This window comes from Brassica napus, chromosome C5, assembly GCF_020379485.1.
Source record: "Brassica napus cultivar Da-Ae chromosome C5, Da-Ae, whole genome shotgun sequence".
Lineage (NCBI taxonomy): Eukaryota > Viridiplantae > Streptophyta > Magnoliopsida > Brassicales > Brassicaceae > Brassica > Brassica napus.
In genome coordinates this window covers 21,385,887-21,508,206 of record NC_063448.1, presented here as the reverse complement: position 1 = coordinate 21,508,206, position 122,320 = coordinate 21,385,887, and the positions used below count along the sequence as shown (strand labels likewise).

The following is a 122,320-nucleotide window of genomic DNA, read 5'->3' as shown; positions in this document are numbered from 1 at the left end:
GAGGATAACGAAGTTGAGCACGTCGACCTGGATCCTAGCGATGTCTCCAACGATACCGATGAGGACGTCGACAGACATCTAAGAAGGACCAGAAGCCGATCTGCTCGGGAAAGCTCTCCGTTCGACAAACCAATGACAGAAGAGGAGAAAATCCTCTATTAGAACGAACAAGAAGAGCTGGCTGAAAAGCAAACCGAGCTCACTCGCAGTAAACGCCGACATGCTCGGAAATCTGCTGGCGAGACGTCGGATATCCGTGATCTTCGTGACTATATCACAAAGACTGCGGAAGAAGTAAGAGCCGTGAAATCCCAAATCCATCACGCTACCAGCACGGCCCCCGAGATCGACAGACTGCTGGAAGGGGCTCGGAAGACCACCTTCACCACTCGCATCTCAGATATGAGGGTATCCGATCCAGGAAAAATCAAAGTACCAAAGTATGATGGTACGACCGATCCGAGGGCGCACCTTCAGGCTTTCCACATCACGATGGGAAGAGCGAGACTGAAGGACGGCGAAAAAGACGTCGGCTACTGCCGCCTATTCGTCGAGAATCTGGAAGGGGCAGCCCTCGAATGGTTCGCACGTCTTAAGCGAAACTCTATCGGAAGTTTCCGACAGCTCGCATTGGAATTTCTCAAGCAATACTCTATGTTCATAGATAGAGAAACTTCCGATGTCTGTCTGTCCCAGAGGGAAGACGAAGCCCTCCGCGAGTTCATCAGCCGATTCAATTTGGTAATGTCCAGGGTCAGCGGGATAAGCGACAAGGTGGCCATTGATACGCTCAGAAAGGCGCACTGGTACAAGTCGAAATTCAGAAAATGGATAGCCCTCGACAAACCGCGGACGATCCAGGACGCCCTCCACAAGGCGACGGACTACATCATGATCAAGGAAGAAACGAAAGTCTTATCGCAAAAACATAAGTCGGCGAGACCATCCTCGAAAGATGTAGATCCAAAAACGAAGAAGAAGAACCCTCGTAACGACAAGTATGTTCATCACGAGGGGGAAGATCTCCAAGGAGCGCACAATTACGCGATCAGCTCGAACCAGGGCCGAACCATGGGTAATACATGGACTCGCAATCAAGGATATGATGAAAACACCTTCTGCGAGTTCCACCAGTCCCGAGGACACTCCACGACTAACTGCAAAGTCTTGGGAGCAAGGCTGGCCGCGAAGCTACTAGCTGGAGAGCTCTTGGAAGTGACCAGCGTGAAAGATCTCATCCTCGAGACCGATCGCCCCCCGAAGGCGGACAGAAATCCTCCCGCGGAGAAATCTCCTCAAAGAAACCAATCTGGGGATAAACGCGGCAGAAGGCCGGACGACAAGGGGAACGATAACAATCGTCGCAGAGTCAACATGATCATTGGAGGATCGCAATTCTGCAACGATACGGTTTCGGCCATCAAGGCTTACCAGCGGAAGGCGGAGTCGAGCGGAAACTGGCCTACATGGTCTCCTACCCGAGATGATCAGAATTGCTTAATCACCTTCACGAAGGAGAAAGCCGGTGGGATCGATCAACCTCACTACTATCCGCTCGTCATAGATCTCGCCATAAGAGATCTGGAAGTCGGCAGAGTACTAATTGACACGGGAAGCACAGTCAATGTAATCTTCCGCGACACTCTCAATCGGATGAGCATCGAACTGGGAGAAGTAACTCCAACGCCAAAACCGCTCACGGGTTTTTCAGGCGAAGTATCGATGACCCTCGGTTCAATCCAGCTGCCAGTCATGGCCAAGGAGATCACGAAAATCGTCGAATTCGCGGTGGTCGATCATCCTGCCATCTACAATGTGATCATGGGAACCCCATGGCTCAACGCCATGCAAGCCGTTCCATCAACATACCACCTAGGTGTCAAATTCCCGACTCCAAACGGAGTCGCATCTATCTAGGGATGTCAGAAACAGTCGCGACTATGCTTCCTCGCAGAGCACAAGTTAAGGCAGATGATGACCTCTGCAACAGCAAATCGTAAGCGCACGAAGATAGAAAACGTTTCAAGAAAAGACGATTTAACATCATCTGCTGACGCAAACGCTTCAAGTGTCGAAACTCAACACGAGTCCGAAGCCGACACTACGACTCAACCAGAACATCCAGAAGAGAACGCTGACCCGGCCACGGTCATCATGATCAAGGCGGTCATCACGGCGACAATCGCCGAGTAAAAACGCTCACGACATAAAATAGAACTACGAGATGCCTTGATCCTCGAAAGAGGTACGTAGGCAGCTCGTTATAAGACGAGTTCAGCTATCCCCCTCACTAAAGGGGGGGGGGGAGTGGGTGCGTATACTCGTATACTCCCACATAGGAAAAGATGCGTTATTGTAATCGAGTTTGTTAGAGATTTCGAAAATTTTTACTACAATATGTGTCGCTCCTTTGTAAGACACTTGCGCATCAATTAACGCAAAAGTCTCAGAACACGCTTAGAAAATCTACAAACGTTAAGACTCATGTCAGCAGCCTCATACGGCCAAAAATCGCAAAACAATCCCTCTTCAGCACCGAAAATATACATATAGTCTTCGAAATAACTGCGAGACGTCGCCAACTTAAAAGTCGAGACGATGCGAACAAATTGTCTGAACGCGACCACAAAAACCTTACACTCCGTTCGTCGATTGGCCCCGACGAACACATCGGCCGTCTTAAACAAACGCAACTTGATCACTCTTTTGATCTTCGAACGTCCAACACAAGGACGAAAGCGCGCTACAACAAAAAATTCAAAATTTTGGTCTAGCACTTCCAGTTGGCCTAAAAATTGTCTCTGGAAAGATGCTCGATTCGTACCATACAAGTGATATAAGCCGAGAACCTATCGCAGGCTTTAAATCGGTACGAATCAGGTAGAAATCGCAACAGGAAAATCGATAGCCGGCTAGTCACCGCACAAACCTTAAAACCGAGAGTAAACCTAGGAATTGCCCTAAACCCATCGCATTGGTCTCGGACATCTCAAAGACATGATATCCAAATGATACGAGATCCTAAAACATGTCTCTCCGTTCATATCTCAACGTTCCCGAAAGTTCGTAAGAAAAAATAATTTTTACGAAAACTCACGTCTCGAACAAACCAACAGATTGAATGCCTCAACGAAGTTAAATATGAGAAGACAACTCATGTTTACTTCAAACCCACTCGAAACAAATTAACTCAAACAAACATCCATTATATATATAAACCGCATAGCGGTAGGGGTTCAAAGCCACCAACGGCCAGTCCCGATAAAAATAAAAGTGGCCAAAACAGGCCCATACAAAGTTCGAAGGCCACACTCGGCCAGACATATATGAACGATGGCCACACTTGGCCGCAGAATACTAGATAAGGGAAAAACTTCTTCCCATCAAACACTCACCTCTCACAGATCAAAGTTAAAATTCCCGGACAAGGTAGCTCTGAATGCATCCGCGGGATAGTTCACTTCCTCATCGTCACCAGCAAACTCGGTCGTGGTCTCTACGGTATCAGGAGAAACCGGGATGGGATCCCAGAATCCCAGAATCCTCCTGTCGATCGGAGAAATGAGCGTCTCAGCGTGAGCATGATCCTTCATGCCGCCCTTCATTAACTCCATCTCCCTCTCGAAAACGTAGTCATCCGCCTGCGTCTTCCAAAGGTTCCCAACTGAACCGCGACACTCACGGAAGTCGCCCAGCGAGTTGAAAGCATCCTTGAGGTTCCCGTACTCGACCTGGAATTGAGAGGCGCGAGTCTTCATCACCTCGACAATCTCCCTCTTGCCCTTCTGTTCCGCCCTACGAACAGCCCTCGCATGATCACGAGCGAGTTGAGCATCTCGCGCCAACATCTCGTCTCGCATGCGAGCAAGCTCCTATTCCGCCTTCTCTGCTTTAAAGCGATAGATCATGGCTTCTCTATGGCTCGCCTCAATGGCCGATCCAAGCAAGTTCAAGCCCTGTAAAACCGATTGATACGTTATAAGCAAAAAAAAAAATATATATATATATATATACACTTGAAACGATCGTCAAAATTCTTAAAGCCTATACCCCGTTGATGATACGAGATCCTTCAGCGACGACTTTCGACCTCCCCGACTCGTTCGTGGACGGAGGAGCATCAAAGCCCGAGGGAAGACCAGCGAAGAAATCATCAAAGCCCAGAATAGGGACCTCGCTCATACCGCTTCCATCTCCGAAAGCAAGGTCCGGATCCCATCCTGGAAGCATGCAATCGTCCACCGAAAACTCCAGGTCGCCGAGGTCAATATCTTTCCCCTTCAAAGAATTCAGCCCCGTCACAACCGTGGGAGCAGCGTAGGGACCTTGGTCATCAGGCTCGGAATCACTCCTTGTTTCCCCGCCCAAAGCAGAACTAGGATGCACAAACCCCAACGCCTTTTGAACTCTCTTCAGCGTAAAGGAAGTCCAGAAGAAAGGACCGTTCCTGAGCAGATCCCTCACCGCGATAAAGTCCTCCGGAAACGGAGCAACGGGATTGATGAAGGGACGATCGTTCGGCAACCTCCGGAACAATGGGATACAACTCTTTTCGACAGACGCAGCGCCCACACGAACGAAGAAGAAAAACTTCATCCACGAGTTGAAGTTAGAAGTAAACCCCTTAACCATTGACATGAAGTTCTGAGGGACCAGTCTGTACTTTTCCGTATCCTTGATGATCTGCAACCTAAGAAGCGCTTCGAAATGATCGACGGTAAGAGAGAGACCATGCTCATAGCTCAGGATCAGGACTCCAATGAGGTGCTGGATTCCAAGGGGATTCAGTTGGCTTATCACCACCCCGAAACGATCCAACACACGGACGATAATTTCGGGAATCGGGAACCACAAACGACAGCGCACTACGAATGCTTTGTAACAAGTAAAGTAACCCTCCGGGGGACTACTAGCGCACTCTCCTTGACGAGGAAACCTGAACTCCACTGCATCAGAAATATGGTAGAACGACTGCATGACCTCGAGGAATTCGCAAGTACTCCTACTTGGTGCACCTTCCTCGACCGGGCGACGGTTCATGACCGGAAACGATTTCTCTTTGGGAGGCATGATCGAACCATAACACGCCACCCACCATGCCTCGTTCTCGGCCGGGTCTACCGAATGAGGAACGAATTCTATCTTTGGCACACGGAGCTCTTCAAAAACGTTCGCGGGCAAGGACCCTTTCTTCGAACTACTCTTCTTACTCGACATCTCGTGTTTTCTTTTTTAATCAAAAAGGAAATGATAGAGAGAAAGAAAAAGAAGAAAGAATTTTTCAAGAAACCTCTCTATGAGAATGAGTAAGTGTAAAGGTTGTGAAGAAATTACCTCCCTTCTTATAGGCATGAGAAATTACTATTTACTTGCGGATTTTCGGACACGAACTTCGCCCAAATACACCAATCTCGTCCGAACTCGCCATACCGCACGATGGAATCTCACTAGAAATCCACAATCCTAACGAGCTGGGGGGCTAGCTGTTGGGGTCGAATACGGTTACGACGAAGTTAACGTCCAAATCTCCGCAAAATACAAGTATGTCTTTTTGCAACAAATCATGTTCGATCAAGAGAACGTCGCAACGTATGTTCCCGAGATAAAATTTCGTTCGAATTCTGTTTAGATCAAACATAAGCCATCGGAAACATACCCAACCCAGTTACGGATAGGTCCGAGTATGACGATTGGAACACGGACGAACAAAGCTAGGTCATTATGCTACTACCGCACATGCACGCTGTCCGGTCGCTACGTATCGACCGATCTCGAGCCGAAGCTCGGTCGCTACGTTGCGACCAATCTCGAGCCGAAGCTCGGTCGCTACGTAGCAACCGAGCTCGAACCGAAGCTCGGTCGCTAGGTAGCGACCGAGGGTTCATTCTGCTCGGTCGCTACGTAGCGACCGAGCGTCCGTACCGCTCGATCGCTACGCAGCGACCGAGCTTTTCCGAAACGTCGATACAACATTAGTCCATGCATTCTCGTCTACCCTTTGATGCTATCTCCCGAAGACCATAGCGAACCCATTTAACGTTTCCCGCCATTCTAAGTCATCGATCAAACTTTACCGTAAAAAGCGCGGAAAGTTCGTTCTTTATCGAAAGAAGCCGTAATAAACGCTTCGAGTCAGAAGACGACCCAAAGGGACCTAAAACATGACTCGAGACCCAACTTACGATTTCTTAACCAACAGCCCGTAAGCCGCATGACGGTTTACGCTTGGTTCGCAAGGAAAGATAAATGTCAGGTTTCCGCGGATAAATACGAAATTTTGAAGATAATTACGAAGATCGGAAAAATGGAATATCTCTATTTTTACGCTATGACGGCTTAAGGGCAGAAAAGGAAAACTGAAAACCGACCTAGGAGCCAGTATATAAGGAGTCCTAGGCGGGAAGCATGGGGAGGACTTTTCTCAGAGCAAACTTAGCACTTAGAGCAATTAGGCATATTTATGTTTTTGTTATTCGAGCTGCGACTCAACTAGGTTATTGCCGTCTTAGGGTTTTAGAACTAGGAATCTCGCCGACAGCTCTCGTAGCCCAGACTCTTACCTTGTTGTAACGCTCAGACGCGAATTCGGAATAAGATCTACTTTGCTCTATTTTCGATTTTTTATACTTTATCGTTGTTATTCTTGTGTTCTGATTGCTTGGCGTGTGGTATTAGCAGATATTCGGGACCTCTGAGAAATTAGGGTTTTCCTAGTTTCTTTATTTAAACGGAAATCGACAGTGCGAATTTCGGTTCCCACAGCGGCTCCGAGTTCGTCTTCTGTTGTCCCAAGCTTGTTAAAAAGAAAGAGGGGTTTTGGTTGTGGGTTTGAGGTGTAAGAAAGAAGAGGCTGAGCTCGTTGAAGTAGGAGTTGAGCTCGTCTCCCATCATCCCGAGCTCGTCAATGGTGGTTCCGAGTTCGTCTTCTATCATCCCGAGCTCGTCAATGGCGTCTCCGAGTTCATCTTCTGTCGTCTCGAGCTCGTCAATGGCGGCTCCGAGTTCGTCTTCTGTCATCCCGAGCTCGTCAATGGCGACTCCAAGCTCGTTGTTGAAGATCTCGAGTTCGTCTCCTGTCGTCCCAAGCTCGTCAATGGCGGCTCCAAGCTCGGTAATGGTGGCTCCAATTTCGTTGCTGGAGATCCCAAACTTTTCTGCTGTTCCGAGCTCATCTGATGCTCTCAGTTTGTTAATGGCGGCTTTGAGTTCGAGCTCGTCCATTGCTGCTTCGGATTCTTCGTTGGTGAAGGAGTGTGGTCGAGATGCCATGGTTTCGTGTGTGGGCCGAGCTAGGGAAAGCTCTGAATCTGGGTTGTCGATATCGGTTGTTGATGATCCGAGTTTGGCGATGGCGATAAGTGTGGTGTCTGATGTGGAGGGCACAAGCTTGCCATTGGTGGGGTCGAGCTCGACTTTTTTTCAAGCTCATCAGTTTTTGTTCCAAGTTTGTTTCCTGTCGTTCCTAGCTCGTCCCCTTGTTCGAGCTTATCGCTTGCTATCCCGAGCTTGCCGTTGTCGACAGAGCGGTGTCGTGGTGAGGTGGGGTTGAGCTCGTCGTCTTCTGGTTCGAGCTCGTCTCTCAGTTAGTTGGTGTTCCTCTTGCTCCTGGTGATAGTGAGTGTGTGGAATACTTCAAGGCGACGAGGGCTCGGGATTGGACTGAGGTGAGGCGATCGGAGGTTTGGCAGTGCATCCCGTTTATTTACTCAGGTTGAAAATATGCACTTTTTTTACTGGGTTAATTGCCTTTGATTGCTTGATCTTGGCTCTGAAACGTCACTGATTAAGTGTAAGCACGGAGCTGCAGCACTGAGAACGGATCTCATATTTTTTTTGTTTTTGCAAATTTCATTAAGTGTGAGCGCGGAGATGCAGCACTGAGAACGGATCTCGTATATTTTTTTTGCAAATTTGATTAAGTGTGAGCGCGAAGCTGCAGCACTGAGAACGGATCTCGTATATTTTTTTTTTTTTTTGCAAATTTGATTAAGTGTGAGCGCGGAGCTGCAGCACTGAGAACGGATCTCGTATATTTTTTTTTTTTTTGCAAATTTGATTAAGTGTGAGCGCGGAGCTGAAGCACTGAGAACGGATCTCGTACAATTTTTTTTTTGCAAATTTAATTAAGTGTGAGCGCGGAGAAGCAGCACTGAGAATGGATCTCGTATTTTTTACGTGAGAGATGGTCGTATCCTGATATTTGTTTGAAAAATATAGAATTTTTTATAGAACTAGCTGAGCCTCGTGAGAGGTTTGCCTATGTACCCCACAGGCGGGGATCAAGCCGACAGTAGTTCACCTTTACAAGAAAAGTAAATGCTTAGATTAAAAGGGCGGATCCTCCTGGAGTCTTATTTTTGGTACATCAGGGGTGCGCCGGTCTTCTTGCTTGCGCCTTCTTCTTAGGTAGATTTTTATATTTTTTTATAGAACTGCAATACGCCTGGGCATCTTCTGATCCTTGACTGTTGCGAGCATGCTTTCCTGTGGAGCGACTGGATGGTTGGTCGCTGATTTGATAATTGGGTGCTTTTCTGCTCTTTCCATCTCTGTACGCTTTGTCATGATGCTTTCTAGGTTCGTAATATTCGTCAGGCTCTTTATCTTTCAAAGATGATTTTTTGGTGGCTGCGTGTTTTTTGCTGAATACAGCTTTATCTTCTTCGATTTCGATGAAAGTTATCGCCCGATGGAGTGCATCTTCCCGAGTCTGTGGTTTATACTTCATGAGCTCTTCTCGGAATGGTGATTCGTGCCAAAGACCGTTTCGGAGTGCGAGGACTTCTGCTTCGTCGAGTACGGTGATGCGAGAAACAATGGCTCTGAACTTGTCGATGTACGAGCGTAGAGTTTCCGTAGGTTTTCGAGCCAGAGTCCATAGGTCGGCATTAGTTGCACTATGTTGGATAAACAGCGAGTAGTGTTTGAGGAAGGCCGTCGAGAGTTGATTGTAGTTGTCGATAGAATGGGTTTCAAGGCGTGAGAACCAACCGAGGGCGAGTCCGCTTAAATTTTCCACAAACAATTGATAGAGACCGGCATCGCGTTCTTCTGGTGAGAAATTGGCTCTCCCGGTTGCGATGCTGAAGGTGGTGAGATACTCTCTTGGATCAGATGTTCCGTTGTAAGTCGAGAGTTTGATTTTGTTCTTCTGATGTCGGACTGGGATACTGAGGATACGAGTTGTAAAAGTACACGATCGATCTCTGGTGCTGCGCTGGTTGTCTGATGGACTTTGGAGTTCATGCTTTGCAGCTGAGCCCTCATTTCTTCAATGTCGTCGTCTCTGTGTTGGGTCTCCCTGTTGGTGATCTGCGGGAAATTGGTGTTTTGAAGATGTTGATCATTTAGATAACGTGGGCGCTGCTGTCTGGAATCGATGATTGGTGCTGAAGATTTGTTCACGTGATTCTGATGTTGTTGTCCGGAACTTGTGATTGGTGCACGTAGATCGTTGGCTTGGATTGATCGCTGTTGTCCTGAACCGGTCACTGGTGTTGGTAAATCGTTAAAAAGAACACGCTGGAGTCGTGGAGTGATATCAACTTGTTGTGATCTTGATGCGCCAATCTCGACAGACTGGAGTTCGTTGATGCGGTTGTTGCAAGCAATCTGAGAATGCGCGAGGTCGTCCAAACGAGAAGTCGTTCCTCGAGCGAGCTCGTCGATCCTTCCAAGAAGGGTCTGAAAGATCAGGGAGATGTCTGCCTGAGTGGAGTACATTGTTCTTGTGTTAGGTGGTTGTGTTGCAGCTGGGGTTACGACAGCTGTTGTCCTGTTTGTGGGTTGCACAGGAGTTGTGATCCGAGCGTAAGTCTCTAGATTTATTGGTTGGACTGAGGTCGTCAGTATGAGAGATGTGGTGCCGGCTGGATGACGCGAGGTCGTAACTGCTGCTGGTAGGGTCGAGGTCGCCACCATAGACGCTGTGTTGTTGGCTGGAAGGGCCGAGGTTGTCACCATTGATGGCTGGGTCGAGGTCGTCGCCATTAACGTCGAGGTGTTGGCTGGATGGTCCGAGGTTGCCACCATTGATGGATTGTCCGAGGTCGTCGCTACAAGTGTCGAGGCGTTGGCTAGATGGTCCGAGATTGCTACCATTGATGGTTCGCCCGAGGTCGTCGCCACTAGCGTCGGGGTGTTGGCTGAATGGTCCGAGGTTGCCACCATTGATGGTTCGCCCGAGGTCGTCGCCACTAGCGTCGAGGTGTTGGCTAGATGGTCCGAGGTTGCCACCATTGATGGATCGCCCGAGGTCGTCGCCACTAGCGTCAAGGTGTTGGCTAGATGGTCCGAGGTTGCCATTGCAGCTAGTTGTGTGCTCGTCATTCCAGGATGGTCGGTGGTTGCAGAAATTGGGGAGTCTGGTTGCGCTGTGGGTTCTGTGACTGCCGAGCTGTCTTGAGGTGAAGAAGAATCCCCTGTCCCATGGTGGGCGCCAATTGTTGTTTCCATATCTGATCGATGATGTAATATTTATAAATGATGTAAATGGGTGGAGATTTTCGTATTAATAGTCAAGAATAAACAAGCTCGGTCAATTACAAGAACTAAAGATGCTCGTCTAAACAGTTCGTCTAAACAAGTATCTTTCTATTTTATGGTCTGAGGTCGTCTGGGCCGAGCTCGCCTAGTGGTTGAGGTCGTCCAAGACTTTGTCTGTGATGAAGAGGCGATGCTCTCTTTTTATGTACTTTCTGTACGTTTCTGACTGTCCTTTCAATGAGTCTGACGTCTTCTATTTATAGTGATGTACGTTTTGTCTTCTAGCGAAATCATCAATTGTTGTTCAACGGGCCGGGCCTGATTTTGGGCTTAGCTCTTAATGGGCATGTGAACAACGCCAACGCCCCAGTCTTTATCATACGGCTCAGGAGAAGAGGACATGGCCACGTTGCACACGACTTCGATTTGGCAAGTGGGCATTGTAGTAAACGTAGGCAGTGGAAACATCTTTGGTTCTGTCTTGGAAGCATATGGGTTCAAGAAGTCACTGATAACCACCGAGCGATCTTCTCTATTGAAGAAAAAACTCCAGCCACGGGAGGCTCCGACCAACTGCGCCTCGTGAAGCTCATCGGGAAATGTTTTCTCCGTTCTAACTAACTCAAATTTTGCGACGTCGTACAACAGGACTTTACCGATGTTGCCACCGTCAGGCGAAGGTTGCACAACGTTGCAAACCGAAACACATGGGCCGGTCTTGGACGATGAAAGCAAACGAACGCTCCTCCTGTTCTTGTGAATCTGCCAAGTAAGCAACACAGAGATCTAAAGCAGTTAAAATTAAAACCTTTTTCTCTAATCATAGAATAATCTCAACCCTCCTATCATATCTTTGTTCTGTCTTTTTAAAAAAATTAAAAAAATTAAAAAAAAAAAGGGGAAATCAATTTCCTAAGGTAAAAAGACTTATAGAAAAGTGGCGTCCTCTCTTTTTAACAAAAACAAGTAACTGAGGGTAGAAAATAAACTATTCAAAACAGAACGAGAGCGAGAAAGAGCTTAGCTTACGAGGGGAGAGATCTTGGGGACAAGTCGAGACATTATTGAAACTATGCCACCAAAAAAAAACCTAGATCAAGTTGATTGTATTTAGTCTCTACCACCATAAATTTCGAAGAGAGAGATAGTAGGCGTGTCTACCAAGCTTTTTCTCTGCTCCTTTCTTTCCTTTTTGGTGCAACTTTTGTTTTTGGAATCTTGCCAATTTCACCAAGGTACTCTTTGCTAAAAGGAAGTAACAATGTATTTTCAATCATTATTTGCTTAGTTTCAAAATGAGTCATGTTTTAGAAAAAAAAATATAAAAATATATCTTATATTTTCAATGCATTTTATTAAGTAAAAATGGTAAACTTAAAAAATTAAATATGTCTATTATATTTTGATTGATTAAGATTGTAGAAAATAATTAATCACGAAATTTAAAATCAAATTTTAAAATATTTAATATGTTTAAAAGCTCCAAAACATTCCTTCATTTTGAAATGGAGGGGGTATTTAATATGTTTATACTTTGTTCGGATTAACAAATACTAGGTAATAATCTACATTGCGCTAAGTGAAATATTTAATAAAATCTTTACTAAGTCAATAAGTTTAAATTTTTTAAAATTATTACAAAAGATATAAAAAATATATTTTAATAATTTGATCAAGCTAAAAAAATAATTAAATTTTATTAATTCAAGTATGATGCATATTTAAAAAATTTTGAAATGAAAATATTTATATACTTTGTATATGATATACAACTTTATTTAAATGACATTAAATCTATATAATCTGAACAACTATTAAATGAAACTTTCTACTCATATATTATGATCATTTGCAATTTTTTTATAACAAAAACAATTATTGACAACAAAAAATAATGTGAATTTTTAACAGTTTAATTTAATGTTATTTTTAAATTCAAAATATAACATATACAAAAAATCTAAATTTTATTATATAGTTAACGCGATAATTTATTTTTTAGTATTATAAAATTAAACCAAAATGATAGAAAATACAGGAATTGTTATCAGATCTTTATTAATCAAAATTATTGAGGCTGTTTGACTTTTATTGCTAAGATTTAAAAGAGTATCTAAACAATTAAAAATAGAATTAATGAGAAAAAGAGAAGCAGATAGAAAATGTTCTTGTGGAGATAGTCGTATGATCATAAAAATATGAGATACTGAGCAATAGAAATGCTCAAACATGAATATATAACTACAAAGATAGAGTGTCTACTCAAACATGAATATATAACTACAAAGATAGAGTGTATATACACACAAAAACATTGATTAGAAATTAATGTACTGTTCAATTGTCAAGGTTAACAAAGTTATACCAAAGTAAAATCAATCTTGGGATTAATATGTGTGTATTGGGAGCACATATCCCTAATCAATAACAACAAGATAAGAACAATACAAGTAAACACAAATCTGCTAACAATGTGAAAAAATAGAAAAATAAAATTAAAACACTATCGTCGTGAATGCTGATGGTAAGGTGAAGTGGCTTGAAGTCTAATTTGCCGTTTCTGAAGAAAACTTTGGAGAGATCTTTTCATAGAAGCCTTTGGATTTGGAAGCTGTTGATGATAATTATTTAATCGGGTCGACCTGTTTCGAGGATCTGGCCCGTTTGAAGATAACTTCTCTTCCATTTCTCTGCTCGCCATCGATATTATCGATTTAGCCTGCATATAATCATTAAAGACATTAATGGTTAGTAAAATTCATTGCTTACACACTATGATCATAAGAAAAATGTCTTACATGCACATACCTGATGATGAGTAACATTTGAATACACACACATTTTTCCATTGTAGAAAATTGTTAATCTCTGAGTTTCTTCTTCTTTTGGTAATGAATTTCCAGAGCTTATTGATTCTACCACACTGCAAACCAATTAAAATGTGAAATTTATCAGATTCATTTATATGAACTGAATTTCATATACTGAATCTCAAGAAACAGAGAGAGACTTACGAGTTATCTGAATCGGTAATACAAGAAGTTGGAAAAAGACGAAGTTCCAAGTCGCAGTTTTTCTCCATCTTTGTTAGTTGTAAGAACTAGAAAGTCTAGAACTAATGATGATGGTGATGATATTATGTCTGGATTGATAAATATAAGTTTATATATAAGACGAGAGAGGGCACGGGAGAGACGGTGGAACAGAACACGGGTTTTATGACGGCGGTATCTTAAGACAGACAGATCACAGCTTCTTTTAAATTCTCTCACGTGGAACATGTTTTCTCTATTTTTATATTTGTGCAGCTTCAGTGTTTTTTCGGAGTTTTGTATTTTTGATTTAACGAGGAATAAAAGGAAAAAGAAAACACTCCTTTTTATTTTAGTATAATACTTATAACGAATTTCTACTAGTTGTTTAGAGGCATTTTGCAGAGTTTTTCCTTCAAATAGTACTCATATTTCATTCTTTTTATTGACTTATATATGTTTGGTATTTTGATTATTTATTAGTCCATCAAGCCTACCGACGAAATGCTGTGTTTGACGCCTACCTTCGATATATAATGTTTGACGCCTTACCTTCTTTTTGTTAAAGTGTCGACTGCGGAGTAGTTCACAGGCGGCATATATCTTTGTAATTCAAATTATGTGATCACTGTACACGTAAGTATTTAAATCTCGGCGGTATTTGACATAATTTCTCTTTTTGTGATACGAAACTTGATTTGATTAGAATTAGGATAATGATTCATAAATCTGTGTAACTCATTCACATTTTTCCTCTACTTTTTTCTTTTTTAAAATAAGCAAATTTTATTTGCTATTTTATTTTCCTGTTGACTTAAATCCAGTCTCTACCCAAATGAGCTACAAGATTTGGCACGGGTGTAAATCTTATGTTATTCTAATTCCTACTTAGGTAAGTGTAAACATAACCGCCGAAAGTTTTTACCAAAAAAAAAAAAAAAACGGCCGAAAGTTACGTTCCAGTGTTACAATTTGTATTACTTTTACAAATATTAACTAAATTAAATTCATACTTATGTTGCACATAAATTCATACTCCAGTTGCATATTGATGCGTTGTTTTCTTTACTATATTTTTATATACTCCTAGAGCATCTATTTTGAAGTTTCCAAAATTCTATATTTAAAGTTTAAAAGTGTTCTTCTCCAAAAGAAAAATTTCAAACTCAATTTCAAAACTATTTATATTTTATAATATGGTCTTTATATTTGTCATAACTAATTTGAATGCATAAAAAATTTGTAAATAACTAGCACAAATATAAACATATTACAATAATATTAATTAATAAAATATTCTATTAAATATAAAAATTTAAATAAAAAGAACTTAATTAATATTAAACTTCAAACAAAATAACATATTATTTCATAAAATGATTTTCCTAATGCATATATGATCTATTAGTGCATTTTGAAGTAAAAATGACTCTCTTCATTTTTATTTTGTAGATTACGAGCTAAAAGTTGTTGAAATCGGGTAATATTGATATTTGTAAATACATAGATCAGAACAAGAAAGTAAAAGAAAAAATAAAATATTGCTAAAAGACTAATTTCTTTTCGATGATATTAATACTCGTGAATATATTCGATATGAACAATAAAGAATTGTACGAAAAAGACGTCAAAAAAAAATAACAACAACCATCTTCAGTTACACAAAAACAAATTGGACAATATTTGAAAATTTGAAAGTTCTGGATCAAACTTTTCTGGCTATTAGTGTTGTTGTAATATTTAAATTTGTGTAATTGTTATGTCTTCATGTAATTTTTAAAAATCTTTTTGTTAAGTTTTTTTTGTATATTATTGTTGTCTAAATCTAGCTTAAAATATTTTAAATTTTATTTTAAAGTTTAATTTAATTTTATGTGTAAAATTTAAAATCTAAAATTTAAAATCTGTAAATAAAATTTAAAATATTTATGAGATATAATTTTTTTAAGGATTAAAACAATAAACGAGAAAATATTTATGAATCATAAAGGTGATGTGTGATTATATAGACCAAAATGCAAATAAAAATATGAAACTTTAAATTTGAAGTTTTGAGTAGTGAAAGTTCAAATATAGAGTTTCACTCTTCTTGAAGTTTTGAAGTTTTTTTTTGAAAAGCAAAAAATATCATATTTGAAGTTATAAAATGTCTTTTGGAGATGCTCTTAATTAGGACTTCAATTCTTTTATGACATTTCGTAACAAACTCATTTGCCATTTGTATTACTTTTACAAATATTGACTAAATTAAATTCATACTTATGTGGTCGAAACTTTAGTTTACAAACTATCCACTAGTAAAGTTATTCTTGTCAAGAAAAAAGTATTTAAAATGAAATCGGCTACTAACTAAACTCAACCTGAGTGCCATCTTCCCTTTGAATCGGTTGAGCTAATATGAATTTTATCTGATGTTGTATAGAATAGTTTGAGCTGTTCATGAACCTGTTGACGTTGCGTGTTGCGTTGTACTTGGTCTTTATGCATAATCTTTTATTTTAATTGTTTATCTTCAAAGTTCGGTTCAAAGTATAAAATCGGTGGCATGGAGACCATTTGGCATATATATATAGTGGTTCAAATTATAAAATCAAGTGTTAATTGAATTGCATTAGTCAGTGCCAATGTTAACTCTATAAATTAATATTCGATAAATTAATAAATACTATAAATTAATAACTTTTCTGGTCCCGAATTAAGCCGGTTCAAAATAAAACACAAATCGATAAAATAATAAGATAATAATATTGTAGAAAATATTATATAAATATATGGTCCCATTAAAATCATAATTAATATTTTTTTATATATACATTTTATATAAATACAAACAACCAATTTTATTATTTGTTTTTATTTTACAATAATAGAATTATCTCTATATTTTCTTAACATTGCAATATATTTTGCTAATATTTAGTAAAATTATATCTAAGACACATTTAAATTTTATAAAACATATTTATATACATAAAATAAAACAATACAAAAATGTGAAAGTCGAACTTTAAGAATTTAATTAATGTATATACAGTAAAATCAATTATTTTAGTTGCTTTATAAGAAATTCATAAATATACTCTTTGTAAATTAATAACTCTATAAATTAATAAAATATTATAATTCCAACATTATTAATTTATAGAGTTTTATTGTACTTTGAGGTCAATGGCATATTGTTTGTGGTAAAGAAATAAATATTAAACTACAATTTTATAGATTTGTTTATTTTAGGTAAGAAGAACATAACACGTGAGTCACGAGCAGTAACCAACGACTTGAAGATTGTTTTTTGGTGAAAGACTTGAAGATTGTTGGCTTCCCATGCGCCATTTAATTGATTCATTCTTTCACAAATATCGTTTTCTCATTTCACAAAATAGTTTTATTACGTGCCTTAACTAAATATCCAAAATAGTTCGATAAAGTGGTCGGCTTATTACTTTATCTCCTTAACTGAATCCAAAAAAAAGTAGACGACACATCTTTTGTATGTCTGTTTCAGTCGACGTATCCTTAGAAGCTAGATGTGCTCATATACCGACAATGTAGAGAACAAGCACGCTGAAAAAGTGGGCTGTAAATCCAAAGCTATCTAACCATTTCAAATAACAGAAACAAGGTAATTGGCTAGGCTTAATCCAAAGAATTGGAATCAGACAAAGCTGCAGTTCCCACCAGTAAGAGCAGCTCCAATGGTAAGAGCCCATTAGGAATGAATAATTTAATAATTAATTGTGCGATTTGAAAAGGAAAAATCAATAAAGTAAATATAGCATCTTCAACTAAGTAGATATCTAAAGAACCGTGTGCTCATAAGCAAAATTTCTGCAAGTCTTGAAAGAGGATCAGACGAAAAGGAAACTTATGTGTATCAATCTAAAACCCAAATCAACCTACTTTACAAACACATACATGGATTCAACCAGCATTGATCAAAGAGAGAATATACCCATAAATTGATTGCCAACCTCTTCCAGTTCCAGTACAATCTCCACCTTGCACGATGAAATCATGAAACAAAATCAATACCAATGGAACAAACTTTCATCATCACTGTGATCTCAGTACAACTATAAATTCAGATTAGAAAATAAAGAACAGACCTTGATGATTCTGTGAAAGAGAACGTTGTCATTGTAACCTCTCCGTGATAGCTCGACGTTCCGGCAAGTTCTCAGGGAGTAATTGTAATACATCTGAGATGAAACCTTGCTAGAACACCATGTGTTCTAAGGTAAAACAGAGCCATCTCAGGTCTCAGATGTTTCTCATTGTTGTCCCATTTGTACCTGAATATATCCAACAAGTCAAGGCTGAGAATAAAATCTCTGAATCAAACAACCAAGCAAAGTAATGAAAGAGAGAAGCAAGTGTCTGATGAAAGCATATCCAAAAACGAACAGTGCCGAAACCAACAAGTGCCGATCACAAAATTTTGACCTTTTCTAAAACTCCTACCAGAAGGAAGAAAATTAAGAAACAAACGAAGCTCAACGATGGGAGCTTTAGACGAGCTAACAACATCATCAATCATGTCAAGAAGAGCAAAAGAAGAAGAACCTCGATCATGTCGATGAAGCGGATGATGTTGGGGTGATTGATCTTCCTCAAGATGAAAATCTACGACATCGCAATCTCCATAGCGATCTCCTTGATTGCAACCACGGTTCCATCTACAAGATGCATCCCTTCCCACACACCACCGATTTGTTGTCCCACTCTTAATCTACCAACATCGATTTCTCAGACGAAAAAAAAAATCATCGACGAACAAGAGGAAGAGAGAGAGAAGGCAGAAAACGCTTAGCCAGTAATAAAGCTGCACGTATAGGGTTTTTACAGATTCTAAAAGTGCTGTTTTAGACAGCGGTTCTCTTCCTTTTTCTCTTTTTTCATTTGTTTTTTTTAAGAACTTCTTTTAAAACCCTCCCTTGGAGGTGGTCTAAGTGTTCTGGATCTCCAAAACCAATTCCAATATTATTTTATTTTATTTGGACAGGGTTGTACACCGGTTCCATTCCATATAACGGGTGAACTATAATGAAGTCTCATGTAAAATATCAATCAAGGACTAGGACCATAGGACGATTAATGAGAGAATGAATTTATTAGAGATCGAGGCTTTGCGACACAAATTTTGAAAGATATAGAAGCATCTGTCTGTGTTTCAAAAAAAAAAAAAAAAACATCTGTCCTTTTTGGTGTAAAAGCTTATGTTATTTTGTTCTATACAAGTATCTTCACAACTTCTCTTGTTAATAAATCCAAAAACATTAAAATTTTATTTTAGTTCGAAGGATTTTTAGAAGACACTCGTATCAACTTACAAAAACAAAAATATCACGAGCGTTATTTAGAAAACAATTTTAAATTGGATTCCTGACTTATCTTCTAGTTATGTAGCCGCCATATCCGTTATGGGATAGGCACAATTAAAAATAAAACTATTTGAACTACCATCGCAAGTTCACAACGTAGTTTGTAGTGATACAGTTTTTTAGAGAAGAGCGTAAAGAATATCAAAATTGGTAATATACTTCACATGCAGAATTATTTTCTTAGCTTAAAAGAAATGAAGTTACATCGAAGGGATTAAACAAAGACTACGATGTTCTTCCGAGGTGGAATTTATTACAAACCAATCAATGAAAATTCAAACTGTTCTCTACTAAGTTGCAAGAAAAAAAAAATTAGAAATTCTCTATTAATTATCAACAATGTTAGTGTTTAGTGTGAAGCCAAATTCGAAACAAGTCAACTAAAAACGTGAGACGAGACCTTTCAGATGATTTTATACCAAGCCTACCATTCGAAGAATTATTTATGATTGTTTGTAAATGCCAAACTCTGGTGAACTGCTAGCCCCTAAACCAAAAAGAGAAATTGATGTTTCCAACGATCCCTAAAATATATATAAAGAAACATTCAAAATCATATTCATTGAGCCAAGATCAAGATTGGGTGTGACGACTTAATTTGTGTAATTTTCAGAACTTGTGAAATAACAATGATTGGAGTCACTTTCAGGATTGAATAGTTGCGCTAATAATAGATTCTTGTTAATGTTGGATAATTCTAAACTTGTGAAAAGTTAACATATTATTAGATGTTTAATACGTTAAGATAAATACAATAAAAAAATCTAGAAATAGTAAAATGAAGTTTTCTATTTAGGTTAGGTTTGTGTTTTTCATATCCCACATGTTAAAGGGAATTGTATTTCATATAAATACAAGTCTCATGGATAGGTGTTCCAAAAGAGATCTAAGAAAAATTGTTCTTATAATTCTTTGTTTCTAGAAATTTGAGTTAATCTCGGGTTGTCAATGAATAAGTATCTATTTATTTTAAGAGTGTGTATATTTAGTTCTCAAAAACAAAAGAGCGTGTGTATTCATGACCAAGACCAATTAGCATCTCGCCATGCAAACTGACTTCTTCATACTATTACCACAATTGGATTTGATGGTTTCATCAAAGTTTAATCAATTTAAACCAACGCAGCGAAGTCTCTCTCTCTCTCTCTCTCTCTCTCTCTCTCTCTCTCTCTTGTTAGCCGATGATTCCCCTATATGTTGGTTTAGTGTATCGGGGGTGTTAAATGAAAGGTACATTTCCACCAAATTTTAAGTGCCTGAAAACACAAAAAGAATGGTAAGTCTTTCATCGAGCCTTTCAAGTTGATCCATTTGTACTTTTGAGTATATCTTTATCACATACATGCCAATAGATCCATAATTCAACCTTAAGTGGCATCAACCAGAAGAAAAATGTGGGATCAGAAACCCGTGTTTGGGGTATTCTTTTGGTCTTTATCGCTGCAGAGAAGTAGTTACCATGATGAAGATGATGTGATTCATATATATATACATATCTCCAGGTACATTTGCTCTGATCTTCCAATACCCAAGCATATTCTTAAAGAAAGTTCATTTAGGAACCTCTTATCAACTACACAAGTTGATAATATCAAAATCATAGATGATAGATCATACCATGAAAAGACTGACTTGTAATAATTTAGCAAGCAAGTTAGATTCAGGGTCAAAAACAAAAGTCACTCTTTCCTCCCCAGGGTGTATTTGTAACCTACAAAAATCCTCTAATCATATCAACATAATACCATAAAGCTAATCCAATAGATACACCATATAAGGTTTTTTTGGGAAATCTACAAGATCTACATAAATCCAACGGTCAAGATTAGTAATACGATGGTGATATCGTCAATTTTGAGTGTTAGATTTATGTCAATCTTGTAGATTTCCCAATAGGTATCAACCAAGAAATAACATAAAACAGAGGAGAGAAAACAACCTATATACATGTGCAATGCATTTACTTAAAGCGCTTACACGATCCTTAGCAATATAATACAAGCTCAATGGGTTCTGTTCATATCCAATGTTTAGAGGTACTGTCATTAGAAAACTGCACCCAAATTAACAGTCATCAGATTTCTTCTATCATCCAAACTTCGACCATGCACATTATTTTGATTATCACACAGCCATGAAATGATAAGATAATGATTCAATCGGGCTTTACCCTGAATGGTATACTGCAAATGCATACTGAACCACATTAGTATTTGAGAGATCAAATTTACAAAGACCAATGCTACACTAGAATTCTGCGAGAGAAGATTCAAGCTAAGTCAAATGAGGAATTTTTTTTTGTTATATAAAGCTAAGAAAGTATGTAAATTTTAAAAAAATATCTAATGTATGAAAAGCATTGGGAATGAAGGAATTCCCAGGGATTCGAATATGCAGAAACAATTAAAGCAATAAGGAAATTATTAAGCAACGTTCTCGAATTCAAAAAACAAAATTAGCTTAACCTACTCCCACAGAGATAAACCCTATGTATTAGAATCCTAAAGACTAAATTTTGTTGAATTCTAGATTCTAAACATGCATAAAGATCGAGTTTGATAAGTTCACAAAACTACCTAACATCAACTTCCATTGACTAAGAATATTTTGCTCATTTAATTTTGTTTCAGGCGTTTAAACTATCACTTTTGATGCATTGAATAAAGTAAGACATAAACTAGGTCATGAGTCCAATTTCAACATTAAAGAACTTAAATGAAGAATCAAATATTGATAAATCATTATCTACAAATCATTAATCAATAAATCATGAAATCTAATTGAAACCATAAAACCCAATTAAAAAAAGAAAAAATTGGCTAAAAGAGACACTTAGAACTTGGATTTGTCCCACTAAAATTTTGTCTAAGATTTTTGTCTCATTAGGATTTTAATTACTGTTAATACGATTATACCCTTAGATTAATAAAAATTTAGCTTAATTAAAATAAATAATATTTGTTAATTGTTTTGTTAAAGCAATTTTAAAATTAAAAAGAAAAACGTAAAATAAGAAAAGGAAAAAAATACAGCTAACCTAATTTTTACTTTCTTCTCTCGTCTTCTCAAAGGAGAGCTTCCTCTTCTCTTCAATCGTGATTTCTTATTTTTCGTTCACAGGTTAAAATCTGCTGTCTCTGTTCTCTGTTTCTTTTTCATCGTGTATTCCTTCTTCTTGTACGTAAAAGTGAAATAACTTTGGATTCTGATTGTGGGTTTCGGAACAGGTGCAAATCCATTCATATTCATGGGGTATAGATACAGCACAAAAAACAAGCCTTGCACTTACGATGAGACCAAAACTTGCAAGCCTGCATTGGCCACTGCAGCGGATGAAAGTCATATTTTTTATAAGTGGTCAGAGGATGAAAGTCACATTTTTCAGATTTGGTCGGTGATAATCTTGATAGAGTTTCAGAGATCCCTCTTTGTATCAAGGATAAGTTCATTTTTATAGCTTTATAAGTGAAAGAGTTATATGGTTACTTAATTGCAAAAATCATATGGTTGGAAACAGTGAATAGGACATGTTATGAAAGACATTACAGAGGTGGTTTCTCAACCTTTACTGTGTTTTTTTTGGAGTTTCAGATGGTTGAGAGGTATGAACTCATGGTGCAGCACGCCAGGGGGGTCATAAAAACGTATGAAGGAACTTTAAGGGTTTTGGATGAGAGTGATAAAGAGCTAGTGCAATTGGAGGAGGGATATAACAAGATGATCGAGTATTTGAGAGCTTCAAACTAGTCTTGTAATCAATATTTCAAACTTTTAGAAAGAAAAAATTTGTTCTTTTGGTTTTTGTTACTGGTGCTTGTTCATTATGAAGAATGTTTTTGTATGGTAAAACTAATATTCATACAACTGTGTACTATATTAAGCTTGTATACAACGAAACTGTAACATTTGAGTCTCACCAATTGAAGTCGTCTCTGGTGCACGTAATAACAAACAAAGCATTACTCTGCTCAATGTCAGTCAGTGAGATCTGGAACTGAGACACATAAATTTTAGCATTCTCCATCGAGTAGGTCCACCAGCAGCATGGCTCACCTTCTTATCAAAGACCAAACTTTTTACCGTGTGTATAATCAACAGCCCCACCAAGCTTCTTAACAATTTTGATATCACACAAATCAACAATCTTAACAAGAAACATATTTTAGCTAATAGTTATATTTAAAATCCGGGTTAGAAATACCCAAAGCCTTTGTGTCCTAGTGTTTAAATGCTTTGGGAAGTTGTCGATGGTGGTGGGTTCGAACAACAGTTCTGTACTTTTTGACCTTTGCTCGAAATTTAATTAATTCAAACATCTTGGTAGAGAAAAACGTGGGGAAAAAGATATTGTGTGAGATTTACTTTATATTTAGAATAGATTTAGGAAATATAATAACCGAAATATGGTAACTTCTATATTTTTTGTGATTTGGTTATAATATTTATCATATGTAGAGCAGAACACTGTAGAGAGGGTGGAAAATTTATTCTCATGTACGCATATTGTAAGCTAAAAAGCAGAACAAGTTATGACACATAAAAAAAAGGTATTTCATAGAGTCGTGGTTATAAATTGTAATAAAACTACATGTAGACAAATGACATCTTGCTAGAATAATAACTGACAAAATCTAGATAAAATAGAATATACAAGAAATTTTTGTTTGTATTCTATACCTAAGATGAATCTACGTATAATTAATATCTGATTTCTAGATTAAGTAAATGACTAGAATGAGTATTTTATCTGTAGCTATGACACAAAATAAAATATGATTCCACTATTTTTTTAAAAAAAATTAAACATATAAATAGTCATACTTATGTTTCCAATGGTTTTCATATATATATATTTTTTTTAAACGTACTTTACTGTTTTTCCCATCACATAAGGGTAAAACAAGTCCAAAATAACTAAAAATATCAAAAATCCTATTGGGACAAATAAAAATTGAAAGTGTCTTTTTTTTTCTGTTTCTCCCTTAAAAAAACTACTCAAATATGACCGGAGAAACAAAGAAAAGATGAAGAATGCATAAATAAAAATCGGGGTTCATAACACTTCCACGAGGGAGAGTACAAATTCGTCTCCTCCAAAAATTATAAAACCTAAGAGTATGATGAAATGAAAGCATAGCCTATTCAATGGCTAAAAATAAAAGATATACGTTTAATTCACGTTCTAGTCGAAATTTAGCTTAAACCAAAATGAAAATAAATAAAAACTGAAATTTTCATTTTTTTTTTGTATAGAACCGGCAGATAGACCAGTCTTCAGTAAAACAATCATAACTTTCAATCTAACCGATGGATCGACTTCAAACTAGTGGCACAGAAAAGCTTACTCATTCTATATATTGTATCCAAATTTGAACTCAATCTCATCGTGGAAAATCCCCCATACATTGGTAAACTTCAGCTGCATCTAAAAAGTTCTACATCTTTATTTTCTCTTTTGCATCCAATTCGGCACCATCTACTCCAAATCGACCTAACACCTTAAAGACTCGATAAAAAGTAAAAGACTACGAGACAAACTCTGAAAATAAAAGAATCAAAACAAATGTTAGAAATTGGTGAAACACCGTTATCAGATACGATCTACACTGTTTTAGATCAATATACATAACCTTAACCAAATAGAAGCGTAACCTATCTTGGAATCTAAGTCACTCCTTTCAAACGTACTCTCTTAGTATCTTGTAGTAACACTGATATGATGTACTGCAAATATAGCGAGAGCAAAAGAAGCTTACTTTGGTTTGGCGGTACAAGCAAGATGGCAAGCTTAGTTTGGAGAGAGGTGATCTGGCGGCGCGTTGAGTGCATTGCTGAGGTTGAAAAATGTGTAATGGATGGAGTAATGGAAGGTTTGTAAAGTTTTTAACGATATTGATCGGGATCCAATAGACATTTTGCAATTAGTAGAGACAAAATTAACATTGTGGACTGAAACTCAAATCTTATTAATCCATAGTGAAACTCTACTATGAGAGAGGAAGAAAGACAAACCCCATCCATTAGATTAGGCATATGATGTTCTACGGATAGGTCGTGGAAGGAAAATGAGGTTTTATCGGGACACTGTTGGTATAGTACTTTTGAAGGCTTTGAGAGAATGATGGGAATAAGGAATACAAGACCAATTCTCACACACTTGCATTCATAATTTGAAGCTCTTATATGGACAGTGGAATGCATGATAGCTTTCAGATAAATTCACGTGACATTTGTGAATTGTGACATATTGTTCTACATTAGTGAAAATGATTTTTGAAACAGATGAATGATCTAATTTTGCAACATATATGGAGGAGATTCGAAGATGTACGGAAATGTCTCATATCATTCACATAGGTAGAGAATATTAACTGAGTCTATTCTATCGATGACAAAACAAATTAACAACTTTGTTTTTATTTGAGATCAATTTGTATTTATTTTTAGTTTAATTACTAATATTTATTAAATGGCATAATAATATTTAAAAGCTAAAAAAAATTAGTATTTAATATTTTATAACCATATAAAATAAAGTGCATAAATTTTAGAAAAGATAATTAACTTTTATTTTTGGTTTAATCTATCTATCTATATATATAAAGAATACTTTCCTCACACATGAGGAAGCCACGTCATCAATTCGTTGATCCTGGACGTGACATGTGTTCTCTCTCACTCTACGCTACGTTTCATTAACTGTTTTACCTAATAGTTTTGGGCTTTGTATTTGGGCTTTATGATTCTTTATGCTGATAGAGCCCGAAAGCGACCAAACGCATATCGTCTTCCTCGGTTTCAGAACGAGTTTAGGGTTCATCCTCCTCTTCCCGTGAACTTCTTCAACTTCATTGTCCCACTCTCACTCTGATACATCGATGGAATCTTTTGGTCTTCCCAATGGCACTCAACTTTGGATCAAGGACCCTCTCATCACTTTACCTCTGATTTTGTTTTCTAATCATCCTGGGGTTTTTGTGTATACATTCGATTGAATCTGAATACTTTCCAAAAATTGGGTTTCTCGAGAAAATCCGAGTTTCAATTGTGTTTCAAAGTGTTTTAATTTATTTTTTCACATCCAGTCCAGTAATATCGTTTTTTTTTAAATTGTGGAGTTGGTGGATTTGATTTCAGGTTTTTGATTGATTCCAATTTCGGTGAGGGTTGATCTAGGGTTACCCGAACCAGAAAATCTTCCAGAGCTCAATCTCCGTTGTCGACCAATTACCTATCATGATGAACTCAGTAGACTCTCATCATCAAGAGCCAAGGAGCATCACAAAGTCATCATCTAGCTTCCGAGTCTGCTGTGACGGATCTCGATCAGCTTCAATCGACGTGTTCATCCTAATACCGTTATCATATCTTATGGGTTCTTGATCATTCCTAACAGAAAATTCATCACTGTCAAAGCCGTTTTTAACAATTTCGCTGTGAGACGACTGAACTAGAATGGATTAGTATGGAAACAAATTCTTAAGTTTTGTTTTCTTGTTTTTTTTTCCTCTGTTTTATGTGTTATTTACCGCCGTTTGTGTTGTGGTAAAGGACTCAGAGGAAGTGGTGTATATAAGAAGAAGTGCTGCATATCAAGCTATTAAGATATACAAAAATTACCGGAAGAGACTGTAGCTTACCGCCAAGCCCGTGCTTTGGAGCGTGTACGGATTTGCAATCAGAATACTGTTGGACCCAATTTCGGCCAGTACATTAATGGGCCACGATCAAGAATATGGGATGTGAAGAGTTAAAGCCCATAGCGAGCACGCGAGCTCCAGACGGAGACTTTGAAGATCCAGAGATCGCGGAACGGTTGCGAAGATCACGGACAGCCCATTATAAGAAGAGATCGATGCATAAGAAAGGGGACACGTTGAAAACCCTAGAGACAGCTACACCCATACTTCGACCTTGTTTTTATCCAGTTTTAGATCTTTTCTTTTAACGATCTCATTTGTAACATTCGATCTTGTTTAACTCATTGTATTCGATCTTACTTATCAATAAAATCCACTTTCGCCTACTGGAATCTGATTATATTGTTGTGTTCTAAAGTTATCGTTGCCTACATCATTTATCTTCCCTAGATTAAACTCCGGATCACTACTAAATAGTTAGTGTAGATTAGGATCTACAAATACTGTTGAGATCTTTGTTGATGATAAATACAATATCCATGACGCCGAGAAGACTTATGAGGTAAGATTTTTGCAATCCCTTTTTTCCTTGGGTTTGTGATTGTTCCTTGGAGCAAGTAATGTTTCTTTGGACAAGTGGATTTTTTCCAGACTGGGGTCATGCTAATGCAGTTATCTTATTGTAGAATGATGGACCAGATTGAAGCTTTTAGTCAGAGGGAGAGATGGATGATACTTTAATGCTAATGGGAACTTTGTAGAATATTTTAGCGACAAAGAAGTCAAGATGCAGATCAAACATTGGTTTAACGTTTTAGGAAAATGAGCAAGATAAAACATTGGTTTATGTTTTAGGAACGTGAGCAAGATCAAATGCAAAATTTGAAAGAGAGTCAGCAATTGCAAGTGTGAAAATGGGCACACAGCTTCAAGACTCTATCAGTAAATGTATACAATAATTATAAGGTCATTTGTATTGCTATCAACTGGTAGCTTACATTACAATGACGTTGTGAGTGAAAAATGCATAGGCAAGGCCAATATCTGAGTAAAAACGGTTATGCAGAGAGTATTAGTAAGATTCACTTAATATTGCCAAAAAAAAAAAAAATTATGTTTGACAAAATATTTTAGAAAATCAACGTAAAAAAAACTGAAAAATAAATTATTATTTTTTAAATATAAACCAAATTTTTGTATTTATCGAAACAGAATAAAATTAATATATAAACTAAAAACTATCAGAAAATTAGCTTGATGTCTTGGTTAACTCTAAAAATATAAAAATAATTTTAATTAAATATTTAATATCAAAACTTCATATCTTAAAGCAAAATGAAAACCAATATCAAAAGAACTATAAATAAAAAAAAATTAAAAGGAAATTAAATTGATATTTAGAATACTTTTATGGAAAATCAATATAAAAATTTAACTAACAGAACTAAAGAAATAGTATCTTACAAATGTAAACTTACAAAAATGATATTCTTAAATAAACTATAATCAACATAAACTTTAAAAGAAATTAATCTAAATAAATTAAATTGATCTCTAGACTACCTATTTGAAAAATCTTATCTCTAATATAAACAAGGCTATATTTTGAAGTTGGAATTGACTAAATCTTAGTAGATGCAGACGGTGGTGGGTATCAAATAACTCCAAGTTGAAGTTGGAGTTGATGAATATTTTGAATCTTTATCTCCTGTGTATAAATGTTGCATGTATCTCTAATATATGATTGAATCTTACACATGTTTTACCGTTTTAGCAATAGGAATTTCAGATGGAGTTGTAATCCATGCCACATCTCACTTAGCATGCGGTTCCCTGGTGTTTCAGCAAATAAAAATGCGTCTAAGCTAACGGTGAAATATAAAATAAGAGACCTATGGATTTTGTGCAGAAGGTAAAAGAGCTACATGGATTGCAATGGTTAGACTAATAACAATAACCTTCACATTGGATACACCATGGTTCAGACGCAATAAGTTCTGGCTTCTTAGAGCGGATCAAATTTCTTGATTTTTTAGACATCTTACATAGACAAAATAATCAACTAATTACAGGAAAGAAAAACGAATACAAAATAGATGACAATGACTCTAAACCAAACTCGCCTTTGACCTCTTTGATGGATAGACCTTCAACGTTATTCTTCATCTTCACCATCCTTATTCATATGATTTTTGTATATTCAAAATTTTATAATTTATCTACACATAGAGTAGAAAAGATTAAAGTGAAAATGTATATAAGTGTGAAGAATATTGGTCAGTTCAGACGATAAATACAATCATTTTCATCCATGGGTGATCTCTATTAGTTTTGTTTTGCTTTCTCATATTAGTATTGACACGTTCTCTTTCAAAGGTACATTTAAAAGGTAAAGAAGTAGATTTAATTCATCTATATTTTTAATCTCTATCTAAAATCTCAACATCTTAACTTTGTACCTAGATAAAATCTTATTTTTAATAGTTACAAAGGCTTAACATGCTCTACAAACAACCGAGAAAAAACGGACTTTTTTCCAAAAAAATGTATATTAAATTTTAATAATAATTAAAAATAAAAAGTACTTTAAATGAAATAAAATTCTATAAAACTGGTAAAATAATAAAAACATACAACCAGAAATAACCACGTAGAACTTATCCAACATTTATAATATAGTATACGCCACAAACTTTTAATATAGACACAACCATCAAAAACAAACACAATAAATCTTAACATATATAACCCTTCCACGTCCAAACATTCTTGAAAAACATAAACGTTATTAATTTATTATACACCTCTAGCACCATAAAACACATGCAATGAAAATATACAATAATATAATTATATACATCACACATAAAGTATATTATAGGCGTAACGCGTGCCGATCTTAATACGTAATAAACTACTAAAAACGAAAGTATTTAAAACTGAAACCTTACACTAATATAAGAGTTATTCTTGGGTTCACCCCCTAGGGTGAACCTAAAGGTTCACCAACCAATAGAAAATTATCATTTTAAATCTAGTATCTTTTAATTATGGAAACCAAATAACTTGGCAAATTATATTATTTTTTCAAAATAAAATTTTAAAATAAATAAAAATAATATATAAAAAACGAATTCAAAAAAAAAAATGTTGTCAACAAAACACTAAACCCTAAACTCTAATACTAAACCCTAAACTCAAATCCTAAACCCTAAATCCTTGGGTAAACCCCTAAACCCTTGGAAAAACACTAAACATGTTGTCAACAAAACACTAAACCCTAAACTCTAATCCTAAACCCTAAACCCTTGGGAAAACCTTAAACCCTTGGGTAAACCCTAAACCCTTGGGTAAACCCTAAACCCTTAGGTAAACCCTAAACTCTTGGAAAAACACTAAACATTTGGATAAATTCTAAATTATAAATCTTAAACACTAAACTCTAAATCTTAAAAATAAATATTTTTTTTAAATAATATTTTTTAGAACTATTGTTATTTTTATTTATTTAATTTTTTTATTTTTTATTTTAATAGCATAATATAATTTGGCAAGTTATTTTCTTTCCTTAATTAAAAGATACTAGATCTAAAATGACAACTTTCTATTGGTTGGTGAACCTAAAGGTTCACCCTAGGGGGTGAATCCAAGAAAAAGTCCTAATATAATATGTCTAAATCAAAAATTTTAAAAACTGAGAAACCAAACCAAAACTTGACTGTAATCTGAATTGAATACAATATTCTTTTGTTTGACGGGATGGATTATAGGTGTGCCTAATGAACTGTTCTATTTATTAATGGGCCTCATACATTTTAGGCCCATCAGTCCGAAAACGCAAACCAAATAAAACCGTAGCTTAGTGAAAATTTGGATGTAGTCAAGGTTTGGTCCAGGTGGTTAAGCGAACGCGAACTCATCGTTATTCTCTGCAGGCTGGTTTATTGAGTAGTATATTTGCTACTGTTCAGATGTAAACACTTGTCAATACATCGCGAAAATACCAGGTGTCGCGTTGCTATTGGTTTCTTACACAACATGAGATGACGATGAAAACAAAGTAAACATGTAGATTTGATCGCACAATATAATTCGGCAAAATAAAATAAAAATAAATCAAATTTTATTCATCGATATCTCCGCTCGGCGTCGTCACTCTTTTGAATCTACCATTGTTCTGTTTTATATACACTTTTTTTTTTTTGTAATTTGCATAGCTATATATATAACTGTACCAATATTCCCCCAAGATTTAATTGTCCCGAGCTCCGTGGCAAAAAAAAATGTCTGCTATAATCCATGGAGCTGGAGCTGCTACGGCTTTATCGACGTTTAATTCCAAGAAACTCGTTGCTCGATCTCGCACCAATCTTCCAGGTTCGAATTTCGATTTCTATTGGTCCGAAGGATTTGCAAGATCTAAAGCAGTTTGGGTTTTGATGCAGGGAGGAGCAAGAGATGCATTGTCGCTGCTGGATCTGATGATGGGAGTAAGAGCTTTGGCTCTTCTAGCCTCAGTCTTCGTCACTCTCACAAATTGATTGCTAATAATGCTGTCGCGGTATGCGTTTTTGTCCTCTCATTTTTTTGTTGTTGTGTGTTTAGAGTTTCTCCTTTGAATCTACAATCAATTTACAGCTTGTTCTTTTTTTTTTTTTTGGTAGACGAAGGCGGACACATCAGCGACCACTGGGTACGTTTTGCAATTTGGAATCTGTATTTTCCTCAACTTAATTCTCTAGCATGACTTGCTGATTGAAGGATTTAGATACTTGCTTGAACAAATCTATATCTTTTGTTATACAGCAACATAGGTTGCAGCATTGCATGTCAATGGGAATCAAAGTTAAGCCAGAGAGCAGCTAGTTGTTATTCTTTTTTTGTGCATCCTGGCCAGTTATAGATTAGGAAACAAATTCTCTTTTGAAAAGGGTGTGAGATCTAGGAGGTTTCCAGAGACATTGGTTTTCAAATCCATAGCTGATATTTGGTAAAAAAGGATTGCATTCTTTGTTTTTGTATTCTTCCCACTGAGTCATGTCTTTGTTTGTGTTGATCAAGCAAAAGATGTTGTTTATAGGTTGAATATTTTACATCAAAACATTTATCTCATGTCTGATAAATTTTCAGCAAACCAGTTCATCTGTTACTTGTTTCAAATCCATGAGATAAATGTTTGTGTTGATCAAGCAAACCAGTTCATCTGTTACTTGTTTCCATTTCAACATAAGCCCATTGGTTTCTCACATGTTCATTTTCTTTATTGTAAAGAATAACACATTTCCTGCTCTACCTCGAAAGTCCAGTGTTTCAATGCTCATACTCTAACCATGTAAACTAGATGCCTTTTCTGTATAACCAATTTTTTTTTTTTTTTTTGTCATATGAACTTGCAGACATGAACTACTGCTTTTCGAGGCTCTTCAGGAAGGTCTGGAAGAAGAGATGGACAGAGATCCACATGTATGCGTCATGGGTGAAGACGTTGGCCATTACGGAGGATCCTACAAAGTAACCAAAGGCCTTGCCGATAAATTCGGCGACCTCAGGGTCCTCGACACTCCCATTTGTGAAAACGCCTTCACTGGTATGGGCATTGGAGCCGCCATGACTGATCTAAGACCCGTCATCGAAGGTATGAACATGGGTTTCCTCCTCTTAGCCTTCAACCAAATCTCCAACAACTGTGGAATGCTTCACTACACATCTGGTGGCCAGTTCACAATCCCAGTCGTCATCCGTGGTCCCGGTGGAGTGGGACGCCAGCTTGGCGCTGAGCATTCGCAGCGGCTGGAATCTTACTTCCAGTCCATTCCTGGGATCCAGATGGTTGCTTGCTCCACTCCTTACAACGCCAAAGGCTTGATGAAAGCAGCGATAAGAAGTGAGAACCCTGTGATTCTGTTTGAACACGTTCTGCTTTACAATCTTAAAGAGAAGATCCCGGACGAAGAGTACATCTGTAACCTTGAAGAAGCTGAGATGGTCAGACCTGGAGAGCACATTACCATCCTCACTTACTCGAGGATGAGGTACCATGTGATGCAGGCAGCTAAAACTCTGGTGAACAAAGGGTATGACCCTGAGGTTATCGACATCAGGTCGCTGAAGCCGTTTGATCTTTACACGATTGGGAACTCGGTGAAGAAAACGCATAGGGTTTTGATAGTGGAGGAGTGTATGAGAACCGGTGGGATTGGAGCTAGTCTTACGGCTGCCATTAATGAGAACTTTCATGACTATTTAGATGCTCCGGTGATGTGTTTGTCTTCTCAGGACGTTCCTACGCCTTATGCTGGTACTCTGGAAGAGTGGACTGTGGTTCAACCGGCTCAGATCGTGACCGCAGTTGAGCAGCTTTGCCAGTGAAATTCATGTTCTTATCCGGTGAACCATTATTTACCATTTTCCTATCAGTTTCCTTTGTCTTTAACTTAGTTCGTAAGAATTTGTCCAAGTGGTTTGGGTTTGTTAAATGTTTGTTCTCTTTTGTTGTGTTGGGTATATGATTTTGCAACTTTGTTAATTTATCTCCTACATTTTTATTTTGAATCTCAGAATTTTATTATGTTTTAAAAATAGTCTACAGATTTCGAATGAGAGACATTTTTCACCATAGGATACAACTTGACTATTTGTGTTTTGAGTACTACTATAATCAGTGTTTTTAAAACCGGACCGATCCGATGGTCGGACCGGGTTCGACCGTGAACCGGTTATATAGCCGGGTTGGTCTAGTAATTGGTTCGACCATGAACCGGCCACATAGCCGGATTATATTTCAAAGTTATTAAACCAATAAAAACCACTAAAACTATCGAAAATCTATAAACCATTCATATAAACAAGAAACTAATTTATATTTATAATATTTTATGTTCAAAATTGATTTATATTTTAGCTATGCATCATGTTTACTAATATTACTTTTATATTCACATACTAAAAAAATATTAAACCATATTATTGAACCAGGTTTGACCCGGTTGAACCATATTGAACCGTGACCCAAAATATTTCCGGTTAAGCTTCCGGTCCGGTTTTAAAAACACTGACTATAATGGATTCGAAAAAATAGTGCAATAAAAGATGAATAAATGCAATAAATGATACAAAGATTTAACTTAGTTTGCAAATTATCTACGAGAAAGGGTGTTAGTGGGAATTGAAATTATAATGAGTCTTAGAATTTTCAAGTCTAGTGTTATTGGTTTATAGATTCTATAATTCTATACAAAATCATTTGTTATTCAAATAGTTTAGATTTTTACGATTTTACAAATCTATTAAAGTAAATGTTATTTGGAGTTAGAATTATTAACATTTTAACTCACCAAACAAGATATTGAGAATACTACATGTTTCCATTGAATTCTTATAATCATTACATTACTTTATTTTCATAGATTTTCACAAAATACAAAATTCTCTACAATTCTTTCCAAATTTAATAAATCTCTCAACTTTTAAAATCAACGAACTCTACAGAAATCTAAGTTCCACTAACAAATATTACAAATAATAAACGTAGAATAATATATTTCAAATTAGCTACAAGAATACAACTTGAATATAAACAATGTACATGTACTATTTAGAATAATCATAACCTTTGCATTTTCTTTACACTTAGTTATAAGTTAGAAGGACATACACAAGCCATACCCTTTTTGTGGATCCAGACCAAGACTTTATTACAATAAACCCCAAGTTAAAGCAAAACCAAAACCTTCTAGTACCAATAACCAATTTACAAAAATGAACAGAACAAACATTGGTTTCCTTATCACCACTTGGCAGATTTACATTTAGCAGCTCTTCCTGGATCATTCAAGTAAGAACCAAAAGTCTTAATGACTTGTTCGTACGTTGGCCTTTTGTAATCAACTGCTTGCTCTACCACTTCTTCCTGTCTCGCCCACTTCCACTCCGCAAACTCTGAATCCGCTTCGTTGTTAGCTAGATTGATCTCTCTTTCATCCTCGTCGTTTATCAGTCTCACTAGAAACCTGTGTGGATTCAAAACATTGAACCATTCATTCTCTCTTGCAAAACACTTTGTCCTAATTTAGGAGGTACTGAAGACTCACCATTTCTGCGCCTGACCATGCCATTCACCTCCCCAGAGCCGGTTAACCTTTGCTTTTACTGCCGGTGGGAAATCATATGTTAACCAAGTTGGAACCTGTTTTAAGACATTTAAGACGACAGAGAGAAAATCATTGGTAAATGGCTCTGATTCAAAATCATCTGTGGTGTGTTAGTAAGTAAAGAGTAGAGACCTCAGCTATGATTGCAGCTGAAACGACTCCAGTTTCTTCTTGTAGCTCTCTCATGGCTGCTGACTTTGGATCCTCTCCATCTTCAATGCCTCCCTGTAACATCTTCGGTTTAGTGAGCTTTGTAAAAAACTTCAGAGCATTGAACGTTTTCAAGAAATGTTAAGACTCTCAGTACGTTAAAACTGCTATGAATTTAACCGATCGACAAACATCTTGTTAAAATTCTTTATCAAATCTTAACCATCTATAACACTAGAATGGTGTTTAAAATTTCAGCAATATGATACAGGTTCTCTAAAACAACAAAAAATATAACACATTAGGATATACTACTAGATAAACATATGGAAAACGCGAAAACTTCATAAGTCAACTGAGTCATTAAACACACACCTGCGGCATCTGCCATGCTCCAGGAACATTCAATCTTGAAGCTACAAATACCTGAGAACCATACATAATTAAAGGTCACAAACTAAATTCAGTTTTACTAACCAGTGGCAAACCAGTAATTTAGGAGAGAGCTGAATTAGATGATTGAAAATAATGTTACCAAATTATCTGAATTGATTAGACAAACACCAACATTGGGACGATAACCAGGAGGTAGATTCTCCATTCCTGCTGAAAGCAACATTCACCACTTGATACATCAAGACAGGAGATTATGTGGTATATAATTATAAGAATTTTTAGCTTCATCTACTCCTTTTTTTAGCTCTATCTACTTAACGCTACCTATATTATTGTTTTCATTCTTGCATATCCAGAAATGTTTTTATGTTACTACAAATAACGAAGGCGGGAGAGAGATTTCAATTTTCTGTTAGCAGATCTTAGAACTTTTGAACAGATTTTCCTAAAATAAAACCTAATAACTCTTCTATTGTTATACTTTCGGACCGAAGAAAACAAATCAAAACACTTGTGAACACAAAGAGCAAATCTAAAACGTACAGATCTAGAATAAAAAATCAAGAATCGAACGAAGGAACAAACCTTTGCCTTTTTCTGAGCTTTGACTTCTTTAAAGCAGGAGAAAAGTTTTAACCCAAGGAAGCTACAAAGAAGAACATGTGTAAGAAAGCACACGTATACCTTTTCATACTATTATATACATGGAGAATTGGATTCGGTTTTTAAAACGATAACGTTTTGATATACCAGCCTATTCCTTTTCTGTGTTCTGACTCTGACTATTTGACATCTTATTTTAACTGTTTATGTTGGTCGGGGCCCACCGATGACTTATTTAACTTAAATTTAGCTGCCACGTGTATTTTATAAAGACAAAATTAATATTTACAGTTTTTTGTCAACGTTTCTTTTCCAGTTTTTGATTTGTTTGGTTTAATATAAAACCTGGTTATAAATTTTAAATTAGTTGACAACATGAACAAATTTCGCATTTGTTAACTACTTATGTAAAATTGGTTGACTTTGCTGGGGAATATATACTATGTGCATATGCAGAAAATAATGAAATCGAAAGTTGTATTTTGATGGAGAAAAAACGTGATGTGGCGCTTCACGGTGGACGATTATTTTAGTTGTTTTAAGAAAGTTTGATGTCATTGTCAATATTTTTCTTACAAGGACAAAAAGAAAGACATTAGCAAGTTGGCAGAAAATATATAATCTTTGGGAAATAATAGGGTAGTGATATAATTCCTCCGTTCTTTAAAGATATATATTCAATAGAAAAATTTTGTTTCTAAAAGATTCAATTTTTACATTTTTAATGCATCTTTTATTAACTAATTGCAAACTTTAAAAATTTTAATTGCATTAATTGATTTTTTATTGGTTTAAAATTGTGGAAAAAAATAAACACAAAAAATTATTCAAATTTAATATGTTTTATTAAAATGTGCGAAAAAACTAGAATACAAGAGAGAGAGTATGATATAAAGGTCGGCGCATGTTAACAAGACGGCCTGGAAAGTGGAAAGTAAGTTAGCACAAAGGAACTTGGATGTTTTAAGCGAACGAAGAAAAATTGGGAGATGGAGTCAATGAGTGGACAGAGAGAGAGACGAACGTGCGGTGGTGGGGAAGCCAGGTGGTGGGGAAGCCAGGGAGTTGACTTAATAGTGAATTAGTGATCATTTTGTTAAGTTGTGTAGTTTTTGTCATTATTAATTACGACAAATAGGTATGGTTGGTAATCAATTGTCTCTCCACTCAATCACGGGTGATAAATAAAGGGAAAGCTGCCACCATCTTCTTTATCGTGGTTTAGGATAATTAAACATAAACCAAAGAAAGAGATGGTAGTGATTCTTTTTTGATATTTACGAGGAGTTTCCTGGCTTCCACATCGTGGATCCAGACTAGCCACGTGGCAGGTTTATAGCCTTTGGCGATCATTTGGTATGGATTAGGTCACGTGTTAGTCTCCTCGGGTCGAATAATCCATGTGAAATCTTCGGTGGCCAGTGCGAGTCGAATTCGGGGCCGTACTTGCAACCACAAGCCGTATACCACCAGACTAACTCGTCCTGGTTAGATGGTAGTGACTCTCCTAATGAAATAAATGGTGGTTTAGTAATATTTTGCGATAATAAAGCGTAACTTCATTTTGTTACTAATCATAAGCTTTCTATACGAATATGTATATACTGAATGAAAGTATCAGTGAGTGTCTTATTTAAAAGAATGATTGGAATGGCCGAGGCTGGATTAGATGCTGGTAAAATCAAATGTTGTAACTGGAGTCTAACGATATAAAACGTCATGGAGACACGTTACGAGATCCATAAAGAAACTGAATTTTATTCTACAGACTACAATCCCCAGTGCTCTGCTTGGAAGTTATGATACATTGACATGTACAAGACATATGCACACTATTATTATATCAAGCCGATGTCACACGTGATTATCCTTAGGTCACTCACAATGAGCCCTAGGTCACACACACACAGAATTGGGTCACACACAATTAATAAGAACTCCACTCTTATTGCTTTAGAAAATTACCTCAAAATTAAAGCTCACAACTCATAAGTTATGCAACACACTTTGCATCTCCTTATACAACTCAAACTTTCCTAAACTCATTAGGAATCACAAATATATATTTTCATATTTCTATAACTCAATAGAATTAGGTAACTTGCACAATAAGTTATTTCAAGCTTATCTCAACATTCTTCGTCTTAAGCTTGAAATCTCTTTTCTCCAAATCTTGCATGCCAATGAAGTCTCTCATTTCTCAAAACTTGATTCTTCCCAACGCCTTGGTTAGAATGTCCGCCTTTTTCTCAGTGCCAGGTACATGCCCAACTTCTATCAACTTCCTCTCCACACATTCGCGTATGAAGTGATATCGAGAATGTATATGTTTACTCCTTCCATGAAAAACAAGATTCTTGGTCAAAGCAATAGCAGACCGATTATCAATTCGTATGGTGACCTTCTCACAACGATCTCCGATGATCTCGCTTAGCAACTCTTGCAGCCATAACGCTTGTCTTGCAGCTTTAGTTCCCGCCATGAATTCTGCCTCACACGACAAGAGCGCAACAACATCTTGTTTTTGTGAACACCAAGTAATTGGACTCTCTCCAAGATAAAAGATGTGACCCGTAGTACTCTTGCCATCATCAAGATCATTGTTAAAACTACTATCACTGTATCCAAGAAGCCTTGGTACCTTCGAAGTGATCCTTTGAAACGACAAGCCAAGACTAGTAGGGCTTTGTAAATACCTTAGACATTGTTTCATTGCAGCACCATGCGACTCCTTTGGACTATGCATATAGCGACTCAACACTCCGACACAATAGGCCATGTCTGGACGTGTGTTAAGCAAATATCTTAGGCAGCCAACGCTCTTTCTGAACTTTGTGGCGACAATTTCTCTTTCTTCATCTGCTCTAGACAGCTTCACACCAGCTTCCATCGGTGTATGCACAAGATTGCATTGGCTCATCCTGGCTTCTTGTAAAATCTTTTGTGCATATCGGTTTTGATTCAATGTTATCCCTTCTCCATGTTGACATACTTCTATCCCTAGATAGTAAGTTAATCTTCCAAGATCACTCATGTCGAACTTCGCAGCCATCATTGTCTTAAACTCATCGATGATTCCTTTGTTGGTTCCTGTAACAAATAAATCGTCTACATAGACATCAACCACAAGGAGGTGTCCGTTGATCATCTTTCGGTACACAGATGGCTCCTTCGTACATTTTTTAAACTCCATCTCGAGAAGAATATTGTTTAACTTTGTGTTCAAAGCCCTTGGCGCTTGTCGCAATCCGTATAAAGCTTTATTGAGTTTGTACACCTTACGCGCTTCTCCTTTCTTCTCGAACCCCTCTAGCTGTGAAACATACACGACTTCCTTAAGCTCACCATGCAAGAATGCTGTCTTTACATCAAGGTGATGCACTTCCCAACCGTAAGCTACTGTCAAATTGATGAGAAGTCTGATTGTTTCCAGTCGAGCCACCGGTGCGAAGACCTCATCAAAATCTATCCCATATTGCTGCACTTATCCTTTTGCAACAAGTCGAGCCTTGAACTTGTTGATACTCCATCTGAATTTCTCTTGATCTTGAAGATCCACTTCAAACCTATTGGCTTGATTCCATATGAGAGTTCGACTAGCTCCCATGTATTATTTTTCTCAATAGAATCAATATCATCTTCACATGCTAATGTCCATTCTCTTGATTCACTTGCTTCTCCATAATTCAGTGGCTCGTTGTTGAGGCATAGCAAGAGCTTTTCTCCTTCTTCTATCGCAAGCAAGATATAGTCGTCTAAATACTTTGGTTTGTTGCTTTGACGTTCTGATCTCCTCAAGACAGGATGAGTTTCTTCTTCTTCCTCAGTTTCTGGTTCGTCATGCTCAGACGATCCGTACTGCTCGTCTACAACAGTCTCTGTTTGACCCTCTTCGATCCTTTTGATCTCGCATGTACACTATGTACTAGAGTTATCTTGGAGCCCACGATTTCCATACGTTCCAAGTGTAACTTTAAAACTCTCATCTTGTCTCTGTTCACGATCAATTTTACTCCAATCCCAGCTTCTCAACTCGATAAAAACAACATCTCGGCTTACTACTATCTTGCGAGTTTGTGGATCATATAGCCGATAAGCCTTTGATCCTGGTTCCGTTCCAAGGTTCACAAGCATCTTTGATCTATCGTCAAGCTTTCTCAATTGTGTCTTCTCAATCTTCGTATATCCTATACATCCAAAGATTCTGAGATGATTGATGTTTGGTTTCTTCTCATGAAACAACTCATACAGAGTCCTATCTTTAGAGCTCTTGTAGCAATTCTATTCAGGAGATACGTTGAATATCGAATTGCCTCTCCCCAGAAGTAGTTTGGCACGTCCATGTGTTTCAAAATGCTTCTTGTCATCTCTAGTAAGGTTATGTTTCTCCTCTCGACTATGCCGTTCTGCTGTGGTGTGTACGAAGCTATAAGATGCCTCTTAATCCCCGCGTTTTTGCAGTAAACATTGAACTCAGTGGAGGTAAACTCCCCCTCCTCTATCTGTTCTGAAGGTTTGTATCTTGTCTCTAGCCTCAAGTTCCACTAAGCTCCTTAACCTTTTAAACTTCGTGAAGGCTTCACTTTTCTTCTCAAGCAAGATAGTCCACATATACCTTGTGTAGTCATCAATGACAACGAAGATATATCTCTTACCACCTTGAGTACTTGGAGTTATTGGACCGCATAAATCCCCATGTAAAAGCTGAAGCTTCTTATTTGCTTGGTATTGTGTTGCTTGAGAAAACACTTTGCTTGTTTTCCTTTTAGGCATGATCCACATACCTCTTTCTTAATGTTGATACTCGGAACCCCCAACACGAGTTCTCTTTGTATCATTGCTCTCATCGTCTCAAGGTTTACGTGCCCAAGTCTTGCATGCCACTTTCTTGACTCGCTTGATCTAGTTAAATGTAGACTTGTGTACTGTTTTAATCCTATTCGAACCTTATAAAGCCGATTTAACGATCGGTGCTGTAGCAAGTAACTTCCTGTTCTGGTCATGCATTGTTAGTTCTTCTCCTCTTATATGTATGTCGCAACCATCTTCATTAGCTTGACCTAGACTGATTATGTTACTCTTTAAATCTAGAATGTAATACACGCCTGTCATCTTTCTTGACTCGCCATTCATATCAATGAATGATAATGTCCCGTTGCCTTTTATATCAATACGTGAGTCGTCGCCAAATCTGACCTTTCTCAAGATCGAAGTACTGATTAAGGAGAAGTATCTCTTATCTCCTGTCATATGATTACTCGCACTGTTGTCAAGATACCATATGTTTTCTCCTCCAGTGTTTGTCTCATATATTTCTGGCACAACGTATTTTTCATTCAAGAAAACGGTTTCAAGCATCATCAGCTCCTCTGCATCTTGTGTCTCAGTGTTGTTTGTTTCGTGAGCTTCTTGAAGCTTTAGTAGGCAATCCGGACAATCCACAGCAAAGTGTCCAGTCTTATCGCAACGATAGCACGTGATTCTTGAGTAATCAAAATTTCTTCCACGACCTCTCCCTTGGTTATAGAAGCGTCCTCCTCGACCTCCGCCTCTGTATTCTCTGTTGTGGTCACGAGTTTGTTGTCCATTGTAGTTAGCCGCACCTTTATTATAGCATCGGTTAGGTTGATTACCTTGATTCTCTGCATTTGTATACATCAATTTCCCTTGTTCTTCCTCAGCTTCTTCTTCTTCAGACACACGCTCTTCGTATGCTTTTAGACGACCTATTATGTCCTCAAAACTCGTAGTGTTTAGATCCAACACTTGTTCCAATGAAGCCACAATTTGTATGTATATCTTTCTTGGAAGACACTTAAAAAATTTTCGGACTTTGATGAAAGCTCTGAAAGTTTTCCAGCGAAATCATCAATGTTGTCGGAATCTATCATCTTTCACCGATCAAACTCAGCCATCAATGTTTGAAGTCGTGCCTCCTTTACTCTCTCTGCTCCCATGTTTATTAATTTGATCGCATCCCACACTTTCTTTGTTGTATCAAGTTCTCCAACTTGAAGTATGAGAGCCTCAGGAATGGATTGAAACAACAAGGCCGTAGCCATGTCATTCTTATCACCGTCCGCAGACTCTGTCTCAATCACCTCCCAAACCTGATGCACTTTCAACAGTATCTTCATTCTCATAGCTCATACCGTGTAGTTGCTTGAGGTGAGCATTGGACACTTTATAGACGAAGAACCTCCGCATTCTTTCCTCCTTGTAACCGGAATCAAATCTCCCATATCTTCTTCTGAAGCTCTAATACCACTTATTGTATCAAGCCCATGTCACACACGATTATCCTTAGGTCACTCACACAATGAACCCTAGGTCACACACACAGAATTGCGTCGCACACAATTAAAACGAACTCAACTCTTATTGGTTTAGAATATAACCTCAAAACTAAAGCTCACAGTATGAGTTATGCAACACACTTTGCATCTCCTTATATAACTCAAACTTTCCTAAACTCATTAGGAATCACGAATAAATATTTTTCTATTTCTATAATTCAATAGAATCAGGTAACTTGCACAATAAGTTATTTCAAGCTTATCTCAACAACTACCAGATAAAAACATTGACAGAGTTGTAGCTACAAAGATTGACATATTTTATTTTCTAAAGCGTACGCAAAGCGCTTCTTCCTTTGACGAGAATCAGATCACAAGCCCCTATATTGTTTACAAAAGAGCATCATTGGAAATGTGAAAAGATATTCTGTTATGATAATAGATAGTGGCACAATCCGGGAGTTAATTAACAAGAACTCATGAAAACTTGGAACATGGAATATAAGGATTTACAAAAATAATTACTACATCCCTTAAAATAATTACAACAGCTTCTTACTAACCATCTAAGCCAACAAAGAGAACCCACACACCCGCACTTCTTCCAGAGTAACAACCAACACTGCCGGCTAGGGCTGAGCAAAAAACCGAACCGAACCCGATCCGAAAAAGTAGTATCGAACCCGAACCGAAATTGATTAAATATCCGAATGGATTTAAAATTTTGGTATTTAGCGAACCGAAACCGAACCCGATCCGAACCGAAGTATTTCGGATACCCGATTATATCCGAAATTGATTTATATACCTATATATATTAAATATTTTTAGATTTAATATATATTAAGAACATCAAAATATATAAGATACTTTTAAGTTGTCCAAAATACTTATCAATATATACAAATAGTCAAAAGTACATGTCTAAAATAGCTAAAGTATACTCAAAACACCAACAATACTTAAAATATCTATTGATTCTCAATCCAAATATTCAAACCAAACCAATTTATATTTTAATTTTAGGTTTGACATATGCTATTCAAATTTATATGTAATATATTGTTTTGTATATAGATTTTGAGAAATTTAAAGTATATAATGAATTTTAAAATTTTAAAATAATTTAAATGGGTTATCCGAACCCGAACGGAACCCGCAAAGATCCGAACCGAACCCGAACCAAAATTTAGAAATACCCGAATAGGGCTGAAATCTTTGAACCCGAAAACCCAAAACCCGAATAGACCCGAACCGAACCCGAATGGGTATCCGAACGCCCGTCCCTACTGCCGGCACGAGGAAGAACCAATGATACCATCAGGGACGGATCCAGTTACATATAAAGTGGGGCACGTGCCCCATACTAACTTTATAAATTTTTGTTTGTAACAAAATTTTGAATAAATGAATCTAGCATATTTGGTTAAATTGGGACAATAGTGTCACACCCTCTTACATGTGACCATATTTTCTCCAATCTTTTATTTTATTTATTTTGTTATGTTTACGTGTCTCATGATTTAATTTTTATTCTCATATTTTTATTTGTATCGTTTCTTGTTAAATTAGTTATGTATGTCTAATTTGTTCAGCTTTGTTTTGTTAAATAAATATCAATCTTGAATTACAAATTTTTTAATCTGTTCTCTCTATTTCTAGAAAAATAAATAGTTATGTTTTATGCATATTAAAACATATTCAATCTGATAATAATACATTATTTTATATGATTAACTATTTTAATATTTTAGACCAATTGTAATTCAAAAATACAATTATTTTTAAAAAGATTAAAATTTTCCATTATTAACTCATATAAAATGTATTGAAATGTAAAATGTATCTTCTAAAAACAAAATTTTATATATAAACTAGATATGAGCCTGTGCATTGCAACGGATATTGTTTGATGTTTTATTCAAGAAAGAACATAAAAAGAATCAATCATTTTATTATAGTTTTAAGATTGTTTTTGCATATGTTGTGTAAGATTTGTTTTAAAATTAAGAACTCGTTTTCACATAAAAGTTCCAGTTAATAATTGTATTTTATGATTATGGTGTATATGTGAATTGTGTTTTATTTTAGTATGACCAAACACATATAAAACCAATCTTCACGACATCTTAATTTTTTTTATTTTTGTTAATTAAAGAGTTTTAGTATCAGATTTGTTATAATTGTTTTTAAAAAATTACAATTAAATAAGTTCTTAAAATTTTATTTTCGTTCGGAATTTTCTTTAAAAATAAAATCTTCTATTTTATAAATGTCTATTTCACTTAAAAAAAAAAAAGATACTATCAAATAATCTTTCACATTTTTTTGTTTATCATTTTAGAAAAGGAAAATAATATTTTTGTAGCTGGCTTTCAGAAAAGAAAAATTACTATCATATGTTCTATTACAATATTCTTTTGTTTAGAATTTCATTAAAATTAAATTACTTACAAATAATTATTTTTAGTTACTATAATAAAAATTTTACATTTTGTATCACTACTATTTTTACCCTTCTTTTGTTAATTAAACAATTTTTAGTATCATGTTCATCATCAAATTCTCACTTAAAAAATATTATCAAATAAATTTTTACAATTCTGTTTTGGTTAGGACAAAAAAAAAAATGCAACTATCTGTTGTTTAGGATTTTGTTTTTAAAAAGGAAAACAACTATCAAATATTATTTTACTTTGTTTTAGGATTTTAGAAATGGAAGTATTACAATTATATTTTTTTCTAGGATTTATAAAAAATATTAATATCAATAATTATTTCCAGTTAATATTAACTATTTTTAAAAAATACTATTTTCAAAATTCGGATTTGTTTTAAAAAAAATCTTATTTAGTTAGGATTAAAAAAAGAAAAAATATATTTTACAAGTCTCTTTTAGTTAGAATTTTAGAAAATAAGTTATTTTCACATAATGACAGGTTTTTATTGACACATTCACAATCTAATTTTTTTTATTGACATATGACACAATCATATTGGGTGAAATATTTGAAGTTATTTTGAATTTATATTTTTTAACAGAAAATTAACTATTAAAAAGGAAGTTAGTTGTTTATTAAAAAATATAAGATTACTTATATATTTTTATTTTATTTAAACTCAAAAAGGAAAATTCCTTATCTGATAATTATTTTTATTTAAAACTTTTTTGTTTTTGTAGGATTCTATAATTCGTTTTTGTTTACAATTTCCAGACAACTAAATGATTTTAATACAAAATTTTCTGTTTAATTAATTATATATTTTGTAGATTGGAAATATTTGTAGCTATTTTGGTTTATAATTTTCTAACATAAAATTATCTATTAAATAGGAAATTTAGTTATAATAAAATAATATAAGGACTTGTACAACTGTATTTTGTTTAGGTTTCAAAAAGGAATATTACTTATTTTAAAGTTAGTCTTTCTTTAAGATTTTTATTAAATAATTTATTTTATTTGTAGGATTTTATAATTCGTTCTTGTTATAGATTTATTTAAAAAGTTAATATTTTTGTTTTATAATTATCTTCTTTAGTATCTTTTAAAATGAAAATTATATATATATATATATATATTGTTTTGAAAAACCTACTTTCATATAGCTTCTTACAATTAGTTTTTGTTGAGGAGCTTAAAATTGAAAACTACTATTACATATTTTTGAATAATATAATTATAAAGTTATGATAAAAAACACATGTCAAATCTTAAAATATATATTATCATGTATCACAGCCATGTTAATTAGAAACTTTTAAGCGATTGTGTGATAATAATAATTTTTCATTAATCTAGACATTGATCCTAGAGAAACGGTTAAATTGGTAGAAACATAATCAACACTCTGGGCTGAGGCACAAATATTGAACGAACAGAGGACAGTACCACAAATAAAGGTTATGACCCTACCGTCAATTTCAGGAAAATGGTGTTTTACATATGGTTCCTGTAAAGAGGATGATATTTTCTCCGGACAAGGTTGGTTCAACACTCTAGAAGGATTTGATGGGCTGATGGGGGCGAAGAATGTTCAGGCTAGTCTCTTTTCTCTTCATGCGGAGATGGAAGCGCTACTCTGGGCAATGAAATTTATGAGGAACTTACGTCAATTTCAGGTTACGTTTGCAACGGATTGTTCTCAGTTGGTGAAGATGGTTTCAGAACCAGAAGAATGACCAGATTTTACAAGTTATTTGGAAGATATCAAGATCCTGGAAAAAAATTTCCTCCGATCAGAGATCATCTATGTACCAAGGATGCAAAATTCAAAGGCGGATAGCTTAGCACTTAGTGTCAGGAAGCAACCGTCTTTCGTCGTTCACATGGATGCAGATCTTCCGGTTTGGTTCTCAGAGTCAGTATGAGTCTGTATAAGTTGATGACAAAAAAAATATATAGAGTTTTTACTGTAACTAAAACGAAGAGAACAAAACAAAGAAGCATACAACAAATGAGCTAGCCGAAGTTGTCGGACGATCGCCACAGAACCTCCAATAGATATAGAACCGAAAAGAGATGTTACTCATCCGGAAGAAATCATCAGACTTAATGAGTTGGGTTAGACTACCGTCAAAAACGCAATCGAAAGACTGCTGATTTGATTCTAAGAACATGAAGAGAAACAAAAAAAAAATCGAAAGACTTGAGGAAGTCAGATCTAACCGGCTTCGCCGATTTGGAGCCAGTGAGTGGATAGAACAAAGGTGCACTAACCTCCATCGCCATCGGGAAAATCCTAACCCTAAATTCACCCACCGTCCTCAAAACAGTCGGGATATAGAGAAGAGTAACCCAATAGTTCAGATCTGAATCAAAACTTCGACGCTTTGTAATGACTTCTCCTCGAGATATTGCCACCACCACGCCAAAAGACCGAAACTTCTCACACCGATGTGAATCTACAAGAACATTAACACATTAGACTAGTGAGATCACAATACAAATTTGTCCCCCAAAGATGCACTGAGAAATCAGAGACCACAACCACTACCCAGAGACCACCGTCCACCACATTCAAACCAAGAAATGAAGAAAACGGATCTTAATATGAAAACCAAAAAAAAATTAAATCTTAAAATGGTGAAGTTGTACTAGATATATCAGTATTACATGTCTGGTATATAACACAGTTTTATCAGTATTACCAGTCTGGTTTATAATTAAGCTGTACCAGTATTACCAGACGCCAACATGACTTGTTTGATATATATGAGGTTTTGCGAGTTTTACCAATAGTATCTGACAGAAAAAACACATTTTAGAATATGTACATCACTAAGTTTTAAGCACACATAAATCCACAACACATAAATAAACATATAAGTGAGACTAGATGTAGAAAAACATATAAGACTCATTCATAGTTACTACTTCCATCGTTGCTTCTTCCACCATTGTTGCTTCCCTCGTTTCTGATTGCATCTTTGCTGTTTTTTTCGTAGTTGTCGTCATCATTGTTGCTTTCATCTTTGCTGCATTTACTGAACCACTACAAGATAGTGAATACGTTTTCTTTCTCTTCCTCCGAGATTCTCCTACATATGGAAATCTAGTAAATTGTGGTCTTCTTTTCTTTTTTTTCCACATACGAGCGGAGGACAACCTGAACTCGTATTTCTTGAGAAACTTCTCATGATGAATGCTGAGGTACTAGATAAATTTTCTTGTAATATGCCAATGCCCACTGCTCCATCCAGTAATACTTAGAACAAAAACTTTCAATTTTAAGCTCACTTGTTATCATTTCTCCATGCTTCATGAGCAGCAAGAGCATGGAGACAAGGATACATGTCAATATCAAAATATATATAGTAGATTGTTCTCTTGATCAAATTAACCAAAAATCTTTTCCCGTTTAGGCCAATCATATTATACTAAAGTTCAAATATATTTAGCTCGTACACCTTGAGTGTTTTTACAATCAGACAATTCTTATGCAATTCGATATGCACATGTGGGACTAGTATATGCGTCTCTAGTATACCTACGGAAACATGTTGGCATTTGCTAAATAATTCTATAATATTTTCCAAGATCACATCAATCATTGGAAAAGCCACATATTTCATTGGTTCCTTTAAAAAAATCATTGATAGATTGAGCACAGTTGGTTGTGTCTATGTTGTAACTTTCTCATGGTACCACTACAAGAAAACACAAATTTAACGACAGCCAAAATCGTCGTTATTTCCTCGGAAAAGAAGGCTTACGAGGAAATGGCGATGAAAGGCGTTTCGTCGTTATATGATTGTCGTAAGAGAAGATTCGTCGCCATTTCCTCGTTAATTAGCGAGGTTATATTTTCCTCGTAAAGAAGAATTAAGTTTTCGTCGTAAAGACCACGTGGGGTTTCCACGTAACGCGGTCGTTGTGCTTCCTCGTAAGAAACTCGTAAATGATTCGTCGTAAAAGACACGCAAAAACCTCTAAATAAATTCGTCGTAATAAAAACGTAAGAAACACGAAAACAATTCGTCGTAATAGAATCGTAACTAAATCCACGTAAAATCCTCGATAATTGTTCCTCGATATTTCGTCGTTAATTTTCCTCGTTAATACATCGGGAATTAGCGACGAAATTACTTTGTTTTCTATTTACTGAATTTATAAATAAAAATTATATTTATTTAATTTATTAATAAAATTTTAATTGAAATTAAATCGAATAGAAAAAATTTTTTGGCCGAATTAAAATGAAATTATATAATATATAAATAAGTTTTGAATTTTAAAATACAATAACAAAAAAAAAACTAATGCTGCATTGCCGCGTCGTAGAATTCCTCGCTCCTTCTCGAGAGATCTTCCTCGTTGACTTGCACGGATGTCTCGCCTGGAATGGGGTTTTGTTGTCTCATGGTCCTGAACATGGCCTCCCATTCCGGATTTGTGGCCGCTATGACGTCCAAGAAGTTCTCGAGACCAGTCATACGAGCTGTGAACGACGATTTTGTCGAGGCCAACTCGTTTTGTGTCGACGACAGCTGATGTTGTGTCGTCTCCAACACGTCGCGCAGCTGAGAGACTTCATCATCCCGTCTCTGGCCATAAGAGGAAGTCGCTCTCGGAACATCGTTGACGGAACCAATCCCCAACACACGTCCCTTTTTCTTAGGAGCGACCTTAAAAAACAATAAAATATATATTAAAATTTAAATTTTAAAGTAAAATGGAATTAATAAAAAATTTATATAAAATTTACCTCCTCGTAAATTCTATCCACTTCTATTGTGGATAAGACGACGGGTAATCCGTCGGCGGACTCCTGCGCCAGCTGGGTCTCACGCTCGTCAATACGAGCTGCCACATCATTGTAGATCTTCTCAGACCTCTCATCTACAAATGCGCCCGCCTTGTTTTTGTGGGTCCGATCGAAAAGTTCCATAAGAGTCGGTAAACGTCCCAACTCCTTGGCCTAAAAATAGTTAAGAAAGTTTTTATTATATATATATATATATATATATTAAAAATCAAAAAGTTAAATATTTAAATTACGTACCATTTCCAAACGGACGCGGGCGTGTGGTTTTTGGCCCGTACTATGTTGCATCGCCCTGTGGCCATGCTCATCTACCGAGTTACGGGAGGCGGAGCAAGACTGGGCGACTCTCATGGCATCAGGATCCCTCCAGTAACGGATGAGGCCATCCCACACGTCCGTGGTGATGGTTGAGGGTTTGCCCCGCTCATAGCCCTTCACGATCCAGTCACCCTTCCAGTTGGAGACCGTGTCCAACAAACGTTTCTTCGCCTTGTCGATAAACTCTTTCCGCACCTTCTCAGTGACCCCCATGGACCAATTAAATTTTTGCTGCAAAAAAAAAACATTAATAATTAGTTTAGAAAAATAAAATTTAAAAAAATATAAATCAGGAATAAATTGTAAAAACTTACAGCGTAAATCTTGAACCACGTCCTTCTGATGTAGATCGGAGTGGATTTCCAGTTGGGATGTGCCATGGAGAAGTAACCTTTAATCGTCTCGGTTACTTCTGTTGCAAGGCAGTTATCAACCCCAAACCTGGAAAAAAAAAACAAATTCAAAGTTTTAAATATTTATTAAAGTCACAAATGAATTTTAAAAAATAAATGTAACATACATACCAAAGAGTTCCTTCAGGTCGGTCGGGGTCTATGATCGGTAAGCCTTCTCTGCCTGGCAAACCGAGAATGTCCTCAACAGTGTACTGAGAGTAAGGACAACTCGCTGGCACCATCAAATCAGCATGAACCTGATGGGCGGGCATCTGAGGAGGCACATGAGGAGCTGGCATCGGAGGAGGAGCTACCGGAGGAGGCACATGAGGAACTGATGGCGATGCCGTAGAAGAAGGCGAGACTCTCTGAGAAGATTGAGTCTCGGGGACGGTCTCCTGCTGACCCGAAGAACCAGGAGCTGAAGAAGAACCGGGAAGTGAAGACGGGTCTAACCGACTACCCGGTGGACCGAACATCTGCGAGTAGTGAGCACTACGCTGGTGCCTACGAATAGTCTGCAAAATTTAAATTTCTAAATTAAAGTCAAGAGTAAATAAAAAATTATGAACAGTATTAACTACGTAATTAATAAAATGAGGAAACCTAAATTTTGTAAACTAATTTCGTAAACTAAATTCCCTAAACTAACCACCTAATCTAAATTCCCTAAACTACTTAGAGAGGAAAGAGAGTTACCATGTTGAGAGGAAATGGAGAGGCTGTAGAGAGGAATTAGAGAGGAAATGAAGAGGGCTGCGGTTTCGCCTATATATAGGATTAGTGTTCGTCGACAATTCATCGCAAAATAACGAGGAAAGACAGAGGCCCGTCTTTCGTTTTGTCGCAAGGCCCAAGCAAATTAACGAGGATATACAGAGGCCCGTCTTTTATTTAACGTCGTTCTTGGGACGATTTTTGTTTTATCATCGATTTTACGTGGGCCCGTCTTTTGTTTCGTCGCAAGGCCCAAGCAAATTAACGAGGATATACAGAGGCCCGTGTTTTATTTAACGTCGTTCTTAAGACGATTTTTGTTTTTATCATCGATTTTACGTGCAAATAGCGAGGCTTTTTTTGCTAACCCCTAAAATTTTAAACCCCAAACCTCAAACCCTATCTTCCTTATATTTCTTATCTTATACTTCATATATTTCTAACCCTTTAACTTCAATATATATATTTTTTTGAATTTGAAAGGTTTAATACGTTGGAAAACAATTTTACAAATTTTGAATTTGACATATCACACAACAAATCAAACACACTCTACAAATCATATATGAAAGGTTTAAAAACATATAAAAAAAAGAGAAGAAGATATTTGAATACAAATGATGTAGATTTATGTGGGCTACACTTACGTATCTCGTCATATGTGTTTCCAATATCTTTCTTCTCTTTTTTTTTTTAAGTTTATATAAAATTGAAAATTAATTTTTTTTAGTTTATATGAAGTAGGATGGGGAGTTTTAGGGTTTGCACATTTGGGGTTTAGGGATTTGGGTTTCATTTTAGTTTAGGGTTTATATTTACCGACGAATTAACGACGAAAAGTAAAATAAAAAAGCTAACCTCGCTCATTCCACGTAAGTTAACGAGGCTCTTACGACGTTTTAGTCTTACGTGGAATAAGCGAGGTCCGCTTTTTTAATTATAAATCGTCTCTTAGTCCACGTAAGTTAACGAGGCTCTTACGACGTTTACTGTTACCGTGGAATATGCGAGGTAATGTATTATAAATCGTCGTAAAATTCCCGTGAGATAACGTGGAAAGTACGACGACTGTCTCTAAACCCCTAAAACGAAACCCCAAATCCCAAACCACATCTTCTTTATCTTCTACTTCATATATCAAACACTTCTATCCTTTAACCTCAAGCAATTCATTCTAATCCAAACCGAAAATTATAAAAACACAATTCCTTTACTTATAATTAATGTCGATATCTTATTTATAAATAAACTCCCATTATCTTTAATTATATATAATAAATCAAACTCATACAAATATGAAATACATTAATCGGATTCATCGACATTCTCGTCATCACTTGAAACATCATCATTTACATGAAACTCGTCTTCAACAGCTTCCTCCGTGGGATCTTCGGTAAGATCTTCATACTCGTGATTATGCGGATCAATGAGAAGGATGTCATCAATTTCTTGTTCAGGTTCATGAACTTCATTTATTTGTTCTTCTTGCAATGGTGGTTCTTCTCCTACGATGATTCGTCCTCGAGGTGTAACTTTGATCACGGCTAACCAATTTATACCCGACTCTCTCATCCGTGGGTATGGAAGGAAGCTAACTTGGTCTGCTTGTGAAGCTAAGATGAAGGGCTCGAATTTGTTGTACCTCCGGCCACCGTTGACATCTACTACACCGAATTTGTTCAACCGAACACCTCTATTGACGACGGGGTCGAACCATTCACACTTGAAGAGGACGCATTTTAGCTTCAATATCCCTGGGAATTCGACTTCAATAATCTCCGTCAAGATTCCGTAGAAATCTGTTTCTCCTTTCACACAAATTCCATAGTTACTGGTTGCCCGCTGTTTACCATACTCATATGTGTGAAAAGTATAGCCTCGTGTGAAATACATCTGTGATGTGGTGACCTTTACAAGTGGAGATTGAATTACTTCGTGTAACCACTTAGGATAATCTGCATCGTCGTCATAATCAACCTATTTAAAAATAAAAAGAACGTTGAAATACAAATCATTCATGTATGAAAATTTTAAAAGTATTTGATTAATACCTGATTCTTCAACCACTTAACAAAGTGTTGATCTTTTCTTTTGTCTACGTCACTTGTGGATATACCAGGAAATGTTTCTTCGACTTGTGAAACAAACATGCTGTAAATTCACATTTTACATGAATTAATCTCTCTCAATTATATAATGTATACTCAATTTAAGTTACCTTTCAAAATAACGCATCAATGGATCCTCGCAATTGAGTAGAATATAGGTGTGTGCACTATGAGCGTCTTCTTCACTCGACCACCAAACCTGTTTTGATTTCCCACCAAGTCGTCCAATCTGGCTAAAGATTTCTGGAACACCAACAACTGCATATGTGGGCGCAACGCCACCATCATCATATCTTCTTGGAGCTCTTCTTCGTGTACGTACTTTTGACGCAAAGTAGTACGATGTGAAGTGAGAAACTTCTTCTGTCAAACTTCCAGCAATTATAGAACCTTCAACTTTGGCGAGGTTCTTTGCTTTTCCCTTCAAATATTTCATGGCTCGCTCGTACTGATACATCCATCCGTAATGTACCGGTCCACGAAGCAATGCCTCATATGGGAGGTGGATAGCTAGATGCTCCATCACGTCAAAAAAGCCTGGAGGAAATATCTTCTCCAAGTTGCACAATAAGATAGGAATGTTCTCCTGAAGCTGTTCTACGACTTCTTCTTTAAGAGTGCGTGTGCTCAAATCCCTGAAAAATGCTCCAATGCCTATTCCAAAAACAATTAAACACATTGTTAGTCAAATACTATTATTGTAAACTAAACCAATTTAATATTATTGTCCTATTGTAAACTACCTGCAAGTGCTTCATGTACGTTTGTTGGAAGTAGCTCCGCAAATGCAAATGGCAGAAGTCGTTGCATAAAGACATGACAATCATGACTCTTCATCCCGGAGAACTTTTGACCCTTTTCAACACATCTTGAAAGATTTGAAACATACCCATCAGGGAACTTCACTTCTGATGCCACCCAATTGAACAAAACCGACTTTTTTTCTGAAGACAATCTAAAAATTGGAACGGGAACTTGGCCATTGCTTTTTATATGTAACTCACTTCTTGAGCAAATATCCGGCAAGTCCAACCTCGATTTTATGTTGTCTTTTGTCTTCCCTGGGACATTCAATATTGTATTCATGATGTTCTCAAAGAAATTCTTCTCTATATGCATCACATCAAGGTTGTGGCGCAGAAGGAGATCCTTCCAATATGGTAACTCCCAAAATATACTCTTCTTGTGCCAGTTGTGATGAACACCGTAAGAATCAGGCATATTACGAGGGACATGCCAATTACCACCCCAGCGAACTGTTTCGTTAGCTCCGTAGTAGTCGATTTGCGCTTCAATTTGTTCTCCAGTTAGATATGGAGGAGGAGTGTCTCTCACAACCTTTTTGTGCCTAAACAAATTCTTGTTTCTTCGGTACGGATGGCCAACTGGAAGAAATCGACGGTGACAATCGAACCAACTTGTCTTTCTACCATTCTTCAGTTGAAATGCATCTGTCGTTCCATTACAATATGGACAAGCTAATCTCCCATGTGTAGTCCATCCAGACAACATCCCATAGGCAGGAAAGTCACTTATGGTCCACAAAAGCATAGCTCGCATCGTAAAATTCTTCTTCGTTGAGCAGTCATACGTCCTCACCCCTGTTGACCACAAATCCTTCAACTCTTTTATCAGTGGTTGTAGGAAAACATCAAGTGACCTTTTTGGATGCTTCGGACCGGGTATTAATATGGTCAAGAATAAAAACTCCCGTTGCATGCACATCTCCGGTGGCAGGTTGTATGGCGTAAGAAAGACAGGCCACAATGAATATTGTCTCCCTGACATTCCAAATGGACTAAATCCATCTGTGCATAATCCGAGGTACACATTCCGGCTATTGCTAGCGAAATTCGGATGTACTTTGTTAAAATGTTTCCAGGCTCTTGCATCTGATGGATGAGTCATCTCACCATCCGTCTGAGTATGCTCGGCATGCCACCTCATCTTTCCAGCAGTCTGCTCCGATTGGTACAATCTTTTCAATCTATCTGTAATTGGTAGGTACCACATCCTTTGGTACGGTACCCTATTACGTCCCCTTCCTTGCGGCTTGAATCGTGGTTTCTTGCAGAATCGACATTCTTCCAACTTCTCATCATCTCCCCAGTAGATCATGCAGTTGTCGATGCAAACATCTATCATCTCCGAAGGCAACCCAAGACTATAAACCAGTTTCTGAATCTCATAATAAGAATCAGCAGACTCATTGTCTTCCGGCAAATACTCTTTAAATAAATCTGCCCATTCGTTCATGCAACTTTCAGGTAGATTGTGATCAGTTTTAATATTCATCATTCTAGCAGCCAATGACAATTTAGAGAGACCTTCTCTACAACCACTGTAAAGTGGTTGATTTGCCGCATCTAACATTTCATAAAACTTTTTTGAATCTATGTTAGGTTCTTCATCTTCATCATCATGAGCTACGAATGCATCAGTTACCATATCATGAACCCTATCATAATCTACCATCGGCTGATCCTCCTGATGGTAACTATGTGCATTATGCAATTGATGATCAACCGGTTCTTCTTGAAAGTTGTTATTACTACTACTAGCTTCATTCTGATCATAACTATAACCTTCTCCATGTTGAAACCAGATATAATAATTTGGCGTGAAACCTCTATTTACTAAATGCTTCCAAACATTTTCACGATTTGCCAACTTTGAATTGTTACATTTCCTACAAGGACAGAATATTTTACCGCTTTCTTGGGCGAGCGGTGTAGAATCTGCTTGATGCATAAAACGCTCCAACCCAGCAAGATATTCTTTCGTCACTCTCCCGTTAGCATCTCTATGCATATACATCCACCTCCGCAACTCGAAAATATTTCCCAAGCCCGACATTTTTTTCACTTTTTTTTTTCTTGTTGGTGTGCTTAAAATTATGTTCAAACCTCCATATATATAGAAAATTTTCGAATCTGGTAGTTGAATTTTGCTAGGAATTTACGACGAAAAATTAGGTTGGTGGCAAAAAAAACGTGTTAAGTTGGTGGATTTCTCGTTCTTTCCTCGTAAGTTATTTCCTCGTAAAAATCATGCTAAAATTACGACGAATTTGCGACGAAACACATTTTTCTCGGAAAAACCACGTTAACTTACGACGATTTTACGAGGAAAAGCTTTACTCGGTATTTTACAAGGCCATTACGACGAAACTTTATTTCCTCGCAATTTCATCGTTAAGTCATCGTAATTTCACGAGGAATAGTTTTTCTCGTTAAATTTCCTTGCTAAAACTGTGTTTTCTTGTAGTGTACTTGACATCTTGCTCATTTGCTTTCATGAATACTCTCATCCATATAGTTGGCAACTTAAGGATACATTCTAAAATCATTATAGAACTCTATCTTTATGTAAAATGAAGCAATTTTTCGAAGTTTTTGGTAACCACATCTTTTCTAACATTAAAGCTTTCTCCTTTCACGTTAGACAAGTGATATGTACAAACTTCTTTACAAGATAATGATGATTTAATTATGTTATCTCCTTAAAATGTCAGGGGACAGAGATTCTATCCAATGTGCACTGTTAATTTGCTGAAGGATTTGGTGTGAAATGTTATCAATCCGTCATTTCTGGACATGAACGTATGACAAGCAACATATCTCTTGAAAACAAAACAAAAGAAGTTGCATTAAAGGATGACGCTACACTTTTGCCTGATGAATTGGTGTTTGGATTTCATGAAACATTTTGCTTTTTGTGAATACCTTTTGGATATCAATTACGCAGCAGATAGCAATTAGCTGGATTCTCTTTGATGCTACTGGAAAACAACTCACTAAAGGATATATTTCATCCTCAGATAGGAGGAACCGACAAACATACAACATCCAGAACATGCCCTTACCTCTGGAAGCTAAACTGTAGCATAGAATGAGAGACATAATGAAGCAGGTTACAAGATTGAAATATGCAGGAGTGACATTTTATGGTGATTGCAATTTGCAAACTTCAATTCTTAATCTTACACTGAACCAACAATTCAAGCGTTGGAGCAAGGCAAACTTAAATCATATTATGTCGGTCTACATGAGTTATATTAATACTGGTCCTGATACTGGTTATAGTTATCCCACGTGCTTTGCACGGCCATTGTTTTATAATTTACAATATAAAAGTTGTTCTTTGAGAAATATCATTTTGAATGTTATATAATTCAGTTTGAAAATTTTACTTTGAGGGTTATTTATTGGTAAACTTAAAAAATAAAATTTGTTGTTTATATCTTTCAATAGTCCAATATAAACACGAGATAAACATCATGTATTAATCTATTTTTCAAAACCTAAAAATAACTAATTAAGAAAGTCAAATTGAGGGACACAAAATAAGACTGTGACAAACAACCTTATTAATTGTCTTCATTTTGACTATTTCTAAGAAATTATTAAAATATCAACTTTAATTTTTAACTTCATCTCTTAAAAATATTTTTTTCTGTAAGATTATTTTACATTTCTTCATTTTCAATGCTATACATTTTAGTTTCTAAGAGAATCCACAAATAATAAATATAAAAGAAAAACATATATATATATATATATATTATATATATATATATGTTGATCTTAAAATAAACAAAAGTAATATCACATTTCTTTAAGATTATAAACACATAAAATAAAGAATAAGAAAAACATACCTGGTAAGGTTGGGTCTTGATCTAAAGATGAATATTTCTCGTTTTCTCTATCACCCGAGTTTTCTTTATCCCATTTGTGGTGATTCTCAAATCATTTAGGGTCTTTGTGCATGTGCTTTAATAATATGAGACTCTATTACTCCAGTAAATTATCATCACGACAACAAATAAACATATTTCAGAAAATGGAAAGTTTAGTCAATTTTAACATATTTTGTTTACTTTTATCTTTTTTCACTATGGAGTTTTTAGCTTCTTTTTTTTCATTATGCTCTAACTGGTGACCATGTCGAAGGAATAAAATTATGGTGAATTTTTTCTTTAAAATTTATACCAATTAGGTTGAATATTTGGTTAAATTATTGATAGATGGATTCCACTCTTTCCCTCTAAATTTCTCATGGATGAATGAATTTATAAATAAAAAATTTCTTCTACAATTCTGATGATGAATAAAATAAACAAAAATTCATATTTTTTCGTTTTTTCATTTCCTCAAGTGAAAATTTATTTTTTATTTTGTTCATTTTTTCCATTCATTTGGTGGTCACCAATCAAAGCTAGTAAAAAAAGAAAAAAAAAGCTATAAGTATGTTTATTTTCGAAAGAGAAAAAGGTTTATGAAAAAGAAAGTTTATTTGAATTGGCATATTAGTTTCACATACCTGGACTTTAGTTTTCATCTGTCTTGCCCTACACTCGCCTATTAATTCATAGCATATTTGTGTTCTTCTTTTTTCTCATTTCGTTGAAAGAAATTCTTTTAAAAGACTATTGTGTGCTACGGTTTGGCGATAAACAAATTTGATATTCATGTAGCACTGTAAATTTTGGCAGCATAGATAAGACAGTGTAAATAAGATCATTAGAAGATTTGATCTATCTGGTTAGAAGTAGAAATTTCAGAGAGAATCAATGCAGTTTTTGCAAATAATTTAGGAGTTTAGAAAAATTAAAGGTTTTAAGGTAGGAGATCATGGGTGTCGTGTGAAAAAATTAAATGAATTTTACTTTATATATAAAAAAAATAGAAATCAACGAAACTGTTTTTGTAATTAAAAATTTCTGCATTTATTTTTTCTAATTATAAAAGATTTGTCAAATGTCAAATTTTGATTCGCCAGGCGACTTGCGCTTTAGTATATAAAGGATACTACTAAGCATTCTAATCAGTTCTCTTCAATGCCTTGATTGGTAAAACGTTAGCATTAGCAGTAGTAGTATGCTATAGAAGCAGTATGCTGCAGGAATTGTATGTTTTTGCTAAATTGTTTAATAGGATGATTGGTATAGCAGTATTAGTATGCTATTTAAAATTATTATAAAATTAGTATATAATATATAATATATTTATATTTAATGAATATATTTATAATATATATATATATAGTAACATATAAAATGACAAATATATATAATTAATTTATTTTATTTAATAATTTAAAAATTATGTTTATATCGAAAAATATTATTTTAAAATAACTTTTATAATTAAAATATCTATTTTAAAAAATAATATTTCACATTTAAAATAATTTAAATTATATAAAATAAAATTATATGAATAAAATTTTATATTTTAAATGTGAAAAACTACTTTTAAAAAAAAAGGTATTTTTATTGTAAATTAATTTTAGAATCAAAATTTTATTTTCTGGATATAAAAATAATTTTATGATATTATTAAATAAAATAAATGAATTAATTATATTTTTTTTTTAATTTTATAAATTATAAAGCATTTGGAAAGCATTAGCATTTAATAAATGCTTCTCTAAATGTTTTTCTAACAATTGTTGATTGGATAATATAGAGCATAATACTAATGTTAATGCTTTACTAATCAATACCGTAATTGCAAGAGAAGTCAGTGTACAAGCTAATAGCTTAGCAAAAGAGGCGAGAATAAAATCATATACATAAAAGAAGCATGCAAAATTAAAGTATGAAGGCCTTGACCATAGTAACCAATAAGCCAAGCAAATGCAGCCCAGAGGAGAAATCGATGAGGAATATGCATTTATACAAAATGTACAAAAGAAAAATATTATAACCTCATGGCTGAAATCCCTTAAACAATTGGAGAAGTGATTTTTCGAATCTTGTTCATATGTCTTTTTTTTTTTTTTTTTTGACGAATGAATCTTGTCCATATGTCATTACTACATTCCTTTTTATCATAAAAAGATGACATAACTTTTTTTTTTTTGGTAAAATGTTAAATAAGATGACATAACTTAATGAAAATAATGATATGTCTTAATTCTTATTATGATATATCAAATTGTAGTTTTATAAAAAAACAGATCAAATTGCAGATATAAATACATTTTTAGTAAGATGCTTAAAAATGATAATAATTTATATGTATCACTATTAATGAAAATTTTAAAATAATAATATAATTATAAATATATTAAATTTCACATTATCTTAGAATAGAAAAATAAAAAATTTAAATATTTATATTTTCAAAATTAACTGTGAACATATTTGTTAATTAAGTGTTTGAATTATGCTTTAATTCATTAATTGGTATTAAACTAAGAAAATTGCCAAAATTACCACATTCATAGTACTACTTTTCATGTTTACACTAACCATTTTTACCTTCACTTTTAAAGAAGAAAAAAGATATTTATAACTTTAGAGTTAACTAATCTAGACTTAGTGTTTAGAGTCGAGGGGAGGAGTAACATTTTTGGAATGTGAAATTTATGATTCTAATAAATAAATACTTAAAAATATAAAAAGTTTTAAAAATAGTTGGAAAAATAATTTTTGATTTTCAAAAAGAAATTTTGAAAAACAAAATTCGAAAAATCAATTTTTTAAGTGATAAATAAGTTATATTTCTTTTAAACATTATTATAAATATTTAATATGTTTTAATTAGAACTTTAAAAACTAAACTTTAAACATTCAAACATATATACATATTAAAATAAAATAGTCATAAATACAATATAAAGAAATAAATTTATTTTTCTAATTTTATATTAATGAAATCTAAAAATGATATAAAAATTGTTAAGCCAAAAGAAATATAACTTTGAAATTTATTTTTATTTATACTGGAAATTTTAAGAATGTTTTTGAAAACTAAAATTTTTATTTTAGAAAATAATATATTTCTTTTTAATTTATTATCAATGCGCATGGTGTAGGAAAACTCATAGTGTATGTTATTCTAAACGTATGTACAAATATAAACAGTGATCAATTTAAATATTTTCTGTTAAGGAACCCAAGTATATTACGCAGATATTTTTAAGTAAAAGTTTTAAAGAAAAAACTTTTTTAAAAAAAATTGTACATAACCTTTTAAGAAAAGAAGTTTTAAAAGTAGAAATCTAACTCTATATAGGTACATACGTATTAATATAGAATGTGTTGTTTTCTCAGGAACTGCGTATAAGATCATTATCATATATATGATTCTGTTCTGAGGTGTATATTCTGTTATTATCTACTCAAAAGTGTTAAACACAATGCATCAAAATATTTTTGTACAAGAATCGAGAGCCAACTTTGGACTGGGTCGATGAAGATCGGGTTGGAATTCATGGATCGGGCTCTAATACAATATTAAGCTAGATGAGCTTTTAACCTAAAACCAATTGGTGATAAGAAAAGTGGCTCATCTATTTTATATATTGTTTAGGATCCTTTCCAATTATCGATGTGTGAGACTATGTCTCTAATACGTAGTAGCTATATTAAAAGTTATAGTAAATATGGATATTCCGAGGGGATAGTAATCGAGATTTATTCACAGTGCTATGCGGCTATGCGCAATATTTTGAAAACTTTGCCATAAGCTACCAAAATTTATACTATGTTCACTGATTTGATAGAAAATGGATTCGGACATTCTATTGATTTTTTTGTCATACATTACATGTTGAGGACATGTTTTGTATCCTAATTGAAACATTTTGGGAAAGGCCATTAACTATAGACATGTTTCAACATGCCGTCTCACCACGTACAAAGTTTATGTTTTGTTTCCTTCCACTGTGTCTGCATGATTTGGTAGTTTAGGACATATCCAGGGCCGTTCCTGAACACAAGATGATCAAGCGTGTACTTGAGACCCAACAAGTCTAAAATATATTTTGGGACCAATTATCCAAATAATCGGATAGCTGAGGTGGTGTAAACAACTTTTAAATGATTTATTTCGTTTAACACATGGTTCGAATGCGGAGTGTCGCTTAATTAATTTTATTTTTAAGGCCAATTTTTGTTTTTGCTTCTGGGCCAGCAAATATTAGGCACGGCCCTGGTCATATCAGATCTAACCCAAACTCGTTCCCAGTTTTCTCTTTTAACTTATGAATCTTAAATAGTAACTTATCTCATAAAATATCTTGTAAGATATGAACAAGCGAAAAAATGAACAGCGAGAGGGTCTATATATCTCACATCACATTTTATTATGCTCTGCATAAAGCATAAAACTTGTGGCAAAATCTAGTTTTTCACATTACTCTTTCTCTGAATTGTGAGGTGAAATGTATCTTTTTAATTTCTGATTTATACAACTATTGACCTTTATTTTCTTAATAATATTTTATTTTATTTTTCAAATACGTTTATTTCGTTTTGGTACCGTAAAGATGAGATTTCATTTTAAGAATCAACAACATCTTGATCTGCATTGAAATGCGGCTATGTTTCTCTTTCATTTTAGTTAAACAAAATTATTGTGAATTTTGAAATATTAGATTAAATCTTCGGTTTTTGGATTTGTGTTACTATTGTTGGGATCAGTCTTATCTGATTTCATATCACCATGCTATATGTTGATAATTAAGATTTAGTGAAATGAATATATAATCTATTCTAGTAATTTAGGTTTTATAACCCTTTATAAATATACTTGTACACAATATTTTATACAAAATTTTTGTTTTTTTAAAAATAATTTATGGTGAAAATGAATAGATAAGTACTCGATATTTAAAATTTATTAGATTATATAGATTTGAATTATCTTAGTTTCTATAAAAGTGTCATTAATTTAGTTTTATAGACAATTACTAAGGTGGTCCAGTAGGATTGCTACCAAAACTGTTGAGCTGAATAATTATATTGTTAGGATAATCGAGATTAAATTAAATATAAAATAGTATTCGATATTATCTGAGATTAAGACAGTTTTTTTTTTTTTTGAAACAGAGATTAAGACAGTCTACCTATCTATTATTATATTATTATTTAAAAGTTAGAATGGTCAAAATCAATTTTACCTTTAATGAAATTGTAAATATAATTTATTATATAATTTAAAACTAATTTTATGTTAATAATAATAGATTTATATGTTAATTATATAATTGATCATAAATTAATATAATATAATTTCAGGATAAAAATATATTTTTAAAATAAGATAATTCTTATAGATATTGTGATGTTATCTGGAAATATTATTTTTCTTATAAAATTTAAAAAATCAAGATATAGAACAATTTATAGTTAACTATTAGTTGAGCTAAAACATTTGTAAATATATTTTCTAACATATTTCTAATTGTGAGTGTTTTTTAAATCTCAACACAATAATAAGCATATATATTTTGATGAAATTTCTTTATATATAAATAATTTAATTTTGATTTAAATTTAAAAAAAAACATAAATCATAACTCATTATGTTAATTTTAAATTGATAAGACATAAACTAATAAATATTCATAATAAGATTATGTATTTGCAGGCAAAAAACCTTGTTATTAAATTGATTACCGTAGCATCAGAAGATCATAATCTCATGATTGAATATTTCCACTGTAATTAACGAAAATTTTAGGAACAAAAAATATTTTATACTCTGTGATTTTATTGAAATAAAACACTTTAAATGTTTACAATAGGAATTCGAGGATCCTATTTCTTGTATATCCCGACTGTATAGTACGACATTGTAGGAACCGGATCTATATAATATATACTCAATATCTAGGAAACAATGTAATTTTTTTGTTTAATCCGGTTACCTATAATTATTTCATAATATTTCTATATTATGTTCGGTTCTGAGTAGTTATCTATTTTTTCAGTTAAATCTGTATTATTTATTAGCTTAATCATGTATTACCCGAATCTCAGCTGACTTTGATGTTCCGGTTATATAATGAAATAGATATGCATATAAACACATCAATTACTATATGCAGGAATACTTCCTTGTGGAATATTGAAAACCGAGGAATATTACTAATAACAATGTGAACCACCACTGAAATATTAAACATTAAATCCAGTTTAGTTTAAGTCAACCAAAATTAATTGTTTTCTATTGATCGTGTAATCAGGTTAGTCACAATTATAGGGGCACACATGTATTTTGACTTTACGTGGTTAGGCTAATTTTCGTTGTGGTTGATAACTTTCAGTTAGATTAAGTTATAACCGAAATCATTTTATTCAGATGACCAAATCTTTAGTAACTGGATAATAATAAATATATTTATAGTGTTTTAAATATTGTTACATCGTTTTGTTAGACCATTTTAAATTTAAATGACAATTTCTTATCAATAGATAAAAACAAGACTATATTTTAATAAATTAGATTTAGATTAAAATCACTTAACGGTTTGCCAAGGGAAACCTTTTGACTACTGGAGATCTGTTTGGTTCGTTTATTATCCCAACAAACAAAAAACTAAAAAAAAAACTAAAAAAAAACAAATCTTTAGTTTTGTTTCTATTCGCCATCTTTCACATCTCTATGTCATATATAAAGTTTAACTTGATATATTGTATTGTTGGAAAAAATCTCACACCGAAAATTTTAATGGAATATGAATAATATATAAAAAAATTAGACTATCTACTTATAGTCAATTAGTTTAAAATTAGAAATTCTTTTCTATAAACTAAATTTTGTATGCAAAGATAGTTTAAAATTTACTACTGTATAATTCATCAGTTACTAAAAAAATGGCTGGAAGGTCAATTTTACATGCATGTCGACATACTTTTCTAAAAAAAATTTCATGCATGTACTTAAGTTTGTATATTTTAATTAATATAGACAATGAAGAAGAAATAAGTTCGAAGGAAATGGGGAGCAGACGTGAGACCAGGGGGGAGATGGTTAACAGAGAAATATGCTTTGAATTTGAGACCTCACATTTGATTTCCTGATACGAGGACACATTCCATGCGCCACATATATAACGCAATCCTTTATTATTGAACTCATTTTAAATTTAAATTTACTATGACTTTGTGTTCGTTTTATAAAATTATATGATAGTATAAGGTGTGCATATATATGTGACCTTAAAACATACACGTATCACTTGTGCATATATATGAAACCGTAGCTTACAATAAAATTGTATAAATTTGTGTCTCTTCTTCGTTCATAGAAGACAGTTAGAGCTCTATAGCCCGACCTTTTTGCAAGGGCCAAACCGCAAAATCTTTCGTATCTTCATTTTTTTTTATTTCTTGTCATATTTTGTTACATACTCCCTCCGTTTCATATTGTAAGTAGTTTTAGAAAAATGTTTTTGTTTCAAAATGTAAGTAGTTTTCGTATTTTTAGGTAATTTTTACATTTATTGAATACAATGTGACCAATCAAATTAAATAGACTTATTTTTTATTGGTTAAATTATATCTAGCCTATTTATTATAAAATATTTTTTAAAAACATAATAATTTTCTTAATTTTCGTGCTTTTAGCCTAACTACTTATATTATAAAACGGGGGGAGTATTATTTTCACACAGACAAGTATTTTATTATGTCAAAACGTACATATCTAGAAGTTTGTCTACCTTAAATTTTTTTGGATAATCCTTTTTCATGCGGAGAAATTCAAATCTAGTCCATTTATAATCTTCATGGAAGCACCCCAAATCTAGTCCTTTTTCAAATCCTTTTAACAAAAAAGTATATTTTTGAACTTTGATCTATATAAAACTTTTTGAGCACAACCATTTCTATACTCTCTTAGACACTACAAAAAAAGGGGCTATTGTTACAATTTTTTGAGACTAAAATTTCCAGTCCCATATTTGTGACATAATAAAAACTATTTTGTTACTTATATTTTACGTTACAAAAAAGTAGCTTCTTCGTCACAATATCGTGACTGTTTGTTTTGTAACAAAATGTTGTCACAATTAGTGACATATATAAGACGAAAATAAACGTAATAATTGTCGTGACAAAATGGTGACTACGTTTACTATTACCAATATGACGGATATGTGACTGTATCTTGTGTCGTCGTTTATGACGATAGAAAAATTAAATGGTTGTCACGAATTCCTACGAAACAATGACAAAAAAATTGTTGTAAGTTGTGACTTAAAAATATAGCAAATACGTTAAAATAGCTGGTTTCGCATGTACTACATGTCGAGACATTAGTCAATCAAAATGGTCAAACTAAAAATCTCGAAGATGTAAAAGAAGAAGAAGCGGGATTAAGATCAGATGCTGATGATGAAAATAATGATTATGAGTTAACAGATGAAGAATCTAACTAAATTTGGTGTTATAGTTTTATATTTTATATGATTATGGCGTTGGTTTTGGAACTAAATTTAAACTATTTTATTTATTTAATCTTTGATGTCTTTTAAGTTTTGAGATGGTTTATATAACCGAAAGGCAGCTTGCATTGTTCATTTACTTTTTTTCTTTCGACTGACCCTTTTTAGATCGGAACGAAGAAGAAATGAAGAATCAATCCAAATCTCGACCAGAGACTAATAGAGGAAGAGATCGAATTTGCTTCTTGATTTCTTCTTAGATTGGCACGTAAAGCAGGTTCAGTGTTGGAGATCAAACCATGAATTCCGAAGCCAGGCACTTCACTGTGGGACTCTTCGTTTTGGTTCAAGTAAGTGTTCATCTCTGTTTTGTTCTGGATTCATCTCTGATTCTGAAACAACTACAAGTCTTAAAAAGCTCACTTTTTTTACAGATCAGGCGTTCTTCTGTGGAGAAGAATGGCATGCAGCAGCTTCAGTCTTCTTTGATTGGGACTGCTCGTATGGGTGGTTCTTCAGCTTTCATTGGCAAAGTGAAGAGATAAAAATCATTGTTTCCTGTTTTGATTTTGAACTATCTGTGAATGTGTTTTTTTTTGTAACTGAGGCTAACTATCTACGCTTGATTTGAATTTGATTAAAAAGGTTAACTATAAAAACATTTTTAGCTGTTACTTGAAACATTTTACTTTTATGAAATCATCATTTTGATCTTGTGGCAGGCGAAGATATTACATTACGGTTCGATAAGTCTTATCACAGTGCAAGTCAGCTCACATAGCTGCAGCAAAGACTGCTAAGGATGCTGGTGCGATCCTTTCATATGACCCTCCTAACCTTAGGATCCCCTTGTGGCCTTGTGCAGACAACACTAGGGATGAAATCTTCAGAATTTGGGATACTGCTGATATTATTAAGGTGTCCTGCTCTATCTATATGTTTGGTTAAATTATATCTTCTCCTTTCATTCATTCTCAAATCAAAAACTTGGCTTTGCTATTTGTTTTTTTTTTTGTAAGATTTGTGAAGAGGAGATTGAGTTTCTAACAAAAGGAGAAGATTATGTCAATCTTGGTTTGTTTGCTTCAGGTACTTGAGATTCTAACTAAGCGCTTGTTGAAAATTATGTCAATCTTGGTTTGGTTGATTTGTGTATAGAAATGTTAGGGCAGAACAGTACTTGGGTCTCTTTGTTAACTTGTAAGAAATCCTATCAGAGTGACGTTTGATCTCAAATTGAGAAGCTTTTCTCCCTTGTCTTGTGAATTTCTAATTGTATAGACTACAATTTATGGTTGAGCTTGTCTCATAGCATGTGTTATTAACAGGAATATATAAAAGCTATGATTTCATCTGTGAGGCGGAAAGGGGGACCTTATACTAACCAAGGTGATGATCTCTCCCATGGGAAAAGACTCGAAGAAGTTATATGGCGTCTGTTGCAGATTCTGAACGAATTGCTTTTATCTTGTGCCAGGTCAACGCCGTTGAATAGACTAGATAGTTATACTTTGATTACTTGTTTATTTTGTTTTCTTTTTTTGCTATTTTTTTCCTAATCGCGCCTTAACCTCTTAATGGCACATTTTTAAGTTGTGGAGATATTTAGATTTTTACTTTAGAGCGGCAAAACCTAAAAATTAAGTGGAAACCGGGAAAAATCCCTTAAAAAGTGGTAAGAATATTAAGAAATATCCTAATATTTAACTAGTATATAAAGGAAGTAATATTAGTTACCTCTTCTCAAGTTAAACCTAAAACCTAAACTACATCTTAGACTGAATCAAAGCCGTCAAGGTCTCAGATCTCTTTGGTTTTCTTTATTTTTTTGCAGTTAATCGTGTTTGTTTTTGTTTATTGTTTGTTATGTCATGATCTAATACTTTTGAGCTGCATCTTTTTCTATGATTTCTTTTGTACTATTATAGATGCGTCCACCAATGATGTTAGGCGGTCGCTTGTTTGGAAGATCATCTCTTCAATCTGTTGGTCTCCAAAGACAGAGGGAAGGAGTTGCTGCAAATGCCCAACCACGTGAACAAAGGGAAGAGACCTGTTGGACGAGATTCTCGACTCTCGAGTGCTTCATCCAGAAAGAATGGAGCTAAATGGTATTGTGATATATTCTGGATTACTCTTTTCTGATTTACAAAGTATATATATAACAAAATCAACAGTATCTGTACAGGTTCAAGAACAACACTGAAATATCAACAGCCACAGATCATGCTCACGTTCCTATGCTAAAGGTCAAGATAATCTGGTAGTGTACATATTATTTTACTTCAAAAGAATTTACTTTTACTTTTAAAATGAAGTTACAGCTTATGTTAATGTTTTAGGTGGCAAACAACGAAGACTCTTCCTTCATTTCTGTGATGAAGAAAACCCACCAGAAATCTGATGGAACATATGTTGATGAAAGAGCATGCTTAGTTGCAGAAAAATATGATGCATATGTGCAAGAAAGATTGTCACTGGTTGAGGCTTCTAATGGAGAGGTTTTGACAGAGCCTCTTACTGTCGAGGAAAGAAATGAAATCTATGTGAAGGTAATTTTCTATCACATTTCAAATTTGTTTTTTTTCCTGATTTTTCTTATATTTGGAGATACGATTGATTCTTTGCATAGTTTTGCTTAATTAAAGTTGTCTTTGCATTTTAATTGTATATGTGTTTATGTAACTGTTATATGTTTGGTAGGTTGCTGGAATATCAAAACAAGGTCGGGTGTTTGGACTTGGATCACTTCAATGTGGAGTTTATATGCCACTAGATGGTTCTACAGTTTCACCACAAGCTGTTGAAGATGATGGTACTTTAACTCACTGAGCAAAGAGCTGGAGTCAGACTTGCAAAAGAGTAATGAAGAAAAGGTTCAGTTTCAGAATAGGATTCAAGCAATAGAGAAAATATTGATGTCTGCTTTTGGTGAAAATGTGTTGACTCCAACAGATACTACCACAGCCATATGAAGTTGTTTCTCAGTTTGGTGTTTTAGCTTGGTGTTTCTAGTTTGGTTTTCTTTTGTTTACTAAGCAGTTTCAGTTTACTTAGTAAACGAATTGTTGTTTTGTGCTTATGTTTATTTAAATAAAATTCAAGCAGTTCTATGAGAAATTTATGTATATCATATTATTTGCAAATTTGATATTTGATTTCAGTTTTTATTTATAGTTTCTAGTGTTCCAATAAGTTAATAATAAATTAAAAATATGTGACATATTTTAAATAAAGAAAAGTTGCGTTATGAAATTGTAACCAATTCAAACTGAAATGTTACCATTTTACGGTCATAGTTTGTGACATTTAGTTACATTGCTTTCGTAATAAAAAGTGACAAATTAATAACATAATAAATGTTACAAAATACAACAATTTTGTAACACATTTATAGTATGTATTGAAGACGGATACATACCTTTTTTAGTCTTTGATTATTACGTTTTGTGACTGATTTTTTGGTTATAATAGGCTACAAAATTAAGACTTTAAATTAGTTATGAATAGTGACGGTTTGGGACAATATATAATGTCAGAATTGGTGACGGTAAAAAGACTATTATGTCGTCTATATTAGTGACATTTTGTGACAATAGATTCGTCACTACAGGTGACGTAGTTGTCACATTAAACAGTCACAAATTAAGACAGTTTGAGACAATTTGATAAGTAAGAAATTATAACGGTCATGTTACTAATATACAACGTAACTATGTGTGACGATTTGAAATTAGTCGCAAGAAATTGTGACATTTTTGTTACTCCATAACATTTGTGACACACGTATTGCAACCATTAATAATTGGTAACAAAAACGTAACAATGACGATATTGTTACAAATTCTTTTCTATTGTGACGGAAAATTTTGTCACAATACCCTTTTTTTCTTGTAGTGAGAGAAATTCGAATCATACTTTTTTAATATCGAATTAAACTTCAGATAAATTTTTTATTTTATCTATATTGATGTATCATAGAAATGTAAATCAAGCATTTTTAATTAATCATATTATATATTAGTGTCCGTTTTTAATTGACTTGACATTTAAGAATAGAAACCCAACCAAGTGAACCAATGGTGTTAAAACAAGATTTAATTGAAGTTTTTGCTTTATATAAATAGAAGAGAGACTATACTAGAATTATAAGAATATGGTGTTTGATAAAATTGCTAACCATGACACGAAAAGTCTTTTTTTTGGCCAAAATAGTTACATTGGATGGTCTTTTTTTTGGCCAAAATAGTTACATTGGATGCTTTGAATCATTAAGATGAATTGTTAGCTTTTGTTTGATACACATTTGTGTGAATATCATATAAACTGTTGTCGTGTTGGTCCAGGAGAAACCCAAGTTCCCATGACATTGGAAGTCTAGATTCATTAGCTGATTCTCCTCTTCGTGGCGAGTTTTCTGCATGTCACGTGTCTTCCTCTAAACTTACAAAGAGACAAAGATTTCATTCAAATAAGTATTAATTAACTACTATAAAAAGTTAATAATATATAAAAAATGCTAAAGAGCCACAATGGGAGTTCGAAGAGGCAGGCAAAATAGCATATGAGTCGTTTACATTTAGACCAATAGTCCTCTTAGTCCAGATGCAGTCTAGAAATGTCTATGGAGCATGAGGTCGAACAAGTATAGAACGCGTGTGCGGACACGTGTTGCATGCATAGACAGAAGTATATAGTCTGTTGTGCTATATGGTTATTATAATGTAGGATCTCAACGTTGTTTACGTCCTCCAATCTGGTGATGAATGTAGTCTTATGTATGTATACATGCAGTGGATGCATGAGAAATTCTCTCTCTTTTTTTTTTTTTTTAATAACCAAGTGTCCTGACCTCACAGTGATTATACTAGAGACCGAACCTTTTAGCGGCGCGGACGCACACCCGAGGGTGGATCATGGCAACGGTCTTCTCTCTCTTTTATTGATGTATACTGCTTTTGTATTCACGATTGCTCAATATCATGGGTTTGATCCATCATTTTCCACGTAATACAACGTAAACCAGATCAAACTAATCTTCACATACGGTAAAAATTTCTTATAATTTTTCACAAACCTATATAAACTAAATTTATATTTATACATATATAATTGAAGCTCCAAAGTTATAGATTCTTTATCAAAATCATCCATACTAAAACAAAAGTTTATATATTTGTGCTCAAATTAACTTAGTATAAAAGCATATTATTCGTAAACTAGTAGTATAGAAGCGAATAAGAGATTGTGGTATCTAATTTTTCTTAGACCAGAAGTGGATGATTTTAGGGACAAAGCAGACACCACCAACAAATAAACACTCGCTTAATGACTTCTTTTTTTTTTCTTTAAACACAACGATCCTAATTTGCAATATATGATCATGACATTTTAATAAAACAGGGTATGAACCAGTCAAAGAAGCAGACACATCTGCCACAAAATATGTATGATGTTGGTCTGAAACAACAGAAACGCTCTTCACTGCGACGTCATGTGTTATGTCCACGATCATTGACATGCAGAGTAAATGTTTTCATTGGTTTTTTTTTAGTAAGTCAGAGTAGATTTCAGACCTATTTACAGAAGAGTCTAGATTAATTTATAAAAGAGTGCGCTCCAAAAATGAAAATTTCTTTTCGGATATTTAAATAGATTGTAAGTACATATTCGTGTGAGTATAGGAATAATGTGTTGCAGTTTCGTGAAACAAATATATCGAATTTTAAATATGATAACGTCTCAAATCAGTCTCCTTGCCACTCGATCATAAAGTTTTCAGACAAATATTTTTATTGTTCTTCTCAAAATAACCACGGGATGATGTGCTAGTGGTCTTGAGGTAGTTACCACAACCGATACGGACCCGAGTTCGATATCCCCTGTGGCCACGGAATACTTTACGCCCACCCCAAGTTTAAAGTTAACGCGGCGTTGGTGCTGGATCCTTGGGTAATGGGTATTAGTCCCGGCTGGTTCCGGGCCAGAGGGATTAGATGGTTGACAATCGGAAACCACGTGCGGATTACGGGCCTTTGGGCAAACGGAAACCACGTGCGGATTACGGATCGCCTTTGAACCTTCTGTTAAAAAAAAAGAAAAAAAAAATTGTTCCTCTCAAAATACAAAAGAAAATACTGTTTCAAACATTATTGTTTGTATTTGCGGCACATCAAGATGAGATATACATTTTGTGAGTAAGAAAAAGAGCAATAGGAGATATGGTGTGCAAACATACGCACTCCATGAAGTATGACTGAGAATGCGTCACATCCGAAACAACATTTATTGCATGAGTGATTTAAACAAAATTGAGGTTACTGTTGTCTTCCGTCCACAATAAGTTGATCAAGGACTTGACGATTCCTGTTTGTATTTTACCTTCCATTCTTTCCATCATCTTCAACGTGGATAGCAGTCCCACGATTTGATCCGTTTAGAATCGAAGCCGTTTCAATTCCTTGACTCAGTAATTACTACTTCCTTACCATTATTTTCAGGTAAGTTCAAGAGAAGCTCCAGTATCTATTAAAAGATCAACAAAAAGTATACCATATAATTTAAGCAATCACAAACCTCATAGTTTTTTAAGATAATCATCTACAGGTCAAAAATCAATTTTGAAAATTACGATTTGAAAAATAACATTTCATATTAAAATGATTTAAACCAAAAATCTAACTCTTTGCACTATCACTAAACTAAAAAAAAAATTTGATGATGAAATACATTAATTTAAAAAGAATTTTTTAACAAAAATAATATTTTGCTTAATATAGAAAATAGTTTCTCACAACATCATCTATGATGGAACTTTAGGAAAAGCTTTGAGATTTGATGTATTCAAGCTCATTAATTCATTGAACCGAAAAATGGACAATTCTGTCGACTCAACATCCAAAACGAAGTATCACTTGGACGGCGTTTTGTTCTTGGAAAAGAGTAAAGTTAAAAACAGAGCATTGAATTGTACCAGCCGAGATGTTAGAATGCTTCCTTAATTTGCAAGTCGTGATGCTAAGACTCCTTTTCTTTCACGAAGCAGACTTTGAGTCGATGATTCACATTTCCAAATGAAAAATGTCAGGTAGTTCGGTCAGAAATTGATTACGGAGTTACTATAAGGATAGATAAAACTATAAAAGAGTTATTAAGTTTGATCAAATTTGATAAAATAAATGCCACAAAGTATTTATTAAAAAAAATGCCATAAAGTATTTATTAAAAAAAATGCCACAAAGTTGAATTACGTATGTGTAGACCACAAAACTCACCTTTAAAACAGATTGTATTACATATATCTTTTTTTTTTGCATATATCAATATATAGTATTAAGAAATGTTTATTGTAATTAAGCTGCACTGTTGATACAACGTAAGTATTTTGATTAATTTCTTAATCTGTGAGAAAACATAACAATATTTTTGTATTGAAATGGACATTAATATATATATATATATATAATCAAACTAGATGAAGTTTTGTTTGGATGAAAAAAACCATCCTAGCTTTCCAAAACACATTTGTTTTGTTATGAAGTACCATCAACGGGACAACTTGTTCTGTTGTTTTTCATTAAGAGGAAAAGGCGGAACAATCTATTGGACAATGACAATTGAACGTTCATCTTTTAAACAAAAAGGTAACTAATGAGTTATGGTCCTTACTCGCACACACAATGGTCGGCACAAACTGTCCCCGCATAGCGACATCTATTCCGACTGCCTTACTCTTCAAGTCATTGTAAATATGGTGATTTTGCAACAATCTGCTTTTTCTTCATTAATGATTTTTGTTTTGAGGGTCCACCGGATATATGATCATTTTGCAATGTGATATTTTTAAAAAATGGTTAATTAGCTGAATATACACATTTTGAAAAAAAATTGGAAGAGTATACATGTTTTCCCATAAATTAGTGAACCATGTAGCCGTCATTGGTAAAAAGACATAGCTATCCTCAAATTGATATTATGTAACAATCGGCTGATCCCGTTCCCGGTTATTTTGTCTTCTTCTAGGAGAGCAGATATTTGTGTACAAAACGAGAAAGGGAAATAAGATGGTCCTAAAGTTTGAATTTTCCGTATATTTTATATCTCATTATTGTGTGTGTAAAACTTACTTTCAAACGTTGGATTTAAACAAATTTTTCGTTTCCTTATCACCATTGTTGGGTTTGTTAAGGGGTACATTTGTCTGGGCCAAGAAGCATTAAATTGGGTTTACCCGATTCTATTGGACTTGTTTGTTTCCTGTTCGGAAAATTCTATATCAATTCGTCTTCAAGCTTTTGTAATTATATGATGTCTGCTAACTCCCAACCGTACGCTATTTTTTAAGAATTGTTTTGCCCGCTCAAAATTGTTGGATTGGCAAATCATTACTTTCTTGGGTTATTTAGTTTCTATTGGGCTAGTCGTTTAGGGTTTGCAAAAATTAGGGTTTTCAATCTATAACATGTCTATATATACGCAGTTCCGCAAACTACAAATAGCCATTCTTTTCTTCTGCATAACTCTGTTGCTGGAAGGGGATAGTAGGAGAAGATTTATAATTACAAATCATGTTTCCTAGGGGTATGTCCAAAATACAACCTCAAATAAGATACATGAGAATGATAGTTACTCTTCGTCCCATTATCCCATTCGAGTGACAAAGTTACTTGGAAGGATTAGTCAATGGTGTAAGCCTAATTTATGGAGAAGAAGTGGAATCCAAAGCCGAGTTTCGAAACTAATAGGGAAGAACAATTTTCCCGCAGGTACGTAAATTTTATCTAAACGCCAGTAAGATATGAACATACTATATGTAACTTGTAATATTCATAGAATTATGTTAAGTAATGGTTATGCTGCCCTAAACAAACGGAACTACAGTCTAAAACGTTTAATCATGCATGTTAAGCAGGAAGTAGTAGCTATTGATAAACGATATTCGACAACACTACTATAGTGTGAACATGGAGAAGATATTTTTGGAGGTTGTGTGGATATAAGACGAGATACTTGTCAACCGGATGAAAAAGCGTAAAGGTGATATCTTTGTTTAAGGAATCCGGTTAAGATCTCCTATGATTACAGACATATTGAGTTACAATACAAAACGAGTTAATACGTAACAATGTCTGAAACTTTTAACAACAACCTAACTACTTCCATCCATAAATCATATCACCAGGAATTTTTTTTGAAATATTTTACCTAACGGGTTATAATCGAATTTGATCAATAAATCTGCTGTAAACCGGATAATAGAAGTAACAGTGAATAGCCCTAGATATTTTTCAACGATGTGTGGATATCCGAACTTGGTGCACTGTTAGAGGCAAATATTTTGATTATTTTATAATGTTAAAGAGACAAATGTGGCAGAAGCCTAGAAGTAGGTAGATAAAGGGCAAGTAATTATATGATATGACTAATAAACATATTTTACATAAACTTCTATATATCAGCAGATACATATCTGAACATCGCTATAAATACAACTAAAATCTGGGGACTCTATTCACTAGGCTCTAAAGTTGAGAGACAAAGAAAAGACACACGGTGACGTCTAAGTTAAAATTTTCTACTGTGAGAGAATTAAATTGCCAGTAATTATCAAGGTAAGTTATTGTCCAACCCCAATATTGAAAACAATTTATAGCCTCGCTAGTGAAATAACTGGTTACTGTCAATTCATATATTGATGTGAACAGGAAAAGGAAGTTCCTTCTTCAAATGGGCCAACTAGTTCGTTTAGTATGCGGCCAATGGACGAAAAACGATGAAGGCGATTGGATATTCAAAGAAGATCCAAACGAAGTGGAACACTTCATTGTTGCATGTACAAACCAAAAATTTGACGCATTCCTTGCTCTTGTCCGTGAAGAACTTTTACTTCCATCAACAAAACCGGTGGTGCTGACATATAGCTTACCCGACTCTATGACGGAGAGACGAACCATCAAAGAACCACCGCATACAATTCTCACCGATGAAAACGTTGAATTATTAATGAGCATTCAAGAGTGGAAAAACGAAGGTTTCATGTGTGTCACAGACGGACCACTGGGGGTGGCGAAATACAATTTTCTCTGCCGTTCCCCTTTCACTATTGGCGATATCACATACCTTGCTGAAGGAATCACCGAGGAAGAGCACTTTTCAGTCATAAACGGTAATTAATTTTCAGTCATGGAATATGTTGATTTGTAACCGGTTATACATTTGTAGATATAACAAGTTTCCAAACTGTTTTCATTACTTAGAGGAGGTTGGGATGACGAGATTAAATGTAATGGGAGAGTGCTGCGTGAGCTCTTCACGGAGGAGAAGCTTGCGCTTCTTTACCGTTACTCTTTTGAAATAGAGAAAGCCAAACAAACGACTCAGGTAAATGTGAAACAATCAAAACATCTGTCAGAGGACCACCTGAGTAATATGATTCGTGGGGTAGATATCAGCAATAATGATGGAGAAGAAATACATAAATCAAAAAGGTTCTTCAATACGGAGAGACAAGGTAAAAGAAGATAAATATATATTGATGAAAGTTAGGAGTTGAAAAATCTTATTCTATTTATGGACAACCAGATATTAAAATATTCCATAAAGAGAGGTCTATTCCATATTTAACCGAGGCTATGTTTATAGGTTTCAGAACCAAACCTATTCCGGCGAAGAGAGGTAATGTTCAAGAAAGTTCACGGAGGGCAAGCTCTCTGGAACAGTATAGTGAAGATGTAATGTTCTTCAGCCCAACGATGGGAGATATGGTTGGTGACACTGACTATTGGGAAACATGTGGGAGTGGAAGCTGTGATAACATAATAAACCTATCATCAGAACTACACTTTGAAGATGAGCAATCCCCAATGTCTGAGAACGAAATAGTTGACATAGATGGATCATCAACAGGTTATACGGCCGCGGCTGAATATGTTAATGCCGGTGAAATACATAACACTAGTAAGTAGTAGGCTTAATACAGAACAACCATATCCGACATCGCGCGAAGGGAATTCAAACGAAGGTTAGTGAAATTTGTGGTTCAATACTAAAATTTTGTACACCCTTGTTTACTGACATAAATATGTGTAAGATACATAAATGAGAACTGGGTATATTCCAACTGGGCTGGAGAACAGAGGAACATTGCGTCGTCGAAATGAAGATGTTGGAAACCGAGTCCAGTACATCAATATTGAATCTGATGCCGATCCATCAGACTCTTACTACGGAATGAATGCAGATGGAGTAGTGGGCGACAGTTTCTTCGAATCTCGTGACGGCAAGGGTTTGTATTAGTTTAAGTGAACACTATTTAGACTATCAATCAGGAACATTAATGTTTACAAATATTGTAAAATGTAGCATAAATAAATACTTGTTAAGTTAATGTCGAACATTTGAAATCAACCTACTTAATCGTTCTATAATTCCTAACTATGATACATGTTAAACGAAATGCAGGTTTACAACAACATAACACTGATGTATATGTTGGAATGGTTTTTAAAAACAGAAACGAGTTTAAAAAGCATATGACAATATTTTTCATCCGGAATAAATTTCGATTTCAAACCACTCGATCCGCCCCCGGAAGAATGGTGCTCAGATGTTTCTGCCAGAATTGCAAGTGGCGAGTATATGCGGTAATTCTAAAAAACACAGAGTTGTATGAAGTGAGGAAAGTTGATTTACATCATTCGTGTTCTGTCGATGGTCGGGCTGGGTACCAATCACAAGCAACACATGCAGTAATTGGTGGGATGATGAAATCAAAGTTTGCAGGCAGAGGCGGAGGTCCCAAACCAACCGAAATTATGCAAGCAATGAGAGGAGAGCACGATGTTCCTATTTCATATGGGAAAGCATGGAGATCAAGAGAAGTGGCGTTAGATTATGCAAAGGGTTCGGCCGGAGCTTCATACAACCTTCTCCCTTCTTACTTAGAGAAGCTAGTCGCGGCAAATCCTGGTACAATTGCGGAGGTCCACACTGAATCCACTGGGGGCATTGACGACAGGTTCAAGTACATGTTCTTAGCGTTAGCTGCAAGCATCGCGGGTTTCAAATATATGCGAAGAGTGATTGTAGTTGATGGTACACATTTGAAGGGCAAATACGCGGGGTGTTTGTTGACAGCATCCGCTCAAGATGGAAACTATCAAGTGTTTCCATTGGCTGTTGCGGTGGTAGATGGGGAAAATGATAAAGCGTGGGAATGGTTTTTTAATAAGCTGACTCAGTTTATTCCCAACGAAGAAGATGTAGTTTTTGTGTCTGATAGGCATCCCTCTATATACTACGGACTCGCAAAGGTAAGAATTTAAAGTATATGTTCATTGTAAATGAAAATGTGACCATAGAAGAATAATTGTACTTAAAAGCCACTTATGTCGGACTATATTCTTTATAACCGGATTTATATATAAAATAAAGGATTTTCAATGACTTGGCATACAATTATGGTTATCTCTGCGACGGTGAATTGTAAATTAGTTATTTTAGAGACCAATTTCTTTTGAAAGTGTGTATATTCAGCTAATTAATCCAATATTTAACCCATCATTGTTACTTTTAGGTTTACCCGTGCAGTCGACATTGTGCACGCATTCTACATTTGAAAAGAAACATTCAAACCTATTTCAAGGATAAACACTTGGGTTTCCTCGTTGGGAAAGCTGCAAGGGCGTTTCGAGTGTGTGAATTCTACTCTGCCTTCAATGAGATAGAACGAGTTAACGCCTCATGTGCAGAATATCTGACGGGAATAGGCTTCGATCACTGGGCAAGAGCACACTTCAAAGGAGATTGTTACACATCATGACAAGTAATGTGGCGGAAACATGGAATGCAGTGTTGCGTGAAGCAAGGGAGTATCCTATCCTTCCACTCATCGAATACATACGCTCGAAGGTTATGACCTGGTTTTCTATGAGAAGGCAACTACAATGTAAAGGAGATAACCATCTCACCCCCCGAGTTTCGGAAATTGTGCAAGCTAACTTTGAGAACTGTGGAATGTATGAAGTTAGCGTAATTGCACGTGATCAGTATGAAGTGAAATACAAACTGGGTTACATATTTCATGTTAACCTAGCTTCACACACGTGTACTTGCAATGAATTTCAGTCACTGAAAATTCCATGCACGCATGCGGTCGCAGCTGCAATAAGGTACAAAGTAAGAGTCGAAAGTTTGGTTTCTGAATGTTATACATTAACAACATATAGGGCTGCTTATGCGGCTATCATAGCCCCAGCAGTGGAACACGAAAGTGTGCAAATCCTATCGAGTGAAGGCTCGTGTAGCCAAGTTAGCGTAAATCCACCAGCAACCATGAGGCCACCTGGAAGACGGAGGAAAAACCGAATTTTATCAAGAGGAGAATTCCAGGTAAATATACTCGTCATAGAAGGTTAAATAACAGTAATTTTTTTAAATAATATTTGTATACTATGCAGAGGAGGGGAGCAAGGAAACGAACATTGTGCAGTCGATGCAAATGCGCAGGGCATAACCGAGCAACTTGCAAAACGACGATATGAAGTAGTAAAGTATATGAAGTTTGGAAAGAGTCAACCTCGGATGATGAAGGTGTATGCAGGTTTGGAGAGATGTCAAATAAGAAATAGTGTAAAATAAGTTTATGTAAATTTAATGATATGGGGAGGGGCCAGATTATCTTAATTCCCGAGGGACTGTAATATAAATAAACTCTTTCAGTTGAAAAAAATGTGTCGGCGTTAATACATTAACATAATCACTTCGGTTCGCAGACATAGCATAAGTAATAATAATACAAAGACTTGTGATATGAGGATGCCGGGCTTATAGAGCAAACAAGATTCACCAAAGAACAAAAGGAAGAAAGAAGAACAACACTTTTCAAATCTTTGAAAACATGAAGGCAGAGACTGAAACCTAAAGTAAATGGTCTTCATGATCCAAAGCTCAACCCATTTGAAAGACACCTCCTAGTTCGGTTTTTCGGTTTCCTACAGGCTCATGTACTGTGTACTAACTTATTCGTAATAAACAATAAACAAAATTTTCTTCTCTGTAACAAAAGTTGTTGGATTTGTATTCTGTAATAACAGATTATAACTCTACACTATATTCACCTAATTAATATTTTATTACTTTTATATTTCATGAATTCACTATTTGATGTCTGATTGTTGGGGTTTTCGTAATTGTTTTAAAGATAATGGCAAATGTGAGCATATAGTAAGTAATAATGCGAACACAAAAAGGCGATAATGTTCGAGATTTGTGTTACATAAATTGAAGAATGGCGTTATGGTACCTACGGACCAAAAACTACAATCTTTATCCATACATAAACAAACAAAGACTTACCAAATTTTAGGACAAATAAATTTAATAACTCCAACACAACCACGGTCTTTCGAAGCTTCAACTACTTCAGGGTTATCATTACTATGCATTGTACGACCTTCAATTTCCTCCTCCATTGACCTCTTTCTCGCTTCCTCCATAAGTTTCTCCTCGGTCCAAGATTCATCGACCCACTTGAAGAGATGTTGTTCCCCCTTTCTTTACGACATAAACTACTCCATCAATCAAAACAAAAGAAATTCATATTCAATCAAATGGAATTATTTTACCTTGACTGCAATTTTACACCTATAAAATTCGCGATTGGGATTCTTCCTGGTCTTCGACACATAAGTAGTGATGCCACATCCACACCAGCACCGTGTGGGAACACCATGAAAGGACCATACATTTCGACCTGAAGAAGATCCTTCACATCTGACACTTTCCTGCCCAGATCTAAATTTTGGTAGAAAATCCAATAACAGAACGTAAGGAACGAATAACCCAGATCCATACATAAAGATGCATTAAATTCACAAGAAGATAATGCGGAGTTGACGATTTACCGATAATTGAATTCCTCACATTCGATCCGTGACTCGCCCATGGCCGCTTTTGAAGTTTTTTCCCTGTAACAGGAATATTTGGGGCATAAAACGTAAAATAAGATATGTGTTTAGAAATGGGGATAAAGGTCAATAAAAGTTCCTGAGAGAGACATTAACAGAGGTGTACTTGGAAACCTACACCCAACACAACAAAAACAATGTGTTATACAGAAAACCACGTGACAAAATTATTGACATGAAATAAATAGATACACTAATAGAACGTAAAAAGGTTTGTTGACAGTTTTTATGATTAACCAATTTAAAGATAACATTTTAGAAAACCTGATGTATATATAGAAAACCATTTACGATCACACTCAACGAAAATCCTTGCGAAGACATAAATTCAAACATATTGTAGTACCTAAAACGAAACCCCTTCAGACAGGAGTTACAAAAACCGGAGGTCTAAGATTCAACAAATCCGGATTGTACGTATAAAGCCAACGCAGTTGGTTATTCATAACCACCAAACAAAATAGTTAAAGTAAACATTAAACAACGTAATTATGAACAAAACAAACACACCAATAGAAATTGGAAACCTAACTCAAACCACGTGTCATTTCAAACACCCAAACTCCTTAGCTAATTAAAAAATCCAAACTTTATTCTCAAAACTGAACCGAAATCACCATACTTAGTTACCGACACCCATAAGTAAAATTTATACATATTTATTTAACAATTCCATAGTATTTACTAATTATTTAGTTAAACCTAAAACCACCATTTATATATATTTATTTGAATATCTCAAACTTTTTTACTGAAACCTGATATATTTATTTAACAATTACATTGCACCATATCTGGATACCAGTGATATATATGGACAACCATTATCTATAACCAGGACAGAAAAACCTTGCTCAATACATAAACTAAACAATATCGTACAAACCGCCATTGTTATTTCATAAACTAGAGTTTATTCGGCAAAGTAAACACTAACCACCGCACTTATAAACGAACCTCAAAACCATTTGTAATTTGATACGTAAATCCAAACCACTTGATATTTCATAAATCCAAACTCCGTGGTTTTCCTATAACTGAAACCGTATGTTGAAATATAAAGACAATGCACAATCACGAACATATACAAAACTAAATCGAATAAGTTAAATAGAAACCTAAACCCAACCCAATAGTAGAACATTAACGTTAACTCTTTTGGTAGAATCATATATAATAATAATAGCATAAATGTAAAGGTAAACGCAAAACAAACGAACAAGTACGTTTATAGGTGAAGTATTAAAATTTTGTATGATTGTAAATTTGAAAACCAGTTATACATATATAATAAGTTCTACTATAATCTTATTGTACAACAAAAACAGAAACTCAAACATAAGATTTAATCAATACATGCATGTCAACGTTAACCCATAGAAGATTGTGACACTATCCCGAACAACACTGATTATATAAAAAAAACCATACAATACAACCTATTCTGTACACCCACACACTCAATCGAAAACTAATTCCAATAATTAGGAGATGGAGTACGAGATATGAAAAGTGGTTCTAACCGAATTTAATTAACTATTAGATGGGATTAGCTTTTACAGCCAGCTATACGAGTCATCATCCATAAACTAACAAAACTTATATTAACCAATATAGAGAACCTTTAAATTGACCACAACTTTTATCAACAATCAAATTGCCAACTAGATTAGACTTTAAAAATATTAATTTTTGTCTACAAAAATCTAAATTACAAGAAAAAACAATAATATCAATTGTAGCGACGATATCACCGCAATGTAAACTCTAAACTCTAAAATTTAAACTGTAAACGCTAAATCAGATAACTAAACCCTAACCCAAATGCTAAATCCTAAACCAATATTTTATCGTATAAACCCTTAAAGTAAACTTTAAACCCAAACTGTAGACCCTAAACCAAAACTATAAACCCTAAACCAAACCTACTCTAAACCCAAAACTTAGTTATGGAATTAATTACGGCAATTAGAAGAAATATTTCAAATTCAAAGGTATCCATATATTTTCTCAACCACACTACAAAACTACCATTTATATATTTTTATTTTAATATCTCAAGCTTTTGTACAGAAAACTGATATATTTATTTAACAATTACATTGGACCATATCTGAAAACCAGTGATATATATAGAGAACCAGTATCTATAACCAGGACTGCAATTCCTTGCTGAAGACATAAACTCAAACATATTGTACACACTACCCTGGTTATTTCATAAACTAGAGTTTATTCGTCAAACTAATCACTAACCACCGTACTTATAAACGAACCTCAAAACCATTCGTAATGTGATACCTAAATCCAAACCACTTCGTATTTCATAAATCGAAACCCCCTTGGTTTTCCTTTAACCGAAACCGTATTTTGAAATATAAAGACAAAACACAATCACGAACATATAGAAAACTAAATCAAACAACTAATATAAAAACCTAAACCCATCCCACTAGTAGAACATTTACGTTAACCCATTTGGTAGAATCATATATAATAATAATAGCATAAAGGTAAAGGTAAACGCATATCAAACGAACAAGTAAGTTTATAGATGAAGTATAAAAATTGTATATGATTGTAAATTTGAAAACCAGTTATATATACACAATACATTAGACTATAATCGTATTGTACAACAAAAACACAAACTCAAATATAAGATTTAATCAGTACACGCATGTCAACGTTAACTCATTGAAGATAGTGACACTATCCCGAACAAAACTGAGTATATACAAAAACCCATACAATACAACCTATGATGTACACCCAAAAACTATATCAAAATCTAATTCCAATAATTAGGAGCTGGAGTACAAAATATGAGAAGTGGAACTAAGCGATTTTAATTAATTACCCTAATTAAAATGTGTATATTCAGCTAATTAACCCTTTTAATTAACTATTCGATGGCTTTAGCTTTTACAGCAAGCTATACGATTCATCATTCATAAACTCACAAAACTTATATTCATCACAACTATTTTCAACAATCAAAATGCCAACTAGATAAGAATTTAAAAATATTAATTCTTTTTTTTTAAATTCGAAATTCCAAAAGGAAAAAATGTTAATTTTAGCGACGCTATCACCGCAATGTAAACCCTAAACCATAAAAGTTAAACTGTAAACGCTAAATCCAATAACTAAACCCTAAACAAGAACTCTAAATCCAAATGGTAGAACCTAAACCAAAATTATATCGTATAAACCCTTAAACTAAACCCTAAACCCAAACTCTTGAACCTAAACCAAAACTATAAACCCTAAACACAAACCTACTTTAAACCCAAACCTTAATTACAGAAATAATTACGGTAATTATAAGAAATATTTCAAACTCAAAGGTATCCATATATTTTGTCAACCACACTACAAAATTATTTTAAAAAAACAGAGTTCGAACTACTTCAATAGATAAGGAAAAACATGTGGTTTAGCCATGTTTATACCATTTAAATTCTCTAAATAAAGGCTACGTACAAATAGAAAATAATAGGAAATAATATCATAACATAACTTAAAATATCTATCCAGGTTTTAGTTGTATATAACAGCTATATGAAAATACGACCGGGTAGATGTAACGAAAATTTTTCCAACTATTTTCTTAACTATAATTTTGCTGGACTTCCTAATTATCTTTTCATATGTGTATTTGCAACTAAATAGCCCAAATTTTATAGCAACAATTAAGGGAGAGGATATGGTTTGTATAACCAAATTGTATATTATATGATAATATGGTAATTGAAAGATGTGCTTACATAACAATACGATAATAAAAAAAAAAAAAAAAAAAAAAAAAAAAAAAAAAAAAAAAAAAAACAATACGATAATAGTAATTCTTATCCAAAAGCCGAACTGAAAGATGTAACCATTTTTAAAAGTAATTTTTTGGGGTGAATAATGGTGTGTAATTATATAAGCACGTGACGCTGTTGTGTCCAAATTTCAAACCTATTACGTAATTGAGTTTCCTTCACATGTTTAACTGAACCTGTTGTTTTATTTTTAAATACCGATTTAAAAACTTAACCGACACATAAACCGCATACACTATTGAAGATATTTTCCATTTTCGCAACGAAGAAAACCCCTTTCAAGAGGTGCGTAATCACTTACTTTACCAAGAGTTACTGATGTGAAAACATTATTAATTTACTAAAAATAGGAGAAGGCCTGAGTTGTCATTTAAAGAGGTGCGTAGCGATGAGGACCTAAAGATAGCTAGGCTGCGTGCATTTAATGAAGGGATATGGTTTGGATTCTGTGGTTTTTTTTTGGCGGTACAGAGTGTGACCGGTAAGCAGATCATTACGATTTGATATAAAAAGACACAACCTCTAAGTTCATTTTCTACTGCACCGGGTTCTATAAAAACAGGCTACAACAAAGCAAAACTTGTACGAGTCTTTCTAAACAGAGAGTATTTCAGAGGTCTTTTCCATAACGTGTATATAATGCAATTAGGGTTTGAAGTAGTAACCATACCGTAACAATATATTGTAAGAATCGGTGGTGATAAATTTGACTTTCCTCATCTGCAGATGGCTCGCCTTGTTAGGGTGGTGAAGGGAGAATGGAGGAAATCGCAACAGGGAGTATGGGCATTCCATGAAGATCCAACATCTATGTCGCATGCTACATTAGTTCGTGAGAATGAACCCATCCAGCGGGTCCAAACCATTGTTAGAGGGGTATTTAACGCTACGACCCAAACTCCTATTGGCATAATTTTTCAGCTTCCAGATTGGCTTCTAGAGCCGGATGGTGAGACATGCCCACCTCATAACATAAAGACGACCAGTGACATCCAGTTGCTGCTGAGTGTGCACTCATGGAACACAGACCCAACACTGTGTGTAATAATAGGAGCAGAAGCCGTTGCTAAGTATGACTTCATCTGCAGGGCACCTTTCACTATCGGAGCAAAAAAATTTCTTGCAGACGGAATCACCGAGGAAGAGCATTTGGCTTCGATTAGAGGTCAGTGAACAAAAATATAACATTAATCTTACATGTTAAGTAATGAATAAATCGATAAAATAAGATTGTATTTATGTATATGTGACAGATTTAATAAGAGGTTATGAGATTACATGCAGTACAAAAGTATTGCACGAAATTTTCGATGAGGACAAGATGGTGCTTCTATATCGGTTTTCTTTTGAGATCGAGAAGGCAAAGAACTCTCTGGACCTTAACGTTGCTGTCGGTGATGGTAGTGGAGATCATGTTATCCCAGTGGTTAATAATCCAAACGGAACAGGGCATGTGGTGGGAAATATAAATCGGAGTGGAGGATCTATAGAGTTAACTGGTGGCAATGTATCAGGTACTCAGAGTAAAATTCCAGTAGACATTTAGTAGATCCGGTTTTACAATATGTGTAATAAATCCTAAATATACCAGAATAAATAGATACACGAATCACATTTAAAATGACCTCCTATTTGACAAGTTTAATAAATTTTCCAGGCTTTGGACAACATGAACAAATAATAAACATGAATGATTCAGGTATGTATGATGGATGCGGAGGAGGGTTTATCCCCAATTTGCCTCAATCATACTATCGAAATCCTTGGGGAGGGGAAGAAATGAGAACTAGATATTGGGAAAACATAATGGATTCAAGGTACGCACTTGAGCTCCAAAGAATCTATGGTGTTCCCGGATCAGAACACGTTGGCTACCAAAACACTTATCTCATTATTGGGAACAGCAGCAGTCCATATCAACATCCACTAATGTTTCTCAGCGATGACTCCTCCCGCGCTTCATCAGGACAGGATAATACTAACGGTGTACACCGAAGAGAGGGAAGTATATCTAATATTGGAAGTCAGAACCCGGCCACTGAGGCAATCTTACTGCGAGGTAAGCAAAATACATTTTACCCTAATTCATTCCTTCTCATGACTTGAAAGCGTAGATATATCTAATTATGTTTCACTTCAACTACACACGAAAATAGGTGAGTCCTCGGTAATGGGCGGGGAAAGGAACATTAAAAGAGAGGCAGAAGGGAGTGTAACAGGAGCCCAAGGCAACAGTGAAGTAGTAGGAGGTTCCCTTGCTGAGACGCCAAAAGCAGATAATGAGGTAGAACCGGAACTAACTCCCATTAAAGTTGAAGGCAACGACGGTGGAACAACTGATCTCTAGAACTAAAGCAAAAATAATGTATGAAGTAAGAGTGGGAACGTGTAATATTTTGGAAGCTAAAGTGAAGGGAAGTTGCATTTTGGATGTCTCATATCGGGGAGTACACATAAGTTAGTATTAACGTCAGATGTGTGTATAACGTATCGATAATGTCAGTTGTGCGTGACTGAATGTTATGGTAATGTCAGTACTGTGTATATTTCTAATGCTTTGGTGGAGCAATGTAAAATATGTTTAAGTATTATAATTTTTTGGATAGAATTCGATTTAGATTCTTCCGGATCTGGGTAAGTTTGTATGAACCTAAAAATATCTAATAATCTATATATTTAAAAATGTTACTAAACAATTTATAAAAAGGTAAAAATCCGTACGGACGTGAGGATCAAGCTCTAGTTTACTACTATCATGTTTAATGTTACCTATCTAAGTTAACAAAAAAAGATTCTAAGTCAATGTAATTTCTGTATTTGAAATTTGAAATAAATCAGTCACGTATTTTTCTATCGTTTAAGTTAGAAACTTTAAAAGAAAATATAAAAGAAAAAATACCACTAGTTCAAGAAACAAACTTGTCAAAAAGAAATTTAAGTAATGTTTTCATCAAAGTATTAAAGTACATTAAATATATTAAGAGTTTATCACTTCTTACTGGGCATAAAATCTAGAATCTGAAATCCGAACCGGACCCAAATCGAAAAACCTGATCCGTTATCCGATCCGAAATATAAAAAATACCAAAATGGGTCTTGTAGGTGGTACAAAAAATATCCAAACACGAAGTGTTATTAACCGAACCAAAATGGGTAACCCGAAAAAACCAAAATTAATAGTCAATATAAATATTTTGAAATATATAAGTATTTCAGTTATTAATTCAATATTTGTGGTAATATGATATATAAAAAATAAATATTAAAATTTTAATAAATTCTTTAAGTATACAATTAGTTATAAATAAGTACTTTTAATTTTGCTCATTGAAATAACAAGTGTATTCTCAGTAAGGTAATGCATATTGTTTACAAATAATGATTGTTTTCATGTTTGATTTACATTTTATTGTTATTTTATTAATTTCATGTATGATAGATTAATTTTTATTTAATTTAGGTATTTTTATTTATGTTTTGTGTTAAATTTTTGTTTTTTACTTCTGTTATATCTGAACTGAACCGATATAACCCGAATTCGAACAATATATGGTTATTTTATGGTTTTAGGATACAATATAATTTTGAACCGAATCTGAAGTGTTATTATCCGAACCCGACCCGTACTAATAAAATTTTAGTAAATTTAGAAACGTAAATCCAAAAACCCGAAAATCCGAAAAACCTGATCCGAATCCGAATCCGAATGGGTAGGCGTAGCTCTATCGTTAACAACTCTCGCCTTTATATTAGATCTATACCGAAGTGTTTGTTCCGACGAGACAACAAACACAAACTACAAAGACACGTAACTGTCACAGTCCTCCACCAATCATACTCAATTTCAGTCTTTTGTCTTTTGCTTTTTATGAGATTTATCATAGTTTTATGATGATATTTCCAGGAATTTTTTTTTTTCTGAACACAGTACTATACTTCCAGGAATACTAGCATATATTTTCAGTAAAAACTATTACTACAAAATTTACTGGGAAAGGTATCGATGATCTATACTATTAAAGCATCATGCACTTTGGATTTTTTCCAGTAATTACTTTTAGCTTTTAGTCTAACCGTGATTTTCACTAAAGGTAATTTAGACATTTTAAAATTGAATCATTTTCGACTAAACAATTAATTTAGAAAATACTCCAGAAATATAAATAAAAATAATTAAATGTATATAATCTCCATTTTCTATCATTTCCTTTTATGCACTATATTTATTATTCTAAAAACTGGTTACATCAATTTTTTATAAATATTCTCACTATAACTTTGTTTTTATTTATTATTTAAAGCTTATTATATTTAAAACTTATAATTTTACTATTTACCAGAGTGTTATAAATTTATAATATAATATTTGTAGTATGATTTATATGAAAAATAAAATATCAAATCTATATAACAATGAATGTTAATACAATATCACATAATATTAAATATCTATAGTGGGATGTGTCAATTAAAAAGTTGTTGTAGTATACGCTCTAGATTTTTTTCTTATATCTTATCTTATACTATTAAAGAAAAATCTTTATTAGGATTTCGCCCTTAATTTTTGATTGGTTTTGCTGTTAGAAGCGGGTGTACCATAAACCCAATACCCTAACTTACGAACAATAAACGGTAGTATATTACAGTTACAATACCGTTAGGAGTAAAAATTCATAACTATACAAATCCTAAACCATTGAATTTTAACAATAAACTATAAAATTCCATACAAAAGAATATTGCATACAGAACGTCTGTATACCAAATGTATCAGATTATTGACAACTATTTTTCTCAATTTATTAAGTTTAGAACTATTTGTTTTACATTTTATTAAAACTTTAGCAAAGCTAAATATGAATATCATTTTTATTCTCATTATATTATCGGTATATCCCTAAACAAATCCCTTCTTATTAGCATTCATGATTTGATATATCATTTTTAAACAAAACATATAAAACAATTAAACATTTCAAAATAAATTAAACAGATTATTTATACGACGGGTTTAAATAATTTGAAATTACTGCAATTTTAGTCTACCTAAAAATTAATAAATCATACATACAATCTAAACATAAATTATAAATTTATAAATTAACTATAGTACAATTTATAATATTAGATACATAAAAATATTTTAAATACAATTATTCATGTCCATTTAAATGGCGAGTCAAAATCTAGTATATATTTCATATATAAATATTTGTAGTGTAACATGTCATTCAAAAATTTGTTCAATCGGCTGACGAAATATCTTATCTCCTAATTTCATGCATTTAATATTTAATGTTTATAGTGAAATATGCCAACCAAAATTATGGTGCAATCCACTCACGAGTAGGGATGGCAATCAAGGACCTGGACCGCGTGCCTGACCCGTAAAAGTTTGCTGCAGGGTAGGATTGGGCCTCCATATAGTAAGCCTGCAAAATTGCGGGCCTCGCAGAACGGGTTAAAAGCGGGACGGGTCAAAAGTGGGACGGGTTCAAAGCGGGACGAGTCGAAAGCGGGATGGGCTACAGGTTAACCTGCGGGATTTTGAAGACCCGCAACCCTAAGTCTCCATTTCTGCTTTCACCTAAAACATAGAGAGAGAGAGAGAAGGAGATTCGACATTATGTACCTCCGGTGATGGTGGTTTCAGGGTAGATGATGCTTCCGGTCTCCCAAGCGCCTTCGATCTGCACCGGTGGAGCTTCTTCGAGTCATCATAAGAAACTTGAAAAACTCACTTTCTACCGAAGAAGAAGATCTAGTTCTCGCAATGGGTTCTTCGTAGTTTTGCCTATATGTATTTGTTCACATTATCATACATTTTGGAGTTTTAGGTTTCAATATATCTTTAACTGACTTCTATTATTCTTATTTGCAGAAGATGAAGTTGATGGTGAAGAACATAAATCTCCATCTTTTTGTCGTTTGTTGGTGATAAAGATGAAGAATAAGAAGTGTGATTGGTTTTTTCTTTTTATTTATTTTTTGGATTAGCATCTTTGAATTGCTGTTGGTTTTATTTAATTTTGGATTCAGAAAACTAAAGCATTTGTTATGAACTTATAAGTTATAATATTTGGATTCAACAACTAAAGTATTGTTTATTTTTAAAATGTTTGGAGTCTAACAAAAGTAATAAACTAGTGTTTTGATCCAACTAAAATCTTTTACTAACAAGTGTATTGCTTTATCCAGTTCAATCCTCGTCTAAACTCACTTACTGATGCGTCATGAAACTGATAAAGCGTCCTAATCACGTCTTGAAGCGTTCAGGAGTCATATGTCCGTTTGTAATTTTATGTCCCGTGGACCGATCCGCAAAGGCCTACATGTTTTGTGGTACGGGTTTGGTCAGCCATTTTGAGGACTGCAGCCCGCGCGGACCTGACCCGCCGTGACCCGCTCGAAAACGAGCGCACTGCGGTACGGGACGAGATGAGACAGATCAACCTGTTTGACATTCCTACTCACGAGATATTATCATTTACCTTTATTAACAAGATATTCCAAAAATAATCTTACCTTATAAACATAATATTTTTTGAGAATTTATTAAAGAATATTATATTTCAAAGCTTCTCGTGGAAACTATGTCATTTAGAAACGTTTACTAATTTACTATATATATAAGACATTCACAACAGAGAAACGAAGTCACTTAATTTTTATGACTTTATTTTTTATGTTTTCGATTTAGTAAATTTATTTTATTTTAAAATGTTAAGACTTTATATATATACATATATTTTTTGTTTGCTGATTATGGTTTTGGTTTATGTGCAGATGAACTATCATAATGATTTCTCTTTTGAAGCCCCATATGATTTGATCATTCTTCATTTTCTTCAGCTTTTTCATGTGACCTAAACAGTTGTCTTTTCTATAAATCTCAGGTAAATTCATTATCTTCACATTTAATATTTATTTTCTAGATTAGATCTAATCATGGTCAGCTTAATGTCACAGATTTAATTCATTGGAATAGCTACTAAAAAATAGTCGCTCAAAGAATCCAAAACTCTTTGACATCAACCCTTCACACATGGGATTGTATTGGTAAGTTTTCTTGACTTCTATTTTCATTTTAATAAGAGTATGATGTAAACACTAAATAAACCAGAACCATTGTAAAAAAAGTCAAATATCTTCATTATCGTTTATTTTTCTTAACCATGTTAATATATTTAATTTTTCCAACAAAATAGTTGTGATTTCGTGTAACCTAATTCTGTCATTAATGTGTATCATTGTCTTGGCAAATTTATCTGATTTGATTACAACAATATATTCAGAACTTTCTAAACTATATACTAATATTCCAAAGAATATTTTAAATTTATTTTGTTAATCAATAAAATTGTCTTTAAATATTAAAACCACATTTTCAAAAGTAAATGAATATCTTTGTTGTTTTATAAACTACAAAGCAAAGCAAACTGCTACAAATCATAAATGTAGTAGGTTATCTCATACAAAAACGCATAATCCGTTAACTAACAAATTTTTATAGAATTTAAATGAGAAATTCCCTATAATAGCTATTTTTAAGTTTTTGTCACAAAAATAGCCTTCAATGAAGAAAATGACAAAAATAAGTTTTATTAAATGGTAAAAATGTATGTAAAAATACATTTTTACCCTAGGGTTAACTAATCTAGACTTAGGGTTTAGAGTTAAGGGGTGGGATTTTGGGATAGAGTTTCAAACTTTAAAAAATAAAAGATAAATATTAAAAATTTCAAAATAAAAAAGGCTATTTTGGTCATTTTATTTCTTGAGAGTAATTTTTGTGACAAAAACTTAAAAATGGTTATTTGAGAGAATTGCCCAATTTAAAAAGAAAATAATATCCTCACTTTTAAATATATATGATGTCCAGTAAAGTTTAAATGATTTGGCATAATCTGTGATAGAAATATTAAACTCTAATTTTTTATACATAAATTATAATTCGATATGATTTATATTTGAATTCAAAGAGTGAAATGTTGTCACCATATGAAAACATTAAAAAGAACTCTCTAAACGTTGAACTCCAAATGTTTTCCCATATTTTAAATGAAAGTTCAATAATATATAGAAAACATGAACTTACAAATATTTGACACATTTATATAAAATTTGTAAAAGAAAAAAATACTCGAGCTTTCAAAACGCGGATCAAAATCTAATTTATTAATTAATTTAACAGGCTTAATTGTCCATTTTACACCAGGAAAAAAAATGCAACAGAAAGCAGCTGAGCTCACAAAAATTATACTTACACTAGCTACAAGCCGGCTCCCGCCGCTTTTGCTTTAGAAAACTAGTATTTGTTTCCACAAAAAGAAAAAACTAAAATCTGCCATATGCACAATAAACCAACCATGACCGGTTTCAGTTTACTACATATCAAGCCTGGTTTACCATATCAGCAGAATTTACGAACGTGCCGTGAAAACCATACGGTACTCTTGATGGCAACTTAACGGTTGCTTCCAGTTCCAACGTAACGGCGTTAACAATCTGAAGCTCCGATTTCCAACTCTCCTCGTCGTGAACAAACGACATAATGTAACCGTCATCTTCTCCGTCGGATTCTAACCCTCTGGGTAAGAAAAAAGGTTCACCTCCGTATTTTTTATAACCGTAAAAATGATTTTTAACTTCTCCGGTTGAAAGATCCACTTTAGCGAATCCAGATACTTTAGGCCACAGTTCGGCTATGGCTAGGTACGCGTACCGGGTTTTCCTCCCAAGAAAATTCCGGTTCACCATACCAGCTTCAAGATTCATCTGAACCGAACCGGGAATTATAGTTCTTCGCGTGGATTTTCCGGTTTTAAGATTTAACCGGATTTCAGACAAAACACTGTTGAGCTGCTCATCACACTCGTTGAAGATCGAATCCGCCGGAGTCATACAAGATCCGATCACAACAACCTCATCAGTCTCCGGTGACTCCCAAGCGTTCCACAAGTGGAAACAGAAAGTGTCCGGAGACTCTACCCAGATCATCTCCGACGCGTCCTCTGCGTTTTTCGGCAAAATTGCAAACCGGGAAACTTTCTCTCCGTCGTACTTAACCGGTGATTTCCCGAGAAACATGTCGGAGAGCTTAAACACAACTTGTTGATCAGGAATCACGACGAAGTTCTCAGTGATAGCGAAATCGTGCATCATCGTCGGACTCGCGAGAGGAATCTCAACGTCCGGCGACTTCTCCCCTTCCGGCGAGAATCTGAAGTATTTCAGGTACGGTTTCTTAACGACGTCGTAGCTCAACGCGAATAGCTCCTTCGTTTCAGGGTCAATTTTAGGGTGAGCGATCATGGCGGAGTTTAATTGTCCGTCGAAGTCGAATCTTCCGACGGTCTCGAGATCGCCATCATCGGTGACGCGAACTTGGTAAGGGAGATCGTCTTCAGACATTGCTAATAACCGGTCGTGGAAATAAACCAAACCGGCGTTAGCGACTCCGGTTCCGTTACGGTGATTTAGTAAACCGAATAAACCACGTGCGTAAAATAGCATCAACCGAGCGATACCGGTGTGACCGTGTAGCTCGCCTATGGCTTTAGGGTAAATCGGAGAACCAAGACGTTTCTCCTGAACCAATCTCTCGGTTTCCGTAAACCGGCACGAGTAACTCGCGTCTCCGTTAGTAATTTTAACGGCGTGAACCATGCCGTCTCCGTCGAAGAGGTGATGGCCAGAGACTGGCTCGAAGAGTGGATTAGCGCCGTTACGTAAATAAACGCCGTCAATGCAGTCAGGGATTTTCCCGGTAACGGAGAGTGATGATTTAACGGATTGCTCCGGCACCGGAGCGTAGTTACCGGAGATCTGATGGCGAGGATCAACGGTTTTAGGAAGAGGCTGAGAACGCTCGCGAGAGAGTAATGCGGCCTCGGCGAAGTCGAAAGCGGCGGAGGCGGCGCGTTGGAGAGGATTCCAGTGAGAAGTGTCCTTCTCCGGAATTATGGGGTTTGGCGAAGGGTAATTTGGGAAAGTTAATAAAGCCGGAGAGTCTGTGACAGAGTTTGTTGAGAATTTACGGCGTCTGGACTTGGTGTTGGTGTAACTAACGGAGGATGACGGTGAAGGAGCATCGAGATCTGAAGGTGCAAAGGAGAGATTGAGTTTGGCTGTGTTTGGTGATATTATGTAAGAAGAAGCCATGGGAGAAAGAGAGTTGAGAGATTTTGAGAAATGGAGAGTGAGAGAGATTGAGTATATATAGACTTTCTTCTGAGGTTGGACTACGAAAATCAAATATAATAATGTTTTTTCTTCATAAAATAAGGAAAAGTAATCGCATATTAAAATATGAAATACTATGTTATTATATACTTTTTTTATTTGACTCCAACTGAATAGACATTTTTAACACCAATCAGTTTTTGACATAATTACATTATGATGTATCAAGAGTTACATACTGCATATAGTCGAGAATCTTCATGGTAAATTAATTTATTACCGTAAGAGGGATCATAGCCTTTTTGGTTGACTACAGATTCTGGTGGTCCTTCTCACGTCAGTAACTTTATGTCGTTCAGAATTGGTGGTTTCCTCTCAAGAACTGGAGTTTTCCAAGAAAATATCACGACAAAACTGGATTTTCCTAATTGTTTCCCCTTTTTGAAGATGGTAGTGGGTTCTGGTTAGTGTGAGCTATGCAGTTCACACAGCTCTGACTCTCTTCTCCTATGCAGTTGGTTTAGGGTTTTTAAGGGTATTGTCGGCGTTGTTTTGGTGTAGTCGATGCTAATGATGTTTTGGACTTGTGACGCAGTAGTATTGCGGTTTCCTTTGTAATGAAGGGGTTTAAAGGTTCCAAGTTTTCGCCTGATTTTGGTTCCGTGAGTTGGTCTCAGGCTACTCTTTTGGACTTTGATCGTCCCTTCTTCAGCCTTTTGCCAATGGTTCTCGGTACGTTTGTCAGGTGTCTCCTCTATCTTCTGTGGTTGGCAGGTGTTTATAGGCCTTTCTTATCTTTCATATATTTTTAGTTATTTGTTTTTGCAGTCAATTGTCTTATTTTGCGTATGCAACATTGTCAGCTCTACTGGTTAGAGCCTTGTCAACATTATTTTTGCGTATGCAACATTGTCAACATTGTTTTTCGACGGGATGAGTCAGCTCTACTGGTTAGAGCTTTGGAGGCCAATTGTCATGCTTCCGGGTTCGACGCCAGCCGGAGGCGAACTGCTTATCCCTGTCACTAAAGTGGGTACTGGGCCTTCGGGCTCAGGGAAAAACCTCCCGGGTGAAGCTGGCCCGCTGCCTAACCATGCACGTGATGTTACGTCAATGTATCTTTTCAGAAAATACTGTATTAATTTTGCTACAAAATTCCTAAATTCACACAAAATATATTGGTTTATGAAAAATAAATTTGATTGTCTGTAACACAAAACACATATAGTCAATTAACACGCAACATACGATAAATCAGATGCCTTTCTGATTTTCTGCATATGAAAAAGCTCGAAAGTTTCACTAGCATGATAACTTGTGAAGATTAATTTGAACCGTACACTTTCAATATTAAAATACAACGATAGAGAATATTTAATGTATACGTTTAGATCCATAACAACCTAGGTACGTAGTAAAACGGTCTAATCATTATAGTAAGATTCAAACTGATTCTTTTACTGAAACATATGTTCACTTTCTCCCTATCTGTTTTTGCTATAGTAATCACTACAAGAAAAATGGGTTTGAATAGCAGATCGGGATAGCGTTTTTTTCGATTGTGCTATTGTTGACATATCTCTTACTTTTAGATAGCGTTTGCGAAAATACAAACGCTATGTTAGGTTGGTCCGATTTTAATTTCTCCAAAACACTTTTCGGACATAGTATACATAGCACTTTTAGTTTTGAAACGCTATGCATATCTAAAGCGGAAAAATAATTGATTTTCCCTCTCGTACTTGTTTCACTTTTCCTCTTACTATATTTTACATAACACTTAAGGTGAAACGTCTATAATAACATATGTTTAATTAGGGCTGGGCAAAAAACCCAGATCCGAAGAACCGAACCGAACCCGATCCGAAAAAATAGTACCAAATCCGAACCGAAATTGATTAAATATCCGAACGGGTTCAAAATTTTGGTATCTAAATAACCGAAACCGAATCCGATCCGAACCGAAGTATCTCGGGTACCCGAATGTAACCGAAATAGACTTACATACCTAAATATATTACTTATTTTTAGATTTAATATATATTAAAAACATCCAAAATACATAAGATACTTTTAAGTTGTTTAAAATGCTTGAAAATATGCATAAATAGTCAAAAGCAAATGTCTAAAATAGCTAAAATATATTCAAAACACTAAAATGCTTAAAATATCTATTGATTTTATATCCAAATATTCAAATCAAAATAATTTATATGTTAATTTTAGGTATTTTGACATATAGTATACAAATTTATACGAAATATATTATTTTGTTTTATAGATTTTGAGAAATTTTAAGCATATAATGAATATTAAAATTTTAAAAATAATTTAAATGGGTTATCCGAACCCGAACCGAACCCGAACCGAAATTTAGAAATATCCGAATGGGGCTGAAATCTTTAAACCCGAAAACCCGAAACCCGATTAGATCCAAACCGAACCCGAACGAGTACCCGAACGCCCACCCCTATGTTTAATAGACATATATTTAATAGCACATAATTAAAAATGCTATATTTGTCTTTTTAAATCCCTAAACGGTAAACGAATTTTTAAACCCTAAACTTTAAACATATACTTTAAACTCAGATATTAAGTATATAGTCAAAAACTATTTCTGTTTCATAAATTTAATCTCAATCTCAATACCCCAAACTTTTAACTCTCAAACCCTGGGCTCAAACCCTATATTCAAACCTTTAAACCCTTAAACTAATTTCATTTAGTATAATTCTTTTATTTAAAATCTTTAAACTAATTTAAGATTACAGTTTAAAAATTAATCTCAAATCTCAATACCCCAAACTTTTGATCCTCAAATTCTATTATATTTTAAATTTTAATTATCATGTTTAATTCTTTAAATTTATGCAATTTTTGAAGTGAAATGAGAAGAACAATTTTATTTTTTTAGGACCATTGATTGAATTTGATCTAGTGGCAACAATCATTATTTGACTTTTGAATCTCTAAACCCTAAACTTTAAACACAAATTTTAAACTATAATACTATAAACTTTATAATACATGAAAACTTAAACTTCAGATCTTAGATATAAAACTAAAAAATTGAATATTTTTGAAATTATCAAATCATATAATTTTTTTATCAAATCAGTTTTTAATCATATAACCACAAAATTCAAATGCCAAACTTAAATCCTCTAGTTCATAAACTTTAAACTATATTTCATATATCCAAATTCTAAACCTCAATTTTAAATTTCAAACTTAAATCCTCTAGTTTATAAACTTTAAACTATATTTCATATATCCAAATATAAATCACAAAATCATAAACTTTAAACCTTTTCTTAAAATAATTTTTATTTTCAAAAATATATCATAAATATTTTTATACTAAACACACAAAATAAAATAGAAAACAATGTTATTAAGAAAAATAGGAATCAAATACAAAAATTTGATTGGTCAACACAAACTGGCCAATCACATACAAGGACGGAGATCATGCTTTATGTAATCACAACCATTGATTAAACTTTTTGAAGGGTCCAGATTACTCCTACTTCTTCTCCTCTCTCTCTCTCACTACAAGAAAACACGGACAATACTGACGGAAAAACCGACCGAAAAAAATCTGTCAGGATTTTCCAACGGAATTCCGACGAAAACTTGTCGGAAATATATTTCGGTAAATTCGTCGGAACTGCGTCGGAAAATCCTGACAGAATACATTCGTCGGTATTTCGTCATACGATCCCGACAGAAAACCGACAAAAAACTGACAAATATATGACCGTTGCAAAAAATTGACACATACCGACGAAATACCGACGGCATACCGACCATGAAAGAATTCGGTCATAATTCCGTCGGTTTTTCCGACGGAATACCGACGGATTGAACAGCCGTTATACTTCCCGACTGAAAACCGACGAATTTGCAGCCGTTGCACTTCCCGACGAAATACCGACGGATTATGTAGCCGTTAGTATCCGTTTAAATTACCGACGGAACGCCGACGGGTTTAGGACGTTAATTTAGCCGTTATGATTCCCGACGGAATACCGACGAATATTTTCCGTCGGAAAGATTTCCAATTCATTATAAATACGACCTCTCCTTCATTCATTGAAATCACAACAAAACAATATAAATTATGGGTACTCCTTATAATTTTCGTTCTTGGTTAGATCAACCTCATATGGATCCAAATACAAATTTACTTACGGAGGAATACGCACGTGGTATTCAAGAATTCATGGGGGTGGTTCAAAGTCAACCGGAAGCAAGAACAAGTAAGTATTTATTATGTCCATGTTCTACTTGTAAGAATAATATCCGTGTCAAAAAAATGGAAGTATGGAGTCATTTATATTTGAAAGGATTTACACGTGGTTATAAGATTTGGTATCTTCATGGAGAAAGATTTGAGTATGGTAGTAGTAGCGAACCTCAAACTGCCGATAGGTTAGATGAACCTACCACGGATGTAGATTTTGGGATAGGGACTGTTCAGATGGTATATGATGCATATGGAGAAAATTTACCGTCGGGTGAAGAGGAAGGAGATAGACAAGAACAACCCAATGTAGAAAATTTCCCATGTGAAGAGGAAGGCGAACGAGAACAACCCAATCTAGAAGCCAGAAGATTTTTTGAAATGTTAGATGCAGCTAAGCAGCCATTGTATCAAGGATGTAAAGATGGGCATTCACCTTTATCATCCGCAAGTCGATTGATGGCGCTAAAGACTGACTATAATTTGGCTGAAGAATGTGTGGATGCGATTGCAGATTTTGTTAAAGATGTTCTTCCTGAAGATAATCTTGCACCTGGCTCATATTATGAGGTACAAAAATTGGTCGCTGGTCTTGGCTTACCATATCAGGTGATAGATGTATGCATCGATAACTGCATGATTTACTGGAGAGCAGATGAGAACAGGGAGAGATGTAAATTCTGTCGGAAACCTCGTTATCAGGATACGACTGGAAGAGTTCCGGTGCCATACAAACGAATGTGGTATTTGCCGTTGACTGAAAGATTAAAGAGGTTATATCAGTCTGAACGAACAGCAGAACCAATGAGATGGCATGCTGAGCACTTAACAAATGGTGAGATAACACATCCTTCCGATGCAGAGGCGTGGAAGCATTTTCAATCAACATATCCAGAATTTGCATCTGAGGTAAGAAATGTGTATCTTGCATTATGCACAGATGGTTTCAGTCCATTTGGAAAGCATGAAAGACAATATTCATTGTGGCCGGTAATCTTGACACCTTACAACTTACCACCACATTTGTGTATGCGACGGGAGTTTTTGTTCCTCTCAATTCTCGTTCCCGGGCCAGATCATCCTAAGAGATCACTGGATGTGTTTCTTCAGCCATTGATATATGAGCTGCAATTATTATGGGAGCACGGTGTTCATACATACGATGTTTCGCGGAAAGAGAATTTTCAGATGCGAGCAGTACTTATGTGGACAATAAGTGATTTTCCAGCATATGGTATGTTATCTGGATGGACCACGCATGGGAGGCTATCATGTCCTTATTGCCAAGACAACACAGATGCTTTCCAACTAAAAAATGGTCGGAAATCGTGTTGGTTTGACTGTCACAGGAGATTTCTACCACACGATCATCCATATCGTAAGAGTAAGACATTGTTTACAAAGAACAAGAGGGTGTTTGACAGTCCACCTGAAGAAGTAAGTGGCAAAAAGTTGAAGGAACAATTAAGAGATTTTGGTGCAGATAGAACGGCAGACGTGGGTGGAAACGGACATGAACCGATTTATGGTGTAGGGGAAAATCATAATTGGCATAAGAAGAGTATCTTCTGGGATTTGCCCTATTGGGAGACTCATTTGTTGCGGCACTGTTTAGATGTCATGCATATTGAGAAGAACTTTTTCGACAATTTGATGAACACCATCCTTGATGTCCAAGGCAAGACGAAGGATAACTTGAAGTCAAGACTGGATTTGGTTGATATTTGTGCTCGTCCCGAACTTCATGTTGATGAGCACGGTAAAGGTCCTATTCCCATATATCGACTGGATGCAACTGCAAAAGAAGAGTTTTTTGATTGGATAACACACAGTGTTAAATTTCCAGACGGTTATGCATCAAGTTTGCGTAATTGTGTTGACAAAAGTGAAGGGAAGTTTACTGGCTTGAAGAGCCATGATTGTCATGTAATGATGCAGCGCCTCCTTCCTTTTGCGTTTTCCGCACTATTGCCACGAAATGTCCACGAAGCAATCGCAGGTACTTTAAAATTTAACATAGTTAAATTAATTGTCATATTATTTTTTAATGCTTATATATATATATGCTTATGGAATTTGTTTTCTTCGTGTATGTAGGGATAAGTGCTTTCTTCCGTGATTTATGCTCGAGATCACTCACATCAGATGGTATCCGCAATTTGGAAGTTAAAATACCGGTGATCCTATGCAACCTCGAGAAGATATTTCCTCCATCATTTTTTGATGTTATGGAGCATCTTGCTATTCATCTTGCGAGAGAAGCGGCACTCGGTGGTCCCGTGCAGTACAGGTGGATGTATTTGTACGAACGGTTTATGTTTCATCTGAAGAAGAAGGTCAAGAATTTAAGCAAGGTGGAGGGATCAATAGTGGCTCAGTGCATCAATGAGGAAACCTCAAACTTTGCTGAATACTACTTTCCATCAGAAGTTCGAACAAAAAGTCGAAGACCTGCACGGCATGATGATAGAGGTGAAAGGGCAACTTATTATGTTTATGTGCCAAACATGTTTACACAAATTGGACGACATAGTGGAAAGTCAACGGACCGGATACTTACCGTAGCTGAGCATGCTCATTTGCACACATATTTGCTTACAAACTGCGAAGCCGAGTACAAGGAGTATTTGATCCACTACAACAACAATTAACCGAAGAGGACGGCGAGATTGGAGAGTTTGACGAAGACAATTCAGATTCATCATGTTCATCATCAGATAATTCCTCAGATGGAGAGTAGATACTCTTTTATGAATGTATATGCAAATTACTTTTAAACATTGTAGATTTCTTCTAAAAACAAATTATGGGTTTGAAACGTTGTATACTTTTAAATTACAAAAAATAAATTAGATTTGTTGATTCTAAAATCGAACGGTTTTGATTGATTGATTATATACGGTTTTGATTGAATGGTTATATATATGTCATGTTCAAAGTTAAAAAAAAATCAAACTGAAACTCTAAATTAATAATGTCCGTCGGTATTCTGTCGGTATATACCGACGCATTTCCGACGAAACCCTAGAATTTGAGGGTTTCGTCGGAAATGCATCGGTAAATACCGACGGAATACCGATGAACCCCTCAAATTCTAGGGGTTCGTCGGTATTCCGTCGGTATTTACCGACGCATTTCCGACGAACCCCTCAAATCCTAGGGGTTCGTCGGAAATGCGTCGGTATATACCGACAGAATACCGACGGACATTATCAACTTAGAGAGTTTCGGTTTTTTACAAATATGATTTTTTTTGCACTTGTATTAAATATCATATATAACATCAGACAACAAATCTACCCATTGTATTCTCACAGTTTTAAAACTTTGAACATGACATATATATATAATCATTCAATCAAAACCATATATAATAAATGAATCAAAACCGTTCGAACAACATCATACACTTTTAAGTTGGCTTGTGCCAGTTCTCAGAAGTTGTAGCACTCAAACAAATCTAGAACATTTTTTTAGAATGTTTTATGATTATATAACATAATATATTGGTTTTAGAAAGTTTTATAACAAATATAAATAATTTCGACACCCTGTGTAAACTCTAAAACTTAATCCGTCGGTATCTCGTCGGAATATTCCGACAAATTACCGACGGAATTAACTATACCGACGAAGAACAGACGGATAAGGTCGTCGATATTTAAAAAATTACACGGGTCAAGCTGTACCGCGCAAAATTTTGGTAAACCGCCAATATTAAAAAACCGACGGATTTCCGACGGGTAGATAAAATACCGACGGAAAAAACCCGTCGGTTATCCGTCGGTTCATTAAATGAATACATAAGAGAAAATCTCTTCTTTTTCCTCATTTCTTCCCCGTTTTCTCTCTCTCTCCGCCCAGCCCCTCCTCCTCCCTCGCGATTTCCGGCGATTCCCTCCTCCTCCCTCGCGATTTCCGACGTAATCCCCCAAATTCGACCTCCTCTTTCACCCAGTCATGTAAGATTTTCAATTCTTTTATCTTTCTCATGGGATTTCAATGGTTACAATGTTAGTTTTAGGGTTTATGTGATTTTGAGATTGATTAGGGATTTGGAAGTTAGTTTAGGGCCGGGATTGAAGTTTTTATTTACGATTTGTGTGATTGGAGTTATAGATTTTGGATTTCTTTAATTTGAATAAAGTTTTTTAAAATTTTTTTTTAATTATATAAAAATTGTTTTTAATTATAAAACGTTTCATATTTTTATATTTTTTTCATTATATAATTTCGTTAAATTAATTTAAAAACACTTTTTAATTATTATAAAAAAAATTTAATTATAAAAAGTTTCTTTTTTTTTGAAACACAATTATAATACGTTTCTAAATAATAAAAAAAGCTTACTAATGTTTTTAAATAATAAAAAAGCTTACTACGTTTATAATAAAACGTTTTTTTTTTTTGAAACACAATTATAATACATTTCTAAATAATAAAAAAGCTTACTAATGTTTTTTTTTCGTAGGGATGAACCACCTCCTCTTATAGTTAGACGTCGTTTTCGCCGGGGTACTTCTTCAGTCACTCAGAGTACGTCACCCGCTAGTAGCCCAGTTGCAGCTACCACTCCTCCAGCAGCCCCCACCCCTCCAGCAGCCCGCACCCCCCCTTCTGTAGCTTCCGGCCCTTCTCAAAGTTCAAGAGGAGGAGGATTGCCTACTACGATGACTGTTGCGGAGTTAGTTAGGCAACCTGGCCGAGAATCGCTTCAGCGCCTTGATCCAAATTATCTTATTGTCCCAAACACCACTTGGTAAGTATTTGTTTTAAAAGGTTCTTTCATTTTATATTCATCTTTTACATTTAATTGTGTTTGGTTTTATTTCGTAGGTTTGATTTGTCTGGCAATGGTATCACCAACAGCCTTCTTAGGATGGAGTACACGATGCTAAAGCGTGGTTATCCAACTTTCTATGACATGCCTGCAGAAGATCAAGAACTTTGGTTTCGGCAATTTGCGGTATATGTTCTCAATTTTTAATATTATAAATTTTTTTCCACCAATTGTAACTTTCTAAAAAAAAATTTATATTTATTTTGCAGCAAGAGTTCACTTGGGAATCAGGGATTACCGAACAAGTGAAAATTGTTTTCCGCCGCAAAGCAGCTTCGCACTACACCAAGCGGATCAATGAGTGGAAGCAAAAATTCGATGTTGGTGAGGTCCCGAAGCACATCAACCCAGACGTTTGGCGGGATTTGTGTGGTCATTGGACGAAAGATGAGACAAAGTCTTTGTCGACAATCAACTCGCAAAATCGGTGTAGCAGCCGTGGCGGGAAAGGGATGTTTGTCCACAACTTAGGGGCAACAAGTTTACAGACCCGAGCACTTCAGCTAGTAAGTTTCTAATCTGATTTTCTTATTCATTTTTAAATATGTGATACTAAATATATTGTTTTTAGATGAAGGAAAACGGTGGAGTTCCCGTAGATGATTTTACCCTGATGAAGAATGCCTATACCAACAAGAAGACTGGCGTGATTCAGGATGGACTTATTCAGGACGTAATCCAGGTCGTGGAAAATCGAAAAGAGGATCTCCTCGCGACTCAAGCTTCTATGTGTGAAGAAGGCGATTCTGCATCTTCCAACTCCTTAACCGTAGAGCAACTCAACAACCTTGTTCTCGAGGTACATTCTAATTTCTTTTTGCTATGTATGTGTGATATGTGTGTGTGCGTGAGTATGTGTGTGATATGTATTTGTTATTTCTCATTCAGGCTGTTCCAAGGAAAAAGGGCCGTTATGTTGGATTGGCTCGTTCGACCGGAGGGGCTTCTTCTTCTTCTTCAGCTCACTATCCACTGGTTCATGAGCTTATGGAGCAGATTAAGACCAAAGATACGGAGATTGAGTTCCTCAAGAATGACAATGCTGAAATCCGGGTTGAGCTGCAGCAAAACCGAACGACTATGGAGCAAAACAATGTTCTCACCCAGACCTTGTTGCAGAAGTTTAGGAGCCGATTCGGTGAAGACTTTTAGTTGTTTTTTTAATTTTCAAAAACTTTTTATTACTTTTCATAACTTTAATGTATAATAATGTTGAATTTATATATCTATAATGTTTTTAAATTCTAAATTATCAATTTTTTCCTAAAATTAAATAAAGAATTATAAAAATTGTTTTTTTTTAATTAAAAAAGGAAAACCGACGGATGAAGTTTTCCGTCGGAATTTCTACATATTTCCGACGAATATGTTCCGTCGGTTTTTTTCTAAAAATTCCGACGACACATATCCGTCGGTTTTTTCAGAAAATTCCGACGAATTCTCTTCGTCGGTATTCTCTATAAATACCGACGAACATATTCCGTCGGAAATTTTAGAAAATTTCCGACGAAACATATCCGTCGGTTTTTTCAGAAAATTCCGACGAATTATCTTCGTCGGTATTCTCTATAAATACCGACGGATGTGTTTCGTCGAAAATTTTAGAAAAAACCGACGGAATATGTTCGTCGGTATTTACCGACGATATGTGTTCGTCGGTATTTTGCCGACGAATTGCCGACGAATATCAGTATACCGACGAGATGATACCGACGGACATATTTCGTCGGTATTCCATCGGTATGCTACTTTCCCGACGAGATTATGACGGATTTGTCCATCGGTATCAAGCAGTTTTCTTGTAGTGTCTCTCTGTCGCTTTTGTTTTAAGATCCAAAAAAATTGTAACTGTCTAGACTCACAAAACTCATCTTCTTTCTCTCTGCATCTTCAGTTTCTCTAAGTCACAGACTCATTGTTACCATCCTCTCTGTCGCTCAGTATCCTTCTCCTTACAGATAATGGCGGTCGTGAGACAACAACAGAGGAGGAGCATCCCATCTACTCTATTCTCTCTCTCTCTGAACCGTGATGCCTCCTCTCTGTCCTGTGACGAAGTGACGCCTCCTCTCTGTTCTGGTATTCATTCTTCTCTTTTACCCTCTTTGTTGTTTACTTGATTAATTTTTTTTGGTTTGTAAGAAGGTTTCAGAGAAAGACTAGAGCAATAGCGTAAGCTTGGAGAATCAGAGCAAGGTGGGAGAAGACAGAGCAACGGCGTCGGAGAAGACCGAGCAGCGGCGTCGGGGAAGACAGAGCAGGGGCGGCGTTGGGGTAGAGAGAGATGGTCGCGAGCAGAGATGGTGGTGCGGCGGGTGAGGACTGGAAGATGAAGAAGGCAACAAAGTTCATGGCTTGATAAGACGATGAAGATCATGGAAGAACACGACAACGAAGGTGGTGGTGCGACGGGTGAGGGTTGGAAGATGAAGAAACGACGAAGGTGGTGGTGTTGGGGTGGCGCTTAGTTAGTACTAATTAGGTTAAAGCTTGGTTTAGTTAGTAATTAGGTTAAAGTTTTTGGTTTATTATTTAATTAGATTTTTTTTTTTTTGTAATCCAATTTTGTTACAGATCAATATTAATAAAGAAATTTTAAATATCTGAATTAATTTTAAATTTTAATTATGCTTTTATTTTTAAATTATTAACTGAAAAATAATTCTAAAATAAATAATTAAGAAAATATAATTTACAATATATAGCAGAAACAAATTGCTATAGTAGTTTTAACAATAACAAATCAAAAACGCTGTTAATAAAATAAATAATAGCATTAAAGACATGCTATTAAAAAAAATTTAATTGCATATTGAAAAGCGCTATTGTAGCGGAAGAAAAAATAGCAACGCTAAAAACCGCTATGTAATATCATTTACCTATTATGACGGGCGATGATAAAGCGCTTCAAAAACCACTATCGTATCGTTACATAGCGTTATTCGTCCGCTATAAAAACGCATTTTTCTTGTAGTGAATGAGTATCCCAAATTGTAGAGCTCGGTTGATTCAATTAGTAGGTCGACCATATGTTGCAAATGGTGGGTTGGTTCTGTCTTCATCATAAGGGATTTGCTATAGTTTTGCACTGAGCATGAGATCCAACATACAGAGCCGGTCCTGTTATAAAGGGGGCCCTATTACAAAAAAATGTTTATTATGCATTTTAGCTTTTTACATAATAAAAATGATTATTAAAAACTTGCAATCAGAAAAAAACAATTGCATCTGTGAGATTCAGATGAATAAACAAAAAAAATTGTTTTTTTAATTACAGTTTGGATTGTAACTGAAAATCAACAAACTTTTTTTTTTGTGAATAAACAATTGTGTCTAACGAAAAGAAGCTGAGAAGACTGTCTCACAAGTCACAACCAAACTCAACGGCATAACTGATTCTAGTTCTCATTATTAAATATTTTTTATATATAAAAATTTTGTTATCATTTAAATCATAACTATCCAAGAGTCTATAACTCTCATAATATTATGTTATATGAACCGTAAGAGCATCTTTAACGCGAGCGCTTATGGGTTGCTTATGGCATGGAGCCCACAAAAACCATAAGCCTCAGACGCTTCCACATGCAAAATAATCGACGTTGTATTTTCGATTTTTACACTGTTCGCGGACATCACTGACACGTGGCAGTCCGCAATTGATTAGCTTTTTAATTTTTAATTTTTTTTTCAGACAAAAAAAAAAAACTCAAATAAGCACCCCTAATGTGGGGTTGTACGTTAAAGATGCTCTAACTTTCTTATTGTGTTTCCTTTGTCAACTTAATTTATTTTACGCTTAAACATTAGACATATACATAACAAACATATATGTATATATAGAAAAAAAAAACATTGGAAAAAAGGGCCCCTGCCAAGTGGAGGGGCCATTCAAATGTTTCACGATACTATGCACAAGTCCGTCTCTGCCAACACAGTATATAAAAATTACTAATGATTATACTATCCTAAGTCTTATTCAGAAAAGTTTACCATGGATTGATACCAGAAATAATATTTTTTTAGGGAAACAGTCTATAAAGATAACACTACAGTTCTGATTGGTATTTAACAGAGTAAAAAGGTAGGAAAAAAGTAGGTGGAAAATGGAGGAAAAGTTAAAACAAAACTTATAGTAAAATTTTCCTCCTAGTTATTGTAGAGTAACAAATTGCTTTACTTTTTCTCTTTGTTAGCGTAAACAAGTTGAAAACAAATTTAACCTGATTGGACAAAAGTGGAGTAACTGAGCAGAAATATATTTTACTCTGTTATTTTTATCGCCAGCTTCCAGTCGTACTCTACATGTACAAAAATTGAAATTTCTAAGGTAATAAAATATTTTGACATTACGCTTCTTGAACTAATCTATAGAGAGTGGAGAAAGAGAAGAGAAAGACTAGATCTACTTTGGGATCGGCGTACGGCCGGCGCTTGAGCGCCCGTGCCGTCGCCGGAGCCCTTCTCTTTTGTCGAAGTTGTTCCTCTTAGCCCTTTTTCCGCCGTCCTGTCAACGACCGCCTTGTCCGAGCTCTGGTACCGCAACCATCCCTAATGGTGGCTCGGCTCTTGGAGTAATGATGCGCTCGATTGGAGGTCCACGGTGGAGAGGGAGCGCCTTGCATGCTCAGTTGTGGTGTTTTTCCGGGAGATGGAAGCTAATCTAGATCCGTCTTCGTCGGTTTTATGCGGGAGGTGGAGGTTTGCTCAGATCCACCGTCGTCGACTTTAGATTCCGGGAAGGGGAGTCTCCTTCAGCTCCACCTTCGCCGGCTTTTATACGGAGAGTGGAGGCTTGCAAAGCTCCGCGCTGCCGCTAAGAAACCCGGTGTCTTTTGGGTTAAGGTTACTAGTTCGATTTGTGTCAAGTTCGGTGAGGTTACCGTTAATGTGGGTGTTTGGGTCACTGCAGATGAGATATCTTTAGACGATGAAGCTCTCCGGCGATGGTGACGACTTTCAAGGGAAGAAAGCAGTGGTTCTCGGTTCGCTTGTCTAGGGTTTGAAGTGATTCAAAGTCGGTGGAGATCTCGATGATTGATGGAAATCGTCTGCGTGAAGACAGTGCGGTGAAGAACGGTTATGGGTTCGTTGGAGGCTTGTCTGTTTCCAAGCTCCGACGAACGCAGGTTTAGATGGTGATGCTCCGGCGGTGTAGAGGCGGAGGTGGTTAAGTTGAGACGGTTGCGACGCGTGTCGCGTGAACGGAGCAGATCTCTCCATGTGTCTAGCCTCCTTGACTTGCTATCCGACCAGGTCATCCGGTTTCTGGGTCTGGGCCGAGGGCCCATTTAGTCTTTTGTTTAGCCCGTAGTCTTTTGACCTTTAAACCGTTTTTTGTTGTATTCGGGCTTTAACCGATTACTGGGCTTGGCCCGTTTATTTAATATAAAAAAAACATTGACGGAAAAAAAAAACTAATCTCAAAGTCGCACATGCAATATCGAATTGGTTTTGCTGTATGTGCAACACATCAATGATCCCGACTTGACATGCAAAACTCTGTAATTCACCGGAAATTGTTTAGGTTTAAATTTTCATCAGGAAGTCATCCATCGATATAAACTGATTAGGATGATTCTTCAGTTGCGTGTTACACGACATTGTTTTTTTCTTCTAAAATTGTTATGTTACATGAGAGTCTTTTTGAGGACAGAGGGATTCTTTGTCAAGAACTGGAAATAACGAACAACCAATCTCCACTGATCTCCCAGTTACAAGACGATAAGTTGAGAATTTGGGAATTTGGTAAAGCAAATTAATAGTGAAATACAAAAGATTACCAATAAAGTAATCAAACGTATCAACCGGAACCGTTAAGAAATTTACAATGAATGAGAAAAGGAAGTGTAGGAAAGTTCCGTTAATTAATTTATTTTATAATGTATGTAGATACTCTTTATAAATTTGGTCGGACCACGTGAAATTGTGTTGGGCAGGTGGGCCGTAGCAGAAGAAATAGAAAACAAGACTTGCAATCTTGGGTGCACTCGACTCAATTTCGACGTGACTAGTTCGGTCTTTGGGTCTATTTCTTTTCCTTTTTCCTTCAAATTTTAAAACCAACGTCTATTTTATATTATTTTGGTTGAAATGCAAGAACCACTTCGCATTAGTTTAACCATTAATCTTTCTCAAAATGTACTTTTATATCATATCGTCAATTGTGTGTTTTGCCTATATATGAAAGTGTTTATGTACAGAAAAATAGAGACGACCAAAAGTCATAAAAAGATGGGTGCATGAATCTGGTGTCGCACTTTCTAACCTTAATTTCCAGTTACATATCCACTTTTGTCAATCTCCTACTAAACATCTACATACATATATATATATTTATGAATGTTGAAATGTTAGTTTCTGTGTAACCAGTATAATTATGACTTTCGGCTCTTATTCTGACATCATTTCTGTGAATATTTTTAAAATTTTACTTAAGAGATGATTTTTACATGGGTGGTTTCTTGGATAGTTGTTTGTATAGTGGATATCTATAGACTATAGTATATCTGTAACTATAATTACATGGGTGATTTGTTGGATATTCGTTTATGTTTTCGGGCTTCTTTGGTTAAAAATAATAATATCAATTTTGGGATGTAATAGAATTTTGTTATTCGTACATTGAGGAAACTTATAATAAGATGAGACAGCAGTGGTGCGCTGATGAATAGGTTGTGAGATTAATGTTCATGTCTTATATCAACACTCTTGTCCTACCTTTCCCTTCTTGCCTACTCCTTGTTTCTCTTTTGTCTATAATAATTAATTAATTATATTTAACAATTATGATATATAGTGATAATATGCACTAGATAACCATATTAAGTCAAAAAACCATATTTTACTATCTTGTTTACAAAAATGACAGATACCAATGTTGTAATTGGTTGCTTCATTTATTATATGTGTTTTCTTTTCTGTAAATTAACATGGATTCAACGTGTTTTTTTACAAATGTTTTGTTATTTCTAAACAGTCGCTATATTTCATGACATTACGTTATTTTATTAAATCATATACAAAAACTCATCGTTATATGTCTAATAGGCTAATACGTTCTCTTCTTATCTCATATAATGGGTATATAAATTGTTTAACGATCCCATATAACATAAGATGTTATTTTATAACTAATTTATTGTAATCGAATAATTGAAAGACTCGCTCAATTAATTGAGATAATTAACATGGTAGAGTCTTCGCACAACGATTTCAATCATGATTGATCAATATGAACGTTTTGAATGCAAGAATATTCCGCTTTTCTATAGTTAGCACGGGGTTATATAACAAAATTCGTGTTTATAATGCTGATTACGTTCTCTACCAAATCTTGTAAAGTATCATTCAAATGGATGCATGCAAGCGTAAATGGGAACACAAGTACATATACAAGATCATCACGCATATGTGCATGGAGTAACAAATCATGTCCACATGAGTCCTGAGTCACTTGTAATCCTATCTTATCATGAAGATGCAGACATGGTGTGTCACATTCTGATCATGAAGCTACACGATCTGATCATGAACTGACAAGAGAGCGAAATATGCAAGTGTATGTACGTTGATACATACATATTCATGCATACAAATATGTAGACATGCATGTGTCCTGGTGCAAGTAGGTGTATTTAAAGCTGTCGTTGCAGCACATTTCATTAGATTTGAGGTTCATGTGTAGGGTCAATTTTTGGGTTGGCAAGAGGTAATTTGTACTTGATTTAATTCCCGTGAGTTCTTAGCTAGTTTGGATAAAAACCTAACTATACTCGAATTTAGTAAAAGTAGGAAGACTTGTACGATATCCACTCGCTACATATATACACATTTGATAGCTCTCCGATTCTTGGAACAACTCCAATTGAGAGTTTTTCCATCAAAGGCTCTAAAAATACATATATGCGTATGTATATATAAATATTAGTATTTAATTGTGAATAGCTAAAATTTGCGAAAAACCCAACGGAATATTAATATTAATATTTATATATAACATACATATATATGTATTTTTAGAACTTTAGATAAAGAAATTTTCATTGGGGTTGTTCTTATAAGAAATTTAAAAAACTCCAATATTATTGTATAGCCAATGTTTTATTCTATTAATCATTAGTCTCAAATCACCGTGATGCAATAAAGATGAAAAATCCTTTACGCATAAAAGAAAAAAAAAATAATATTTACAGTTGTGGAAAATGTTATGAAATAATTTATGAAAGAGATCTTTGTAAAAAAAATGTATAAAATAATGGTAAGTTCATAACAGTGGAAATAATTGAACATTTCTCCGTTTTACACCGATTGAAGCAACTCCAAAATATTTATATTCATATAAGAGATAAATGCAAGTTGTTTACACAGCTTGTCCTCTTGATGGGTGACCAAGATGACAGATCAAAACCGTGACAGAGAAGCTTTAAAAGTTGCTTTAGTACTGCTTGACAGTGCCTGCCAATGGCCAATCACTCCAATTTAGGTGGACTTGAGAGCAACTTTGAAAAGCTGGTTGCACGTTGTAGTTTATATATGATATAATTTAGGGTTATTCTCTTTTATTTTTTTCACTCATTATTGATGTTATTGTGTGTTTCGTAATGACTTGTGCTCCATTCTCGAACACTCGACCCTCTCTATTCAATTATATGATTGTATATCGAGTGTTGACACATGATCATGCGAATACTTAATGGTGAAACGTAATAATTCTACTTTCGTTGTTAAGCAAAAAAAAAATCTACTTTCGTTTTGTTATATGTAAATAGTTGGTCATTCTCAAAAAATCTGAACATATAATTAACTATCTAGTCCACTGGAATGAAATACCCTTTTAAGTAAACGGATGAATTCTACCATAAAATTCAGATTTATTCTCGTGATCTATAGAAAATCAGACTTTTTTGCCATTATAAATAATTAGTGGAATGAAATACCTTTTCTAAACTCTTTTTATTTTTAGGGTTTAATTAGTGATTGCATATAGTTAAATTAATTAAGAACCACAGTTTGAAATCATATATTGTCTTGAAAAGGATAGGGCTAATAACTAGTAAGAAACCGAGAGATCTAACTGGCCAAATTGGCTTTCAAAGTAAAAGCAATTCTCATTGGTGAGAATTGTGCAATCCAACAAGTGGCTTCAGCGTTTGGAGACAAAATGTACTATGTTTCTCCAAAGTAGTGTTTTCAGGCATCTTCCACTCTTTCCTTAGTGCCTTATGACCGTTTTTTTTTTTGAGCTTTAACGTTTTAATTCATAGTGGATGTCTTGTAGAGTTTGTTAGGTTCACCACGGTCTCTGATCCATTGATCCTCCAAGGCATTGATGATTGAATACTACATATTATATCGCGGTTACCTCTCCAACTCAGCAGTCTAGACCTTGTAATTACTTTGGTACATCTTATTGGATCCACAACTAGTTACTTTGGCGGATGTGCTGTGATAGCATATACTTTAGGTTCCAAAATATTTCATGTTATACGAGCTTAGATAGACAGAACACATGGCTTTAAATATTTTGCAACACATGACTTCTAACATCTTTATATATAACGAGTATCATTTAAACCAAAGAACTCTTTTTTTTTTTTCTGAACTAAAAACGAGAGAACTCTTGCAACTACAAACATTTCAGCTATAGTTTATGAGTTGTTATTGATAGTCTAGTTTCACTACAAGAAAACAACGGTATTCTGACGGACATTCCGACGGAAAATGAAATCCTCGGAATATCCCGAGGAATTTCCGAAGATATTCCGAGGAAACACAAAATTTGGTTTCCTCGGAATATACCGACGGAATTCCGAGTAAAAATCTATCCGTCGGAATATTCTTATGGAATACCGAGGAAAAATGTATTCCTCGGAAAAAATGCGATGAATTCCGAGGATATATTATAGCCGTTAGAGAGCCGTTGGGGGATTTTAAAAATTCCGAGGAAATTCCGACGAACTAGCCTTTGGCGTCGGAATTCCGTCGGAATTTCCTCGGTCTGTCGGCAGGATTTCAACTATAAATACAAGTACCCCTCTTCCTCTTCATTCACTCCATATCTTCATCCTCACTCTTACTCTCTTTACACACGAATTTGATTCATAAAAAAACATGTCTTCTTCAAATTATTTTCGTTCTTGGATCGATCGACCTCATTTGGATCCGAACACGAGATTGCTTACGGAAGAATACCAACAAGGTATAACCGAATTCATGGGGTTAGTTCACCGACAACCGGAAGCAAAAACAGGTATGTTAAGATGTTCTTGCTCTAATTGTAAAAATAGAAAGGTTATTAAAGAGTGGGATGTTTGGACTCATCTATATTTGAGTGGGTTTACACGAAGTTACAAAATTTGGTATCATCACGGGGAAACTGATTATGAACATGGTAGTACTAGCGAACCTCAACCAGCGGTTAGATTAGAAGAACCAATTAGAACGGATGTAGATTATGGTGTAGGTACTGAGCAGATGGTAAATGATCATTTTAGAGGGGAAGATTTACCAAATGCACAAGCTAGGAGATTTTATGATATGTTGGATGCTGGAAAGCAACCATTGTACGAAGGTTGCAGAGATGGTCATTCAGCTTTATCATCTGCTACAAGATTGATGGGCATTAAAACATATTATAATTTGGCTGAAGACTGTGTGGATGCGATTGCTGATTTTGTAAAAGATATTCTACCCGAGGATAATGTAGCTCCTGGTTCATACTACGAGGTTCTGAAACTCGTAGCTGGTCTTGGTTTATCGTATCAGGTAATAGATGTATGCAACGACAACTGCATGATTTATTGGAGGGCGGATGAACAGCGGATTACATGCAAATTTTATGGGAAGCCTCGTTATAAAGATACGAGTGGAAGAGTTCCAGTGCCATATAAAAGGATGTGGTATTTGCCTTTGGCGGAAAGCTTGCAGAGGTTGTATCTGTCTGAATGCACAGCGCAACCAATGAGATGGCATGCGGAGCACTCAACAGATGGTGAGATCAGACATCCTTCAGATGCAAAAGCGTGGAAGCATTTCCAATCAAAGTATCCCGACTTTGCGTATGAGAGAAGAAATGTCTACCTTGGATTATGTATAGATGGTTTCAGCCCGTTTGGCAAGAGTGGAAGACAGTATTCTCTATGGCCAGTCATTCTTACACTATACAACCTACCCCCAAACTTGTGCTTGCGACGAGAGTTTTTGTTTCTCTCGATTCTCGTTCCCGGACCAGAGCATCCTAAGAGATCACTTGATGTGTTTCTTCAGCCACTAATATATGAGTTGCAACAACTATGGGCTCAAGGTGCTGAAACATACGATGTTTCGTGTAAAGAAAACTTTCAAATGCGGGCAGTACTTATGTGGACAATAAGTGATTTTCCAGCAAATGGTATGTTATCTGGATGGACAACGCATGGAAGGCTATCATGTCCATATTGTCAAGATAACACTGATGCTTTCCAACTAAAACACGGAAGGAAAACGTGTTGGTTTGACTGTCACAGGAGATTCCTACCACCTGATCATCCATATCGTAGGAGTAGGAATTTGTTTACGAAGAACAAGAGGGTGTTTGACAGTCCACCTCCAGAAATTTGTGGGAAAGAATTGAAGACACAACTAAGAGATTTTGGTGCAGAAAGGACGCCAGACATCGGTGGACATGAGCGTTTTCCGGTAAATGCTGTTGGAGACTTACATAACTGACACAAAAAAAGTATTTTCTGGGATCTGCCATACTGGGAGGATCATCTGCTAAGGCATAATTTAGATGTCTTGCATATTGAGAAGAACTTTTTAGACAATCTCATGAACACGATCCTTAATGTTCAAGGTAAAACAAAGGATAATTTGAAGTCAAGACTGGATTTAGTCGATATATGTGCTCGTTCAAAACTTCATGTTGATGAGAATGGTAGGGCTCCTTTTCCCATATACCGACTTGATGCAGAGGGAAAAGATGCGTTCTTTGATTGGATTTCAAATGATGTGGAATTTCCAGACGGTTACGTATCTAATTTGCGTAATTGTATCGACAGAAAGGAAGGAAAGTTTACTGGCTTGAAAAGTCACGATTGCCATGTAATGATGCAGCGCCTCCTTCCGTTTGCCTTCAAGGAACTATTACCACGAAATGTTCATGAAGCAATTGCAGGGATAAGTGGTTTATTCCGCGATTTTTGCACGAGATCAGTGACTCTTGAAGGTATTGAAAATTTGAAGACTAACATAGCCGTGATTCAGTGCAACGTTGAGAAGATATTTCTTCCCTCATTTTTTGATGTTGTTGAGCATCTTGTTATTCACCTGGCAAGAGAATTGAAACTTGGTGGTCCTGTGCAGTATAGATGGATGTATCTGTATGAGCGGTATATGTTCCATTTGAAGAAGATGGTGAAAAATTTAAGTAGGGTGAAAGGTTCTATAGTCGCACAGATGATCAATGAAGAAACTTCAAACTTTGCCGAGTACTACTTTCCAGAAGAAGTTCAGACCAAAAACAGAAGACCTGCTCGGCATGATGATAGAGGCGAACAAGCAACATATCATGTTACAGTTCCAGACATTTTCACAGACGTTGGACGACTTAGCGGAAAACCAAATGACCGTCGACTTACTGAGCAGAAGCGCAGTAATTTACAAACATATTTGCTCACCAACTGCGAAGATGTTCTTCAATATGAGAGGTAAATAAATTAGCTTACAAATTTTTATTTCAACAAGTTGAAATTTAAATCTTAATTAATTACATTATTATCATCATATGTACAGGATTTTCATGGAAGAAAAGCGGTTCGAATATAGATACGCTACAGAGGACGAACTAGAAGAAATGAAGCAGAGAGAATTTGCTAGCTGGATGTTTACTTATGTGAGTGCTTTAAACAAATTAAAATATCATTTATCACATATTTATACTAATTCACATTTATTGATATAACATATATATGTGCTATTAATAGGTGTCTGCTGGTTTGGCCAGAGGTGAAACATTTGACGATTGGATACGCGAGATGGTCGTTGGACCAAACTTTGTTGTGAAGTCATATCCGAGATTTTGTACTCGAGGATATGCATTCACAACTCAGAAGAGGAGACGTTCGAGTACGACTTATGAAGCTGGCGTTTGTTCTGCATCAGGAGATGATGTATACTACGGACACATACATGAGATTTTGGAAATCAAGTATTTGAGCATAGTTGGAATGCGCTGTACTGTTTTCTATTGTGATTGGCACGACGACACTCTAGATCGAGGTGTGAGAACAAATGCATTTGGTGTTACATCAGTAAATTCGAGGCGAAAGCTGCAATATTATGATCCTTTCATTCTTGCTTCTCAGGCTGATCAGGTAATTAAATGTTAATTATTCAGAATGATTCATCATCATGTGTATTAATTTATAATTTTACTAATAATTTTTTTAATGTTACAGGTTTGTTATATCAAGTACCCCCGGGTAAGGGACAGAGATGATCCATGGGTTACTGTTACAAGACTCAACTCGAGAGGCCGAGTTCAGGGAAGTTCTGAGCTGGAAGACCCACTACAACCAAGCACATCCGGCAACTTAAGTGCAGCATAAGATTTAGCTGGAGTTGGCCTTGTAGTCGATTTAACCGACTTCGGAGAGGAAGCCGTCGTTCACGTAGAGGATGAACCAGTGATTGGAGAGTTTCACCAAGATCCAGATTCAGATTCATCTGGTGATGATGACTCGGAAACAGACTAGCATCGACTTTTTTTTTTTTAAATAGAAATACCGAGGAAATTCCGAGGGAAGATAGGTTTTCCTCGGAATAGACCTTGTCGATTTAGAGATTTGATTATAGAGTCTTTTTCCTAGGAATTTCCTCGGAATATTCCGACGGAATTCCGAAGAAGATAAGGGTTTCGAGGGAATTCCGAGGAACTAGGGGTTTTTAACCGAAAACAACGTTTTGCGGATTGAATAACACGTATATAACCTTCATTACGTGTCTTAACCAGATTATGACGTCAAACTTTGGTGTTTTACCAAATAACAAACACTTTTACGATTGCATGAACGAAAACCACACAACATAAGAGAAACACTTATATACTTTAATAAACGGTAAAAGGAATACTTACAATTTTTTGTTATTTTGTTATTTCATGGTTTATGATCATCTATACAAAGAATCCTCAATGGTATGCATTACAATTGTATAAAAATGAAATACGGCAAAAAAACTATTATTTGGGATTTTTTTTTTTTAAATTTTTTCATATATTTCTATATTTATTAAATATTTTTGTAATTATTAAACTATTTTTTATTTATTAAAACTATTTTTTGTTTATTAGAACTATTTTTATATATTTATTAAACATTTTTAATATCTATAAAACTTTTTTTGTGATTAAAAACTATTATTTGGGATTTTTTTTAAAAAAAATTATATATTTCTATATTTATTAAATATTTTTTTTTTAATTTACAGGTCTAATGATGATCAGACCCAGCCTCGACAACGTCGTGGTCGTGGTGGTACGGGGAGCCAGTCTCGGGATTCCAGCCATTTTCAGGATTCCCCTTCGCCCCACAGCTCCTACCATACATCTCCCTCAGCTGCATCCGCTCCTGCTCCTCTCGCTCCCGCTGCTGCATCCGCTCCTGCTCCTCTCGCTCCCGCTGCTGCACCCGCTCCTGCTCCTCCGGGTCCTCCGGGAGTGATGAGTGTTGCGGAGTTGGTTCGACAGCCCGGTCGTGACCATCTTCCTTATCTCACTCCGTATCCACATGGACGGGGTCAAACATGGTAATTAAACATATTTTTTTTTCATTAAAATTTGATTCATTATTAATAATTTGTTCTTTTTATTAGGTTCAACCGATCCGGGAACGGGATCAGCGCATGGATCAACCGTATGATGTACTCGACCCTCGACAAGGGACATCCGACTTTCACTGACTTTCCTACCGACAAGCAGCATCTGTGGTTTCGTCAGTTTGCGGTAAGTATTCTAATTTTTTACTTATATTTTTAATCTTTAATATAAATTTTCTAATAATTGTGTTTTTTTTCAGCAAGAATTCAACTGGAATTCCGATGAGACGCTCTTTATCTATCACCACTTCGTCCATAAAGTTATGGACAACTATGGGAAGCAGATCCACGAGTGGAAGAAGAAGTGGGAAATCAACAAGGTTGTTTTTAATTTATTAAACAATTTTTTAATTTATTAAACTATTTTTTAATTTATTAAACTATTTTCTTTTTTTTTATTAAAAGGTCCCAAAGTCGATAAACAACACGGCCTGGACGGAGTTGTGTGCGCATTGGGATAAGAAAGAGACGAAAGAAACTTCTTCCACCAACTCCACCAACCGCAGGAGCGACCGTAAAGAGAAAGACGTCTTCAAGCATAACTTGGGTGCTCAATCTATTGCCTCTCTGGGGGATCGCATGGTAAGTTCAGTCGCTTTTTCTTCAATTATTTAAGTTTTGAAATTTTATTTTTTGTGCATTTCTTCTAATTTCTAATGTTTGTTTAATTTATGTTTTTTTCAAGGCGGAAGAAAATGATGGCGAGCCGGTTGATGATCTCGCCCTAATGAAGAAGACCGGCCAGATTGATGACGGTCTTGTGAGGGAAGTGGTCACCCTGGTCCAAACTCAGGTGCAAGACGAAGTGTCTCAGCTTCAAACCGAGGATGACGATTCGACGGCTTCGACCAACTTGTCCCGGTTTCGAATCAACGAAATCGTTGTATCCGTAAGTTCTTTTTTTTTAAAGTTCAATTCATTTATTTCTTGATTTAAATTTGGCTATTTTCTATTTCAGTCGGTTCCAAAGAAGAAGGGACGTTTGGTCGGTTTGGGTCGTCGCACCCGGTCGGTTCCTCCTTCTTCTGCACCACCGCCCTTTGTTGATCCAGAAGTACTTACGGCTCAGTTGAAGGACAAGGATGATCGCATATTTTTGTTGGAGACCTAGATGACGGCTCAACAGGCGGGCTATGAGGCACAGAGGAGGCTGAACCAGCAAATGATGGAGATGATGCAGAGGATGTACCCGAACGAGGTGTTCCCGAACGTGCAAGACCCGTAGTTTTTTTTTTTTCAAAAACTCGGAATGTTTTATTTTTATTTGTACAACTTTGAATATTATCTAATATGTTTTCAATTTTAATTCTAATTTTATATTTTCGAATTTAAATTTCAAAAATTTTATTTTAAAAAAAAAAATTAATTTTTTTTGAAATTCCGAGGAAATGAACCCTCGGAAATTACCGAGGAACATTTCCTCGGAATATACCGAGGGACTTCTTCCTCGGAATATACCGAGGGACTTATTCCTCGGAATTTTCCGAGGGCTCCGTTCCTCGGAAATTCCCGATGAAAATTCCGAGGAACATTTTGTCGGAACTTCCGAGGATTGGACCATCGGAAAGTGCATCGAAATATCCCGAGGAAGTTCTCCCTCGGTATATTCCGAGGAACTTTTCGACGAACTGGTGGTCCTCGGAGTTTCCTCGGAAATTCGTTTCCTCGGAATTCCGTCGGAAATTTCCGAGGGATTTCCGAGGAAAAATGAATTTCCGAGGAGTTATTTCCGAGGACTTGTTTCGTCGGTATGTCATCGGAATAACGTTATTCCGGCGATATACCGACGATTTTTTCCCTCGGTAAAGTCGTTGTTTTCTTGTTGTGTTTGTGTTGGTCTAGTATCTCTAAACCCTCTTGATTTACAGATAAATGATCCTAGACCCGCCGCAATTAAAGGATTTTATTTGTTGAAGGACAAGGATGATCGCATATCTTTGTTGGAGACCTAGATGACGGCTCAACAGGCGGGCTATGAGGCACAGAGGAGGCTGAACCAGCAAATGATGGAGATGATGCAGAGGATGTACCCGAACGAGGTGTTCCCGAACGTGCAAGACCCGTAGGTTTTTTTTTTTCAAAAACTCGGAATGTTTTATTTTTATTTGTACAACTTTGAATATTATCTAATATGTTTTCAATTTTAATTCTAATTTTATATTTTCGAATTTAAATTTCAAAAATTTTATTTTTTAAAAAAAAATTATTTTTTTTTGAAATTCCGAGGAAATGAACCCTCGGAAATTACCGAGGAACATTTCCTCGGAATATACCGAGGGACTTCTTCCTCGGAATATACCGAGGGACTTATTCGTCGGAATTTTCCGAGGGCTCCGTTCCTCGGAAATTTCCGATGAAAATTCCGAGGAACATTTTGTCGGAACTTCCGAGGATTGGACCATCGGAAAGTGCATCGAAATATCCCGAGGAAGTTCTCCCTCGGTATATTCCGAGGAACTTTTCGACGAACTGGTGGTCCTCGGAGTTTCCTCGGAAATTCGTTTCCTCGGAATTCCGTCGGAAATTTCCGAGGGATTTCCGAGGAAAAATGAATTTCCGAGGAGTTATTTCCGAGGACTTGTTTCGTCGGTATGTCATCGGAATAACGTTATTCCGACGATATACCGACGATTTTTTCCCTCGGTAAAGTCGTTGTTTTCTTGTTGTGTTTGTGTTGGTCTAGTATCTCTAAACCCTCTTGATTTACAGATAAATGATCCTAGACCCGCCGCAATTAAAGGATTTTATTTGTTTGTAACGTTACCTCTTATAGAATCCTAATTCCCACGGCTGATATATTTTGAACATGCTGATTTTTTGTTTTGACTAGGTCCGGAACAATTATGAATATAATTATTTTTTTCAATTTCATTCTTTTTGCAATTAAAATAAAACCACGTCAAAAAGTTAAAATATTACATTTTTATTTTTAGATTTGAAATGATTAAGTTTTTTTGTTTGCTAAAGAATAATTAAGTTTGTTTGTTTGAACAAGGGCTTATTGATGGAATAACAAATAAAAAAAGAGAAATTAGATTTTTAGAGAGAGGGGAAGAGAAAGATAGGAAGAGAAAGTAGGAGAGAGGGTGAGATTTTTGTTAGATAATGAATTATATTTTTTTTGTGTTATTGAACCCAATTTCCCCTATCCCCAGCTAATTTTTAAATTTTCTTTAACAAATGCTGTATGTATATATAAGTGCCCCCAACTGAAAGAAAAAATACAATGAAAACTTTGTTGTGCCCCCTATTAAATCTACTTCTGCATCCGC

The 122,320-nt window shown here is 35.2% G+C and overlaps 8 protein-coding genes and 4 long non-coding RNA genes across 21 annotated transcripts; 6 read left to right on the top strand and 6 right to left on the bottom strand.

The window, feature by feature from the left end:
• Positions 1 to 10,815: 10,815 nt before the first annotated feature.
• Positions 10,816 to 11,547, bottom strand: LOC106370533. Its single transcript, XM_022702499.1, has 2 exons — positions 11,515 to 11,547; positions 10,816 to 11,247 (listed from the first exon to the last, which is right to left on the bottom strand). The coding sequence occupies exons 1-2, from the start codon at positions 11,545 to 11,547 to the stop codon at positions 10,816 to 10,818; spliced, it is 465 nt and encodes a 154-aa protein (XP_022558220.1).
• Positions 11,548 to 12,785: 1,238 nt separating this feature from the next.
• Positions 12,786 to 13,672, bottom strand: LOC106370534 (protein TIFY 5A-like). The gene is made up of 3 exons (XM_013810534.3): positions 13,500 to 13,672; positions 13,294 to 13,408; positions 12,786 to 13,204 (listed from the first exon to the last, which is right to left on the bottom strand). Exons 1-3 carry the CDS (start codon positions 13,565 to 13,567, stop codon positions 12,989 to 12,991), a joined length of 399 nt encoding a protein of 132 aa, XP_013665988.1. The 5' UTR covers positions 13,568 to 13,672; the 3' UTR covers positions 12,786 to 12,988.
• A 3,554-nt stretch (positions 13,673 to 17,226) lies between these two features.
• On the bottom strand, positions 17,227 to 18,428 carry LOC106370535. Its single transcript, XR_001274325.3, has 3 exons — positions 18,081 to 18,428; positions 17,624 to 17,809; positions 17,227 to 17,515 (listed from the first exon to the last, which is right to left on the bottom strand). It is a non-coding gene; the product is annotated as an uncharacterized LOC106370535 (long non-coding RNA).
• A 5,036-nt stretch (positions 18,429 to 23,464) lies between these two features.
• On the top strand, positions 23,465 to 26,924 carry LOC106370537. Its single transcript, XR_001274327.3, has 2 exons — positions 23,465 to 26,361; positions 26,450 to 26,924. It is a non-coding gene; the product is annotated as an uncharacterized LOC106370537 (long non-coding RNA).
• Positions 26,925 to 30,623: 3,699 nt separating this feature from the next.
• On the top strand, positions 30,624 to 33,117 carry LOC106372077 (pyruvate dehydrogenase E1 component subunit beta-2, chloroplastic). Its single transcript, XM_013812206.3, has 4 exons — positions 30,624 to 30,915; positions 30,984 to 31,099; positions 31,203 to 31,231; positions 31,935 to 33,117. Exons 1-4 carry the CDS (start codon positions 30,822 to 30,824, stop codon positions 32,905 to 32,907), a joined length of 1,212 nt encoding a protein of 403 aa, XP_013667660.1. The 5' UTR covers positions 30,624 to 30,821; the 3' UTR covers positions 32,908 to 33,117.
• Positions 33,118 to 34,111: 994 nt separating this feature from the next.
• LOC106370538 (nudix hydrolase 25-like) lies at positions 34,112 to 35,989 on the bottom strand. Of its 4 annotated transcripts, none has more exons than XM_048756565.1 (6): positions 35,820 to 35,989; positions 35,374 to 35,441; positions 35,214 to 35,264; positions 34,821 to 34,922; positions 34,629 to 34,723; positions 34,112 to 34,547 (listed from the first exon to the last, which is right to left on the bottom strand). In XM_048756565.1, exons 2-6 carry the CDS (start codon positions 35,437 to 35,439, stop codon positions 34,325 to 34,327), a joined length of 537 nt encoding a protein of 178 aa, XP_048612522.1. In that variant the 5' UTR covers positions 35,440 to 35,441; positions 35,820 to 35,989; the 3' UTR covers positions 34,112 to 34,324. The 4 variants fall into 4 exon arrangements, with proteins under 4 accessions (XP_048612522.1, XP_013665989.1, XP_013665990.1 ...); XM_013810535.2 differs by having other exon boundaries at positions 34,821 to 34,913; XM_013810536.3 differs by having other exon boundaries at positions 34,821 to 34,913; positions 35,374 to 35,444; positions 35,820 to 35,903.
• Positions 35,990 to 64,663: 28,674 nt separating this feature from the next.
• On the top strand, positions 64,664 to 70,422 carry LOC106422143. 5 transcript variants are annotated; one of them, XR_002661966.2, is made up of 9 exons: positions 64,667 to 66,475; positions 66,560 to 66,770; positions 66,848 to 67,043; positions 67,145 to 67,214; positions 67,454 to 67,602; positions 68,054 to 68,236; positions 68,314 to 68,388; positions 68,468 to 68,677; positions 68,829 to 70,421. It is a non-coding gene; the product is annotated as an uncharacterized LOC106422143 (long non-coding RNA). The 5 variants fall into 5 exon arrangements; XR_002661968.2 differs by having other exon boundaries at positions 64,670 to 66,475; positions 66,560 to 66,658; positions 68,829 to 70,420; XR_002661969.2 differs by having other exon boundaries at positions 64,664 to 66,475; positions 66,560 to 67,043; positions 67,454 to 67,514; positions 68,829 to 70,422.
• A 3,917-nt stretch (positions 70,423 to 74,339) lies between these two features.
• LOC111206334 lies at positions 74,340 to 80,132 on the top strand. The gene is made up of 3 exons (XR_007324239.1): positions 74,340 to 74,890; positions 75,037 to 76,290; positions 76,382 to 80,132. It is a non-coding gene; the product is annotated as an uncharacterized LOC111206334 (long non-coding RNA).
• Positions 80,133 to 80,326: 194 nt separating this feature from the next.
• Positions 80,327 to 81,268, bottom strand: LOC106422152 (uncharacterized protein At4g04775-like). Of its 2 annotated transcripts, none has more exons than XR_001284376.3 (3): positions 81,029 to 81,157; positions 80,750 to 80,918; positions 80,327 to 80,678 (listed from the first exon to the last, which is right to left on the bottom strand). XR_001284376.3 is itself a non-coding variant. In XM_022711228.2 (3 exons), the coding sequence occupies exons 1-3, from the start codon at positions 81,067 to 81,069 to the stop codon at positions 80,477 to 80,479; spliced, it is 408 nt and encodes a 135-aa protein (XP_022566949.1). In that variant the 5' UTR covers positions 81,070 to 81,268; the 3' UTR covers positions 80,327 to 80,476. The 2 variants fall into 2 exon arrangements, 1 of the variants encoding a protein (XP_022566949.1); XM_022711228.2 differs by having other exon boundaries at positions 80,327 to 80,674; positions 81,029 to 81,268.
• A 641-nt stretch (positions 81,269 to 81,909) lies between these two features.
• LOC125587842 lies at positions 81,910 to 87,535 on the top strand. Its single transcript, XM_048759104.1, has 4 exons — positions 81,910 to 86,083; positions 86,172 to 86,432; positions 86,576 to 86,977; positions 87,075 to 87,535. The coding sequence occupies exons 1-4, from the start codon at positions 85,645 to 85,647 to the stop codon at positions 87,263 to 87,265; spliced, it is 1,293 nt and encodes a 430-aa protein (XP_048615061.1). The 5' UTR covers positions 81,910 to 85,644; the 3' UTR covers positions 87,266 to 87,535.
• Positions 87,536 to 92,687: 5,152 nt separating this feature from the next.
• Positions 92,688 to 96,529, bottom strand: LOC106422159 (probable 9-cis-epoxycarotenoid dioxygenase NCED5, chloroplastic). The gene has a single exon (XM_013862987.3). It carries the CDS (start codon positions 95,080 to 95,082, stop codon positions 93,313 to 93,315), a length of 1,770 nt encoding a protein of 589 aa, XP_013718441.1. The 5' UTR covers positions 95,083 to 96,529; the 3' UTR covers positions 92,688 to 93,312.
• A 1,022-nt stretch (positions 96,530 to 97,551) lies between these two features.
• Positions 97,552 to 107,211, top strand: LOC111206411. Of its 2 annotated transcripts, XM_022703144.2 has the most exons (5): positions 103,763 to 104,111; positions 104,189 to 104,318; positions 104,402 to 104,698; positions 104,764 to 104,991; positions 105,081 to 107,211. In XM_022703144.2, exons 1-5 carry the CDS (start codon positions 103,807 to 103,809, stop codon positions 105,342 to 105,344), a joined length of 1,224 nt encoding a protein of 407 aa, XP_022558865.2. In that variant the 5' UTR covers positions 103,763 to 103,806; the 3' UTR covers positions 105,345 to 107,211. The 2 variants fall into 2 exon arrangements, 1 of the variants encoding a protein (XP_022558865.2); XR_007324047.1 differs by adding exons at positions 97,552 to 101,351; positions 101,450 to 103,314 and having other exon boundaries at positions 103,824 to 104,111; positions 104,189 to 105,324.
• The last annotated feature ends 15,109 nt before the right edge of the window (positions 107,212 to 122,320 follow it).

What these genes read in the sequence shown, in the direction of transcription:
- LOC106370533 (XM_022702499.1), bottom strand. Translation starts at nt 11,547, where the DNA reads ATGTCTCGACTTGTCCCCAAGATCTCTCCCCTC. An exon ending in TCCCCAAGATCTCTCCCCTC is followed by an intron (nt 11,248 to 11,514) that starts GTAAGCTAAGCT and finishes CTTACTTGGCAG; the next exon opens with ATTCACAAGAACAGGAGGAG.
- LOC111206411 (XM_022703144.2), top strand. Translation starts at nt 103,807, where the DNA reads ATGTTTTTTTTTCGTAGGGATGAACCACCTCCTCTTATAGTTAGACGT. An exon ending in ATTGTCCCAAACACCACTTG is followed by an intron (nt 104,112 to 104,188) that starts GTAAGTATTTGT and finishes TTTATTTCGTAG; the next exon opens with GTTTGATTTGTCTGGCAATG. An exon ending in AGACCCGAGCACTTCAGCTA is followed by an intron (nt 104,699 to 104,763) that starts GTAAGTTTCTAA and finishes TATTGTTTTTAG; the next exon opens with ATGAAGGAAAACGGTGGAGT.
- LOC106372077 (XM_013812206.3), top strand. Translation starts at nt 30,822, where the DNA reads ATGTCTGCTATAATCCATGGAGCTGGAGCTGCTACGGCTTTATCGACG. An exon ending in TTGCTAATAATGCTGTCGCG is followed by an intron (nt 31,100 to 31,202) that starts GTATGCGTTTTT and finishes TTTTTTTGGTAG; the next exon opens with ACGAAGGCGGACACATCAGC. An exon ending in GACACATCAGCGACCACTGG is followed by an intron (nt 31,232 to 31,934) that starts GTACGTTTTGCA and finishes ATGAACTTGCAG; the next exon opens with ACATGAACTACTGCTTTTCG.
- LOC125587842 (XM_048759104.1), top strand. Translation starts at nt 85,645, where the DNA reads ATGGCTCGCCTTGTTAGGGTGGTGAAGGGAGAATGGAGGAAATCGCAA. An exon ending in AACTGGTGGCAATGTATCAG is followed by an intron (nt 86,433 to 86,575) that starts GTACTCAGAGTA and finishes TAAATTTTCCAG; the next exon opens with GCTTTGGACAACATGAACAA. An exon ending in TGAGGCAATCTTACTGCGAG is followed by an intron (nt 86,978 to 87,074) that starts GTAAGCAAAATA and finishes ACACGAAAATAG; the next exon opens with GTGAGTCCTCGGTAATGGGC.
- LOC106422152 (XM_022711228.2), bottom strand. Translation starts at nt 81,069, where the DNA reads ATGGGCGAGTCACGGATCGAATGTGAGGAATTCAATTATCG. An exon ending in TGTGAGGAATTCAATTATCG is followed by an intron (nt 80,919 to 81,028) that starts GTAAATCGTCAA and finishes ACCAAAATTTAG; the next exon opens with ATCTGGGCAGGAAAGTGTCA. An exon ending in GGTGTAAAATTGCAGTCAAG is followed by an intron (nt 80,675 to 80,749) that starts GTAAAATAATTC and finishes TCGTAAAGAAAG; the next exon opens with GGGGAACAACATCTCTTCAA.
- LOC106370534 (XM_013810534.3), bottom strand. Translation starts at nt 13,567, where the DNA reads ATGGAGAAAAACTGCGACTTGGAACTTCGTCTTTTTCCAACTTCTTGT. An exon ending in ATTACCGATTCAGATAACTC is followed by an intron (nt 13,409 to 13,499) that starts GTAAGTCTCTCT and finishes ATTGGTTTGCAG; the next exon opens with TGTGGTAGAATCAATAAGCT. An exon ending in CAAATGTTACTCATCATCAG is followed by an intron (nt 13,205 to 13,293) that starts GTATGTGCATGT and finishes GATTATATGCAG; the next exon opens with GCTAAATCGATAATATCGAT.
- LOC106422159 (XM_013862987.3), bottom strand. Translation starts at nt 95,082, where the DNA reads ATGGCTTCTTCTTACATAATATCACCAAACACAGCCAAACTCAATCTC.
- LOC106370538 (XM_048756565.1), bottom strand. Translation starts at nt 35,439, where the DNA reads ATGGAGAATCTACCTCCTGGTTATCGTCCCAATGTTGGTGTTTGTCTA. An exon ending in TAATCAATTCAGATAATTTG is followed by an intron (nt 35,265 to 35,373) that starts GTAACATTATTT and finishes TATGGTTCTCAG; the next exon opens with GTATTTGTAGCTTCAAGATT. An exon ending in CAGCTGCAATCATAGCTGAG is followed by an intron (nt 34,724 to 34,820) that starts GTCTCTACTCTT and finishes GTCTTAAAACAG; the next exon opens with GTTCCAACTTGGTTAACATA.